The sequence below is a fragment of the Melospiza melodia genome, chromosome 10, assembly GCF_035770615.1.
Source record: "Melospiza melodia melodia isolate bMelMel2 chromosome 10, bMelMel2.pri, whole genome shotgun sequence".
Lineage (NCBI taxonomy): Eukaryota > Metazoa > Chordata > Aves > Passeriformes > Passerellidae > Melospiza > Melospiza melodia.
Window position 1 is genome coordinate 19,296,423 of NC_086203.1, and position 112,653 is coordinate 19,409,075.

Consider the following 112,653-nt stretch of genomic DNA (forward strand, 5'->3'; position numbering starts at 1 on the left):
AAATAGTGGTGTTTATGTGCAAACCTGTGTGCAGTCCTGGCTGCAGCTCTCTGGGTTGGACAGCCTCTCACTGCACTGCAAGGACCTGGAGGGAGAGCAGGGCCAAAATGGCACATTTTTATTTCCTAGCACACATCTCTTACTTGCACTGCTGACCCATGGCCAGGGAAGAGAAGCCTCAACCACAGGTTCAGGCCTGGGGGGCTGAGGGCATCCAGGTGCCCCCTCCAGCTCATCCTCCACCACGGGGATCCTGGCACAGGTTTGTTTAGCAGCAGGTCTGGGGGGTGAGCACCTGCAGCCTTCATGACTGAGCATCATCACCTGCCTGTGCAGCCACAGGAGGCTGGTGCCTGTCCCACTGCTCTGCCTGGAGACTGCCCAGCTCTGCTAAATCTATTGCTGCCATAGGTGCTGGAAATGAAAAGGTGCCAGCTGGACAGGGAAGCCTGTAGGATAAGGTCTGGTTACTGTCCGGAGCCTGTGGCACCATTCCCAATGACTTGGGTGGGAGAAGCACCAGGACTCTGATCCCCTGAGAAGATAAAGATCTAAGACTTACTAAATCTGGACAAAATAAGCTGTGCTTTTGTTTTCCTGTGAGTTGTTTCATGCAAGAAGAGATTTTGAAATGATCTTAATACCTCACAGAGGATTGTTGCACTTTCATGTGATGCCAGTGGGATCAGCATGCCAGTGGATGCTCCGGTGGGTCCCAGGGTGCAGTGCCTGGAGGTCTCCAGCCCCCTCTGCAGCAGCAGTGGATTATGGGCATCGTTCAGGTATTTTCCAAAATGTTCTGAATGATTTTTTGCTGCAGTCACTTCCAGCAGGTGTTTTGAAATGTGGTGACCATTTGTTTTTTCTTCAGCCTTTGTTTTTCTTCCCTGTTCACCTGTTTGAACACTGTTGCCACAGGGAAAAGGACTCAGAGGGTTCAACCACTGGCTGGATTTTTTTCCTTTTATTCTTTGCCTTTTTTTTATTACTGCATTTTTAAATGGCATGTTTATAAGCATGGACCTCATTTTTCAAAACAAAGTGTTTTGAAACTGATTTTGCAAACAGCTGTTGCAAAGGACAGACCAGGCTGGAGACCTTTCACATCTGTATCTCTGCCTGTGTCCCTGCAAAAGTGGTGTCAGCGTGGAGGGTTCTGGGGTAGGTACAAGAGGGGCTTATGACCCCCACAGGGCAGTAAAACTCTTTATTGAGTTTTGAACTCTTGGTCTGTCCCAGTGTCCCCTTAAGCTCTTCCAGCAGCTCAGACATCCCCAGCACCACTCTTCCTCAAAAAAATATGCAATTTCTTAAGTGGTTTAAATACAGTAACTTGGGGAACCTGCATGTTGGTGAAACAGACCTGCTCACACCTGAACCCCTTCCTCCTGCACCTGCTCCCCACGATCACCAGCCTTGGGAAGTTGTGGCATTTACCAGCAAAACCAACCCATCTGTGGCCATGTTTCCAGTGGCACTTTGTGCATCTGCTTTAGATTGCTTTAAATTACAGCAAGGGGCCAGCTATGTTTAAATGGACTCAGAGGTGAGAGCAAAGAAGTGAGGCTTAAAATTCAAAGCAATGCGACGTGCCCGGCCATGGCGTCATGGTGTGAGTAAGGCCCTGGCACGGAGCCATCTCCTGACTCCTGGGAGAGATGCTTTAAAAGCTCCTCACATGGGCAGTTCAAATGATGTGCACATGGGGAGAAAGAAAATAGTGTTTAATTGAAACTCTGTACATGTATATATGTTTTTAGGATAAACAAAACAGATTGGGCAAATATTTACTTCTGCCCCTACTGCTACAAAGCAAACTTTCCCACAGCTTTTGACAGAGATAATCTGTTTTTTAGCCATGATGGTGAATTTGTAATGACAAGGTTTCATTCTGAATGTTTCAGGATTTCCTGATTGGTTCTCATGCAATTATTTTGATTAACAATGAGGTTTTCAGACCAACTTGAAAGGGTCTTGGAGCCTTAGGAATAACCTGGCTCTTGGTTATTCCTCTCACTGGGATTACTTTCTGCAGCTTTCTAGCACTGGAATCAAGTTCTTTGGAAATCAAAGCAAACTACATCTTAAAAATATTTCATATCTCCACCCCCCTCTGAGAAAGGTTTTTTTAAGTTTAGAAAAATGTTTGTACCCATGTGAAAAAAAAAAAAAAGGCATACGATTGGAATAAGAATGAAATCCCAGTGTAATTTTTTAATGAAAATATGTATTTTTAATAAAAAGATAAATGCTTTAGGTAGTCATTCCTGCGAGAAGGCAACATCTGAAAACAGAAACTGAGAAGTATTCAGGGTATTTCTGATTAAAAAAGAAATGAGATCTCATACTAGAAATGTCTTGATGTTTCTCTTTCATTTATAAACATAGGAGGGAGCTTAAGGAATTAGGAAACATCCATTAGTGCTGTTTACTCAGATGTCATTGTTCTGTTCTTATCACTTAGATTTTTTACCCTTTCTTTAAGATGATGTGGAAATCAGGCTGGCTTTAGTGTACATGCCAGCAGATCCCCTCCTCACTGCCTGTCTCTGCACTGTGGGTGACGGCACCTTTCTCAGATGGGAACGCTGCTCAGGAGCTCCCATTCCCAGCAGAAACTGCCACCAGTGCCAAGTATCCTTAATTCAAAGCCATGCATGATGTGCTTGGAGCCAGTGCATCCACGGCAGGGTCCAAATCAGCAGGGACTGCAGCTCCTTGAGCTGTCCCCACAAGTGCCCACAGCACACTGGGCTCCTGCTCAGGGCCAGGTGAGAAATGAGACCTGGCTGCTGCTCCAAGAGATGCACGTGGAATAACCACATCTCCATTTTCAGCCGGAGTGCTCCCCAGGGGGAGGGCAGGGTCACCAGCGTGGCTCCACAGTGCCCACCCTGGCACTGCCACCCTCACTGAACTGTCTGGGAAGGTGGAAGGTTGATGCCAACCAGGGGAGCCTAAACATCCACAGTGTAACACTGCGAGATGTCTGCTGAGACACGTCTTGCATTTACCATGTCCTAGATTGATTTTCACCTTATCATAATTTAAATAGAATAGCGGATTTAAGTGTCATAGTGGCAGAACAGACTGACAATCAAGAGGGTGGTTTTGATACAAGCTGAGAAGCCTGTAAATGAAAAAAAAACAGTTTTTGCTTTCTGTGAAGGTGAAGCTTTCTCAGTTCAAGCAGTTCCCCAAGCAAACTGTCCAAGTTGAGCAAACACTGGCTAAAGGTAAGTACGTGTAGCAGAGTATTTTCTTTCACACCACCAAAAGTGGAGACATAAGCAGTGTGTCTGATGTCATCTCCATACAGATGGGTTTGAAATGCTGGCTCTCATCTGAAACATCATTACTTTTACAGTGAACTTTTAAAAACTCTATTATTCCTGCTAATATTATGTGTATGTATTTTAGAAGTAATTTCCCCGGACTCCAATAAAACGTTCTAACAGAGTTTTGTTCTCTAAACAATTTTAACCCATGTTTTTCCTTTTGGGGAGTACTTTTGGCCCCCAGGCAACACAGAAGAAAAATTACTGGCTAAGTAACACCAGATGCAGGAGAGACTGCTGGCCACTAGACAGCTCCCAGATGAGAAGGCCTTACAGGTTGAAATACAAATATGTTTTGTAATGAAAGCAGAAACCTTCTTTTACTTTAGGGCACAGGGACCAGCCATGAAACACAGAAAGGTTTTTGTTTGGGTTACAGCAAGAGGCATCATTATCCATAATTACATTTTTCATACCTGAAATCAAAAGCCCCAGAGCTGTCCTCCCTCCAGAGAGGTTTGGAAAATGATCTTAAATAGAAAATGATCTTAAATGTTTTTTTCTGACCTCAGGGTTGAATGGAAAACTGCTGCAGCCCCTTGATAAGGGTGTGTGCATGGGGATTATGTGTCAGCCACCATCTCGTGCCCCATCAGTGGTGCAGCCTCAGAGATTCCACGTGTCACTGCAGTCACAGCCTCCTGCTCTGCAGAAAAAAGGCAAGGGGGCACCTCTCCCTCTCCCTCCCTCAGGCTCCTATTATTGTGGTCAAAAGTCACCTTTTGCATGACTCACAGTGCCTGGGAGCTGAAGGGGTCTGGCTGTGGTATGCACTGCTGGTCCTTTGGGAATCACCTTTGGGATAGGAAGAGACTCTGCCAGGTGCACCCCCTCTGGAGGGACTGGCTGAGGGTCATGTTATTTATATTGGGCTAAAATGCATTGGATTGACTGAAGGGTCTCAGCAAAGCCTGTGCCTGGGCAGCTCACAAGGGAAGCCCAGCCACAGGCTGCAGTGTGGGACACGGTGGCGTCAGAGCCTGGGTTACAGGAGCCTTGTGTTGGTTGTTTGCTGTGAGCACTTTGTCACCAGTGATGAGAACCCGTGTGGGTTCCTGTGGATGCATGGCTGGTGCACCAGAAAGGACACAGAGGCTGAGCAGGGGTGGGCAGCAGCTGGGCTCAGCATGGTGAGTGCCAGTGTGCAGTGCCAGCGAGCACTGTGCCCACAGGGCACTGCAACACCCTTGGTACAGAACCTCCGACACAGCTTGGAGCTGCTGCCTTCCTGCTCTGGCCCCATGAAATGCTCCTGTCCCTGCCACGTGTGGCCTTCCCTGTGACATCCTGCAGCCTGCCCACCTGGCACATGGTCCTTTGGAGGAAGATGGTAAGTTCACACCCGTCCCTTTCCTGTGACTTCCACCACGGCTGGGCAAGAGGACAGTGTGGCAGCACACTGTACTGAGCCATGATTTTATGCCTAGCAAGTGGTGTTTGAAGAAGCCTTGCACGGGCCCAGATTTAGCTTTGTTTTTGGGGGGAGCAGGAGTCTGCAACTTCCCATGTGCCAGACCTGAACAGGCTGCAGAGGAACAGGGTGGGGCCTGAGGGTGAGAGTGACCCCACAGCCAGGGATCAGGGACAGGATTCAGTGCCTTTAAACCCAGAAAATGTTTCCATTGCTCAACAGTCACACAGCAGAGGAGTGCAAGAGGAACATGGAGGTCAGGGTTGACATCATCATGCAACCATTTTAAACATCTTGCTGGAAAAAGCAGCAGTTGGAGTTCTGATGGCTGCCACTACTCTGTCCTATACATTTTGGTACTACCACATACAGGGCCTAGGGCTGGTGTGCAGAAAGCTGGAAACTCAGTGGGCTCTGAGGGCAAAGCAGAGACAACTTCTTACCCATGCTCTTGCACAGGCATCTTGAGCTGGACCACAAAACCCCATCACCAGGAGCCCCTCTCTGATCAAAGCAAGGAGGAACATGGGTGCCCAGGCATGGGCATGGCCAGGCTAGGGCTGGCTGGGGTTTCCTGGCAGCAGGGATGGGGCTGGGGTTTTCTGGGGCCCCTTCTCAATGTGCTCTTTCAGATCTGGGTATCTCCTCTGCCAGAAGCAGTTTCCACTCCCTTCAATTTCCCAGGGCTTGGTGAGACAGGGAAAAAAGTGCTGTCAAAGGTTTTCCCCTTCCCTTCCAAAGTATAAGCCCCTGGGGTTCCCGGCAGGGATTTGGCAGCCACAGGAATGTGTGGGAATACACGAGACTTCAGGACAGGGCTTAGGAGTGTGTGCTGTTGTGAGAAATGTCTCACTGAGGACTTCTTGGCATCACACTCACCCCAAATCTCAGAGCAAAAACGCACATGCTGTACCCCCATACCCTGGTTTCTCCCAGGTGCGTGTCCTTGTTTGCAGCAGCCTGAAACAAGCGTGTGCCCAGAGTCCCTGGCAAGGGATGAGCACAGTGCCGCAGTATTCGCCGATATTGCGCCTTTAGGGCGTGAAGGAGTTAAACTTTTCGGATGGAAAGCGAACCGAAGATCAGACTAGCAGCCTGGTGACCTCCCGCCGCTGGGACAGCAGCAGCAGCAGCTCCCAGCCCAGCCCGAGTTCCATCCATCCATCCATCCGTCCGTCCGTCCGTCCGTCCGTCCATCGGCGGGGCGCGGTAGGTGCGAGGGGCGGCGGGGGCACCGTGCGGGACCGGCCCTGGCGCCGGTGGGACCCCGGGGCTGGGGGCCACGGCGGGCAGGGGGCTCCGTGGGATGGAGGGGGTGCACGGACAGCTGTCCCTGCTCTGCTTTCACAAAAGGAGTTGTTCAAAGTGAGCTTGTCCCGACACTGCCGGGGGAATTGCGATTTCTTGCCTTTTGGGACACCCGGTCAGCAGATACCGAGAGTTTGGGAAAAGAGAGTTTTGTAGTTGAACTCCTTGCGTGCAGCAAGGGAGGACACTGTGGGTTTATTTCTCCCTGATGAGGAAGAAATGACAGCTGCATGATTTAATCCTTTCCTCTGATGATGGTCAGAGATTTACCAATAAATGCAAAAAGCAGCCAGTCAGTTTACAGTTTTTAAACAATGAAAGATTTTTTTATAAGTGGAAATTTGAGGTTTTTTCCCCTTAAACTGAAAACATTGTGGTATGATTCTAAGTAGTATAGCCTGTTGTGCTAAGTTGTCTCCCTGGCTCTTCAGGTTATTGAGCATAGCAGTCTCTCTGGTTCAAGGACAAAGTGTCAGTGATCTGAAAGTTTATTTTGCAGTAATAAAGTGGTATTGTTTTACCTAAGAATTTGCATAAACATTTCTCATATAATTTACATTGTAATGTAATCATTTTACATGATAGAATTATCTTGTTCAGAAAGCATGGCTAAATCAAGTCATGATAGTTTCTGGTGAAGAAACAAGGCTTACTTAATATAGTTAAAAGTAAAACAAGAAGAACCACAATCCTATAAAACTAAAACCAAAGTAGTATTCTGTTCTCTTCACTGCAAGAATATCCTCAACCCTTATGGCATTTTATGTTTTTCCTTAGAAAGAAATCAGAAGACATATTTCCCTAAAATTTGAGACTTTTTTAAAAACTGAAATGCTCTTGGGATGGTGTTTGAAGGAGGTTGCCAGGCTGCTCAGCATTGGTTTCTGCCCAGGCGAATAGAAGGGCAATCACCACATTTCAGTCAGAAAAGCTCAAATTGCTCTTTACTGGCCCCCCAGTCGCTAGAACTTGATTCCCCCAAGGTACTTTCTGGCCAGAGATGACGCTCTTGATTACAGAAATGGAGGTCTCCTGGTAATTGCATTTGATTTATTCTTCCGTATCACGGAGAACGAGTCAGTGTGATTCTTTGGAAGTATGAACTCTTCCAAATGCTAATGTGTAGGGAGAAAGAAAACAGCAATTTTTATTATCTTCTTAACAACAGCCCACAGGAATGTGCTTTGCAGTGAGTGCAGCTTACAAGTTCCCCTGCCTCAGCTCTGGCCTTTCCTGAGGGCTGCTGGCACAGACAGAAACCCTGACTGGCCAAAAATCCATCAGGGGAAGCAATAATCAAAGAGGGGGAAAGGAGGCCGTGGGATGCATTAAGGAAAGAGCTCTAGAAGGTCATTAGTAGAAATGCAGAGGGAGCCCCACTCCTGAGGGTACCCCAGAGACAGCCTGTGGCTGCTCAGTAAGATCCAAGGGGGATCTGCAGCATCTCTTGGAGCCAGGCAGCACCTGATGTAGGTGACATCTCATGGTTCCCTGGTTATTTGTCTCTTAGGACTGCTAAGAAGTGATGCTGTATGCTATGGCTTTTGTCATTGACTTAACACCTTTCCACAATAGTGGGGTCTGCCTCTCTATCTATAATTAATGTCACAGAGAAAATGTCCTGAGGCAGGTGGTAATTTGTCTGAGGGGGGCAGAACCTGCCCAGGCTGGTGAGGTTTATTCAGCAGGGACTTGATACTACTCTCATTCACGTGGATAATAGAACTCCCATTGATGTTTTTTTTTAGACACTGATGATTTCTGTGGGCTCTCGATTACCACTGCAGGCATGTCCAGAGTGTTTGAGTGTGTGGTGGGGGGGGTGCACAGCATAGAGAAGTCTGCTGTATCCTGTTTTCGTAAAGGGCTTTTCCTCTTAGTAGTTGTAGTGAAAACAAACATGTGGGAGAACAATGGGATTTTTTTTTCTGTTTTCCTCTAGATTTTTAAATACAACAAAAAGCCTATTAGAATTAAATAAGGTGCATTAACATAAAAGGGATTCCTATATGTTAGTGAGGAAAATAAGTGTAACTACTTGAACATACACTCACAAGCACAAAGGTCATTTGCCTTCTTGATTCCAGCCTGTGTTTTTCCAGTTGAAAGCCTATTCATTAAATACCTGTGAAAACAGAGTACTGGTAAAGAACAATGCCTGTGCCATAAAGTTGTTATCTGTAGGAGAGTTCACACCCCAGAGAAACACCCTGCCATGCTGCTGGGCACTCTGCAGGCTTTGGAGTTGGCAGCTCAGCAGGGACCAAAGGGGAGTCTGCAGAAAGGATTTCCTTTCTTCAGATAAACGCAGCGGTATTGTATTTGTTGTGTCTAAAATGTTTTTCAATGAGCAAACGAGGATAATTCTAGTTGCTGTAAAAATGGAAGTAATAGTAAAGATGTTAATGCTTTCTAGGAGTCAAAATTGGAATCACCGTTCATAGGATGAATTGCTCTCAAGAAAACAGGAACTAGGATGAAGTACAGTATGTGAGGTGGGACGACTGCCTTCGACTGCTCCTATTTAAATTACAGGTGTTTTAGAGAAAAATCTGACATTGATTCTTCCTTCCATATGAGAGGTGAAGTATGTACTCTAAGAGATAGTTAAGGGTACAGTTAGCTGTTTACAAGGTAAAATTACTCCTGTTTGAGCATATATTTCCTTATTGTGTGGCTGCTTATCTGCAGCTTTCTGCTATGAGTCACTTTTCCCCTGGGAAGTGGAAACCCCTCTCCTCTGACATTGCCCTCTCCATGCAGGTGCTGCAGCTCACGACCACATCTGGCCTTGACCTTCTCAGCAGCAGATCAGGGTCCCAAAGCCCTTCACTACAAGGTGGGTTTCCTGTGCCACAGTCATCATCCTCCTTGCTGCTCTCTTTCTTCTCATTGTCTTTCCTGAGTGGCAAATTGCAGTTTTCAGTGTGTTTATATGGGAGGAGATTATTCATGCTGCTGACGAAGTCAAAGACTCCTCTGACAGAGTAGCTTGCACTTGACTTTTTAAAGATACAATATCCTGGGCTCTTCAGGTATCACAGACTTAGTTTTGCTTTATCACTGGTTTAATAAACTGGTGTCACTGGTTTATTAAAAAAGGGCAGCTTGTCGTTGTTGGTTGAAGTGCAGCTGTGTGTGGACACCAAGGTGGGGACACTTTCCAGACCCCATCCATCAGTGGGCAGGTGAGAAAGGCTGAGGAATATTGGTAGGACCAGATTTCATCCCAGTGTGTTCTGTTTCTGTTGAGGTCAAAGAGCTTTGTGCAATCAATATGAATTTGAAGGGATTATTTTAAGAGTGGGAGAAAGGGATAAGCTGCAATTATATCAAAGTACTACACTGAACATTATTTGGAGTGTAAGATTTTGGATTCATTTTGAAACAACATATCCTTTCAGGAATTGGTATGCTCTTATTCAGTTCTAACACATACTACAAAGTCAAAAAGAACAGTTTAGAAGCGCCTGAAACCAAGGGAAGCAGCTTTTTGCCATCATTCTCCTGAGAACTGTATGCATCAGGGTTTTGGTTCCAAGTCATAATGATGCTAAATTTAAAAATCCTTTCAAAACAGGGCTCAACCTTTCTCACAACTCTCTTAATAAAAAGCTCAATGTTGAAGTGATAATGTTCAGAACAAAGAACACTTAGTATAAACATTTAGCTTGTACTAAATAAATTACACTTGGTCTTACAGTCACGTTACTGGTGACAGCTTGTACAGCCTGCACCCTTCCCCTGTAATTCACCAGAATGAAGCAAATATACATTGTTGGGAAAAATTTCTTGACTTTTGTCAAAGAGCCCAACTGCTGTCAGCAAACATATTGTGGGAATATGAATCTGGAAACAAACAGATCATTAGAGGGTAAGTTAAGGTTTTGTGATTTAATTCTAAACATGTTGAGTGAGTGAACCAGAGATGTGCAATGCCAGAAAAACTGTGCACCAAAAGGGTTTTTTTTCTTTAATGAAAGCTGGTATTTTTATTGAATACAAAGTACTTTGGGTGACAAAGATGGCTACATATGGAAAATATGAAGTTTTGCTTGTTCTGGAGAATCATGAAGATCATTTGATTAGAAGTAATGTTGTGCCAATGCAAGTTTAACATTCTTTCCTTGTGGAAATAATTCATCCATTTACAGAACTTTATTAAAGTACAATAATTTTCCAGTATGTGAGGAAAAAGAGAATATATACAGAGGATCTCTGCTAGGACAGGAAGTAGTGATATGGGCTTGCATCTCTGGTTGGATATTATCCGTGCTTTGGCCTGTTACAACTGTACCAAGGGTTGAGAAAATGAAACAGCTTCCCCAATCAGGGCATCTTTTTTGGGAAAAGCCTGAGCTGAGGCTGTGGTACTGCCCAGCCTGCTCTGACTGCCAGAGCCACTTGGGTCAAGGACCATCAGGAAGGCAGGGAGCCAGAGGAGCTCTTTGCAGTCTCATGAGAGGACTTGGAAATCATCTGCGGAATCCTGAGAGGGCACAACTGTTCTCAGCCTTTTAGAGAAATGTAGTCATGTCGGGGCAGGAAGGAGGAAGGGAGCCAGGCCCCATTCCCCAGCATGAGACCCTGCATCCCTTGGGATGGGCCAAGTGCCTGTGACCAGGCTTGGGTCTCTTCTGGCCTTTCATTCTTGTGACACATGTTGAAGCCCTCCCCCGTGTCTGGACACATCACTGCAGAACGGATATCCTCATCTGCCCCTGCCCCTGTTCTGCAGGGACAGCCACAAGGCGGTCTGTGTCCTTGTGTACTTTGGCAGAAGCTGGAGCTTTGCTCTCTCAGGGAAAAGCTGCTTTGGTCTCTTCCCTTCCTATAGCCAGACAGCTACTGTCTTGGCCTCAGTGCTCTCTGAAAGGCAGCCTGAGCTGCTCTGCTGTATTTGAGAGGAGAGGGCTACGGTGAGGGAGCAGCAGGACATCTTCACTTCAGAGTGTACCACAAGGCCCATGCAGACCTGGAAGACTTCAAAGCTGGCTCACGTGCCAGGTACCTATCCCTGGAGCACTTGCTTCAGTCAATAGCAGCTCTGCCATTAATGATTACCTGCAGTGTCAGTATAATGAAAAGAGAATATCCTTTGAGATTGTCAACCTTGTCTACCCTCTAGCACATTCAACTACATCCTGAATTTCTCTAAATTTCAAGGATTTGCTTCCTGTGATCTTCTTTGTATCCCACTGGCAGCATTAACCTGAACACAAATAGGAAATTATAAGACATTTCCCAGAGTCTTTGACAAGATAGCAAAACACTTCTCTTTCTTAGGAGCAGAAAGATATTTTTTATTGGAGTAAATGTCCCTGCAAAACTGGCTGCACCCCACGAGCTGCTTGTGGCCGGGACCCTAGGGTCACAATGGAGCTCAAACTTGGAGGTGGTTTCAGCTGCCCCTGCTGCAGAAGAATCCCTTCATGACCATGTGCCAGAGTCTTTCTCAGCGCAGTCAACACACCTCCTCTTGCCTGGCCCTTCTGCTGGGCTGTCTACAGTGTGGTCAGGCTTCCAGTTACTTCAATACTGTGTTTTAGATGCTCTTAATTTTATAACAAGATAGAGGTTGATCAATACTTCCTGCTATTTCCTGCCTTCTCTCACCACACTGGTTCAAAGAGTTATTAAATCACAAAGTCCAGTCAGCTCTGTGAATCCAGCCCAGCACTCAAGGGTATGGTTATGAGGGATGCACAGGATGTACTGATCCTCAACTCAGGGTGAAGGAACAGCTTTTTGCTGCTCTTCATTTCTCTCTAGGAGAGAGCACTGATGAAGGAACAGACTGCAAGAACACGAGAGCACTGCCCAGAGATTTTGGGCTGTTGCGAGAAGATACCAGACAATAACTTAAGAAAATCTGCCCATTGGAATCTGAGGTTCAGAAGTGCTAATGGCCAGGATAATGTGTTATTTATTGCAAACAGGCATCTGGAGTGGCCTCAAAGGCCTGGATGTCTGACTGCCCTGCTACACGCATCAAAACCCCTCTTCAGAGTCTCAGTCCCAAATTCAGTCTCCAAAGCCAAACAGTGATGGTATCACATTCGCTTTTCATTTCTGTGTGGGCACTGTGCCCATGCAGTTATAACACAGCTGAGTCTGATTTTCATATAGTTCATTGTTTACTTATGATTTACTATAAAGTTGAGCTTGTCTTATTTATGAGCAGCCATGAAGATATGGGATTTCATCCACTGGGTGATGACTCATTCATTGGGTTGGACTCTTTAGCTCCTAATACGTGACATATTTTGGACTATTGGATGAACAGCATTTCTGCATGAGCCCAAATTAAATTAGGTGAATGGAAATAATTAGTTGTTTGTTTTTAAAACCATGTTTGTAGCTGTGTTTGTACTGGGTCAGCTCCGGGTTCATTCTAGCAATGTGCACGAGGGCAGGATGAGTTGCTGTACTCTATGGTGGAGAGGTGATGAGCATCATTTCTGAGTCAGACGTCTAAACACGCCAGGGGCGACTTTGCTTTGTTTCTGTTGCACAAGGAAGAGCTTTGCGGTGATGGAGCATTTGATACTTTCTATGAACTTTAATGACTGCAAGATTTCTTGCACTGCTGCAAACAATTTGAGAAACTAATTTGTAAAATCACTCATAAAAATCTCATGTTCTTTCTGTAATAATAAAACTCCTCGGCTGGAAAAAGAAATACAAATCCTCAGAAAGAGTAGCTCAGCAGGAGTGTACTTCAGCCGCTCTTGTCTTGGGCATGCTCTCCCCTCCTGTGGGTGCGTCATGCCCCATGAGGTCAGCAGGAAGAATTCATGCACAGGCAGAAATATCGCCCCCGGTAACGCTCAACTACATAAGGAAAATGAAAAGTTTTAAAAACCTTTTCCCCTTCTTCCTGCCCCCAGCTCTGAGGGATGGGACCAGGATCATGGGAAATGTCGGAGTAACTTTGTCGCAGTGAGAGGTTGTTAGGGCTTACAAGTTTTTACAGCCAGGAGCCCTGCCAGCAGAAATTTATGCCTCCATTTCAGCAGTAATGATGCTTCCCAGAGCTGTCAGCCGGCAGCGGGCTGGGAGGCAGCAGCGGGGCGTGTGGGGGACTCGCCATGACATAATCACATTCCTGCGGCATGAGAAGATACTCCCAGGCCGCAGCAGGGGCAGCACAGCCCCTTCCCTGCTCCCACCCCATCACTGAGGTTCTCAAGGCCTGGAGAGTGCAAATGAACCCATTGGCTCTGCAGGCTTTGCGTGATTTTGGGGCAGAGTGGCTGGAAAGTTGTCCATAGGAAAAGGATCTGGGGATGTTGGTTGGCAGCAGCTGAGCATGAGCCCAGGTGCGCCCAGGTGGCCAAGAAGGCCAGTGGCATCCTGGCAGTATCAGTGACAGTGTGGCCAGCAGGACCAGGGCAGTGATTGTCCCCCTGTACTGGGCACTGCTGAGGCCACAGCTCAAATCCTGGGATCAGTTTTGGGCCCCTCACTACACAAAGACATTGAGGGGCTGGAGTGTGTCCAGAGAAGGGCAAGGGAGCTGGGAAGGGGCTGGAGCACAAACCTCCTTGGGACTGGCTGGGGTGTTTAGCCTGGAGAAAAGGAGGCTCAGGGGGAGCTTATGGCTCTACAGCACCTGAAAGGAGATTGTAGCCAGGTGGGGTCAGTCTCTTCTCCCAGGTGTAACAAGTGACAGGACAAGAGAGGAAGCAGCCTCAAGTTACACCTGGGCAGGTTTAGATTGGATATTAAGGAAAACTTCTTCATCTAAAGCACTGTCAAGCACCGGAATGGGCTGTCTAGGTCAGTGGTGGACTCACCATCCCGAGAGGTGTTTAAAAGCCACATGTAGTTGGGACGTGAGTTAGGGGTAGCCTGGCAGTGCTGAGTTAATGGTTGGACTTGGTATCTTAGAGGGATTTTCCAGCATAAGCGATTCTATGGCTCTATGATTTCACCGCTGCGGGGTTTTTTGGTAGGGATTTTTATCAAATGAAACCAATAGGGCTTTTCGCTGGGGCTTGTCCGGCGCCGGGAGCGGGGGGGCCGCCGTGAGGGCCGGGCCACGCGGGGCTCTGTGGGCCGGCAGGGGGCAGCAGCGCCAAGGGCTGTGTGGGGGCGGCTCGGCCTGAGGGGGCACGGAGCGGCGGGCAGGGAGCCGCGGGCACGGAACCGTGGGCATGGAGCCGGGCCGGGCCCGCAGGCACTCCCTGCCCACTTCACCCATGCTCCGAGGAGCTTTCAGAGTGGCTGGATCTGCCCTGAAGGGAAGCCAGTCTGCCCCTCCTCAGACAACGAAGGCGTTCTCCAGTTGTACTTGATCGGTTTGCAGCTGCTTCATCACCCTCTGCCATTTCGCTACTGGAACTTTGCTGCTGTCAAGGAACCTGGGAGAGGATTTCTGCTTTGCAAAAGGAAAATATGGAGTTGCTGTGAGAACAGCAGAAAACTCAGCACACCGCTGCCAAGGCTGGCGAGGGAGCAGGAGGAAGGTTTCTGTGGGGCCAAACCAGCCTGCCACAGAACAGGGAATCGCTCATCCGTCTGTATGGAGCTCCCAGGCCCTGGGCTGTGGCTGTGTCAGGGCACCTGTGCCAGCTGAGCACCAGCAGTACCAGTGTATTAACAGCCACACTGGTGCTTTTCCCACAGGATTGAAGTCTTCCACTGTGGAGTCTTCCCACCTACTGCTCCCAGAGAGACTGAGATAACACAGGTGTGCTGGCATGTACCCTGCTCAGCCCCACAATTTAGGACACAGTCATACCAGCTGCTTGCCAGCCAGCCATAGCCATGCCAAAAGAACTAAAGTCCATGCAGAACAGAGGAGGAGTTTTACATACAAAGTTCAACAAAGAGAACATATATCCAGAAGACAACGTCTGTGCAGAGAACAGGAGAAGGAGACTTATTGTAGGTGCACCCGGTCCTCCTGCTGCATCTTGCAATCTGGGGGCTGTTTCTGGTCCCTAAAGGAGCTGCTGCCGCCTCCCTCCCCAGGCTTGAGCCTCAGAGAAGCCAAAAGCAAACAAGGGCCCCCAGAGGTACCTGGGCGGCTGCCGTGCTGTGCCTGTGCAAACATCCAGTGCCTCTGAGAGGGCAGTGGTGATAACCCAGAGCTTTGCAGAGCTCCTGCAGCCCTGCACTGGTGACATCCTCAGTGCCACAACCCTGTGGGGCTTCCACATAGCACAACTGGCCCCAGCTGGATCAGATCACCCCCATCCTGCTGCAAACCATGTTATCACCAGGGCTGTAAAGATAAAACTACTTACCTGGGGCTGCTCTCTCTGTAACTCACTCTTCCCTCCCCCTTCTCTACAACCACTATTGCAGCAATGAGGCGGCTGGAACTAGGCACAGTGACCACCCTCGGAAAAGGTTCTCAAACAATGCCCCAACACTGTTCCCCTTTTACATTTGGCTCTTGCTCACTCTGATTAGTAGGACTGGGCTTGCCAGGGCTCTGGTTTTCCCCTTCTGTGTCATACCAGGCTCTTGGTTGGTGTTTTAGCTGGTAGGGAAGTGACAATACTTACAAAGTTACTTGCTTGGGGTGCCACACCAGATGGCTGATGTGAAATGCAGCACCAGCTGTTGCAGTGGCTGAATTGCCCTTTGAAATACACAGTTCCTTGATTGAAAATCAATATTATCTCCCATATCAGGACTACCAGGCACACAAGGAGCAAGAGGTGCCAGCTGCCCAACTAGCTCCACCAGTAACACCTTTCTAATGCCACCGTCTCCCATTAATACACCTTTTAGTCCTTTTTTTTTACAAAATCCAGGAATCAGCATTTTGAGAAAAGCAGGAACCTGAGAATTGCATGTTTTGCCGTATAAGCCAAAGGTTGAGCAAGAGCAGAGTGAGGATCCCCCCAGGGGAATCTCACATTTTTTAGGGAAAGTAAACAGCCAGGGAAGATGCTAGGAATTGGAAAGGCACTGACTGTGCCATGGGGTGGGTGACCTATCCAGCTTTCTTCCTGCCCTGTTTTGTCCCATCTGAGAACTCCAGTTTCTTTGGACAAGCCCTTGCTGAGTCGTCCCCAGACACCCAGCCCCCTGGTTCATGCAGGGTACGCACAGCTCAGGGTTTTCCAAACCACCACCTTCCTCCTGGCCACCCTGGGGTGGTGTTTTCCATTTGTTCCGGGACAGCGGCCACGCCCTGCCTTTTTCCCCCTGCTGGTGCTTCTTGCACCCGCACACCCGCCTTTGCTCTTCGAGGGTGTTGCTGGGCAGAGCTCAGCTGCAGGACATTGTTGTGCTGCAATATACTCGCTAATAGCAGAACTAACAACTATGCAGGGGGAAGGGTGGCTTGAGGCTGGTAAGTGCTGGCCAGGTCCAAGTGCTTTTCTTCTGTTTTTTATTATTCCTAATTCTCACCCAAATCAATGTGATGCTGTCCTCAGAGGCCTCTGCCATTCCTTCTGGTTCTGCAACATGTTTAAAACCTAAGATTCCTTTCAAGTAGAGGAATGCCCCCAAACACATGGCCTCACACGTACAAGTATTTATGGAGGAAGTTAAATTCTCTAATTGCTTGGCTGGATCAAGCCCAGGCTCCCAGCACTGCACTGAGCTGAGCAGCAGAACAATGTACAGCCCTTGTGTCCTTATGCACCAGGCAAGGCTTATCAGCCCATGGAGGGGCTAATAAAGCAGCTTTCAAATGAGTCAGTAGACTTAAAGCTTCTTTTACGCAAGACTTCTGTCTGGGAATATTTTTGTAAGAATGTTTAAAAAACAGAAAGGAGCATGACTTCAGCCTTTTGCAGAAAGCAAATCCACTTAAAAGTGCTTTTGGGGTTGATTGTTCGCCATCATGAGAACACTGAAGTGGGGTTGTAGAAGTGAGCACCACAGTGTCATGCCTTTCCTCTGAAATAGCTGGGATTTTGTGTTTTCACTCACTCTGTGCACTGGCATTCTCACCCCACTGCTGCATCCTGGGGTGTGTGCCAGGAGAGCCAAACAAACTCCCCCTTTGGCTGGACATAGGTCAACAATTTTGTTTATGTCACACAGAAGAGTTTTGGTTTGTTTAAAAAATATACACTGTTCCCCTGGAAAGTGTTCCTTCCTATGCTACATCCAGCTGTCCCAAGGAGGAGCTTGGCTACTCCTCTGAAGTCAAACAAAACTGTTCATCTGTATCTCAGGTTACAACAGCTCCTGAAGAGTAACTGGGAAACACTTGGAATTCTGTGCAGTCCATGAGCTCTGGCAGACGTGAGATGCTTAATTCCAACTTTACACTCTCACTCCTGCAAACTCCAACTCACAGAGTAAAAGCACAGAAATTCAAACCCTGAGAAAAATGGGTGTATCACCTTAGGAAGAGAACTCTGGTTACCCTGAGTGCAAACACAAGCAGTAAGTAAGGCTGGAAGTAAGCAGAGAAAATGTCTAATGAGGCCCGTGCCTGCGGTATCTGCTAGGGGCAGGAAGCCCTGATTAGCTGCACACTGGAGCATTGTGTGGGTTTGTATAGGATCTGACTTCCCAGGTCATGAAATCAGATCCTGAGTTATTTTAAAAATGAGCTGCTATTTCAAATTATTTTTCAACCTCATGTTTGATATGTCAAGTCACATTTATTTGGGTAAGCTATGTTTCACACGGACACCCACAGTGCAACCATTGCTGCATTCCTGGTGCTGGGGGCAGGGATGGGTTCTGGCTGAGAGCAGGCACTGCCCTGGGGACAATTGCACTGCCCTGGGGACAATTGCACTGCCAGGCATTGTCCTCAGGTACCAAGACAGCTTTGTTTGGATTTTGGAAAGAGAGATGCTTATATATGGCTGTATGTGTTTTTTCATTTAAAATCAACTTCACTAAACAGAAGTAAAATTAAATGCCCTGCTGCAGTTTATCAGTCAGAAAAATAGATGAACCAAGAAAAAGATATGAACTTCGTAACATTTCCATGGGAACAAGCAGCAAGGGTATTTTGGACAAATAAATTAGGTGAATTCCTGCATGAGACACTCCCAGGGAATGCCCTGTCCTTGCTCTTCCAGTATGTGCTAGATGGATTTCAGTTTTGTTTTCTCCTCTGACTTCAGGATAGCAAAAAGCACAAGCAGGCTTGCTCTTGGGCTGTTTACAGCCTGTGTCAAAACCAGACCTTTAAATTCCAGCTGTGGGTCTCCCTGGGACCCAAGGCAAAAGCAGCACTGCAAGTTCTGGCAAAACACTGTGTTTGCCAGATGGATGCTGCTTTTGGCACCAGTTTTAGCTTCTGGATACATAATATAATGCAGCAAGACATATATACACACATATATAATGCAGCAAGAACTCTGTGCAGAAGTAAAACCATGTTCTTCCAGACATAGAGAGATGAAAATTTCCCCACACACAACTGCTACTAGAAGCAACTGTTGCCCGAATAGACTTTCCAAATATAAATTTCAATGCAAATTCTAGAACAAGTTATATTTTTCAGCATATTTCTAGAGATTTCTCTGCCTAAAGACATCCCTCTGTCCGATTTGGACTAAACTGCTGCTGCAGGCTCTCATTCTGCTGTCTTCCTTGGATAACAGAGGAGGAAACAGAAGATGGAAAAACTCAGAACAAGTTGTATCAAAGGTCCTAGCCAATAACTGTATAATGCAGAGCTTCTTTGCCTTCCATAGAGCTGCTGAATAAGGAAAATGCAATCCATATGATGCAATCCATTTGATTCATGCTTTGACTTGAATGGCTTGGTTTGGCTTCACTTCGTAGAGATCATGGTAACAAAAGGAGAGGTTTAATGATGGCTTCATCAATTGAAAATAAACACTTCTATTGTCTTTCAGAACCCAGTAAACAGGTAACGTGTGAAGAAAATGTGCAGTGTGTTTGGAAACCTTTGACACAGGAGGCTGGGAGGACCCGGCTGTGATGCTGAGCCAGGCTCGGTGCTGCCAACTGTGCAGCAATGCCATTTATGGTCACTTAGTCATGAAATCCCTTTGACTAACAGTGCCTGTGGCTTCGGAAAAGGCAAACCTTTAACTACTGCGAGCCACAGCTGCTGGATCTTTAGTGCTACTGCCTGGGTGCTGGGTTAGCGGATGAGCTGCCCTGTGGGGATGTGAGGATTAGCATCTGCACACTGGCTTGAATGTGCTACAATTTGTTTTATGGCATTTGTTATGCATGGCTTTTGTTTTAATGCACAATGCTGTCCTGTGTTTGGATAAGGCTATTATGTGCCAAAAAATTATAAATATTTAAAATCTCCTGATAAATTTCTAAAGCTACCCGGGTGCTATAGCCCAATTATTCTTTTTCCAAGCCTTTGCCCTGACAACTCACATGTTTGACAGCCCCAGGGTACAAACCTTCAGTGTGCTGCTGCTTTGACAGAAACCTTTGGAAAAGATGGCGGCATCCCGCTGGCTTTCCACCACACATTTCTGCTGAGATATGATGCATCTTCAAAGTCACTTGTGTGGGGTTAGTTGTAGTGTGGGGGAAAAAAGTTACTGTTCCTTGTGTATTAGCAGTACCACTGACATCTCTGAGAGGTGATAACAAGCACAACCTGCTGGTGCAGAGAAAAGTCCTTTTACCTGCAAAGACTCAGCCTAAATGCTCAGCCATGGCCGATTCCTGCTCTAAGCAAAGTGTGCAGATGTTGGATTAAAAGTTGAGAGTAATTCCAGTCCTTGTCCTCTTAAAATCAAAGCAATCTGTTGCTGAACAATGTGTCAAGAAGAGAGCATGTACAGTGTCCCAAATGGCTGGGATCTCTCATGTATGGCCCATGACTTGGAGGAATCCAAGAACATATCATCACATGAGACTGTGCTAATTTAATTACCCTGAAGCAGACCTGACTTCGTTAGTCACACCATCATGTGCAGTTCCCTGGTGTCAGTGAGGGCCCACGCTGCCGCACCCCACACCCTTCTGCTTCTGCAAAACCAGGCTTCCACAGACTTTTCCTCAATGAAACAGCCAGTGTTAGAGCTGCCATTTCCCTCTGCTGTTAGCATGCTCCAAAAAACACGTAGCAAGGGTCTTTTAAAATTCAGCAGTGAATTACCACAGAGGAAGAGTATTTTTAAAATAGTGAAAAAAACCCACTGCTATGTGCAACTCTTCAACAAGTTGTAACCAAGAAAGCAATGACTGTGTTCTTCCTTCCTTGTATCTGTGTCTAGCGGGTAAAGGAAGAATGGAATGGAAAGATCCTTGTCATACAGGACAAATCAAAAGAAAAAATTATCCACCCGAGAGCATAGCATTGAAATCTCCCTCTCTTTCTGCCTATATACATACATCCACACAAATATCTACCCATATAAATATGCACATAAGGTATTTCTGCAAGGCATACATTAGTTCATTTGTAATAATATACAGTACCAAGATGTTATTCCAGCAAGTACAGATTCATGGGTTAGCTTGTTTTCATTTCTCTGTCTCCTGATGAAACACAGGTTCACTTTTGTTAAACTGTCTTCCAACTTCATTTCAAAGGAAATACAGTTTGTCAGGTCAAACGTGACCCCAAGAAGAATCTGATCACAGAGCAGTACAGAGGGACTCTCTCATCAGTAGATGAGACCAAGCATTGATGCCCAGCCCTGCAGTTGCTGCTACAGCTGGATATCACATTTATGGCCAGGCAGGTCCCAGACAGGACAGCTCTCCTGATCTCTGTCACCTGTGCAGGTGATGGAGTACTGTGCAGGCAGGGGCTGCCCCTCTTCACTTCCCATCAACCAGAAATCTTGGTCAGACTGTAGCTGTGAGGGTCATCTGTGACTAGGAAGAAAGGAACGAAGCAAGAACTGTTCCTCAGAGCAGAAATGATTTTGCTTTTTTCATTCTCTTCCCATAAAGCAGTCATTGTTTTGCAATAATCATGAAAGCAGTCAGGATGCAAAAGGCTGAATTCTGATCAAAACCCTGTGATGTGCTGGGAAGGGCAGCTGTGACATGGGCTGCTGCATCCAGACCACCAGCACCCCACCAACCCTGCATGGTCCCAACAGCAACAGCCTCGACTGTGCCACTGCCCTTGTCCTGAGTCTGACGGGCTGAGCTGGGCTTGCATGTCTGTGCCAGAGCTTTGTTGAGCACTTCACATCTGGTTTTGTGTCTCCGTGCTTCTGGTAGGATGGATGGATGGATGGATGGATGGATGGATGGATGGATGGATGGATGGATGGATGGATGGATGGATGGATGGAGTGGTGGAAAACCACTCAAAGAAACCACTGTCCTTATGTGTGCAGAGCATGTCATTGCACAGTATATCATTGGGATGAAAATTTTTTTGCTGGGTTTATGGAAAAAATTACTTTTATTGAAAATTTTAGCGAAATATGTAAGTTAAAAATTGAGGTCCTAGTGCTAATTCTGTCTTTTTCCTGTGTAATTCCTATTCACTGCCTAACAATGGCTGAAGCTTCAACTTGCAGCATGGCATGGGCACAAAATGATACTGAAGAATGTGCATTACTAGGTGTGGCAGTGAAAAGGAAAGGAAATTAAAATGTTATAAGCAATCAGCTAATCCGGATGTGGAACAGTTGCTAAGGAGTCCCAGCCCAGGCCAAAGTCAATAAGCAATTAGTATCTATTAAAAGATGAAGTATAGGATGATGGGAGAAAGGTCCTTGAGAAAAGGCTCAGCTCCATATTTCCAGGCTGCTCTCCCCTGGGCTGGACAAGCCTGCGCTGACAGCAGAGCTGCTCACAGAGGCACTGCCTACCCTGGCTGCAGCATCTCCATGCCATGTCAATGGTTTTGCACGGTAAATAAAAGTTCTCACTTAATGTCAGTTTTTATTTGAATAATAGAAGCAACTTCCTGCTGCTTGGCTCAGTAATTTGAGGAAAGGGCAGTGGCTGCTGTGCCATGAGATACACTTCAACATTTCAGTATGCTAAATCTCATCTCTGATTTCTTTGATAGCTTTAAAACAGGAGGCAATGCTGATTAGGGAACAATGGAAGTTTAGACATAACTCCCACATTACCTCACCTTTGTATTTGCTTCATTCTTTATTGTCAAAAATGCATCTAATATAAATTATTCTGGGGGAAAGATCTATTAAGTCACTGGAGAGAAACCATGGTGTGATGGTTTAGTGGAGGTATTAGAATAACACCCTTAAAAGAAAATAATTTGACATCTGCATTCTGATTTTCTAGCTGAGAATGACTATAATAATTTAATTAAATAAGACTTTATTGACTGTATTTTAATGGATTTGTTTTCCCTGACAGACATCTGCACCTTTCAGAGTGGCAGCCTTGATGTAAATAGATAGACAGGGACACACTTCGCTTGGATCAGTGGAGCAGATCCTGGTAGCAAAGCCAAGACTGTAAGTGCGTGCTGGGTGAGCGGGTGGGCACAGGCTTCCCTCGGGATAGGGACACACAGGGACACCTCACCGCAGCTTCCAGGGACCCAGTAAGTGTCATGAGATGTCTCGGCGACCTCCAAAAATTAAGTTTGCAGCAAGGCAGCTGGAGTAGTTCTATTGACTCTGCTGTCATCAAATGAGTCAGCGGCAAGTCACAGTCTCCTATGTCAGCAGGGAGTGGCCCGCCAGGAAATCAGTCACAAAAGTGGGGGAAAAAGCAAGGACCCCCCTCAAGAATTCGAACCGTAATTGACTGCTTTTAGAGGTTTCTATTATTTTCAAATGGCCGATAAAATCGTGTGTGTCGGCACAGAAGTTGCCGTCCCATTGCCACATCGCACCCCGTGGGAGCACCCTCAGCCTCTCCCGGCGCGGGCTGTGCAGAACCGAACCCCCCCAGGCCCGAGCCCCGGCTCTGCCGGCCGCCCTGCACAGCTCTGCAGGCCCGACCAGAGGTGTCACCCACCCCTGGCTGCACCCACCCACGGCCGTCACACGGCGGGCGGCCTGACTGAGCGCGGCTGTGCTGGGGGTGTGCGGGTGGGTGGGGGCTGCGCTCCTGTTCCACTGCGGGTTTCATTTGTCTGCGGGGCGAGGGGGCTGCACCCGCAGCGGGCACCAGCGCCAGGCCAGCCGCGCTCCTGCCCGTGCCTGGGGGCCGCGCCCAGCCCCGCCCGGCACCTCGGCCAGGTGAGTGTCGGCCCAGGGTGGTCCCGGTCCATCAAGGGCTCTGCCAGGCCAGGCCAAACCAAGCCAGGACAGGCGAGGAGAGCAGAGCCGAGCCGAGCTGAACCGAGCCGCGCCCATCCCATTCCCAGGCCGGCCCCCGCGGGCCGGTGCGGCGGAGCGCGGGGTTGATGGGGCGGAGGGCGTGCCGCTCCCCGTGGATAAAGGCCGGGCGGCGGCGCGGGGCCGCGCAGAACGGTTGGGTTGGGTAGCGGGGGAGGCGGCATCGGCGGCAGTGAGAGCAGAAAAAGGAGAGGGGCCTCTGCTGAGCGCGGCGCTCTTCACTCTCTCCCTCCCTCCCTCCTTTCCCTCCCTCCCCGCAGGCGGCCGGGCGGGGCGCGGGCGGAGCGCAGCGGATCGAGGAGGCGGAGCGGGGCCGGCCATGAGCACGCAGGCGCGGGGTCAGGGCGCGCGGAGAGCGGCCGATCCCGACGGCGAGATGCCCGCCACCGAGAAGGACCTGGCGGAGGACGCGCCTTGGAAGCGCATCCAGCAGAACACCTTCACCCGCTGGTGTAACGAGCACCTGCGCTGCGTCAACAAGCGCATCGGCAACCTGCAGCATGACCTGAGCGACGGGCTGCGGCTGATCGCGCTGCTGGAGGTGCTCAGCCAGAAGCGCATGTACCGCAAGTACCACCAGCGGCCCACCTTCCGCCAGATGCAGCTGGAGAACGTCTCGGTGGCCCTCGAGTTCCTGGAGCGGGAGAGCATCAAGCTGGTCTCCATCGGTGAGTGCGTCTCCGGCGGGCCGTTTTGTTGTTTTCTCGTTTAATTGTGTGTTTTCCTGCGCTGGACCTTTGCCTGGCGGAGCTATGACGGAGCTCAGGGCAGTGGGGGCTGCGGGCTTGGAAGCTGAGGGGCTTCTGCTGCTTCTGTTTTTAAAGAGCTGGGTATGCCGTGGGGCTGCCCCTCAGCCCGGCTGTCGGGGCTGGCAGCGAGCTCCTGTCCTCAGCGTGCCTCATGATCACTGCTTCATAGGTGAAGCTTTGCTTTCAGATCTTTCCTGAAGAAACCTGGTGCCGGAGCGAGTTCTCTCCCTGTGCAGGCAGTTCCTCCAGGCACTGACCCCTCCCGCAGCCCGGCGGGGTGTGCGGCGGGACAATGCTGCTCTAGCTGGGCGTACCTGGGCTCCGGCACCGTGCTGGAGCCAGGCTCTCACGGCTGTGCAGAAATAGCTGCAGCCGTAGGTAGGATAGGAGAGTGGGGAGACTTTGTTCACCACAGCCCAGTAGATGATGCCAGTGTTCAGAGTAGCATTGATGCCTAAGCACAGTTGCAACTTTTGAACAGGATTGCGCTTTCTCAATCTTTCTGCTGCGATAGCTTAGGGCAGGAAATGTCCAAGCAACCCTGCTAAGCCCAGGCAATGGGTGCTTTGAGCTGGCATGAGATTTGCCTGCCTGTGCCGTACCGGGGCGTGGAGCTGGTTGATAGCTGGTAGTTTGGAGACGGAGGCTGCTGGCATGCACGTCGGATTGCGGATGATCCCTCAGGAATGCATTCGGTGACCGTTTGGGGAATAGCTCAGGTGTGGCCATAACGTAGTCTGTAAAGCAGCAATTTGAATGCCTGAGAGATCTCTGGGAAGGAATGTGAATGCCTTTTCTAGCTCTTTGCCAGATAACTATAACTACTGCTTCCTGATGATTCTGGCCTCGATGAATTGCACAGCTGAATTTGTAGAGTGTAGCTCTCCTCAGTTGTCTAAAATGCTTGGCCAAGGTAAAAGCTGTTTATCTTCAAAGGCTTTAGCTACAATAGCAAGAAAATAGAAACTTCTCCAGTTTGGGGGAGACCTGGCCCTCTGGAAACCTGTAGCTGGGTACCCTCTTCTTCCCCTCTGCTAGTGTGTAAAAGCAGCTTTGGACAAGAAGTGAGGACTGTTGGTCCCAACTAGCTGATTGTCCTCCCTGGGCAGAACAGCTAACTTGCAGCTGGGAATGAAGCTGGTGCTAATTATTTACTTAGAGATGGAGTCCCTTTGCACTCAGTGGGGTTTGAATTGCAGCTGCTGATTCCTGGGCTGAGCTTTTGCTAACATCAGAGCTCACCTTTCTGTGGCAGGTTGTGGTGTTGACTAGCTCCAACACCAGGCCAGCATTCCCCTCCTATTGTATTGTTTTCCCTAGAAAAATGTTGTTGCTCCAGCTGCCTTCCTCTTTGTCTGTGGAACTTCCCGAGGGTGACGGGCTTGGGAGATCAAGGCTGCTCCAGTCAGGTCTGGCTTTCAGGGACTTCCGCTCTAGAAATACTGCTGCAGCAGCACAGCTCCTTTACATGGTTAGGCTTAACTGCAGGGTGTCTGTAATCGTTTAAGACGTGTCTATTTGTTTTACAGCTTACTTGCTTTGTGTTGGTTATTAAAAAACCAAATAAAATTTAAAAAACCCAAACCATGAGAAAACGTGAAGCTTTGAGAGAATGGAATGACTACATCTGCTAATGCTTTTGCCATATCCCAGCCTGTGCATGAAGGAGTGTACAGCTCCATCAGTGCTCTGCCACCTGAGCTGGAGCCAAGGAGTAGCACAGGAGCCCTACTGTACAGTCCTGGATAAACTGAGCCTGTCCTGAAAAAACATTCTGAATGGCCTTTCCAAAAAAGACATTGAGTGAGCCTTGCAGTGCTCTGCTGGGTTGAAGGGCCAAAGCCCTTGGCATCTGTCCTGCAGATGCAGTGTCCACTGGGATCACTACCTACCTGTCCCTGGTGTGTTTTTCCCTGCAGGTTCTGAAGAACTTGAGACTTTCTTTTTTTTTTTCTACTGTTTAGTCTCTTTTGTGTTGTCGAACTAAACCAGGGCCGTTGCAGACCCTGGAGCTGAAGTGAAAAAAAAAACAACTAGTAAAGGCTCTAGGTGGAGAACTTTTATGACCAGGTTGGTCTTTAGGGCCTGGGGTGTTTAGGGCCAACTCTGAGCCAAATCAACTGGGGAAACCTGACAGCTGCGCCTGCTGGATTTCTGGCATTAATAATGCCATCAGACCTCTGCTAAGTGGATGCAGTGCCTGTTCCAGTTATTATTTAACTTCCAGGAACATTTTGGAAGCCATGTGTTATGGCTCAGCTACTGCTGCTGTACTACAACCACATTTAAAAACCTTTTCAGTAGCAAGGTTTTGGCATTCGGTGTTTGTCTATTTAAAATAAGTCTGCCTGTGCACAGTGTTTGACCACAGGCCTTTCTGGATGCACATTAGAAGCCCTACCTCTCCTGCTGCTGTTACCCTTGGTTTAGTCTCTGCTCAGAGTCTTTTGCTAGTTTCGGGAAACTTTTCTTCTAGGCATGAAGTGTCTCCACTTCAATGCAAAATTGACTGCATGTCTGATCAACTGTAAAAAAGACCATGAAGCACATAGGTGCTTTGTGCCATCCAGCAAAGATGGGAGTGAATGCTCTGAAAAAGTTGCTGTGGGAGGAGGTGACTTCACAGAGCCTTCTTCTCAAAGTGAGGTGGCTGCTGTGCTGCTCAAGTGTTAACAAGTGTTAAGTCTAGCCTTTTTCAGTGTCTGCTAGACTGAGATAATTGCAAATTCCTGGGTGCTGAGTGGCATGCTGCATGACAGGCATTGGGAGTAGGATGCCAGGAATGTAGAGCACAAGAGCTTTCTCTTGGTGAAGGGGCAGATTGACTCTACAGATTGCTTAGCAGAGAAGGGAGGGCAGTTGAAGCTAATTTGGCATTGAGCTTGTCCCTAGAAACTCCTGGTAACAGGAGTCAACTCATATAGCTTAGAAGCAGAGGAGTTGGATGCCTGAAGCCTGGCAAATGGTTTTGGGGTGAGACCTGCCAAGATGCACCCAGGCTTGCAGCCAGCAGGTCCTTGGTGCAAGCTCTGCTGCTCAGTACCTGTTTGCAGTGTTCTCATGGCCACTGCTCCTCCAGCAGCCTTGTGTCACTGGTGGAGGGAGGATGGGTGCCAAGCTGCCTTGTTGAGTAAAACTGCTGTCTTGGGCTGCTACAGTCAGATTGAGTAAACTGAAAAATGTGGTTTCTCTGCCAGGTTGCAATTTCACCAGGTAAGTGAGCTGACCTGGCTTGCCTCACAATGGCAGGATGTGAAGTGGCAATGAAAGTCAGTGGATGGGCAGTGGCATGTCTGTGCCATGGCAGTAGGATCCACTGCTGGCCATGGCTACTGTTGTGTGATTTGTTTACAGATTTGTCTCTGTGGTGATCCTGTGTCCTGCTGCAGTGCCTGCAGGGAGTTCAGCTATGCCAGGAAGGAGATGGGTGAGGAGAGGATGGGGTTATAATCATGGTCAGTTGGTACTTGCCTCATGGTGAGTTTGGTTGTGACATATCCCAGCTGCAGGAGTACTCACCAAACATAATCTGTGCATTGGGTGGGATTTTGGTTAATGATCAAGTACTTGATGCACACACTGTGGTCTATGGTGTGCTTAAGATGAAAGACCTGTGAGTCTGAGGACCTTATAGCAATCTCATTTTAGGAAAACAGCTGAAAACCTACTTTCTTCCCATGCTGCTGGTGCATTAAAGAGTAACAAAACAAACTGTACATTTCTAGAGGGAAAACTAGTCTCTTGTAAAACAGTAGATGTGTTGTCCTGTAATGCTTAGAGCTAGGTCCTTGAAAACTGAAAAAAGAAAATGTGTTTTCAGCCTGTGTACACTTAAGGCTCTTTTATCACACTCAATGTTCTATTAACACATCCTAAAGAGTTAGTCAAAATACGCTTGCATTTTGTCTGCCACTTATCTGTGACTTCCCTGGATGCTGCTTTCTGGAAAATATCCAGTGTGACTTGGAAGCAGATTTCTGCTTCTTGGAAATATGACACTCCTTCCCTTTGAAAATAATTTTTGATAGATGTGCAGTCCTCTTTGCTGGAGGTGGCTTCAGCTTTGGAAGGTACTTGGTCTCCTCAGGACCTTCTGTTTCAGTGGCTGGACTGCTGGTGTAATGAAAAAGTGCCTTTGCCTGAACTATGAGTTCCAAGTTACAGGAGACTTTAAGGTAGCTTCCACAGACTGTTCTTGCATTCTTTTACATATGAGCGGAAACTTGTAAAGTGATCAAACTTCAGTAAAATTACTTAGGGCCAGCTAGACTAATGTGCTAAACAGCTTTTCATTTAAGGCACTGAAGGCTATGCCAGCTATTCAGGATGGACTGAACTCAACTGCTCCATATTCTAATGCCACGTCCTGTATTGACTTACATGAGGATGTTTAAATCTAAGTGGGTTAGGATAACTCTTTTCTAGCCTACAACTGTAACCTAAGAATGTGGTTAGCCTTGTGTGTGGTCATGCTGCGATGTTGCCAGCATTGTTCTGTGTCTGCTCCAAGCAATGGGAAGTAAAACAATGGTCTCTGAATCCCCCAGGCTGCAGAAGAATTCTGTTTTCTCTCTGCTGCTCAGAAAAATACTTTGATGAGCAGCTAGTTTGGGCCCTGAACAAGGGTCTGCTAAGTTTAGACCCCTAATCCACGTTTAGCAAGCACACCAGAGCGAAAGTGTTTTGCTGGTTATGCTGGAGTGAACAAACCTCTGCTGTACTGTGGTGCTTACCAAGTCCCTGCCACCAGCACCAAGTGGCCCTGTCTTCCTTGATTGCCTGGCATGATAGAGAGCTCATGAATATGTCACCTGAGTCATAAGTCATTACAGTAAAAGAGACACAGAGCTCAGTGAATTGGTGTTTGGCTCTGTCTGGTGTGGTACCAGTGTGCCTGAAGGGCTTGTCACAGTGGCTCTTGCTTACAAAGCATTGAGCATGACTCTGGCTGTTGGTGATGTAGCCAGGCTTTCTGTAGACAAACTGCAGGTGCCTGTGGGGTTTTCTTGCCTTTTTTGGTGTCCTCTGGTAGTACTGTGGGTCCTGTTCTAGAGTACCAGCCATGGGGAGGAGGAGTGCACCATGGTAGTGATGGTGGGTGGAAGTAGATGGGGTGGGTAGCTGCAATCAGCTTGGATGTGGCAAGAAAAACGGAACTGGATATACCAAGTGTGTCTCTGCCAGAGGAAGTGCTGTGTAGCTGGATGTTAGCTGCTGTGGCAAGACTCAACCCCAAAATATATGTAGAAAAGACTAGGGGAAGGCACCCACCCTTGTTAGGAGATCTGAGCAGTGTGGTACAGCTTTCACTGTATGGCATTGCTTAGCTTGCTGCAGGCTGAATTCCTGCTGATGGTCAAAAGTGGTGGGGGAACAGTATGTGTGTGTAGGTGATGTTTGGAGGAAATAGAGTAGCAGTTTCATGAAGATGCTGTGTCTGTGAAACTTGTACTAGCTGCTTGTGTATCTTTTCTCGATAGCTGCACTTGTCTGCCTGTGTGCGTGGTGAGCGTGGATACTCACCCGACCCTCTTGCAACCCCCCCACTGGGTGGGGTGAGTAGAGCTCCCCTTGCTCTTCCTGGGAACTTGACCTCGTGTTCAGAATTGAGTCAACTGAGATCTGAGGTTCTGTGCAATGGGCTCAGCAAGCTCTGCCTGTTTATTTGGATTTGTGCCATGAAACTCCAGGGAGTTTTTCCCCCTAGGTTCTGCTTCTGGGGACTTGGTGAAAGATTTTCTTTCCCCACAAGGCAAAAGTTTGTGTAGTTGCACTCCTGCTTGTTTGTGTTCCTACTAAGGAAGAACTCATGCTCTGTAATCTGTTAGGGAGGACTTTCTTCTAGGTCATCATTAGGAGATAAATCCTGGTTCTGTACTCAAAAGCCTTGCAGTAAGTGTATGCTGTATCTTAACCAGATGGTTTTCTGGGCTCTGATGTGGTCTCTAACCTGTCTGTCAGCCCCCCTTGGCTCTTTGTCTCTCCTGCAGCTAACCTTGAATTTTGAAGATGCCTACATAATATCTGGTACATCACAGTGAGGATTGGATCTGCTGTGGTGGGCTTTGGGTTCACCTAATGGATTGCAAATCCTTGTGTAAGCACTGTTCTGCTGCAAGCAGTTGAAGTCTAACATCCATAGTGAGAAGTATGCTATGTCTAGTTCCTGCTGTTCTTGTACATGGTAACTGGGATACAGCCGCTGCAAAAATAAACTGGATTTTTCGTGTCAGTGTATACAAGCTAGGCCACTTCAAACAGCAGCCAAATGAAATTTTGCCCAAGTTCCTGGGGAAGCAAGAGTTGCCTGGCACATCCTCCCTTGTGGTGAGTAAGGCAGCAGACACTGCCCTGGGCTGCCTGGGAGTGAGCAGAGGGTGGAGTAGCTGAATCCTGTCTCCCCTGGTGTGATGGGCTGAAGTTCTTTGAACCTCCTGCTGATATTGCCCTTGAAAGAAAACAGCCGTGTCTCTCTAAAGTGTCTGAGAAGAGCGGCCACACAAGCAGCTGCACTGTCTAGTTACCAGTGGGATGCTTCCTCTGAGTGAGGTGATGGCCCTTTGCTGTTCCTTACAACCTGGAGAAATAGACAACTAAACTAATGGGAAGGAACCAGTAAATACAGAAGGCAATCTCTTACTTTAAAGCATAAATTCAGCAGATACTTCAGAGTTAATTTGTCTGGGTCACTGAAATATAGCAAGTTTTACTGATCAGGCTGGTGAGTTGGTAGTGGCAGAGCTTTGACCATCCAGGCTGTGGCCTTCCCTGGCTATGCACAGGTACAAGCTGTTTTCATCTAACAGCAGCAGCAGGTTGCATGAGCTCTCCTGGCAGCATTACCCAGTAACAGCACAGAAATGGCTGTGGGCTGCACTGACATCATGGGCTGTGGCTCCTTCTCCCTCGCTTCAGGCCATGCTGTAAATCATGACGCATTTATTTGTCAGAGCATTGAATTACTGTGGCATGAGCTGGCCAGGCTGTGTGGCAGCACCGTTCCCAAATGATGGCTCCTCTGAGGGCGAGGTGGGCACAGACTGCCCTGCTGAGGGGGCAGGTTGGGCAATGGCTGTTGCAGCACATCCCACTGTCACATTGCTGTGGTTGGTTCTGGCATGGGGTGGGTGCTGTGCTGAGCAGAGGCTGTCAGCCACCCTCTGCTCTCCCCATGCTGCTGGGGTGGCTCTTGCTGCATCCTGCTTGCCTGGGTGGGGTGCAGGCATTTGCAACACTGGCCACAGCCCTCTGCCTGCCTGCTCTGCTGCAGAGCAACTGCTAGTCCACACGCAGCTGATGTGCTTCCACACACTTTTTGTGCTGAAACTTGTGTGATGAGCTTTGGGCTGAGCTATTAAATGCTGCTCTGAAATGCCAACTCCTGTCTTTTGCATTGGTGCTGTGAGCATGTCTGGCCCTGGGGGCCGCCCCAGCCTGACCTGGGGGTAGGAAGCTGGTGGCTGGTCTCTGCACCTCCCAGCCCACAGCAACTTCAGACGACCCAGTGTGCTTGTGGCTGCCTACTGGTTTTGATTAGTCTGTGGCCTCTCTCGTAAGGAGATAATGTATTCTGCATTTCTGAGCCTACATAAAATGCACTGTCGTAGTTGGTGGGCCCAAAATGAGCAAGTGGTGAGCTATGTTATGTACAGTATGTTGTGTCTGCTCTGGGGCCCTGCAGCAGAAGGCAAACACTCATGATATGTGCATTTGAAGGTTATTCAAACACAGAAGAGGAAATGCTGTTCCCCTCGGCTAGATACTGACTTGCTCTATCTGTGTTTCCTTTAATTGGTGTAATTAACTGTTTTGCATTCCCTTTTCTCACAACAACCTTGCAGTAGTAGGTGCAGCAGTTTTAGTGGACTTTACATAGGCAAATACTGGCAAGCCAGGTCTTGGAACTAGTTTAAATCTCTGTGCTAAAACACTGCTGGGTACATCTTGGAGGTGAGCTTCAGCTTTGCACAGATCCTCCCTTTGTTATAAGGTGAGTGATAGGAGCAGGTTTCCCTAGTCTTAGACTGCAGGAGCAAAGAGCCTGAGCTGGGGTATATGTGCAGGGTCCTGCATTTGTTTTTGACACATCTTCCACACTGGGAACTGACAGTATAATAAATACACCTTGTGTCTGTTACGGTGTGAGACACACATCTTGGATTTATCTCTCTGCTTTTGATCCTTGCTACAGAACAGGAAATGCTGGCTTGCTAAACCAAATTGATGTCTAACTGTCATCTTGATGGTGCAAGGTACCATATGTTGCCTCACCATCACAGCTAGACAGTGAATTTCTGTAGAGTTTCTCTGCAAAACTAGAAGTAATGCTGCTTGTTGGTCTCCCAAGTAATCTGAAGTCCAGGCATCTTTGAGCCTCCTTCAGCACCTGGATGTTCCTGAAGGGCTGCTGTTTGCTGATGTCACTCTAGTTGCAGTGGCTCTCTGGGCAGTTGTTACTTCCCCAGACATGGCTTGTTACCAAATTCCTTTGTGGGGGACAAGCTAATGTCTGAGCAGACTTTACCATCCCAAGTGTTCCCACAAATGGTATTTTATCATGTTGTTTCAGTTTTGTTCCGGCTGTTGATTACCAGTGTGGTTGCATGCAAATATCCTATAGCTCATGTAACCGCTAGAACAAGATCAATGATCTAATTAAAAGTCAAATAGAAACAGCTTTAGTTGTCTCTGGGGATTATTGCTTTTGGTAACTCTTTTGGGCATGTAGTAAAAATGCAGCTATGAAGAAGGAGAAAATTTAGGCTGGTGACTGCCAGGAAAATTTGTAATGATGCTTAAAGGGCAGTGACTTCTGGTGCCACAGCTGGAGCTCACCAGCGCTGGACACTGCTGCTGTCAGAAGTCACGACTAAGACATGGAGGTTTTGGAACCAGGACTGGAGGACCCTCTATGGTGGTGCCACCTTAACGCTCTCAGTACTTTGTGATCATGTGTTCCTGTGCTGTTTAGTGCTGACTTATGTGAGTTCGATGCTCTTAACAGAGGATGCAGCATATGTGCTGGACAACTGAACACTGACATTGAACTTGGGTGGCCAGAGCAGGGAGGGTGACTTGCCACAGCCCAATACAGCTGCTTTGGAGAAGACCCCAGCTTGCAGATGTTGCTGCATGTTGGCAAACCAGCTCCTGAGCTAATAGTACTTCTCTGGCCTAACCTGGGTGCTGAGCAGGAGCAGGGATTGCTCAATCAAGGTGCTAGTGACCAAGTGAATTGTCTACTTGGTGGGAGGCCACAGTCAGATGACCCAGGAGTGTCTGCGGCTCCGAGGTGGCCAGTTATGTTTTTTGCATCCAAAAAGACATAGAAGAGCCTGAGAGAGTCTTCTAGTGGTCCAGGTTCTCTCCAAATACACAAGTGAAGAAACACTGATTGCATTCAGCTCACAGCCGCTGTACAGCAGGGTGGCTCAGCATGCCCTTGGTGCTGTCACACCGGGTGATCTGTGGCTGCTCAGTGAGCATTGCTGAGCATGCTAATGACTTGCAGACATCTGCAGCTGCAGGGATAGAAGCATGTGCTACTCCTGGACAAGGGTATTACACAACCCTTGTCCCATGGAATTAACTGCTTTGCCATTGGGATTCTCGCTGCAGTATATCCCAATCTGCTGCTTTCTGGGAAGCGGCAGTTTGGAGCTACTCTCTGAGGGTTGTGTCATGGAGAAGGTTTGCTTTGCTGTGAAAGCACTATGAGCAGCAGACTTGAGTGAGGAGCTGCTAGTTCAGACCCTGTAAACAGGGGAGATGTCTGGGATTTCCTGGGTGGAAAGCTCTGCTGATTGACTCTTGACTCAAACAGGGAAGCCCTCTGAAGTTAGTGACATAAAGCCCTACTTCAACATTTCAAATTTTGCTGTGGTTTTGTAGCCTAGCTTGGAGTTTGGTATTTGAGTAAAGAAATATTTCTTCTGATAAATAACTGAATAAAACTATGTCACTTTGAAAGGCTTTATTTGCAAAGAGAAAAAATGAGCTGCTTCACACACAGTGCTGTAGCTATTGGTTGAAAGCACTGCCTAAGGCAGAGGAAGTGCAAATATTTAAATTAACCAGCTTTATTGCTTAAACATAGGCTTTAACAAGCTGCAGAATATTTCTTACTCTACCTGTAAGAAAAATAACTCAGACTTCTGAAGCAGTACCTGGTTATAGCTACAGCATTTAAGCTCAAATGTAGAAGCTGAAAGAAGCAGCCCAGACTTCCTCTGGGAGTAAGATAAACACATGTGGGACTCTTGTTGTGGCTGGATGAAAGTAAAAGTGCACCAGTAAACATTTTTCAGGGTGAAATGGAGGAATTGCTAAAAACAATGTTGTCTAATGGTGCATCAAACCTGGTAGGTACCTGGAAGAGGTATGGGAGGTCAGACAGAGCAATGTAGCTTGTGAAGTTGCTGCAACTATTCCTTCCAGCTCTAGAAAATTTGTCTCTAGAGCCAGTGCTCTGCATTTTTAGTGTTGTGTTAAAAATGTGAAATACAATAGGCTTGCAAATGTGAACAATGTGAGTCTGCAGATTAAAAATGGGATCATGCAGCTGGTGAGGATTTGGGTAATTGCCTGCACCCTTCTTGGTCAGCATGTGTGTGATGGAGTGCTGTCCCTGAAGATTGGGAGAGATCTGCAAGCTTGTGAAGTTTGGGAAGACTTGTGTGAAGCCTTTAGTTGGAGAATTTGAAGCCCAGCCTCTGGAGAGGAAAGGTAGCATCTCTGAGCGCTGGCCGGTTTGGAAGCTGTTGGCAGCCAGAGCCTGTCACGGCTGAGCAGCTCCTGGCTGAGTTGGGTTAGGCTGATGGTGTCAGATGGGCAGACCTGCCTCTGTTCTGCTAGGAGAGTGACAGGATGGCCCCTGAGCAGAGCCCTGGCACGGCACAGGAGGATAGTTCTGGGGCCTGGGGCTGGCAAGCTGGGGTGAGATGGGGACGTGGACTATTTGTGGCCATGCAGAACCCACACGTTTGAAGCAAAGCTTTGCTGTGCAGGGAGTGAGTTTGAGCGGGAGCTGCGGGTGTACGGTTTGCATGAGCGGGTGTCCCACAGCTGGGGCTAATGTGTGCTCAAGCTGTGCCATTAATCCCAGCTGCTCCTCTTTGAGGTGCTTGGAGACCACCCGTGCACACTGTGCCTCCGCAGACTCTGCCCCGTGTTCCAGCCATGAAAGCTCCTCTCAGAAGAGGCCTGGCTGATAGTGGCTGCCACAGTGGGATGAATGATCTGGGCCTGGAGCCAAGCGTCCATTCCTTATGTTAGCGGCTTGTAGCTGGAGCTGTATAAACACAGCGCTGTCGTGTGTGGGGTGTTAAACACACAGGGCTCAAATCCACACGGTGCAGGGGACAGCCTGGTGGGATGTGCACATGGAAGTGTGTTTACTGTGTTCTACAAGCATACAGAAATGTGTTTGAGCTTCCTTGTTTCCCAGAAAGAGGGGAGAGCATTTTTTCCATCAAGATACAGCACGCAATATTGTTTACTTAAGAATGGGAATTTCAGGAAGAAATTGAAATTCCTTTCAATCCATTCCTTCTTGGAGAGGACTAGTCATGGTTTCCAGTGGAGGTGGAGGGTAGGTGTCTGTATGTGAAAGCTCGTGGGGAATTAAATCTAGCTGACTTATGCACAGAAGCTTGAAGACACCTTCATAATGGTCATGGAAAAGCAGCAACACTTTCCAGGCTGTGCATGTGTTTGTAGTGACTATGTCCTGCAAATCTTGTTCAGTGTGCAGCTGCAGAAAGCAGCCTGCCTGTGTGTCACCCCTCCTGCTGGACACTCACATGGCAATGCTGTGGTGACGGCTGGAGCTTGAAGACAGGATAAGGGCTCGTTTTAGATATTTCACATCATCACAGCAGTGCTGAAGGGCAGTGGCTGGTGGGACAGTTCTGGTGTTGGGGTGTGTGGGTTTTGGGCTACTTCTGGTGCTGTGTGTTTGTGTTGAGTGAGTACTATGTCTGAATGTGAAAATGACCTGATGAAATTCAGATTTGGGGGGTAATTCCAAAGTGCCTGTTCCAATCTGCACTGAAGGTACAGTTGCACATGTCATAGTTTAAGCCCAGCCAGCAACTCAGCCCCACACAGCTGCTCACTCACTTCCCTGCTGTGGGATGGGGGAGAGAATTGGAAGAGTAAAGGTGGGAAAACTCGTGTGTTGAAATGAAGACAGTTTAATAAGCAAAGCAAAACAAGGCATTTATTCACCACATCCTATGGGCAGGAAGGTGTTCAGCCATCCATCATGTGTAATGGTTACTGGGGAAGACAGGTGATGTAAAATGTCCCCCCTGCTTCTTTCTTCTGGTTTTGTGCTGAGCATGATATTATATAGTATGGGGTATCCCTTGAGTCACTGGGGATCTGCTGTCCCCTCCCTATTTCTTCTGCATCCCCAGCCAACTCACTGGTGGGGTGAGAGACAGAAAATGCCTTGATGCTATGTAAGCATTGCTCAGCAGTAACAAAAACATCCTTGTGTTATCAGCATAGTTTTCAGCACAAATCCAAAACCCAGTCCCGTTCCAGCTACTGTGAAGAAAATTCATTCTATCCCAGCCAAACTGAGCAGAGCATGTTAAAATTAATTACCGTGCCTGTTGCTTCTCAGGGAAATGGTTGGACAGTGATAGCTGGATTAACTCTGTCATTAAGCTGCAGAGGGCTGCCGAGCATCTGTAGGATGGTGCCTGGGTTTATATGCTTCAAAACAAGCCTGCATAGAGCAGTGCTGTTAAGTGCTTAGAATCAGAGATGATCAAAACTGAGAAAAACCACAAATCTTTTGTAAAGCTAAAGTAACTGGTACGTTACTCTCTGATGTGTTACTTACCCCAAACCACAAAATGTGCTCCAATCCTCAGTGCTTTGGTGCTGCAGACCAGAGTGGAGATGGGTTGAGCTGTGCAGAGCTGCATGAATGGGGATTTCCTTTGAACAGCCCTGTGCACAGTGAATCACAGTCAGTGTAGCAATTCTGGTTCAAATGGAAAAATTGAATCTTGGTGTATGTTGTGGCCAAGGATTTCCCCAAACAGTAATCAGTTCTGATAATTTCAAATGTGTTGGTTTTGGCTTCACAAAGTCCAACCCTTGCAGCTTTTGTGCCTGGCGTCTGTTACACAGGAGATGTTAGACAGCCCTATCTGAATGGGCTCATTTATCTCTGCAAGATTTTACATGCTGTTTCATATAACTATCTTGACCTACCCCCAGTGTGAATAAACACGTTGTTAGTAGCACAGAGTTCACTTTGGTGCCTGGAAACCTCTGCATTGTTATATTGCTTCTTTGGTCTTGCTGAGGCATCTTTTTTTTTTTTTTTGTAGCCCTGTCTTCCAGTTATTTTCTCTGCAGTGCCTGAGGGTGGACCTTCCTGTTATCGCCTGCATTGAAGATTGGTAACATTCATTCATTAATGTGAGACGCAGAACAGCACTAACAACTCTGCCAGCCTCTGGGAGGTCTTTGCAAGAACTAGACAGGTTTTTGACCTTGATGAGACCTGAAGTAACCTGAGATTTAGGATTACCTTAATCCTACAGAGATGGTTACAGCACTCTTAGGCTTTGGAGACAGTTTGTAGCTTTGTGTCACTTGCACTGTTCTAGCACTACAGTTGTTTTTTTCAGTTCAGCCTTTCTGATAGAGGCTTGGCTTTCTAGTTGTGTGTGCATACGTTGTGTTGTGAGGACATGCTGTTTTTGTTTGCACATGGGAATGAAACAACCTTGAGTTGATCAGACTCCTAGAGAAGTGTTTTTGTGGGGTGTAGACAAGAATACATTTGACTAAAATTTTAACGTCTTGCTTAAACTGAAATTACTTTCCTGTGAATTGGCTAGTGGTGTTGCTGACTCAGGTGTAGCTGTCTGCTCTGATGGGAAGGTGAAGCCTTCCTGTGCCATGGCAGTACATGTACTGACTCCTGGGGAGCACAGACTGGGTGTAGGATCATTCCCTTTCTCTCCTGTCTCATAACTGGAGGAGGGAGGTGTAGTTTGTGTCACGTCACTTTCAGAAGTTGAGCCAAGTGTTTCTCAGCAGAGTGTGATAAAGGCAGGAGGATGCCTTCTTCCCCCTCCCTCCATCATTTAGCAGAAATCCAATTCTGGCATGTTCACTCCCCACTGCAGGGACTTTCCTTCTCAAATTATTCCTGGATGATTAATTAGCCCTTGGACCCCTTGTGCTGTGCTGTTCCCATGGCTTCCCGGAGCTTTCCTCCACCCGCCTCTGAACCTGGGGCTGCTATGGCTGTGTCTGTGTGGCTGCTGTCCTTCTCTACAGCCCCATCCCGGGCTGCCAGGTGCTGGCCGGGGGCTTTACCAACCCTCCTGTTGTCTGTGAGGCTGATGCAGTCAGTCTTGCCGGCTGTGCTGTCCTGGAGGATGGGGCTCTGCTGACTCGAGCCCATGGGGAGCACAATTGTCCTATGCAGCCTTGGGCTCCCTTTGCATAGTGAAGCATGAAGGCTGGCTGCTCTGCCACCCAGCTTCCACTCGTTCCTTCCTGGAAACGTGGATCTTTGCCATCGAAGGGGCTGAACGTCACCTGCTGGTTCGGTGCAGTCTGTCCCCAGCACGGGCATGTGGGCCCGCGGTGTCCCCGCCGCTCCTGGGGCCGGTAGCAGCCCCGGCGGGGCGCTGGGATGAGCTCAGCAGCGGGGAATGTGCTGTGCTGGTGCAGGGGCCGGGCTCACAGGGCCCATTGTGGGGTGGTTTTGGCGCTGATGCCGTGGGCGGTGTCGTGCTGTGGCAGGCCCGGAGCCCGCTGTGCCTCTGCCATGTATGGGGCGGGAGCTGCAGGTGGGGCACGGGGGTTCCAGCACTGGGAAAGCCCTCGTGGTGCCTCCCGTGCCCCGGCCGCCGGTGCTCGGCTGTGCCAGCGCTCGAGGTGAGCCGGGGTTTTGGGGTTAGTGTGGCGCTGGCGCTCTGCCCCCGCCAGGCTGGCGAGGGACTCGCTGGCTGGGGACAAAGCAGCACTCATGGCAACTTACTGCTCTACAAAGGCAGAACATTCAGACGCCTTCCTTTCTTCCCCTGCCCCAAAAGGATGTCAGATAATGGGCACAACATTCCTGCGTGCTGTTCAGCTCGGTATCTGTGCTGCAGTCCTGCAGCTGTGAGTGGGGAGCTGCTTGGCCGGGAGCAGACAGCTCTGAAACAGCCGCAGTGAATGGCAGCTCTCATTGTTCTGCATTGCATCCTTGCTCACTGCTAATCCCATCCCAGCAGCATGCCGGCAGTGCGGAGCCCTCCTGGTGCTCACAGACAGCATTCACAGCAGGGGTTGGATGTGCACTAACACCTGTCTGCAGCTCTTTCTGGATGTAAGAGTAATGTGTTTACCTTCTCATATCCTAGCTTGGGATATGGCACTTAAGGCAGCACAAACCTAGGTGTGTTCAGACTGAAAGTATTAAGGAATTTGATCATAAGCCACCCGCAGTTTGACTGTTTTCCCCAGCTGCCTTAAGAATTCCTAATTTTGAAATTCTTGACTTCTCCTTCAAGCCCCCTTGGGTGATTTCAGTTTCTCTTGGAGAAGCTGGGTTGTTTGCTGTTGCTGTTATACTGCTGGCTTAAACTTGCTTTGTGTTATGCGTTTCTCTTCTGGATGTGAGACATGAGTGTTCTCTGGGTACCTATTAAGATGTTGGGCAGAGCTATTTTAATCTGTACTTTGATTATTTTTATTCTTTACAGTATTAAAAGTCTGTGATTTTTCTTTTTTGGCCAAACTTAGACTAAAAGGACTGGATTTGAACTTATTTTTTTTCAGTTGCCAGCTCCACCTCATGAGATCCTTTCTAGAGGCCCAATAGGCAGTACAGGATGATGTATGCAACAGTGGCCTGAAGTTCTGACATAAGTGGTGTCAATTCCAGTTGAATAAACACTATTTAATAGTTTAAAACCCTCTGAAGTGTAATGTTTAATATCTCAAATCCAAAGATTTGTCTCACAAAGGAATCTTGCTGCTTTTTTTTTTTTTTTTTTTTTTTAATAACCAGTCACCCTGGTAAGCCTAGAAGAAAAGGGTTTCTGTCCCTTGCAAAAAAATAAAACCCTTTTTATTATCTTTTCTATCCTCCTGCCCATGTCTAGATCACCACTCAGTTACTGTTCCTACAACCCTCCAGTGAAGTCATTCCTCTTCTGGAAAACCTACCTTGTAAAAAGCTTAGTGGATCTCTGAGTGTACATGGTGTATCACTTAGGCTTCCTGAAGATACACTTTTTCAGGTGCTGGAATCCCTGAGGCTCCTTAGTGAAGCTGAGGAGTGGCTGTGCCTTGGCAGGGTGTGGGTGCTCCGCTGGGAGCCAGTGAGAGCCCAGGGAGACTCAGGTAGGCTGGTTCTGAGGATCAGCTGTCCCGGGGGTCACAGCACTGCCTGCAAATGCTGCTGAGAGGCAGAGCTGCCGTGGGACTGGTGCCTGTGGCAGTCGTGCTGTGGCTGTGTAGTCACAGCTAGGTACCCACAAACTGACCCTGTGTGACGGGCACAGCCTGTGCCTCCCTGGGGTGAGCGGCTGCACACAGCAGGGCACACGCCATGTGCTGGCCTCAGGAGCTGGGCTGGGGACCTGGGCTTAAGGGACACTGGAGGAAATGGTTGCAGTATGTTCTCAAAGCACAGAGGAACCCCTGTAATTGATTTAAAGACATGTTATCCCTACAGAGGATGTTGCTAATGTCTTTAGCAGACACAGTAAGCCTGTGAACACATACTGTATGCTTCAGCAAAGAATTTCCTTGGGCAGCTTGCTCAGCTCCATCTCATCTGCATACTTCTGTTTGGCATGTGGCTCTGCTCAGTGTGGTGTTTTCTTTGTTCCAGAAGATTAAGCCCTAATCATTGCTTAATTTTTCTGTCCCATAGCTGCTGTAGCTATTTAACAATAGGTGAGAATAACTAGAGGTGGAGAAATGCTCAAAGATGCCAAGATCTAAAATTTCTACAGTCTCTTCATAACTGATCCATAATTGATACGAACTTTGTATGTGCTATACAAAATTCCTTCCATGCCTGGAAATAAGGAATAAGAGCTGTTGGTGAGACTTCTCCTTTGTTTGGTATTGAGAACCATGGATTTGGTTTCTCCCTATACATAATGCATAGAACAAAAGTTTAAATATGGAAGACATAAAAAAGACGAGGAAGACCACTTTTTAGAGAAGGTGGATGCAAAGATCAGTGCTGGTTGTGGTTTAACTTCTCAGAGTGAAAATCAACAGCAAAGCTTCTGAGATGGCTCTATGAGATCTTGAACAAGCTGTGTTGACTGCAGCCTCAGCCATGAAACTATTTTAAAAAATAAAATTCACTACTCAAAAGCTGCTTTTTCAGTCCTTTCATTTGTTTTGCAATACTTCCACAGTCTGTATGACTAGCTTGATTTAGTAAGGAAGCTGTCTGCCTCGGTAGTTTGTTTCCACTAATTGTCCAGCAGAGAATGGCTTGCAGCTCTGCTGTAGGGCAGAGTTCAAGCAGCATTGCCACAGTTTGGGTCGTACTTATGCTTAATCTGAATGCAGAGCAGACTTGCACATGAGCAGAAGATACTAGTCACAAACTTGTTTATAATGCTTTTTTGGTTTTTTTTTAAATTGTAGAATTATAGACCTAATAAAGGTCATATTGTTCAAGCCATGTGTTCCAAGTAGAATTTAGAGAGTTCTAATGGAGTAAATAAATGTGCAAGCTTCCAACCAGTGCCAGGTTTCAGTTCTGGCACTGGCTCCTGGGGCAGCTATAAGCAGAAATGCAGAGGATCAAGAACTGGCAGTTCTCTACTTGGTAGGTTGAGTTGGGGAGTTTTTTGTGGCTCAAGCCATAAAAATGACACACATTTGTCTCAAAATGGTCATGTTGCTGGCTCAGACTAGTCACACTGCACTTGGACATCTTTCTTTTTGCTTTGGGGAGTGTGATTCTAGCAGTCCAAGTGTAACATATCATATTAGTATTTTAGTATAGAGCAACAGTTGTAAATCAGTTTGAGCAGTTGAAAATTGGTTCCTTTTCAAGACTAAGACTGGTGGTTTGTACTGCTGGCCTATGGAATTGGCATAATCCATATTTTGGGCTGTTTGCCACTTAGTTAATAGGATAATAAAAATGGAAGAATTACAATCTAGACTCAGAGGTGTGATGGAAGCAGATGAGCTCTGGTTCAGCCTGTTTTCCTGTTCACCCTACTAAGCAGCCACTTAATAGCTGACTAGGAAGCAGGATACTTCTACATAAAACTTAATGTTGTAGTAGGCTATATATAGGAGCTTTTTTTTTTTTTTAAGAAAGAGTATGCTTGCTTATTCAGTTCTGCAGAAGAGTTTAAGTCTGGCTGGCAGGTTTTCTCCAGCAGTCAGCATGTATGTCATGTCGAGATGCACCCTGACAGCAGGACCTTGGCAGGGGCTGACAGCAGCTCCTGCCTGCAGCTGAGTAGGGGCTGCATCTTGCTGATGGCTGCTGCTATTTTGTTGATATTGGGTTATCATCAGGTACTTCTAGAGGAGGAAAGCAAGTTGGAGATGGGGAGTTGAAGTTAAAATGCATGTTGAACAGTGTAGGTGAGAAGGAAGGTTTGTGTTAAATCCAAACTTAAACATTTCTATGGTTTTTGCTTCTTGCTGGTTTAGGACAGCATGTCTAGCCATAAGAACTTGCAGACTGTGTGAAAGTGGTCACCTTACAGCATTCAAAGTTTTGGAGTCCACAGCAAGAGTGGCAGGAGAACTTGCATATCACACCCACAAAATTCTTAGTTCTAATAATAATAAAAAATCCCAAACCCACCAAAACCAGTACAAAACCCTCTTTCCAAACCCTACATCCATTGGCTCTTCTAGATGCCATCTCTAAAGTTGCCTGTTTCCAGTTGAGCTAAAGTCCTCCCAAGTCTAGTGTTGAAGCAAGAGGGAGGGCCTGTGCCATGGAATCCTGCTTCATGCCTGGGCTTCCCATAAAAATGTGCCCTTTGAAAGTAGAAGTCCAGTGACTGTCAGTAAGTATGAGTCAGCTGTGCAGGGACTTTGATCTCCAAAGCACACATCTCCTATGGAAACCAGGGAACATTGCTCTCTGCCACACCTGTAGGGGCATTTGCAGAGGTTAACATAAGCACTGTGACATGAATACAGCAAGTTATGCAGATGACTGTGCTTTCTCCAAGAAGGGTTGCATTAAAGCTGTCTGCAATGATGCTGTAAAGAGTTGGTTCAGCCCTGCTAAATGACCTTGGCAGATGAGATCCAGCAGCTTGCTTCCTCCAAGCCCCAGGAAGGCCGGGACCAGTGGCTGTCTCCTGCATGGAGAGGGCTCCTTTAATCTACGGAAGCGTGGCTGGTGCTATGGAGTAAACATGCTCTCACAGCTGAGGGCAGGCAATTTGTTTCTGTCCACCTAACTCATTGAAGCTGAAAGCCAAATGCAGCTGGGGTGGTGGAGATGAATTGTCAAGGGGCTGGGCTGTTTGGTTCAGAAGCACTGACAAGAGTGTGCATCTTTATGCTGTAAATTTACTATGAGCTCCAGTGGAGCGGTTGAGAATCATGACTTTAAAGGTTCTGTAAAGCATTGACTGTGTGAGTAATAAGTATGCCTAAAAGTAATTTTTGTTGTAGGAAAGTAGTGGCGAAAGTCTGCTGTTTATGTAATCTGTTTTCCAGCCTGAGATGGCCAGAAAGTGTCTTGAAGCAGACCAGGGAGTGGAGGGAATTAATTCAGTGGCAGGCCAGCTGAGCTGGGATACAAGCAGGGCCTGCAGTAATGATTGTTGGTGTGTAAGTGTTATTGGAATATATTATTTTTTCCACTGTCCCTACACCTTGGCAGTATTGCAGTGTGCACTCAGAACTCATGGGGGATGCTTGTAAATTTGGTTCTACTAAGTGTTCAGAGGGCCAGCTCTGTGCTCCCTGTACAGGACCTGAAGGGATGCATGTATTCCTGGTTGCTACTTTCATCTTAAAGCCCAAGATGTACTGAATGTTTTTAGTCAATTAATGAAAAAGGCAGCACTAAAGCAGAGGCTCTTCTGGTGAGGCTGAGTGCTCAGCTGGAGCTGAGCTTTACAGCAGTGCATGGAAGCTAAGCCTGCTTTGAGCTGGACTTTGGTCTTTTCTTGAACGTGGAGGGTTCTTTTATATAGTGATAGAGATTGTAAGCCAGTGCTGGGAGTGGGGTGCCTGTGAGAAGGGCCTGTGGGCAGCTCTGCTGGGTCCTGATAAGGTCTGTCCTGCCCAAGAGTTCTTCTCCCTGCCTACTTCCCACCCCAAATAAAAGCAGACAAGCCCTCCTCCTTAGCTTGGAAAAAATGACATCATGAGATCCCTATGCCTGTCAGGAAGCTGGGAGGCTGTGAGGGCTTGCTAACTTGCTAACAAAGTGCAGTCGTGGCAATGGCACCAACCCCAGAGAGGAAGAGCTGTCCTGTTCCTGTGGTGACCTTTTCCTGTCATCAGGGCAGCAGCCCAGTGCCCAGCCTTTCTGGATGAGGCTGGTGAGATGGGATAGTCTTGCTCTTGCTGGGAAGCCTGTACAGGCTGGTTTTCCCCAGGTCAAGAGCCACAGCCCAGCTGTGCCTTTGGAGAGGGCAGTGGGGTGCTGGGGGCAGCTCTGAAGATGCAGCTGGTTGCTGCAGTAACCACATACAGACATGATTTATGTGCTATAAATATAAAATGATCCATTCTTTATCTTGAGTAATGTGTGTGTAGCATTGTACTCAAGGTGGTTCTGTCCTGCTGGCATTCCTCCCTGGAAATCCTGGATAGTTTTCTGAAATGAGCTTGCTTGTAGCATACTAAATCATTGCTGTGTCCCTCTAGTAAAAATGCCGATGTGGATATAAATCTGAAACTGAAGCTTGGAGGCATTTCTGGAGCAGAGGTGGGCTGGCCATTGCTGTGCTCCAGCACCAAGTGTGACCTGGTAGTTGTGCCATGGAGTGGGATGAAGGAGCTGCTGGCACAGGGGGAGGGAAGGCCCTGACCTATTTGTAGCTCAGCTGGAAAGAGGACAGAAAAGGGTAACAGTAGGGCCTGTTTAGTTGTTGCTAGGAGACCCACTGTTTATGTGATGTAGACTTTTACCTTGGAACCTGTAATTAAAACCCAGTAGGGCTTAATCACCCCATAGCTATCTATTGTGTATCTTGGACTGGATGTGTAATCAGTGAGCAGTCAAGTGGCAGACACGTATCGTAATCCTGTAAGATTAGTCAAAACTGATGTTAAAAAATCTCATGCAAATAAATCTGACTACAAACCAGACACTAACTACTCAGAAAGTCCAAATGCCTTTCAAGGTCTTAAGTTACAGCATTATCTGTTTAGGACATACTGCTCTATTGTGAAACCATGTAAATATTAACTGCTTTGCCTGAGCGTTGGGTTAAAGGGTGATTGCTGTTCTTGATCACTATTCTGTATAAACAATTATTTTAAAAGTTAGATCATTTTGCATTGATAAGATGGTGCTGGGTTGCTGCTGTGGTCTCTACAGTTGAAGAGGAGTAGGTAAGGCATGCCCAGTGAGTGTTGGGCACAAGGAGGGTCATCTTGGAGGACTTGCCTGTTAACATTCTGGATGTGAACTGGAGAATGCAATCCAGTTACAGAACACTTTTGCTTTGCTGGGTAGGACTCTGTAAGATTTCTGTACAACAATTCTGGTGGCATGAAAGGGAGTTTATACACCTGTAATTGTCTTTACTCCTGCATATGCTGCAGGAGTTGGAGAGTTGACAGAAGGTTCCAGGTCACTTGTAACTTCTGTTGACTGAAAATGGATTTCTGTAACAGCTTGCACTTGAAATGGAGGAAAGAACCAAAAAATGCTGTGCTGTAACATTCTGCTGGGAACAAGAGGAATTGTCAGCTGGAGCTGTTAGCAGTGTAATATAGCCTGAGTAACAACTACAAGCTCAAAGGGAGGGAGGTGTGAGAAACAAAATCCACGCCTCAAAATTTCGAGAGTTTAATAAGGAACAAATCAATAAAGCAAAAGTAACAGCACTGATTGTAACAGAGGCATCCAGTGTGTGACTCATTAAAGCTGAAGTAACTTGCACGTGAATTTGCAGAGCTGTAGTGGTCACTTTACAAGGCCAAACCAATGCAGAAAGGCATCCTGCCCCTGCAGACTTTGCTTTTGAAAATCTGATCTTGATAGCCAGCAGCCATAAACTTATCTCCATAGTGTGTCTTAAAGCAGAACAGCAGCATGGCCACTCGGGTGATAAATTTTTCTTAAGCTGGAGCATGATATGGAAAAGCCAAAGCTGGCTCTTCTTTTCTGTAGCTCTGAGTTTGCAGAGTGAAGAGATGATGTCGTGTGATGATGCAAAGGATTGTCCAGGGACTTCACTGCCCACCCTGCTGATCGTACACAGCTCTTGATATGTCCAATACAGCCCAATTCTAAACTCTGTATTTGCTTGTCTTCACTACAGAGCAGCACTTTATCTTATTCCCTACCATTTAAAAGGCAAATTATTGATGTGTGTGGGAGACGTGTTTCTGTATATAAATGGTGTTTCCTAAATGATGCTTTTATCTATGCCCTGGAGTGTATCATGCCTATTGGGATGCTGGTTTTGTGACCTCCATCACATGCTGTTTGGCCTTTTTCATAAGATACAAATGCCATTACAGAATATGAGGTGGTACTTATCCAAATCAAAGTACTAGAGACCTTAAACTGCCACTTCTCCCGCTGAAGGAGCAAGTGACAAATCATAAAGCTGAAGAGCAAGTGACAGCTGGAGAGCACTGAGTCCTTTGACTCCTTTCTGTTTGCCCTTTCTAATGCTTCCCGTGAGGAAGGGTGTCTCCACCTGAACAAATGTCTGCAAGTGCCCTGGGTCAGTTTTCTTGTCCTTGATTACCTGCATGAGTGCAGGCACACTGTTTTAAAAACACACCTCTTTTCTCTAGAATGGCAGGTAATCAGTTATATGTATTTTGTCTTCCAGACAGCAAAGCCATAGTTGATGGAAACCTGAAGCTGATCCTTGGCCTGATATGGACCCTTATCCTTCACTACTCCATTTCTATGCCAGTGTGGGAGGATGAAGGTGATGATGATGCAAAGAAGCAGACTCCTAAGCAGAGGCTACTGGGCTGGATCCAGAACAAAATTCCCTACTTGCCAATCACAAACTTCAATCAGAACTGGCAGGATGGCAAAGCACTGGGTGCTCTTGTTGACAGCTGTGCTCCAGGTAAGTCCTTTGTTCTGATGGCCAGTGTTTTCCTTGCTTGTTGTCTTTATGGCTGCTCTTCCTATGGGAGGAGGTTTTCACTGCTGAGCTTGAGACTGGAATGAGGCTTTCAAAAAACCAAAAGAGTCCAAAGAAACCAGCTGCAGGAAGCAGCAAGTTGTAAACTTCTTGGCCAAGAGAAATTCTGGCCTGTAGCAGAATGTGTGATTGTATTATGGGAGGCGCCACATCTAAGCTTTGTATTGGGTGCAAGGGACAAAGGCACGAATGCTGGCTCCTAAATGGAAGAAAGGATTGTTCCCATGGCAAGTGCCAACAACCTTTCAACTTCAGGGTGCAGTGGGAGACTTCATGTCTTCTCCTGAAGTAGGTTTGCAGAGGGAGCACAGAGCTCCCTAATTGAACACACTAATTGAAATGTCAGTTTAGCAATCTGAGACTGAGCTGCTTAAGGCAAATAATTTGAAGTAGTGTGAAAAAGGCAGAATTTCCTCACTTTAATAAAACAGCCTTGCTAGTGGGATTGCAGGTGCTCATCTAATGCAATCTAGGCTGCTGTGGCAAGTGGTTGAAGTGTTCTTTACCAAATATGCTGCAAGAGAACTAGTGAAGTATAAAGGATGGTAGATGTATTTATGCTAAATTTAGAGTGGTATCTTGCACAGGTTACCCAGAGAGATGTTAGATGTCCCATCCTAGAAAACATTCAAGGTCAGGTTGCACAGAGCTCTGTTGAAGATATCACTGCTCATTGCAGGGGTGGTCTAGATAACCTTTAAAGATTCTTTCCAGCCTAAACCATTCTATGACTCTACACTGATTGTTGCCTTAGAGTTGTTTCACTAAGCAGCACGTGTTTGTCTTGTTTTGGCTACTTCTGCAAAGCTCTGATTGTCTTTCTGCAGAGCAGTGTAATGCAAGGGGATCTAGAGTTCATACTTGATTTCTTCAGCTAGAGAAGCCCCTTGGCAGATAACACACAACAACTGAAATGTGCTTGCAGGGTTGTGCCCTGACTGGGAGAGCTGGGACCCAAGGAGGCCCGTGGACAACGCTCGGGAAGCCATGCAGCAGGCGGATGACTGGCTGGGTGTGCCACAGGTAAGGCCACCAACCTTGGGCTGCCCGTGGGGGGCACAGTGACCAGCTTTGGTCTTGTGACTAGCTGGAGTTGAAATTGAAGAAAGCAGGGGAAGCTGCTTGGATGTTTTCAAAAGTTACTCTTAAGTCATGTAGAGTTGCCTGAGAAAGGGTGCACTGTAATGAAACACACTATTACATTTCAGAGCTCTGGTTGTATTTGTGTAGGTGTCTCTGCTGAAGAAAGTTGCTGTTGCAGCATGTAAGGTAGGAGGAAAGGGCCTGACATCTTAGTCCATGGAGTGAATTTGTTTTCCTGCATTGAATTCCACAGAAGAAAAACTTACTGGCTTAGGAAATCACCTGCAATGATAATGAGAGCAATGTATTTACAAACTGGGTTATTTTCATGCTGATAAAGTTGGACAGAATTCCAGAAGTCTCTGAAGCAGCTTGTATTGTGGAAGCAGGAGTCACAAGTTTTACTTTGCAAGCCTTGCAGTTCAGAGCTGTTGCATACAGGATTATGAATTACTAACTTTTTCAGTATCAATTATCCCCATGTCACTTTCCAAGGGGAACATAACTGCTGTTCTCTTGCCTTGGTACCATTAAGCTTGTTGCAGTCTCCTGAGAACCCCTAGTAATCAAGGCAGAAAAAGCCCCCAAACCACACTGGGATAATTATGAGCTTCTTGATTTTCTTGCCTGAGATAATAAATGATGTTGTGTGTATCAAAGGGAAAATAAGTGTAAGAAATCCCATTAGCATGTGGGAGTTTTGAAATCTAAGTCTGTGTCATGGTTCTGTTTCTGTGTTGACCTGCGGTAACCAAGCACTGGTACAATAGGCTTAATTGCACTGTCTTTCAGGTTATTACCCCTGAAGAAATTATCCACCCTGATGTGGATGAGCACTCTGTGATGACTTACCTGTCCCAGTTCCCCAAAGCCAAACTGAAACCAGGAGCTCCTTTAAAACCTAAACTGAATCCAAAGAAAGCAAGGGCTTACGGCAAAGGTGAGGACTTGGTGAGCTGAAGCTGCACAGAGCAGTAAGTCTTCAGAAAGCTGGGTGGGGTTTTCTGCTTATGTTGAGCTTCAGACCTACTGTAACTAACTGACTTCAAAGTTTCACTTGTATGCTCTTGGTGTGGTGCCTGGTTTCAGAAATACATGGATATAGTCCAGAAGGCACTCCTAGTTCTAACATGTAAATTTCCCAGTCTGAACCTGTTCTGCAAGCTGCCAGACTCCCATCCACAGCTGGAAGAAGTAGCATGATATGGGGCTAAAACAGCCTTGGTGTGGAATTCAGGCCAGCAGTATTGCTGCAGATGGGTGATGATCTGACAGCAAATGCTTCTTGTGATAAAGCACTCCTTAAAAGAAGAAAAACCTCATCATCTCACTGTCTCTCTGGCAGGCTCTCTGTAGAGACAGTTTTCCATTTCCCAGGCTTGATGTGTGTTAAGTGGGGTAATTCTAAATTACTTACTTGAATCGACAGTGTTGAATATTTTGCACATGTACAAAGATGGGTTGGTAACCCTTGAGACATTAAATAGTGCTGAGCCTTGTTAGTAAGGCTGCATTTACTGATTGGAAGGACTGAAGGCTGAATTTGCTGATTATCCATAGATGCTTAAGCAACTGTAGATCTCTGTAGGCATTCTTATTTTTAACTGACCTTTTAAATTGATAATTTCATATAACTATTGATGAGGTTCTATTCTAGATGGGTGCACAGTCACAACTCAATAAGTAACAAATTTTTACCTTTAATATGGTTGGCATGTTGGAAAGCATCTCTTCAGCATTACACTTGGCTCTCCATTCTGCCTTAATTTTTTTTTTTTTTTTTTTTTTTTTTTACATCTCTGGGCTGCTGTTTGTCCTTCAAGACTGTTGGAATGAGTGTGTTTCAGAGTTGGATATACAAAAGTGAAATGGAAAGAAACTTTTCTTTTTTTTTTTTTTCTGGTTCTCTTATTTGCCTGGGATTTTTTAAACTTGATTTTCCATTGAAACATAACTAGTGGAATGAAGGGACATGGACTTTATTTATGCACTTAAGAGAGTTGCTACAGTCAGAGTGGGTTTAGCACCTATCCAGCTTGGGTTTGATGTTCTTTGTTGGTGCCTTCCACAGCAAACCACAATACACAGACACATTTTTCAGGTCCCAGATGTGTAAATGACTGATCAGCCTGCCTCAGTCTGTCAAGTCTGGCTTTAGTCATGTTTATATTCATTCAAAAAATGAAATTACTTTGTCTGCTTTCATGTGTCTTTGGAGCCTTTGTAATGAAAATTACTTTAGAGTGAGTGGCTCTTCTTGAAAGATTGATGCTTTCATTAAGTTAATTGCCAAAACAGAGTCACTAAATATACTAATTGATAATTTTGACTGCTATGATATGTCAGAAATGGAAGGTGACTCCAGCAGCAAGGGGCTCAGTCTTTGACTGAGCAGGGTCTTTTGGACAGGTGAGAAACAGGTTTTCATGCATCCAGGAAAAGATAACTGCCAAGTGCAAAGTGGGTCAGTCTTAGCTCTTTTTATTATCCTTTTTCATGTAAGCTCTTCATAAGCTTCCAACAAGAGTCTTGGCTGTAGCACAGCACCCTGAGCACCGTGAGGGTTTGTGCTGAGGACAGCCATGTGTAGAGCTGGTGTGAAATGAGCCTGCAGAGGGGATGTACAGAGTTGTGTAGGTCAGCAGTGGTGGACTAGGAGTTCTCATTTAACCATCCAAAGCAGGCCACTGATAGGATAGTAAAATCTAGACAAATGAAGTCTAGGCTAAGAAGGTTCTGTAACTAACGGTGTCCCGGCTGAAATTGTCTTCAGAGGAGGATAATCAGTCCTTCTTGTGCTTGCAGAAGGCGTGATACTTAACTTGAATGCCATATCCTAGTGCTTGTCTGATGGACCCGAGACACACACAGCAAATTTGTAGCAGTTTCAGCTAGATGATAATCTAGGGCTTAGTTTGAAAGAATGAATTTGTCAATTGTTAACACCTTATCAGAATGCTCAGATTTCCTAGCAAAAACATGGTCTTCCTTGCATTACTCTCAAGTTACTGTTTTCTGAAGATAAACAAGTTCAGGAATTCTGTTGTTCACAACCACTTCCTTTACAATCTATCAGACGTTGCACTTTCCACTAATTGTGCTGTGGAGCTGGAGTGCCCACGGTTTTATGAATCAGCCAGGGAGAAATTGCCTTGGACGGAAGGGTATGGATGTGTTTGGGCTAGTCTGGAATCAGCAACTTTGGGAAGTTCTTCCACCCACTCAGTCTGACACCACCATGACAGATGTCATGACCTGGGACTGTGTACAGGGAGATGATGAAACCCTGCTGGTAAATGCATGCTGTAGCAGGCCCTGTGCTGGGGAATAAGGAAATTGATTAAAAGTTAAGTGGAAACCACAAGAAGTAGCAAGATTTTTACTGTTTCAAGAGGTTCCTGCATGCCATTTGTACAGTGTGCACTGGCCAGGTAGTCTGAGCAGATTTCAAAGGACAGTAAATCTGAGCAGTATCTGTACTGCTGGATTTTGAAAATGGAGGAAGATGGGGCAGTACAGGTAAAAATTGTCTTGCTTTAAGCAAGTCTTTTACTTTCGGCTCTAGAGTAATGGCTTCACCTAAAGGCTTCCCAGAATTTCTGTCCTGCCTCTCTAGTCACCCATCCTGTGGTGCAACACACTTAAACATTCAACTGTGTGAAGAGAGCAGCTCCTAAAGAGCAGTTAATGCACATATCCCACTTGCTGTCAGCATCAGCCCTGCACTTGCCAGCAGTGGGAGTGACCCTCAGTGCCTGTCAGGGTAACTGGTTTTCACCTGAATCCAGGTAGCAGCTGGGTTCCTGACTTGGTCAGAGATTTTAAGATGAGTTGAGTGCTGATGATTCAGCCAATTTCTGAAAATACTTGTGTTGTAAGAGAAGGCCTTATTGTGAGCATCATGCTGTGGGCAGACGGTAAACACGTGATGTGCAGAAGTCTGGGGAAACTGATTCTGATGGCTTGCAAGGGAGAGTGGGTTGGACAGCCTTGGGACAGCCTCCAAACTGTCTTCCAGGTTTTGTGGCAGCAGCTAATGTGCTGTTCTGTATCTGTCTCACAGGGATTGAGCCTCATGGGAACATGGTGAAGCAGCCTGCCATTTTCACAGTGGACACCATCAGTGCTGGGCAGGGTGACCTGATGGTCTTCATAGAAGATCCAGAAGGAAACAGAGAGGAGGTATGTATGTTAAGTGCCTTGTATGGAAAAGACAGATTGGTCTGAACGCTGTAGTTTCTGCGGTAACCTTCATCTTTCACAAGTGAGTTCTTGACAAGTAATCTAAAAAGAAATTGCAAAATACCGTTTATCTGAAGTGCAAGAAGCCTCAACTTTTTTTCATAATTGTCTTGAAAAACAGTCACTACCTGCAACTAAGCAACACAGCTACAGTGTCCAGTAGTTGCACAGCTTTAGCTTGACTGGCCAAGTACACTCTGACCTCCTTTTAGATAACATACATCAGTAAATCACTGTCTGCATTTACTCATTCTGCAAGAATGGCTAAAGCAGCTATTTAGATGCCATGAATCATTTTGAGTTAAAATGCTGGTTTTAATGTTTATAGAAACTTCTCATCCAAGTGTTCCACTTGATCATGTTACAGCATTCCAGAGAAATACAGCTGTACATTGGACTTACTGTCTCCTCACTCTTGGCCTGCCTCAATACAGCAATTAACAGCAAAGGAAAGGGCTGGCTTGGGAAGAAGGTAGCTTGCTTCCCCTCTTGTAAAGACAAAACCAATGGGATTTTTTCCATGTGAGAAGAGGGGGATAGCAGGGATCCCTGCTCTCACAGCAACAAGAATCTAACAGTGCTGACTCTGGAAACAGATGGCAGTATCAATAAGGAGTTCAGCTGGTGTGTGTAGGCACAGCTTGATGAGGGATGTGTTTTCTCTCCTAGGCAAAGATAACACCGTCCAGTGACAAAAACAAAACCTACTCAGTACAGTATGTTCCAAGGGTGACTGGACCTCACAAGGTGAGTTTTGTGTCAATAACCAGTATTCTCTTGCTAGACACACTGCTCTGCTGGTTGTTAACATGAGCCCCTGAGGGCTCCCTGTTCACTGGTGGGTAAGAGCCACCTCAGGCATCCTGAAGAAAAGTTAAATTGATGTGGCCTTAGTTCTCCATCTGGCTTTTGGGCTGCTCCCTTTGCAAGGGGAAAGAAGTGTATGTTGGGAGAAAGTGCATTTGTGTTTGGGTATCAAGTGCCACAGCTGGGCCACTTTGTGCAACTCACAAAGCCAGTTCTGTGGGTTATCACAAGAGATGCAGATGAAAACAGCAGGTTGTTTCTGTGAGGTATCTCTTTGCTGATGGTACTGTACACTGTAGGGATTTTGCAGAGAAGGATTCCCTCCCTTTGTCCCTGGATGCCCATAGTCACAGGTTTATGATGGGTGATCCTGTTGCTTTGACACTTCCTAGGGTGGCTGGTCCCCACAGCCACCCTGAAAAATTAAAATGCAAGTTCTGCTGTCACTTTATTGCTGGATGAAGATCTACCTTGTATTAGCACATCCTGATTCAAGCTTCCATGCTGGTGTGCCTGACTCTAATCAATGGAACTTTAAGAAGGTGGCAGCAGTTAGCACAGATCTGATGAGGGCTATGGGATGGATGGTCCCTCACCTCTGAGGGAAAGAGTCTTTGTGTTAGGAATGCAGGTGCTTGACCCTGCACTTAGCTTTATGGGGGTGATGTGAGCTCTCCCTCTGCCTGATGGGTCCAAGCTGATGCTGTCTGTCCCTAGGTTTCAGTCCTGTTTGCTGGGCAGCACATCTCGAAGAGCCCATTTGAAGTGAATGTTGACAAAGCCCAAGGAGATGCAAGCAAAGTGACAGCAAAAGGACCAGGACTGGAGGCAGCAGGGAACATTGCCAATAAACCTACTTACTTTGACCTCTATACAGCAGGTAAGCAGGATGAGTGATGATGGAAGTCCTGCAGTGTCCTCAAATGTGAGAATCTAAGGCCTTGGAAAAATAGCTGTAAAGTGGATGAGGATTTGTAGCCCCATCAAACTTACAGGTGAAATAATAGCTGGGCAGCTCAGAAGGCTTCAGCTGTGTATGAAATATTTGAAGTGCAGAGCTGAGTCGAGGCAAGAGGCTGCTAAGCCTGACCCAGAAATTTGCCATGAATTTGCTGGATGGCAGCAGTCAAGTTCCTGGCTGGTTTCTTTCCCCAGCTCATTTTGAACAAGAATGTGACATGTTGAACATAAATGTGAAGGATAAACTGTGAGCCAACTGTAAATGTATAGTGTGTTCTATATTTAGCTCTACAGAACCTGCTGCAGTGCTACTTTGAGTTCATACTTCAATGATGAACTGGTTTCAACCTCTATTGTAATTATTAGAGGGTTACTATCTTCATTAGGGCATCTCCATCAATTATTTGTTACCTGCTATTAGGCCAATGCTGTAGCCTAGAGGAATGAGTCAATAAGATGCTACAAATGTTAATTCATTTAGAACAATGTGAAACTACTTAGGGCAGTTACTTGTAGCATTTAAACACCAAAATATGCTGAGTAGCATATTTGAAATTGCCTTCTGCCTGAGGGAACTTAGGAATAAAATTAAATACGGTTATAGTGAGGCAAGTATTATGTTCAGCCTCTAATTGGGAGAGGGAGTGGTCTGAATCATGTGAAGACATGTCTGGCCTCTGAAAGTGTATAGAAAACTGTTTCTGTTGTATGATGAGTTGAATAAGATGTGAGAGGAGCAGGTGTCTGAACAAAAGTGAATACATATGAGAATCCCTGTCAGACCAGCATTCATTTGTCCAATCTCTTAATCTAAACCACTTCAAAGCTTGAGAGATTGAACTGACTGGTAAAGCTGTGGGCTGATCTGTGATAGAGATGCTACAGGGTGGTGTCCATAGGGTGACCAGGCTGTATGTATATTCAGTGCTATGTTGTGAAACCCTGTGGCTGGAGCAGCAGAGCCCTGTCAGTTTGACTTTGTGGAATGCCACCATGCTGTCTTGCCCACTTTCTGCTCAAATGTTTGATTGCTGTCAGCAAAAGCTGAACACAGAGGCTGTGCTTAGAATTGGCAGCAGAGGATGTCTGGCTGAGCCCAGACAGCTGGTGGTGGTCTGAAACAGGGTGCCTGTTGCTGATGGGGAAGCCAAGGCTCAGCTGGGCTTGTTTCCTTTGCAGGTGCTGGTGTGGGTGACGTGATTGTGGAAGTGGAGGATCCGCAGGGAAGAAGCCTTGCTGAAGTTGTAGTGGAAGACAAAGGCAACCAGGTCTACCGTTGCACCTATAAACCTCTTCAAGCTGGTCCTCACATTGTCAAAGTGACTTTTGCTGGGGAGGCAATTCCCAAAACTCCTTGCACTGTTCTCATTGGAGAGGGTATGTTTTTAAAAAATGCATATAAATGTAGATGGGCACTTTTCTCCTTGGATGTGATCACAGAATATGCTTGGATCATGCCTTTTATATTCTCTGTACCTTTCAACATCTTGGTCCTGTTTCAGTGGGTCACCTGAGTACTCTCAGGGTAAACTAGTGCTCTCTAACAGTAATATGGCTTTCGTTGCTAGTTTCCTTTCTGCCTAGACTTACAAATGTTGAGCTACCCTTCGAATTTTTTTGAGTTATTTATCCAGCTATGCAGTGTCTTGCTGTTTTCTACCCTTGTTCCTCAAATGACTGTATTTACTGTTTTCCTCCTTAACGGACACCGAATTTGCTTTCTGTTCCATCCTTACCTGCTCCTATGCTTTTAGATCTCTGCTCATCTCTCCTGAGCTACCCTCCATTTGTGGAATTTTGGACTTCACTGCTAATGGCTTCATAGTTGGTAAGAGGTGTGTAGGATGCTCCGTCGTGTTTGCTCTTTGTAAGCTTCTAGCCTGCAGCTTGTCCCAGCCAAAAGGATTTTTGGTTTTGTTGGGGTTGGGAAGGAAAGTTGCAAACGAACCGAAGCTTTGTGTGACCCAGTCAGTGAAACTGGCTTAACCACAGGCTGCCTGATGCAGCTGTGTGAGTGCTCTGCAAGCTGTTGCCACTCATCAGCCACGCTCCTGTGTGTTCCACTGAGCTTTCAGAGCTGGCAGATGCCACACAATCCCCACTCACGCCGGCCAGTGTAGGACACAGGGTGATGTTGGCTGCTGCAGGGGTGGGGGGAAAACCTGTAAGCTGTTGTATAATGAGTGAAAACCTAACAAGCTGCTTGGCAGACTTGTGCTCCTGCTGTAAGCACGGCATGCTTGAGGAAAATGCGTGTTTGGTTTACAGTGCTGGGAAGCTGTGGTTGTTTGTAAGTCTCTTCAAACCTCTCAGGTCTTTGGCGTTGAAAACCTCATGACAGCTGGTATTGTGTAATGAAAACTATTCCTAAGTGTGCAAAATTTCTGTAGCCACTCTGCAGGCCCAGAAGAGTGCTTGGAGTAAAGAGGCCAAGAGAAGCCTAAGCCATGTGTAACCCTCCTGCCCCACCCTGCTTCAGGCTGCAGAGGGCTTGGTGACTTTGCTTCTGTGAAAGTGTGAACTGTGACAAGCGGGGGGCTTTGATGTGACATCTTTTAACGAAGCACAGGCAAAACTCAGCTTTGCTAATAGCAGTTATCCCAGTCATGTGCTTCTGAAGGACCAGCAGAATAATACTGTTCACTGGGGCTTATCTGCAAAGGGACCCTTCACCCAACGCTGCAGTGGGCCTCAATGCAAAAGGCGTCAGGAAGGTTGTGTCTATGGCAAATATCTCTATGTGATAGCTGTGTAAAAGTCTTGTATTGATAAGTGGCATTGAATTGGAAAGCAGAAGGGCTTCAGTGTTTGCAGTCATTCTAAAAAATGGTCTTGGACAGGGTCAGTGTTGCCTGGTGGCACTGACTGCTACTGCCTAAAAGCCAGGGGGCATAGACGGTGCCGGGCAGACTCACATCTGTCTGCCTTAGTGCTGTAACCTTCTGCTGAAAGCTAAGCTGTGGTTGCCCTGAGTCAATGCTAAACTGAAGGTTGTCCCAGGCTGGCTAGGCTGGCTGTGTTGAGATCAGAGACAGTAGTAATGCCTGAAGTTCCCTTGCAGCCTGCAACCCCAGCGCGTGCCGTGCCACTGGCCGAGGTCTGCAGCCCAAGGGCGTCCGCATCAGGGAGACGGCCGACTTCAAGGTGGATACCAGAGCAGCAGGGAGCGGAGATCTTGGAGTGACTATAAAGGGACCAAGTGAGTGCTGGGGTGTATCTGTGCTGTGCATGTGTTTGGGAGAAGGGGGAGGAGCAGAGCCTGGGAAAAGGAAGAGCAGGAAGGAGATGGTGTCCTGATGGAACTGATGGGATCTGTATAAAAAGCCAGACTTCAGAATGGTTTATCGGTGTCTATTTGGGAGGTTTTGATCTGCAGGGCTGAATAAGATTATATCTGGTTTTAGTTCTTTCCAGTTTAATGTGTCAGTTAGCAAAACTGAGAAAATCCATGCATCTGCCTGCTGTGGCCTCCAAGCTTTATGGGTACACATTGTATCTTCATGCAATCTGTGGAAGCAAGTCACACGCCATGGTCTCTAGCATGATGGAAATCCTGCTCTCATAAAGCTGGGAATGGCTCAGAGCAGTATTCCTGGTGGCACTAGCTGCTTAGGCACACAAGCAGAGGAGGAAAGGACCACATAGGCTGACAGAGACCATCTCTGAGGATCCATCCCCAGGTCCCTTGGTCCTGAGCCCTGGATGTGGCCCTCTGCCTGGGAGGATGGGAGCACAGGGGCCGCTGGCTCATGTGGCCGCCAGCAGCAGTCCCTGTGTGGTACTCTGAGCCCGCCACCTCCCCCTGCCTGGAGCAGCATTCAAAGGTGCATTGTATTGCCTTCACCTCCTCCACACACACAGAGCTCTGACTGTGTGGCTTCGTGAGGCTGGGGGGAAAAAAAGCAACAGACATATCAATGTAAATTTTAGCGTATTAAGCTTTTCTTCCTAAATTCTTCATCTTGAAGAAAATGAAAAGTAGGCATTCCCTGCATACTTGTGGTTACAAAGTCTGACAAATGTTAAGCTTTTTTGTTTTAACATATGACATGCATCATACTGCAGACTAAGAAAATAAAACACAAGGGAACTTATTAAGTCTGGTAACTTAAAATACTTTCTGCTGTATTTCTTCTGGAAGTGTTTGCTGTCTTTGTCCTAGAGGGCACATAGAACTAACTTCCCTTATAACCTGACCTTTTTTTTTCTGGTGGAAGAAATTTATTCTTGCAAGCTAAAATAAATACTAGAAAACATGAACTTGTCTGAGTAATTGAAAGCAGGATGGAAACTGTTAAGTTCAATGCTGAATTGATCTTTCAACAGAGGGCTTGGAGGAGTTGGTGAAACAAAAAGGCTTTATGGATGGTATATATGCATTTGAATATTATCCAGCCACACCAGGAAAGTACATTGTCACCATTACATGGGGTGGGCAAAACATCCCAAAAAGGTGAGTCAAAAGTAGCTTTTTGGGCATTTTTATGTCCTTCAGTGGGTTGTGTAGTTGGTGGGCTTTTAAAGCAACCCTGACCTTTGAAGAAGAACTGGGGAGGCAAGTTAGTGGCAAGTTGTTGTTTTAACTTTTTGTTTTTAACAGCCTGGTTTTGGGCTGCAGCAGCCTGACAAAGCTCTGAAGGGTGACTTGTGTCAGTCTTTGTAACACAAAATCATTAAAAAAAAACCTAATAAAACATGGTGGATCATGCAGCTTGGACTTTGCTGTAAGATTTTGAAGGACTCTTATTTCAGTGTCCACAGCTATAGCAAGCAGAGCAAGTATTTGACACTCAGGATTTGTGGTGGAAGATGGTGATGGGTTGGATGAAATCTCTGCTAGAAAAACACTGCTGGGCACTGTGCCACCACATGGTAGCATCTATTAATTTGGAAAATTCAATGTAGACCCTCATTAAAATGCCTGGGGAAAAACATAGGTGCTGTATTTGTCCCCATTTCTAATATCATGCTTTGTTTTTCTCTGGTAGCCCCTTTGAAGTTCAGGTGGGTCATGAAGCAGGTCCTCAGAAAGTGCGAGCCTGGGGGCCAGGACTGCACGAGGGAGTTGTGGGCAAGTCAGCAGACTTTGTGGTTGAGTCCATTGGCACAGAAGTTGGCTCTCTTGGTATGTTACTTGACTTGAGTTTCCCTGAAATATTTGTATCGTGCAATGCTAGCAGTGAACTCACGAGAAACAATAGGTTTCCCAACAATAAAAACCATGTCTGTAAGACATTGTGGTCTAAACACTAACATCTATAGAGTATCAAAGGCATGTCCTAGAGACAGGAGTGTGTGTGATGAAGAGTGTTAATCTGTGGTTTTGTGGGATGAGATCCAGAAGGGAATGATGGATGTATGATCTGTATTGCTAAAGAAGGGTCACTGAGAGATCGGGAATGTTTAAGGCTAACAAAAAGCTATTTGTGGAAGTGGTGTTAAGTTAATGTGAGGAACCTACTTGTTCCTTTTTCAGGCTTTGCAATAGAAGGCCCTTCTCAGGCTAAAATTGAGTGTGATGACAAGAATGATGGCTCATGTGATATGAAGTATTGGCCCAAAGAGCCTGGTGAATATGCTGTGCACATCATGTGTGATGATGAGGACATAAAAGACAGCCCTTACATGGCCTTCATTCGCCCGGCTTCAGGAGACTTCAACGCAGATAAGGTGAGGCCCAGGAGTTCACCCATGGCACAGCATGTCTTGGATGTAACTACAGCAGAGATATTTCTAAAGGATTCTGGTAGCAGATCCTTAAACTGCCTCTGCTTAAAGCTTTGAATTTGCCAAGATATTACCCAGCCAGATACTCCTCAGCTTTTTCAAATAACACTGTTGTGGTTTTGATTTAATGTAATGAAAACTTGCTGAAATAGTGTCACATGCTTCATGGGGTTTGTGGAGGGGGCAGGTCTTCAAACATAAATCACTTAGTTTTGTTTCTCTTTCTGAACTGCAAACTAATACTCTTGAGGTGCTCTTTTAGGTGAAGGCTTATGGCCCGGGCTTGGAGAGGACTGGCTGTATAGTGAATCAGCCTGCTGAGTTCACAGTTGAAACCAAGGATGCTGGGAAAGCACCTCTGAAGATGTATGCACAGGTAAAAACCCAAAGGCAGCTGTGTGAAACTGCAGCAAAATGACTTTAATACTGTTTAGAAAAATGCCTTAAGTATTCCTACTCACTTACACACCACTTAATTCTGGGCATGTGTAATTCAAGTCAAAGCTCTGTGCTTTGATCTGTGTAATGTAGTCAGGCAACAACTGAAGACAAAGTGACTGCTCTGAAGTATATGAAGTACATGGCTTTGCTTCCTTACTTGGAAGCAAAGCAAGGTTTAATTTCCTTGAGTTGTCATTTGGAAGCACTGAAGTGTCTCTGAGCCTGTGAATTTTCTATGTGTTGTAGGATGGTGTATGAATGAGCAAGTGTTAGATGAGGAAGACTTGCAGGAGTGTAAATTGCATATTTCTTCAGTATTTCTGAACTGCAGTTCTGGAGAAAAAAAAAAAAAACCTGACATATTTTGGAACAGTCTTGAGCTGTTCAAACAATGCAAACATTTTTGAAGTACTTGAACCTTCTGCTTGTATTACTGCTTTTTAGGATGGAGAAGGAAACCCTATTGATATCCAGATAAAGAGCAAGGCTGATGGTGTGTTTGCCTGCTCCTATGTGCCAGTTAAACCAATCAAACATACAATTTCTGTTGTCTGGGGAGGAGCCAATGTGCCCAATAGCCCATTTAGGGTAAGTACAGAGATGAATCGATCGTAATTCTGGCCAGATAGGACATGGGTGCTCACAACTACTTGTTAGTACAACTAGGATGTTAAAACCCTTCTGTGGACTTCAAGGAAGTGTGCCCTTCTGCTTCATTGTTTTTAGAAACCTATCCACTTGTATGAATCTTTGTTTTTACAAGCTCATATGGTGGTCTCCTCTCAGCCCAGCTGCAGCCTGGGCGATTTGGGGCCATTCATTTGTGTCTCTTACCCTGTAGCTCCTCTCCAAGCAATGCTCTGACTTGGCTGTGATCTCAAGTGTGACAGAGATATGTGATTCTGACCCTTGTGAATTTGTGTAGGTCCTTATAGGTCAAGGGAGTCATCCTCAGAAAGTCAAAGTGTTTGGACCTGGTGTGGAGAGAACTGGCCTGAAGGCAAGTGAGCCGACCCACTTCACTGTGGACTGCACAGATGCAGGAGAAGGTAAAAGCAGGCTGGGCTGTTCTGTGGTATTAGAATCCCAGGTCATGCAAGGAGGGGATAATGTACTGTTCCATGCTGGTTTTCTTTATTTAGTGGAAAAACCTTGGGAAGCAGAACATTGCAGTGAATTGTGATCTGATCTGTTTCATTAGTTAACATGGTGACTCAGACAGCTAGAAGGAGGAATGGTCTGGCTGTTTGGCTGGCAGTGTCTGTGCTGTCCAGTAGCAAACCTCCACTTGCTTTTCCTAGGTGATGTCAGTGTTGGAATTAAGTGTGATGCTCGTGTGGTCAGCAGTGAGGAAGAGGACATAGATTTTGACATCATCCACAATGCTAATGATACATTCACAGTGAAGTACTCACCACCTGCGGCCGGGCGCTACACTATTAAAGTGCTTTTTGCAGGAGAGGTTTGTAGTCTTCATTTTGCAGCCTGATGTTTTGAGAATCCATTCATCTGCTCTTTGATCACCATGCATTTGCCAGTTCACAGCTGGCTCTTTCTACATCAGCTCACATGCACTTGGTTTGGTTGCTGTTTCTATAGCCATGTAAAATATGGAAACTTCTTCTGTAATAATTGCATGTATGCAAGGGAGAGGTGTTCGTTTGGGACACTGAAGTTTGTGTAATGTGTTGGACTGGCATAATGAATGTGGGGTCTCCATAGTGGGGTAAGGCTGCCTTCTAAAGGTAAAAAACCTAAGTGGCTTTTCAAGGAAAATAGGGGAAAAAATTTTTCGTTAAAAATTAAAAACAGAGAGAGACAAACTTCCAGCTGTTAACTTTGCCCTGTATTTTGAGTTATACTAATTAGTAAGGCAGTGTTTAAGTAAGGTGAAATTTTACTCCAGATGCTGGAATTCGAGCAGAATTATCTTAAAACTATTATCTGTTTAATTTTGGCTGCTGAAGAGTGACTTGGTTATTTTTGGAGTTGTGTTTTTGTTGCAGGAAATTCCTGCCAGCCCATTCAGAGTTAAGGTGGACCCCTCACACGATGCCAGCAAAGTGAAAGCTGAAGGACCTGGGCTGAACAAAACTGGTGAGAGCTGGGTTCATGTAGTGTGACCAATACTGGATCCTGAGGAGCTGTTGCATGATGGTCACAGCCTGGCTGAGCATTGCTGGGATGCAGCAGCAGGGTGGGGGGGTCAGGCAGTTGCAAACAATGCTTTTCCCTTGATATTTTGCTGGGCTTTATTGGTACTGAATGCTTCTTGGGGAGAGTTTCTCTGTGTGAGCTGTGTGTAAATTAGAATTAACATTTTTCTTCAGGTGTGGAAAGTGGCAAGCCAACACACTTCACTGTGTTCACCAAGGGAGCTGGAAAAGCACCACTGGATGTGCAGTTCAGCAGCTCAGTGCCAGGAGAGGCAGTGATGGATCTGGATATCATTGACAACTATGACTATTCCCACACTATTAGGTACACACCCATACAGCAGGTATGTCCAACTTCTGTAGAGGTACAGGAGTGAATAACTCATGTTGCTGTAGTGCAGTGACCTCCCTCCCTAGTGCACAATGGAAAAAGCAGAAAAAACTTGCCAGGGTATCTTGTTCCCCAGAATCCCTAATGCATGCAGTGGAGTTGGAAAGCAGTAATGCAGTTTTTCTGGTGTAGTTATTGATAGCTTGCCACTGTTTTCTTTTCTATGGCAAGGAGAGATATTGATGCAGTAGCACACAGCTCACATCATCATTCCATACCTTATCAGTTGAAGAAGAAAGGTGGCAAACCTTCCCAGACTCCACAGTGAAGCTGCCTGCTGCCCCAGCTGCTGCTGCAGTCCTGCAGAGCTGAGGTTGTGGTGTGCTGCCTGTCAGCAGGCTGCTGGTGTCAAAGGAGCTGGAGTGCATACCAGAGCAGGGACAAAAAGAAGAGTGAGTGATGCTGCACTGGTTCCCAGTAGGCAAGTGATGAAGTTGGTGCCTTTCTAGCAGCATCATTAAAGAGCTGAGAGTGGAAGCTCCTAATAGCTAGAAGCATTTTTCCTTACACTGCACTTGTATGCTTGTAAAGGGCCACTAAACACCAGAATGCACAAATCTCATATTTCTGAGGATATAGGTGCTCTGGTGCTGAGATGAAAGTGCTTTGCTACTCTTGTTCTCTTGAGGAACCAAATGTACTAGGTCATCTGCCCCAGCTTCTTTGAGTGGAGCTATGTAAAAGTGAACTGATAAGGAAAAGTGCAGTATTATTTAACTGATAATGCTGGTTCAGAGTTCTTGGAAGCACCACAGAGCTAACGTTTGTTTTTCGATAAAGCAGTTGCATGATCTCAGGATGTGGCTGGCGTGCCTGTTTGGAGAGGCTTTGGCTTGTTTAGTCAGGCTTGGTATGCAGAAGGCAGCACTCCTCTGTACTCCATGTGTTCATGAGCAGTACCAGATTTCTGTGCTTCACTGAAAATCACTAGTGAAACAAGCCCAAACCAGGTTTTCCACTTGGGTCTTCCATCTGGAGAAGTACCATGGGTCATGGAAGTGCTGTGGCCTTACAGGAGATGCTCATGGATAGCAGTGGCGGGAGAGCAGTGGTTAAGAGATGAAAATAGACTGCTCAGCAATTAGGGAAGCCTTGTTGTCCCTCCGTGCTGTGAACACATAGGTCTTTCCTGGACCCTGTCCTCCTCAGATTACTAAGCAGTAGCTTATGAATGAGACTGTGGACTCCTCAGAGCAGGGAAGGATGGAATAGGTAGTTAAATTCCTGAGGGGCAGCGCCAGTTGCAGAGCAGCCTTGGTTTAATGCTGTTTATTTGGTCTTATCTATCTCGTGGTGTTGCTACAGCTACCCGTGTATGTGTTTTCTAAAAACAACCAAAAATAATCGTGGAAGCTATTCACTAGCTTGCATGAAACATCCATGATTATTTCACTTGGGAGCAGAACCAGCCAAGAGTGAAAAGTAAGCAAGCAGTGAATATAGCTAAAATATGGACTGCGGTAGGAGAGAATAAAAGGAACACACATCATGGGCTGGAGCTTGCCGTGGCTGTGCAGCATTCCAGCCAAAATACACAAGAGCATTAATCTTTCTGACTTGTAGAGCTTAAACCCCTGGTATTTCAGATGCTGTAATAATATGGCCTCTTTGCAATCTTAGCTTTGGCCTCTCCATGTGGTGGAAGGGGATACCTGGTCTGGAGCAGTGGGACATTCATTCAGCTGTCGGGTCTGAGCACTGGGGGAGTGGGCGCCAGCCTGAGTTGGAGGCTTTGCCAGGCAGCTTGAATATAGTCTAATTAAATGTTGGAAACAACTGTCTTTTTTGCTCTTCCTGTATTAAATAAAAACCATTTAGTACTTTGAAGGGCTGCAGTGGTGTGAGCTTTGGTGTCCATAAACCAGTAAGTTTGGCTGTGACCAGATGAAATGGATTAGTTGATGTGGTTATGTACTGCTTGGGTGTTGGTGTGTCTGTCTGAGGTGAGGAACTGAGCTAACATGTAAATTCTCCACCTAGGGTCCAATGAAGGTTCTGGTAACTTATGGTGGTGATCCTATCCCTAAAAGCCCTTTCACAGTGGGTGTTGCTGCTCCTCTAGACCTAAGCAAAGTTATAGTCAATGGACTCGAAAACAGTAAGTACCTGTGGGCTGGAAGCCTCTGAAGGGTCTCTGGAGTCTGGGTGATAGCCAACATGTCCTGCTGGAACAGGAGCAGGCAAAACAATCTCCTTTTTAACTTGCTGCTGCTGGGGATCAAGTAGCTCCAACTTTATAACTTTACCACACTTATTTAGGTGGTCCTCTTGAAGGCCAAATTTCAATTTTTTAGATTTTTTCCTTTTTTTTTCTTTTTTGCTAAGATTACAAAGTAATGTGGAGAAAACATGTGTTTGGGCTTTGGTCGTTTGTGGTGAACAGAGCACTCACTGATGAAAAATGTTTCCCTGAGGGCTAGATGGCCATTCAAATGTATCAAACTCTTACAATGCACAGTGACATTCATACAGTCTTTTTGTTTTCCAAAAGTGAGGGAACTTAAGGCTGTGAAATATTGTTGCTTTCCTGAAATGAGCCTCTCTCTGATACTCTCAGACCACACCTTACAGGCTTGTTTTCCCCTGTAGCTTTGTGATGTCAATTAATCAAAGCATTTGGTTTTGGTTGGGTTTTTTTTGTTGTTTGGCTTGGGAGGGTTTTTTGCCTGCAGAGGAATGCAGACTGGGTAGGGCTCTGCCAGTACCTGCTCCCTCAGTGGTGTGTGCATGGGAGACTCCTTGGACTGCTGTCTGATGTTAAGTAAGTGATGTAATATGGGTTTTGTCTTTTTCAGGAGTGGAAGTAGGCAAGGATCAGGAATTTGTAATTGATACCAAAGGAGCTGGTGGGCAAGGTAAACTGGAGGTTAATATTTCCAGTCCTATGAGGAAAGCTGTGCCATGTCTGGTGGAACCAGTTCTGGGTAAGGAGTGCAGCACTGCAAAATACATCCCACGGGAAGAAGGACTGTATGTGGTGGATGTGAGTTATGATGGCAACCCAATCCCAGGGAGCCCCTACACTGTGGAGGCCACATTACCCCCAGACCCTTCCAAGGTGAGTGAACAGCACAGGGCTGTAATAGCAACTGACACCTGAAAACTGAGTTGTGGGCTACTGCACGAGACTTGGCTTGGTCTTGGCCAAAACATACCCAGGAACATCCTTACTCAGAGTGCTCAGTGATTCTTTCTGCAGCCTCTCTGACTTGTAGAATTCATTCCTGTAACACTGTATTTGAAAAAAAACGTTGAACTAATCAAAAATATGGCAAATATCCTGCATAATGTAGCAAATTTAGATATCACTCCTAATTTAATAGAAGTCTGTCTGATAAGCATCTCTGATGTATTAAGATGCTATTTTTCTAAGGAAATACATTTCAAGAAAAACATGTGTACAGCCATCAAATATTTTAACATTTCCACCTTTTATTTCCCATGGAAATACATTTTATACATAGCTGTATAAAAACAGCTATGGTGAGATTATAAATATCCTTGCCTAGAAACATCTTAGGAGGAGAAGTAACAACTTTACAGTAAAAATGTAGGGCTGAGTGGCAAAGGCGAGAGTGCCTTCTCTGTATTTTTAAGGGCCTGTAAATCGAGTCCCACATACAAGCAAGTCTAACTAGGAAGTCTTCTAGCAGTAACATGGAAAAGGCCATTTAGCTCAACTGCATATTCTCTTCTAGGTAAAAGCTCATGGTCCAGGTCTTCGAGGGGGCCTTGTTGGGAAGCCAGCCCAATTCACAATAGATACCAAAGGGGCAGGAACCGGAGGTTTGGGTTTGACAGTGGAAGGCCCGTGTGAAGCTAAAATTGAATGTTCGGACAACGGCGATGGAACCTGCTCTGTCTCCTACCTGCCTACGAAGCCTGGAGAGTATTTTGTAAACATCCTCTTTGAAGAAGTTCACATTCCTGGTTCTCCCTTTAAGGCAGATATAGAAATGCCGTTTGATGTCTCTAAAGTCATTGCCACAGGCCCAGGTCTGGAGCGGGGTAAAGTAGGCGAGGCAGGGCTGCTGAATGTCGACTGCACGGAAGCAGGGCCCGGGGACCTGAGGGTGGACATGGTGTCAGATACTGGCTCCAAAGCCGAGGTGCAGATCGACGACAACAAAGATGGGACGTATGTCGTTACCTACGTGCCACTCTCAGCTGGCATGTACACAATCAAGATGAGATATGGAGGAGAGCAAGTGCCTAAATTCCCAGCCCGGGTCAAAGTGGAGCCAGCTGTGGACACAAGCAGAGTTAAAGTGTTTGGGCCAGGAGTCGAAGGAAAAGGTGAGATTAACTGTTAGCGGAATTTGTAGGACTTGCAGTCCTTTCTGTGTATTCTAAATGTTGAAAGTTGTAAAAGCTGTGCGTGTTTCCATGGTGATCCTTGGACAGACAGGAGTCTCATGTTCCCAAACAAGCTGTTTATCATGCTGCTTCACCAAATGTTTTGTTGTTGGAATATATTGGACTTCTTGAAGTGACTCTTCAAAACATTTCCTGTAGATGTGTTCCGAGAAGCTACAACCGAGTTCACTGTGGATGCTCGACCTCTAACGAAGGCTGGTGGTGAGCACATCAGGACACAGATCACGAGCCCCTCTGGCTCCCCCACAGACTGTCTCATCCAGGACAACGCGGATGGAACATATTTAGTGGAGTACACACCATTTGAAAAGGGTAACCTTGGGGCTTGTTTTCTTTTACTTGAAAGGGGAAAACCAAGAGCAAGCAGCTCTTCTACCACTTTCATTTGGCAAACCCCTGAGGTCTGCCAGTAACTTGTTGGCATCTTTGCAAGAGGTCTGCCAGCAGAGGAGCTAATTCTGCAGGAAGTAGCTCTATTTTAACTTGAAGAACTGGCTTTTATGGTAACTTGTCTTTAGAAGAACAGTTTGTAGATGGAATCTCAGTTACAAAACACTTGTGAAGTCTTGTGAAATGCATGAAGCAACTCTTATCTATATACAGACATTTAAGTCTGTAGCATCTTGTAGAGCTGTGTTAAATTATGAGCATTTTTGGGGAATTCAGGAGATGTTTGCCTCTTTTTAACAGGTCCACACACAGTCAATGTGACATATGATGGTGTGCCTGTGCCAAATAGTCCCTTCAGAGTGAATGTCACAGAGGGCTGCCATCCATCCCGTGTGAAGGCACAAGGACCTGGACTTACAGAAGCTTTCACAAATCAGCCCAATGCCTTTTCAGTTGTCACCAGGTGATGGAGCCTGTTTGATCTTGAAGAAATATCGGTGTGGGGGGAGGACTGTAGTGGTGTGTGCAATGCAGGATGCTAAACTCAGTACAAATATTTATAAAAAGGCCAAGCCATGTCCAGCTGATGACTGTGTGTGCTGCCTCATCATCTACTCTGCTCTGCAAACATTTGATATTAGGGATTGATAGTTACCGAGAAGAAAATTCTAGCAAAATTTGAGCGAGGCAACGCTGAACAGCTTTGTGTGGCAGCACATGCTGAAGGCTGAACATTGGAAGTTAGGATACCACATTTCCAAAAAGGATGAAAATGCAGCCAGAACATGTGAGGGCAACAAAGCTGCTCTAGAAGCAGGTGATTCTAACAATGTGTGTTTCTGTCTTGCAGAGGGGCAGGAATTGGTGGCCTTGGAATAACTGTTGAAGGACCTTCAGAATCTAAAATTAGCTGTAAAGATAATAAAGATGGGAGCTGCAGTGCCGAGTATATTCCTTATGTTCCAGGAGATTATGATGTTAACATCACATATGGGGGAGAGCATATTCCTGGTAAGAGCTCTTGCTCAGTGGCTTTCAGAAGAGGGATGAAGTCAAACTGTGCACTCAGAGTTCTCAGTTGGCTGCATTTCCCTTGTGCTGTGGGATGTTATGTGATTGTGGCTTTCTGCTTTTCCTCAGAATTCAGGCAGAAAAGGCAGTGGCATTTGCTCAGATGGGTACAGATGAGTGGAACGGGAAAAGGGACACTAAGCCTTGACAAATAACTGATATTATATACAAGTGGTGTGTAATACTTTAGGTTATGAAAATAGCCCTTTGTTATGTGGATGCATTAACGATCCTGTTCTGCAGTAAGAGGGGATGTTTCCTGTTGTTCCCATTCTCTTTGTTGACATACTGAACACAGCAAGATATAAGGAAATGTATTGCCTCCATGATGCTTCATTTGCACTTCTGGTTTCTTTCATGTTTGTTTTTTTTCCTGAGGTGTGAGAAGTAGATAGGTCACAGATGGTTGACACCAATTCTGTGAAACTGTAGAAGCACCATCATTGCATTTCCGGCTTTTGCAGAAGCAGAGGGATGGTGTGGAGGCTGTGGGGTTGTAATTCCTGCCTGCAGCAGAGGGATAGTAACAAAAAAACCCTAAGGAAGGTAGAGAAAAAAGACCTTTTGTTCTCTGTAACTGTTAACCTTGTGGTGTTAAACACTTACCGTGTCAACTTGCAGGCAGTCCTTTCAAGGTTCCTGTGAAGGATGTTGTGGATCCCAGCAAGGTGAAAATAGCAGGACCAGGTCTGGGTACAGCTGTTCGAGCCAAAATCCCCCAGTCCTTCACTGTGGACGCCAGCAAGGCAGGAATAGCACCTCTTGAAGTGGTGGTGACAGGACCCAGAGGTAAGAACCAAAATATTCCATCTGACTGGGCCCATATCTGTGTTTGGGCAGGTAACATGGTTCTGGCCCAGCCTGCAAAGGTGGCAATGCCACTTGAGTGAGCATTTCCCTTGCTCCTGTTCAGCTGTTGTGTGCCCCTTAGCAGCTGACCCACATCATGCTGTGATAGAGAGCTGTGCCCTAGGAAGTGCTGCTTTAGACAGAGTCTTGGATGGCTTTAGCCTGATCTTCAGGGCTGGGAGAAGTGACTAACCATCACCAGTGAACAATTGTGTGTTAAGTTTTAGATATCAAAAAGTAAATCCAGAATCTAACGTGAACAGTGACTTGGGAAACCTGGGTCAGTGGATTGCAGGAGTCTCTGAATAATGGTGAAATTGCTCAGTGGTCCCCAGAGAACAGCAAGGCCCTTCAGGTGATAGCATTAATGGTGTTTGCAGTCAGTAACCCAGAAGGCAGTGTCTCAGTGGCAGAGTATCTTGTCAGTGAGCACCTGCTGGCTGCAAGTCTCACCTTGCTGGAGGTGAGAGCTGCCCCTGCCCTGGAGTGTCAGCCTTGCTGTGCAGGTGCCCTGCAGGTAACACTTGTTTAATTCTAGCGGATGAGACGGATTCCCAGGGATGGCGCTCCCCATTGAAAGCAGTTTCGGATTTCTTTAAAGGTGGTCCAAAGGGTGACACTGAGACAGGTTTGAACTCTCACTAACTACTGGCAGTTTTGGTTCTTGGAAATCCGGTTGGCAACAGCAAGAATCATCTGCAGGAGGGAGTGGGAAACCAACGGTGTTGCTTTTAGGCTGTGCATGGCAGCTATATACATTTCTTTTGTGCTTGCTTTACCACTAATCCTTTCTGTGTTTTAAAGCCAACTTGTAATTGTAGACTGCTTTGTGTGTTGATCTGAACTGATATGTCACATAATCTTTGTAGATTTAACATAATGCAAATTGAAATAATTGATCCTGCTTGCTTAGGTCTTTGGCAGCTTGCAGGGTGTTCTTGCCTAGGCAGCAAGCCTGCCTTTCTAAACACCTGATTGTGAAAGACAGCTGGTGAATGCTGTACACCAGCTGGCTTTAGAGCTCAATTCTCTGCAATGAATCCCAATAATACGAAGTAATCTTGTAAATGACAGTACAGACAATTATAAGCATTACTCATTTTCTGTCTCAAAAGATCTTCAATGCACCTTTAGCAATTGCTCTCAACCTAGACTGTACCAAAAGGCAGATCTTTTTCCTGTATTTTCATGCTAGCTTTTCTTTACAGCAAGAAGATGGGAGCCCAGACAGCAGTGGATAAAAAAATCTATCTCAAGTCAATGGCTTTGAATATAAAATAAGGGAAGCTGATCATTGATCCATGCCTGTTGCTTTCATCAAAAAAAAAATGAAATTTGTTATAAATGAGCAGTCCATAGTTTAGCTTTGTGCAGCAAATAACTATTTTAATAGCATAGCTGAGAAAAAAATGTATTGCTTTTTTAGGAGTTGTGGGACCTGTTAATGTGGTAGACAATGGAGATGGCACCCACACGGTGGTTTACACCCCTATGCAGGAGGGACCCTACATGATCACTGTCAAATATGCTGATGAAGAGATTCCTCGAAGGTAAGGTGATAAGAGGAACTTTGCAGAACTGAGGATTTAACAATCCAGTGGTGTTCCTCCAGCACATAAGCACCATTTACAGACTGGTGTGGTGCTTTTTACTTAAACAGTGCAGCTTCTTGCATGACTTTATGGTTCAGTGGTGTTTTGAGCCCACTGCACCTGCAGCAGACAGTGTAAGAGGGCTGTATAGCATGTACTGCAGCAGCTATCAGCCACTGACTTGGGAGGAGGGAAAATAATGGGTTGCTCTTTTAGTCCCTTCAAGGTGAAGGTGCTTCCTACGTACGATGCCAGTAAGGTGACAGCGAGTGGTCCAGGGCTCAGTTCCTATGGCATTCTAGCCAGCCTGCCTGTGGAGTTTGCTGTGGATGCTAAGGATGCTGGGCAGGGACTTCTGGCCGTACAGATCACGGTAAGTAACAAAACCAAGCAGGACAGGAAACATGTTTTCTAGGTGGGCACGAGTCTCTCCTTTCAGAAGTGTCCACAGCTTCATCCTAACATACCCAATGTCCTGGAGACTGGGCTGCTGACTGGACACTAAAGTCTGGTACAGCAAAGTCTTGCACTCTGCATTTGTGAAGCTCTTGAGAGTGCTTTTGGGAAACTTCTGTCTTAAAGTCATCAGATATACTCTGTTTGGCTCTTGCCTAACCTTGCACTCTGCAAATGCCCAAAATGACATAAGTAATTTCTTGTAAGATTATGGAAATACTGGCATTTGAAATGGAGGCGGTCTTCTAGCAGTATTCAGCAAGGCCATGAGATAACAACCACTCTGAGCATCACGTTATGATAAATTAGATCACACATCTCCCTCAAGGTTGCCAGAAGTCATAAGCTGCTTAAGGAGATACTGCAGGAATGTTTTGATTTGTCTTTGTTACTACTCTTTCCAAAGTTTCTGGTGCCTGGACTCTGTGGCCTCTGTGAAAAGGTGTCTGATTAGTGGACCATAAACCACATAGCTGAGCTCTGGCATGCCTAGGTCATGGTATGCCTGGTTGTACTTGCCCTTCTGCATTCTTGCTCCTGTCCTGTCTCAATGCCTGCTCAGGTGCACCAAAGCAGTTGCCATTAATTCTGGTGTGCAAGTGTGCTCTTAAAGGATCCAAAATGCTTATCAGAGCTCCCAGCCTGGCTGGGGCTTTGAAGATCAAGTTCCACAAGTCCTGTATGGTAGAAGTGCGTTAGGTGATCCTTCTGGCAGCGTTTGTTTGCTTCTTATTCTGAGCTGTCAAATGTTTCACACCCCTTCCTGAAAGAAGTGAACTCTTTCATGCTGTACCTAAATATCAAGTCCTTTGCAGCTTATACTGTACCCCAGGCAGCATTAAGTCATAAAATACAAAATTGAGTCAACATGTGATTCCCTATAAACAGGCTTGGAAGACTTTCTAAAATGCTTTTTGCTTTGCAGCTGATGAGAAATGTTAGTTGAAGGGGCTGCACAGACCTGCTTTTAGCTGTAGACATTGCACTGTGCCAGCAGCTGGATGCCTCATGCAGGAGGGCTGACAGCAGACTCCAGTAAGGCTTCCCCCTGCCCTCAGACCCTTCAGGGAGCAGCTGCCCAAGGCTAGCCAGTGCTTACTCAGGACAGAGCTGCACAGTGTGACTGTCCATTTGTGCCTCAGGGAACAGGGAAGTATTCCTTATTTCCAACAGCAGTTTGACAGTGAAGCCTGAACTTCTTACAAATAATATCAAATTCATTAAAATGGCTTGCTGGTCTTATAAACATTCGCATATCAACCAAAGAGTAGTTAATGATAGTACTGATTATTTTGTAGTGGTCTGATATCTTTCTGCTCCTAATACTCTGTTCTTGTTACAGTCTTTGAGCAAAATATCTCTAAACTTCAAAAAGCTGCAATTCTGTATCTGTTTGAGACCACTTAAGTGTGGTTGTGAGCAGATTTGATGTCCAGCTAAGGAAAATCAAAACCTTCATAGCACTTAAATCTTCTGGTTTGCATTCCTCAGGACCAAGAGGGCAAACCCAAGAGAGTGGACATTCATGACAACAAGGATGGCACTTACACGGTCACCTATGTCCCTGACAAGACGGGCCGCTACACGATTGGCGTTAAGTATGGGGGAGATGATATCCCGGCCTCTCCCTACAGGATCCGGGCTTCTCCAGCTGGGGATGCCAGCAAGTGTTTGGCCACAGGTGAGTGCTGGACTCCTCTCTTTGCTGTTGTTTGTTCTGGGTGTAAAGCTGCCTTCTGTGCATGGTACAGTAGATGTGATGGGTGTAGAAGACATGCTTGAGACTTGTGTAGTCTGGCTGCTCTTACACAGAAGGGGTGTTCCTAAAGATAAAGAAGTGTCCACCCTGTGGGTGAGCAGGGATCTGTTTCAGTCTCTAGCAAAATCTGTCAGACTGCCTGGGCTGTTATAAACAGCCAGATGCAATTGTCTGATGCTTATTTTGGCATCAATAAATCTAGCTGAGAACTTAAGTGAATGTGATTTAAAAATAGCTCATATGTGTGTGTCCACTGCATCCTGTTCCTTGCACAGTGAGCATTCCTAGAAGCTTTTCATTGCAAGCTACAACAGAATTAATTCTGAGGATGTAAATAGCTGGTCATGTGCAAAGGCTATTCAGGCTAGGTGTTATTAGTGAAGGTTTCTGCTGTTTTTCTGTGTGGTCAAGATTGGCCTGTGTCTGAACAGGATTTTGGGAAGAAGAGAACCTAAAGATAAGATATTACTATGACTCAAAAAATCATTACCTTGGTGTAGGAGTTCTCCAGGTTTTTTGCTGTAGGAGCACACAGGGTGTTCATCACATGGCTTTGGGTGGTCACTGTGGCATGCTCCCACCTCCCAGGAGGCTGTGGCAGGGAGCTGAAGTGGCAGGAACTAGTTACAAGAATACCACTGAACATTAAGTCCTTTGATTGTAGAATAAATAAATAAAATAGGCAAGGCCAAATTGAATGGGGAAACTTAATCTGTTGTTGTAGACCTGTGAGAGTGTGTGGGCATTGTGCAGTTAGAGTGCACCTGAAGCCTGTCCATGAGCTGGCTGCTATCAAATTGTTTTAAACAGAAATACATTCCTGACACAATGGAAGAAAAAAAGAGATATAATCAAAAAACGAAGAGATATCATCAAAATATGTTTAAAAGATGCCTTGATGGGTAAATCTGATACTCTTCAAAGTAACTCAAGTCACTAACTATTGAAAGTAACTGAGATGGAGATTACTGCCAGATGCCAGCTAAAATTTCCCATTTCCAAGAAGTGCTTCTGATTCAGTGCTGTAAAGCTGAAATGCAATCACTGTAGGAGTAAGTGCTGGAATACTGCCAATGTATTAAACCAGCAGGTTCATTGCCAGTTGAAAATGAGCCATTTACCTGGTAACAAGTGAGGGTCAGAAGCAGGAGCACTCAATATGTACTACTGCAAATAAGACATAATAGTTCTCATTTAAACACAGTGTTCTTCAAGTTAGACCTGATTGCTTCAATTCTGGCATTGTTACATGGTGTTCTTTTTTCGGGATGTGTGGCAGAACAGTGGAAAATCTTGTGTGGATAATGGTGGAGAAAGTGTGGCCATGGCTGCTACTGTGCCCTTTTATATCTGCTTACGCAGAGAAGTTTATGTTAAAGCAGTGAAGCTGAGTTGCTGGCAGAAGAATGTGCCTTTGGCTCTGCATAAAAGAGTAGGATGATAAGAGTATGGGTTAAGGCATTGCTTTCTTCAAACTTAGCTTTATTTCCTCTCTCTTCCCATCCAGCCTCTCTGATTGCAGAGGAGAAGGAGAACTGGTAGCCAGCTCTAGCATACCACTGTGCTGACCAGTTTTACAAATGTCCCTTGTTGTACATCTGCTCCCAAAACCACATCTATGGCTCCCTGGGACCAGTGCCTTGGTGCCATGCTCCCCAGGCACCTCACAGGCAGTCTGCCTGGGAAAAGTGTCCTGTGAACTCTTTCTGTAACTAAAATTGCCTTGTAGGTCCTGGAATTGCACCCACTGTGAAGACTGGTGAGGAGGTTGGTTTTGTGGTAGACGCCAAATCAGCAGGGAAGGGAAAAGTGACGTGTACCGTCCTCACGCCAGATGGGACAGAAGCTGAAGCAGATGTTGTTGAAAATGAGGACGGGACTTACGATATCTTCTACACTGCTGCCAAACCAGGGACCTATGTGATTTATGTCCGCTTTGGTGGGGTGGACATTCCCAACAGTCCTTTCACCGTCATGGTAAGCCCGTTCTGCTTAGCCAGTAATGCTCCAGAAGTACCTCCCCCTCGGATCTCTGCTGCTGTGTTTTATTTAGCAATAGGTTAACTCTGTGTGTAAATGTTCAGATATTTATTAGGCTAGCAGGAGCTAATGAATCTGTGTTCCTTGCAGAGCTTATTTTGAGCAGGCAATATGGTTAAGTGAAGTGGGATAGAAACCATCAGAGGATGAAGACTTGGCTTTTCAGAAGAAATTTGTTTTTCATTTCCTGACCAAGTAGTTATTTTCCTAAGTGATGTAAGGGTGGTTGTAATCAGCTTCTACAACTAATTGTGTTGGCCATTGTCAGATACAGTGCTTTGCCTTCTCTGTCTCTCACTTTTTATTAAGATGATCCCAAAATAAGGAACGGTCTGCTGACAGATCCCAGGGAAGCAGACCGTTAGCTCACACTTAAAAATTATTTGTAAGTGCTAGTTAAACTGTTGTAGCCAAATTTTCCCTCCTTCTAATTATCTTCCTTCCTATGTGCAGCACTCCACATTTAGCAAACAATACCCCAGTCCCCTGAGAAGCAGACCAGGTGCCTCTCAGGGCTCACAGAAGCCCTTCTTGTGAAGAACATCTCTCTGTGTTGGCAAAACAATTCTCAGTCTTGTAATCTCAGCCCAAGCAGCCTCTGGTGCATCCTGACATCACAGGACTGTACTGAGTCCAGATGGGGCTCACGGGCGAGTCCCTATGGCCAGCAACTCTGGCTTTTCCTACCTGTCATCCTGGCAGATTGCTATGGGTGGCTGAAGATTTCCTTGAGAGAAAAACTCCCTTGGTCACTGCTCAAGGTTCACCACAGGAAATGCCTCTTGAGGTCAGGGAGCCCAATCCTGGCCAGCCAAAATTCCCACTTCCTAGCTGACTGATACATTATGTGTTTGACTTGGGTGTCTCAGCTGGGGACAGAGAACACTGAAACAGCAGCATTTCTGTTTTGCGTTGGTTTTCTCAGTGGAGTCCATCCATGCAGAAGTTTCCAGTGGGTTGTTTCATTAGGGTGGTTTGCAGTGCTGTAAATGGGAGGAGGGACTGGGATGGCTGAGCCTGGGGGAGCTGCCTGCGTGGGTGTCAGTCCCAGCCACTCAACTTGGGTTAATGGGAGAGATGGGAATTTGCAAGTCGTGCTCTTGGCACACTTGGTGAGGAGAGCGGCTGCGCCAGAGGAAAACACATTTGGTGCCTTGACGACGCAGTCCCAGCTATGAATCAGAAGAAAGGCTTTGCTGCTATGGCTGGATGTGGGCTGGGTCATTCACCCAAGTGCATGAACCAGAGCAGCCTTCCCACAGCAGCTAGCTCCCCTGCCGCCCAGCTGGCGTGTCATGGTGCACAGCACTCAGGGACCCCCATCTTAGGTTTAAACCTTTCCCTTCCCTCAGTGCATCAGTCCCATAAGAAAACAACTCTAACATTCAATTCCACCAGTGTTCAGGCAGAGCTTTCCACTTCCCTCCCAAGCATGCAACAATGGCACATACTGGCTTTGTCCCTTTGCTGTGCCACTGGTGGCTTCCTCCAGTGCCTGCAGATGAGAGCAGTTTCCCAGCTTCCCTGACTGGATCTGGGTCTTTGCTGTGGCAAGAGGACTGGGAGGGCTACACAGTGGGAGGAAGGTGTTGAACTGGAAGGAGCAGTGTGTTCTGAGCTGTGAAAGGTGGGAGTGCCTCCATGCCAGAATAACATCTAATAACAACTAACATGCCTCTGCCCCTGCCCAGGCTGTAGATGCAGATGATGTCGCCGCACGGTCGCAGGAGCCAGTGGGCGCTTCCCCGCCCGGATTCCGCCCTTGGGTACACAATTTTTGCATTTTTCAGCTCCCCATCTGTGTTCCATTTCAGATGACAGCCTGCTTCTTGGGACTGCTTGATTGCTCTGGTCATTGTGTTCATTCTTTCTGTTTCATCAATTGTTTCAATTGTTCTTGAGATCCAGACCTTGTTTTTTCTTTGCTGCTTGAAGGGAGTCTCCAAATAAACTCATGTAAACATGAAGAGGATCATTGCACCCACAGCTTCCACTTCTGAAATGTCTGCTGTTGGCAAAAGCACCCTGAGTGCACTGCTTTGTTTTCCCAGCAAAATCACAGTGTCTTGAGTTCAGAGTCGCATTGTGAAACTTGTTTCTTTTGTCCATTTTGTGTTGCAATCATTCTGCCCCATTTAAAAATCACTTTCTCTTCCAGGCCTTAAGCAACTAAATCCTTTCAGATGGAGCCACTTTGGGTCTTGTGTGCACTACATTGTCTTCCATCCCTTTGTGTTCCATTTTTATCTCTTCCTTTTTTCCAGCATGTCTTCCATCCGCGCCGTGTTTGATTTGCTCTGCTCTGCGGTGTGGTGTAAAGGAGAGCTTGGCCGGACACTGCTCTGGTGGAGCCCAGTCCTTGGCTGGCTGCAATAATCACACTCTCTTCTGCTTGTGCTTGCAGTGGAGTTGCTCAGTGCTCATTTGGTTTTACCAGCCCTTTTGAAGTGACCCATCTTTTTGCTTGCTTTAGGTTACAGAAGAAGCTTATGTTCCTGTTGGAGACATGAACGGCATGGGGTTCAGGCCCTTTGATATGGTTATCCCATTTGCTGTAAGGAAAGGAGAAATAACAGGTACCTGGAGTGTCTCTCAGGGAGATCATGCTTTTTGTTAGTGTGTTTATCCATTTGCAGTTAACAGACTGGGTGGTCTAGACCACAATGTGTGTGGGAGGTTTGTATCCTGCCAGCAATATAGCTGTTTAACTTCACATTGAGTGGCACCCGCTGGGGATGAGTAGGATATGGCCCTTCAATGGTTTGAGTTAAGTGAGGGGATTCTTGGTGTGTTGCTGTGGCCTCACTATAGGGCCTATTGATGGTTTTTCCCTTCTGGAGCAGCTACATGCATCCTTGATAAGCTCCATTATTTCTTTTCTGCAGATGCTATAAAGCAGTTAATTCTGCATTCCTGTTACACATACCTTATCCAAAGCAGGTGACCCCTCTTCTACAGGTCTGGCAGCTGAGAGCATTGCTCCAGTAGCACCCTGGTTGCACTAAGCTCCTGTACACAAGGCCTGTGTCCCCTCTGCCCTCTAGCTCAGCAATCCCAGCCCAAGCCCTGGCCTGTCCCAGCTTGAAGGAACGGTCAAATTTTCCTTTTCAAAAGTGCAGCAGAGGAGGGACCATCTTGCTAAGAGGTAGATCAGTGCTTTTTATGCAGCTTGCTGTGAAAAGCTCCGTGGCTGCAGAAAACAGCCCTGCCTGCCTGTGTAGAGTTTGTAAGGTCACAGGACTGTTTGCCAGATGTCTACCACTGCCTTGTATTCATGTAGCTTCAGTAGAAAACATGTCTGGTTAGTGTTCCCATTAGTCTCCTATTTGTGCCTGTGGGTAAGGAATTTAACAATTTAAAATGCTTGTTTAAAATGGCTAGACAATTCTCTGTGGGTGGGAGAGGGGAAGCAGGCAGCTTCTCCCTCTGTAACTCCCATGGTGGCCTTTTGTAGGTGAAGTACACATGCCCTCTGGAAAGATGGATACACCAGATATCGTGGATAATAAAGATGGCACAGTAACAGTGAAATATGCTCCTACTGAAGTTGGGCTGCATGAAATGCACATAAAATACATGGGAAATCACATCCCAGGTAAGTCTGACAAAGCAGGCAATGCAGATCTGAGTGCAGAGTCCTGCTGATGTATCTGCTCCCTGGTGAGGTTCTGTAGCTAAGTCATACATGCTGTGGAAAGATCTGCCCAGGATGTTTTACCATTCAGCTGCCCTTTCTTTGCAAGCAGTGCAGAGAGAACTAAAGCAAAGGAGTAAGTGCCAGCACATATGAGCTTCCATTGTGGTTTAATAGTACCAGCCAGGCTTAAAATGGATTGTGGTTTTGGGGAAACTAGCTTTTGTGGCATTTTATTATGAAGAAGAAACATACAATTTTCTAACTACTAGTTTTTCAGGTTGAAATTTACTGCCATGGTGCTCAGCAAAACTACTGGTTACAGTGTGTGTTTATCCTTAAAACTGCATTGGCAAAAAAATCTCAAAACTGTGGGGAGAACTGATTGGTTGAAATACTATAGTTACTGTTTCCATCTGATTGCCATAAAATAAAACACACATGCATATTATGCTGTAATCTTTCTTTCTTCCTGGCTGCTTCTTAACAAACAGAAACCACTGCATTTCATTCCATTTCCTTTTGTCCTTGCTCCCCCAGCTCCCCGGTGGAAGCAGTGCCTGGCCTGGAGGCTGTGGCTGCCCTGTGGTTCTCCAGGCATGCTGGCTTTGGGGGGCTGGGCAGAAAGGGATGTGTAGATAGGAGACAGAATACCTTCAGCATTGCCTGAGAGGGACTGCTGGTTCTGTTTGTACAGAAACACAGCATAACTTAGGCTGAAGTGGGGAGCTCAGTGCTGTGTGGTGCTGCTTCAATCTCTTCAGCACTTTATGGGTATAGCACCCCCATAAGTGCTGACCTGTCTGCTGTATTGGTTCACTAACACCATTACTGTGCTGGGACGGAGAGATGATGTGCCACAATGTTTCTTTCTTGAAGGTTGTCATGAATCAAACTTTTTACTGTCTTAGCTGCAAAATCTAACTTTGGACTGAAGAGCTATCTATGCCTTTTTTTGAAACCATTCTTGATTGTTAGTGACTGTGCTTTTTGTTCTTGTGCACCAGCTTAGCTAATCTGAGGCTGGCAAATACATTCTTGGATACCCTTCAAATTCACTAGTTCAGGTTCATTGAGTCAGACAATGTGCTGTGCTAGTTCCTAATTCTGTGCTACTAAAATTCAGAATCAGTGCCTGAACTGAAAGCCTGCTTCTGAGTCATGTTCTGATTTAATGTGCTAAAAATAAACTTGCAGTGAGCAAGACCCTTTACAACATCATTTAAGCTTATCTCTGATAACTAGAATAACACTTACTCTTCCATGACTGAATGTGGCACAAATTGTGGAGAAGTGTCTTTTGAGGATGGAAACAGAGGCTTATTTGGTTTTTAAGTGCCTTACAGTCACAGTAAGATTTTTCAGATATCATGTAATGAGAAGGGCGTGCAGGAACATGGGTATCAGTTCTTGTAGTCCAGACCACTCATCCTTAAAAGTGCTTCTTTTTGGTTTTTTCCCCTTTAGAGAGCCCTCTGCAGTTCTATGTCAATTACCCCAACAGTGGCAGTGTGTCTGCTTATGGGCCTGGCCTCATCTATGGGATTGCAAATAAACCAGCAACTTTCACCATTGTCACAGAAGATGCAGGAGAGGGTAAGTCAGTTCTTTAAACGCATCCTACCCTAAACAAGGAGCTTCTTGGTAGTGTAATACACATTGGCTTTGATTTCCATTTATCTGTCCAACTGTGAATCTCTGGGGTGCCACACAAATGACTTACGGAAATATCAGGATGTAACTTGCAGAAAAAGCTGGTGTATTATCCCTTCCTGAGAGCAGTACATGTACCCTGTGGTACTGGGTGCATATTGTTTGTTCAATTAAAAATAAACTGAAAGCAGCTTAAATCTAGGGTTGATGACTGGATGTGGAATCACTGTTCAGGAAATCTAAAGGCTGAATAGAACTGTGGCTGCAGTGGGTTGGTCTGAGCTGGTTTGCTGCTGTCCATTGAAAACACACATTTAAGCTCCATTTTCAGTACCAGGCACTGGTTATTTCTCTTTGGACCAAATCTTGGGACCTGGTGTTCACAAAGATTTACAGAAGTGCCACTGCTTTTTTCCTAGGTGGACTGGACTTGGCTATTGAAGGACCTTCAAAAGCAGAGATCAGCTGCATTGATAACAAAGATGGGACGTGCACAGTCACATACCTGCCTACTCTACCTGGAAACTACAGCATCCTGGTAAAATACAATGACAAACACATTCCAGGCAGTCCGTTCACAGCCAAGATCACAGGTATAAAGTTTAAACTTCTGGAAGCACTTCATATTAAAAATTAACCTCTGATACCATGGGGAACCTGGTTTGTGGCAGGAATTTGAAGTCCTCTGACTTGTTCTGCACTTAACCTTGTAATGTTTTGTGACTCGTTTCTCTTTATGTGTTCAGATGATAACAGAAGACGGTCTCAGGTTAAGCTTGGTTCTGCTGCTGACTTCATGTTGGATATCAATGAGACTGATCTCAGTCTCCTAACAGCCAGCATTAAAGCCCCATCTGGTCGTGATGAGCCTTGTCTTCTGAAGAGGCTGCCCAATAACCACATTGGTAAGATCTGAGAGATTACTGTGATAGTCTTTACTCTAGTTTGCTTTACTTTGTAAAATGACTGACTTCTGTGCCCCTTCCCAGAAGTGTGTTGTTGAACCAAGTAGTTGATAGTGTTTGCTACAGTTGTCCAAAGATAGAAAAGTATGAAGAGTGGCCTCTTGTTTTCACTTGCATGTGATGTGCCAGGTTGCAGTTGAAGTGGGTTTTGTCATCATATATGAATGGCCTTGTGGTCTACTTGAGAGCAGCACTTCAACATGAGTAGAGACTGCTCTTCCAGTATTGCATTTTTTGGTATGATTAAGGCATTTAAATCAAGTATAACATGAATAAAAACTGAATAAATTTCTCACATTTCTCTGATTTGTAGGCATCTCATTCATTCCACGGGAGGTAGGAGAACATCTGGTTAGCATCAAGAAAAATGGGAGCCATGTACCAAACAGCCCCGTGACAATCATGGTGGTCCAGTCTGAGATCGGGGATGCCAGACGGGCAAGAGTTTTTGGACGTGGCTTGGTAGAAGGACGAACCTTTGAAATGTGTGACTTCATTGTAGACACAAGAGATGCTGGTTAGTGCCCTCACAAAGGGACCCTGAGATGCTATGAGATATATATTGACTCTCCACGAGAGCACTGCCTCCCTCAGCATGCAAACACCAGGTCACAAGCTGCAAAGCAGCAGCTGCCATTAAGCACAGTCATTGCTGTCAGTTATTAACCACAGACTGTGCTATTTTAGAATATGCTTTGTAAGGTCCTGGCTCATGTCTTTGTTGCAACCAACAGGGACTGTCACTGAGGTGGTGCTGGCTCTAGTATCATTTGGTATTGCAAGAAGGAAATGAGGAAGATAGTTATTTCCCTGTTAGTTTAATAATGTGGAGCCTTGGATAACTTTTTAGCTTGGTAGATAACTTCTCAACATTTTTGAAAGAAAAAGGGATGTGGTCAGAGAATTTTAGGAGCTGAATGCATGCTGTGCCTCTGACTGATTAGGAGTACAGAAATGCCATTAAGGCATCATGCAACTCCCATGTGCCCATTATGATACAAACCTACCAACTAGCACCTGCCATGACTTTGGACTATTTTATGTCAGATTTAGAGTAGAGCTTTGGAAATCTTAACTTATCTATATTGTAGGTTATGGTGGGATCTCACTGGCAGTTGAAGGACCCAGCAAGGTAGAGATCCAAACTGAAGATCTAGAAGATGGAACTTGCAAAGTGTCCTATTTTCCAACTGTTCCTGGTGTGTACATTGTGTCCACTAAATTTGCAGATGAACATATTCCAGGTAAGCAGAAGTGTTGGGCAAATTTTTGATTAGTACAACAGAAGTCTTATCTGGCTGCCCAGTGCTCTGGAACTGTGGGTGGGCTGGGTGATCTGGCTTGGACCATAAGTGCCAAAGATTCGAGGAGGTTTTCCCCAGGCAGCAAGCATCCAAAACTGTTCTGGTTACGTGCATGTATTTGACTTGAGCCTGACTGTTAGTTGGGCATAAAAGTTCCCCTGTGGTCAGAAGAAGCTTTCATTTCTGCCCTCAGTGGTGTGTGTAATAAGCAGAGGAGGAATGACTTGCTGTGATACTTACAGGCAGCCCATTCAGTGTGAAGATAAGTGGTGAAGGAAGAGTTAAGGAGAGCATCACACGAACAAGACGGGCTCCTTCTGTTGCAACAGTAGGAAGCATATGTGATCTGAACCTAAAAATCCCAGGTAAGCAACAACATCCTTATCCCCAAAACCACAACTTGCTCTTGTATAGCATAGGGTACTTGAGACAGGGAAAATACAAACTTAAGTTGTGTTAAGGACATCCTCATATTAACATAGCTTAGGGAAGAAACACTGGTAATGTGTCTTTTCAAACAGTTAAAAATAAGCATAACCATGATCAACACATGAAAAAATAAATACTGGTGGGGCCTTAATTTAATTTATTCTGTGTACAGCAGGCTGCAGAATGGGCTGCACAGCTCACTTTAGCTCCAGGGTTTTGAGATCATGTTGGCTGTTAAATGTTTGTACTGCTGTCTGGAAACTGTGAATCATGTAGGCCAGGCTTAGCTGGCTGCACTTATCCAGCCACTTCATCTGCCTCTGTAGCACCTGGGAAGCTGCAGCTGGCCAGGTTTTCTGCTCAGAAGCACACAGATACCTGTGTGCCTCTTCTGTTATTTGTACTGAGTAATCACTTGAGCTCGGGCCCTGCTTCCAAAACCCCTTGTAACTTTCTAATCTGCATTTTTTTATTCTCTTGCTAGAAATTGATTGTGCTGATATGACAGCTCAGGTAACCAGTCCCTCTGGGAGAAACTTTGATGCTGAAATTGTAGAGTGTGACAAAAACACCTACTGTGTCCGCTTTGTGCCACAAGAAATGGGGGTCCACACTGTGGATGTCAAATACAAAGGGCAGCCAGTGCCAGGCAGCCCCTTCCAGTTCACCGTGGGGCCGCTGGGCGAGGGAGGAGCCCATAAAGTGAGAGCTGGAGGCCCAGGGCTGGAGCGTGCAGAGACAGGTGTTCCAGGTGAGTCCTCTGCTCTCAGTGGGCTCCACAATCTGCTGGGTGCAGGTCTGCAGTGCAGTGTTTTGGCTAACAGGAGCCTCTGAAATTGCTAAGCACTATCTCCTGGGATGATGGGATGAGCTACCATTCTTCAAATATGCTCAAGTGGGGAGCTTTGCAGTCTGTTAGGAGGAAGCTGCAACCCAGCAGCAGCAGCAGACTTACCCTTGTGTGTGCTCTCATGTGCTTCAACAGCTGAATTCAGCATATGGACACGGGAAGCTGGAGCTGGAGGACTGTCTATCGCTGTAGAAGGCCCAAGTAAAGCAGAAATCACCTTTGATGACCATAAAGATGGATCTTGTGGTGCATCATATATAGTTCAAGAGCCAGGTATATACTGAGACCGAATCACATGGAAACAGCACTGATTGTGACTTTCAAAGAAACTAAACACTCACTGCTCTCTTCTCTCTGCAGGCAACTATGAGGTGTCCATCAAGTTCAATGATGAGCACATTCCTGAAAGCCCCTACCTGGTTCCTGTCATCGCCCCCTCCGATGATGCTCGCAGGCTCACTGTCACTAGTCTTCAGGTGAGACATAAGGAAACATCTCTACAACTTACCACAGAGACTGATTTCGTCCTTGTTCTCCAAAACCAAAATGGCTGTCCTTTCTTCTAAGTAATAGCTTTGTCTTGGTTGGTGCTTGTCAAGCTCAGCTTGCAGCCAGAGAGATTTTTGGCAGCGGGCCCCTGGGTAGCTCTGGCTAGCCAGAGTTTGGAGGCAGAAGGCTCAATTTAGCATGTTACAAGTGATAACACTTGGCAATTAGGAATAAGAGGCTCCAGAAATAGCATTGGAGGAGCTAAGGCATGTTTCCCGTGCCATTAGCTAGGGGAAGGACAAGGAGAACTAAAATTTAGAGGTGAACCACCAGTGATTGTGCTGGTACCAAGTTCCTCATTTGGAACGTGCGTGAAGAGCTGCATTTCCATGGGTGAGGTAGCACAGGGCTGCATAGCTGGGACATCACTGCAGCCTGGCCAGGCAGACAGAGATGGCCCCACCATGAGGTCAGGGTACAGATTAGCTCTGGCTGATGCCACAAAACCACAGAGTCACAGCTCAGATGATTCATGAAAGGTAGTGAACCTCAGAATGAATCACAGCTTTGTAGCTGGTCTGGGCTCATCTGGTAACCTCACCATGTAATTTGTGTATGTGTGTGGTTACAGGCATTAAAATACAAGTAACATTAAAGGCCTGACTGAAATCTCCAAAGCCAGAAGCTTGGATGTGAGACTGAGAATCTGTGTCTAAATATACTGTACCTCAGTCCTCCTTGAGTGGTGATTAGTACTTCAGTTAAAGCTTTTTTTGGTTATGTCCCAGCTGTGATCCCCAGGAGTTTGCCTGGGCTGCAGGAATTCTCCACCTCGGCTGTGTAAATGAACCATGACAGCCTGATCCGGTAGTATCTTTTCTAACTAGGAGTTACAAGGGCGTTAATTAGTCACTGTGGTATTGATGTTTGCCTTGTGTTTCATTTAAAGACTCTTTGACAGGAATACTCACTTCAGTTAAGTCCTGGAGAGGCAGATAAAGCTGAGTATTCTGTAACTGAGTCCATTGTGCAGCATCAACCTCCACTAAACCCACATCAGGGACTTGTTTATACATTGTACCTCAGTTCTACTCAGTTGCATTTATTTCCCTCTTCAGGATTTAGTTGAAAACAAAATGAGGTAAAGTATGTTAAGAGTGAGATATTGCTGCTGCATAGCTGCATGGGCTGTGCTGGTCAAGGACCACTGTGGCTCACGTGTGGAGCTGTCTCGCCTTCCACCGATGGCCTGACAGCACAACAACATCTGGTTTCATGTTTCAAATTACTTTCTTATGTTTGAGACATCTTGTGGTGGCGTTCTAAATGCAGCCTCTCGTGGCAAATATAAACATGTGTATTACTCTTTCAGACATTTGGATTATCAGAGGCTTTTCCATGAATGAATCTGGAATGAATGAATGGGCTGAAAAATAGAGCTATAGCTTAAGCATTCTTTAAATCAAGTGCCTGAGTACCAAGGACTGACCTCAGTGATAATGGGTGACTGGTATTGTAAACCTGCCTCTCTTTGATGTGGCACAGTTGTCTGGCTTCCAAAAACAGTCTGTTACCATGGGAAAGTCAGCCTAGCCAACGTGGGTGACTCCTGAATCAGCCACCCCCTAAAGGGAGAGAGCATCTGATTTGGGAGTTAATGCAACTCACAACTTTATGCCTTTTGTTAAACCCTCATGCTGAAGTGGTTATTTCCCTGCCACAAATCTTGTGCTGTCTGAAATGAAAGTTTGATAATCTGACTGTTGCGTTCTCAGGAGTCTGGATTAAAAGTTAATCAGCCAGCATCCTTTGCTATAAGGCTGAACGGGGCAAAGGGCAAGATCGATGCTAAAGTCCACAGCCCCTCCGGAGCTGTTGAAGAGTGCCATGTGTCTGAGCTGGAGCCAGGTGAGCACTGCTTGGTGATGATCAGAACAATTGCATGACCTCCAAAGCACACATGCTGTCACATAAGAATTCAGTTCCCTTGGCTTACAAATAGTACGTCCCAAGGATGAGCATGCTACTTGGAAAATGACTTCGGTGTCAAGAGCTGTTCAGTCAGGGTTATATCCGTGTTTTTCCACAAACTGCCTGAGCCCCAGCTTGTTTAAGATAGAGGTATTTAAGTCTTGGCTTGCCAGTGAAGGTGCAGTGACATTAGTAATAAATTTAAAATGATGTGGTTGTTGAATTTAACCAGGGAAGAAGTTTATTTCTCAAAGCCATGCTTCGATCGTTGAATAATAGTTTATGTTTAACTCACACTCACTCCTTCACATGAAATGTCAAGGAAGCTGTCTATAAGCAAACACTACAGAAAGCTCAACACCTGTTTCAGCAATGAGCTTTTCTTTTTCACTTGAAGTCTGTATGAGTTATGGTCTGTACCATGAACAAGCAGCAGCTGTCCAGCTGGGGGAGATCAGTCCCGCCTCTGAGTTAACATGCAATCAAAAATGTGAAATATCAGCAAATTGCTGAATTACTTCATTAGATAAAGGTGTGGTGTCAAAGCAGCACACTCAGCTCGCTGGTAAGATTTGGCTTGCTCTGACCAGCTGCTTTTCTTCTCCCTCAGCTGCCGACAGATTGGGCTGTGATTCAGTTTTCATGTTTAGTGCACGAGTGAGGCAAATAATCCTCATACTAGATGACAGTTGAGATCAGGTCCTAGAGAGCAAGGTGAAAACACAAGCTGTAAAACCTTCTGTGAGCAATACAGCATTTTCCTGCTTAAATACGAGTTCAGCAGCTCATGTAACTGAGTTCACTTAAACTGGGACCAAACTATGTCAAAGGCTTTCAGAAGCTGGCATTGCTGATCAGCCCTGCGTGGGGATTAACTGGTGGTTTTGGTGGGATGGTTTGTCAGCAGAGCCCCTCTGTCCGTGTTGCAGATAAGTACGCGGTTCGGTTCATCCCCCACGAGAACGGCGTGCACTCCATCGATGTCAAGTTCAACGGCAGCCACGTGGTGGGCAGCCCGTTCAAGGTGCGCGTGGGCGAGCCCGGCCAGGCGGGCAACCCCGCCCTCGTCACGGCCTACGGATCCGGCCTGGAGAGCGGCACCACGGGTAACCCTTCTCCTGCACACTGCTGGCCCTGCCCTTGGGGGTGTACAGAACCCATTTCTAGGTGTACTTTTACATGACTTCGCCTGCTACGGCAGCTGAACTAACCCACATTCTCTGCTGCCCTGAGTGCAGGCTAATTTTGCTTTCTAGCATGCTCCTCATATCTTATAACCATCACTCACAAGTCTGCAGCCTATACTGAGCCTTAACAAACTTAAAACTTTTGTAAATCAGCCACTGCAACACGCATTCACCGAACTGCTGGTTAGCAGCTGGGCTACTGCTCTGCTGGTTAGCTTAGCTCCACGTCGGTGGTCCCTCGAGCTCCAGAGATGCTCTGGCTCCCTTCCACACATGAACATGATGCCTGAGTTGGCTGTCTAGAGATGAAGGAATCTTGTTTAACTAGTGTTACTTGGGTATGAGGCTGTTACCGTCCCTGTTAGCTTCCCTTTGGTGCTTGCACCTCTGAGAAATCTCAAGTGAAATGCAGTAGGATATGTAAACCCTAGGGAGAAGGTGGGTTGTTCTGTTGGTAGTGTGCTATTCATGCTCCAGATGCAGCATGAACAGTCTCTTCTTGGAAATCTGGCACCTTGTTGTCTGCTGTGGCTGCCTCATCTGATAGTTCTCAACTCAAGAATGTAGGGTTTAGGGTTTGTTTTTCCTTTTTTATGATTTGTGGCCTTAGTAAGTACGAAAGCATTCCAGGATATGCACTTTGATTTATTTGTGTTCTTGCTCAGGCCACACACACAGGTAAATGGCAGAGTAAAATGATTATTTTTTCTCCTTTTGTAGTGTAAGGGAATAGCTAGATCATTTTGTCCTATCCACTGCTGTCTCCTGTGGATTCCATTTCATACCTTTTTTCTCTCTGTGAAAAAAAAAACAAAAAAAACCTGCAGTTATTCAGTCAAAGCTTCTGCTGTTCTGGAGGAACCAAGCAGTTGATTTTGGAAACATGTAGATACACTCTATAAAATAAAGATGTAGCCTGAGCTCCTTTAATAGATGGAAACAAAAGCACTCATTAATACCAGCCAGTGATGCATCAGGGACAGGGGAATATTTCTTCATCCATAAAGGTGCTTGGGGCTGTTTTTAATCTAAATAGACTGTTTAATTTCAGCAAAGCTGCTCTGTGCCCCGTTGTTGAATCCTGGCCACTGCCAAAAGCACAGTGCCCTGGGAGCTGCTGAGCAGCATTTCAGAACAATGACCCAGTGTAGGGGTTTCAGTGGCTGAGCACCTGAACCATCCCCCGGGGAGGGCTGAGCGTCTGCAGCCTCCAACAATGCAAGCCTTCATCTGGGGCACATCTCAGAGCAGTGCCTCCGAGCAAGAACTCTTAGTGAGAAGCTGGGAAGCTTGTTGGCTTTGAGAATTAACTTCTCTCCAGTTGAGCAGGGCATTGCAGGCTGATGCCTGGCCTCCCAGGCTGGTGGTGCCAGGGGGATGGGCTGCTGGAGCTCTGGAAAATGGCATAATCCTCTGTGGGAGCTGGGCTCTTCCAGCATTGCGACACAGCAGCCTCTTTTGTGGGGAGGCTAGAAACTTCTCCTGAGTTTATTCCCACGTCTTCATGCTTCCATTGCAGCAGCAGTAAACTTTCCCATGGCCATCCTGGTTTTGAGTGTGCCTGAGCACTTTATTCCTCCTCAACAGTGTCTCATGCAACAGCCCAAAGATCATAAATATTTGAGGCCAGAGTCTGACAGTAAATTATTTGAGGGCTGAAAGCCTTACTTAATTTTTTCTTGTGTTGCTGGCATTGTGTCATTGGCTTAGTATTAGCAGCAATAATTCAGCTGTGTTAACCAGATGCTGTAATTAAACAAGCTTTTGTTTCCACAAACTGCTTGGAGTGCTGTTGCCGAGCAGTTCAAACACACATCTCCTCCAGGCCATCTCCTGCCCCTTGTCCTTCCTGCTTTCTTGTGGGCTCTTCACTGCTGATTTGCAGTCCAGGCAGCGAGACAGCTCTGAGCTCTCAAACTTAGCCATGCTGGAGCTGTGTGGGTGTGGACTCTGATGCCCAGCAGAAAAGCTCTTGTATTCTCTCTAAGCCAGTTTTTTGATACCAAATTACTTCCATTTGAGTCCTGAAGGGCTGTCATGACCCCTTCTCCCACACAGTCACATAACCTAACTGGAAGAGGGAGCCAGGATGAAGCTGGGGAGGCTGCCAGGGGTGCAGAGCTCCATTTGGGGCTGGCCTGAGCAAGGCTGCTGGGGTGGATGTGGTGTCCCTCCCTGCCTGATGCCCTGGGAGACTGATCTTGTGCCGAATTACCCCGTGTTTAATGCCTGAGGCTGCGTGTGTAACATCGGGTGTGAGGAAGAGTGTGTCTCACTGTGCTACGTCTTTCTAGGACTGCAGTCGGAGTTTTTCATTAACACGACCAAGGCTGGTCCAGGTACCCTCTCTGTTACAATTGAAGGGCCATCAAAGGTGAAAATGGACTGCCAGGAAACTCCAGAAGGTTACAAAGTCATGTACACACCCATGGCTCCAGGAAACTATTTAATTGGAGTTAAATATGGTGGACCTAACCACATAGTGGGCAGCCCTTTCAAGGCAAAGGTTACAGGTAAAAAGCTAACTAGTATTTACTCTGTGCCTGAAGTAGGTCATGTCATTCAGCAAAAAATCCTCCCGAGATAGTGTGGTATTGTAGTATAGATGCCCAAAACCATGAGAAGCAAAGCATTTCTCCCCATCACCTCCAAAGCCTAGATGAGGGTTCTCAGAAGCAGCTACAAAAGCAGTAGTCACAGAGCTTGGCAGCTTGACTCAGTGGTGGGCCATAAAACAGCTTTGTGGGGTAATATTAAGTCCTGATCTGGTGCTAGGGTCTTGCATGGGTCTCAGGGAAAAATATGACTTATTTACCCATTCCCCCCCACCCTCAATCCTGAAACCTGCTCACCTGTAGCATGTGTTGCCTCTCTTGGTCTCATTTTGGTGCAGGTATCACCTAGGTCAGTAATGCCTGGGAGGCTCCTAGGTGAAGTCAGGAAGGCTGGTTTAGGAAGCTTGTTCTCTCTCCAGCACTGTGTTTAAGCACAGGCTGAAGCTCATCTCTACTCCTCCCCCTGAGCTTGTGAAACCCTCTTGTGGTGCCCATAGCGTGGTGATGTTCTTGGGAGAGGGTGGCAAGGACTGCGCTCCCCCAGGCTGGGACACGCTCTGCTTTCAAAATGGGTTATTGCAAAATTGCACCTGCTTTTCTGCCAACTCAAGCCATTTTTGGCATTTGGTGATTGGAGCACAATTAACTCTTCTTAAGCAACCCGCTTTGCTTAATGAATCCTGAAGTTCCTGTGGTCCTTTAGCCACTTGAGGGCTCTGGGATGGGATTGTTGCCAGCAGTGCTGGAAGATGTCAGCTTAAAAACCCAAGTAGGAAATTGCTCCTCTCCAAAAATGCATTTTGGATGCAGAATGCATGCTAGTCATTAGGAGGGTTTTGAAACCTCCTGAATGCCTTTCAGATGGGGCAAATCTGAATGTTAGAAACCTTTTCTGTTTCCAGGGCAGCGACTGGTTAGTCCAGGCAGTGCCAACGAAACCTCTTCCATCCTGGTAGAGTCAGTGACAAGGTCATCGACTGAAACTTGCTACAGCGCCATTCCCAAATCCACCTCGGATGCCAGCAAAGTGGTTTCCCGGGGAGCAGGACTCTCAAAGGCTTTTGTGGGTCAGAAAAGCTCCTTCTCTGTGGACTGCAGCAAAGCAGGTATGGATACAGGAACTAGATGGGTGTTCAGGATTGGTGGTTTAGCTGAGCGGTTTTTTTCTCTAAACCAACTTGCAAAGTTAAAATTCAGAGCTTGAGGTAATGATCTGGTACTAAAGAAAAATGCTAAATACTGTACTGTGCTCACCCTGTCAGTCCTAATACAGAGTCCATAAAGTTCCTCTCCAATGGCTTAGTTTGAGCCAGGTGCACCTGGAAGAACCACAGGATTATGGCATGAGAACAAACAGGTTGCTGAACTTAAGCAACCCCTGTGGTGCATTGTAGCATGTAATGCACGGTGTTCCTGTTACCTTTTGATGCTCATCATCACTGTCTGGGAGCTCTGTGGTGGGTGGATTACAGGCCAGCTGTGTCCACTGGCCCCTGCTATTAACTTCTGATGAAGTACTTGTAAAGCAATACCAGCTTGTTTTCACAGGCAGCTGATGGCTCCTGTGCTCTACTTAGTGGTAACCTGTCAGGTCTGGCAAATAGCACAGATAAACCCTCACCTCCATGAGGTTGAAAGTTTTTTAATATAAAATTCCTTCTTACACCAAATTAATCTGAGGTATGGCTCAGCTACCACTCTGTGAATTAAAATAATAAAATCCATGTGTTCCAGAGCTGATATGTTATGATAGAACCACGCTGCCTTGTTTCAGCTCAAGGACACTAACAGTTGTTGTTTTGCTACAGGTTCCAACATGCTCTTAGTTGGCGTCCACGGACCGACAATACCATGTGAAGAGGTGTCCATCAAGCATTTGGGCAGCCATCAGTACAACGTCACTTATGTTGTCAAGGAAAGGGGGGACTATGTCCTGGCAGTGAAGTGGGGTGACGAGCACATTCCTGGCAGTCCCTTCCATGTCACGGTTCCGTAGGCACCGCGCTGCCGGGCGCTCTCTGCGTTCGCAGCTCACGTGCAGAGCTGTACGGGGTGCGGCCGTGTTGCAAAATGCAGCCTCTAGATACACACAGCTCACATTTCAATAGTCAGACATAAATTCTAACTGTTTTTTACAAGCATTTCACTTCTATCCTACTTACCAACCTAATGTCAATTTATTTAATATCTCCTCAAATTGTACCTTTGTAGTTCTGTCCGGGTCACTGTTAATGTTTGGAGAATCATGTGGATGACTAGACACTAATTTCCCTTGCGGATGTTAAAGACTTTAGATGTTAATTGAAAACTGGAATTTGTCTTTGTAATTGGGTATCTTAACTACTGATTTTATTTGACTGGAGACTTTGCATTTTAGTTATGGAATATGACTTGGGCTGTCCCCAGTTCAAATTCTTTTCTGTAAAGAAATGAGGTAAAACTGGTACTATAGTAGGTGCCTTTGTATACTTGATCAATTTTAACGCTTAACATGATAAAAAGCTATTATAAGTCGCTTTACCACTCAAATTTAAAATGTTTCTGAAAATGCTTTGCCAATGGTTTACATTTAGAAAAAGTTCATCTTTTATAGCAAACCAAAAGCAGATTGAAAATTACTTCCTGTAAGCTTTCAGCCTCTCTATGTTAACGCTTTGTAACTCTAGAGACAGATAGCTTTTTGGCCATAATGCTTGTAATGTGGTTTTTAATGAGCTTGGGATGCTGGTGATGTTTCTTCAACTTCACAGGTAACCCCCTCCCCCCAGAAACTTTTTGATTTAAGAACAAACCCTGGGTTGGCTGGGTTAAGTAAAGCCCCTGAACTTGCCAAGCCAGGCATGGCTGTCACCTGTGTGGCCCAGAGTCACTGCAGTCCAGAGCACCAAGGTGTGTTGAGAAGATGACCACTGGTTTCTCTGGAGGCTGCAGGCCAGGCCGATATCTGAGATGGGGCAGAGGAGCCATCCTGGGAATGGGACCCGCATCTGCAGTGGGACACAGGGTGGGTCTGTGAGGTTACCAGTAATAGCAATACCAGTAATAGCAATATCGATGAACAAACCCCTCTTTGGTGCAAGGTGTTTTATTGTATCTCAGTCCAAGGATATGCCTGAAGCAAACTCACCTCTCCTGAAACCCCCTTTGTGCTGCAACAGGCGTTGCCGCTGAGGGTTAAGGGGTGGAAACTTCCTTGTAACTTGTCTGTTTGTCCCGGATTACTCCATACTACTCCCCAGGTGCATATCTGAATTGCTGCCAGCTGCTGGGGCTTTAGTAAACTCTCCTGATGAGCTCAAACTCTGCAGTTTGGAGAAGGTAGGATTTGTTGAAAACCTGTTGATATGTCACTGTCCCTTGGGAGAAGTTCGTGCTTACGGTTCTGTAATTACATGTGGATGTACTGCTCTCCAGCACAGTTATTGGCAAAAAAAGGAAGGTTGGGGTTTTTTTACTGTGCTTTTTTAGTGCCTTAATGTGAAATGCTCACTACATTGTAAACTAGAAAGTAAAAACAAAATAAACTGGAATAAAATGCAGGATTTGTAAAATTGTATCTTATAACTTATTAAATAGAAATGTTTGCTTTATTAAAATGTGCATGTTAAAAACAGCATCTGATTCTTTTCATATGTAGTCAGTAAAGTTCAGACTGAAAGTACACCACACGGCAGCTTCAGGCAGACCAAATAGCCAATGGGCTGTGCAGGTAGCCATGAAAACTTGGGCAGAACCTCAACAGCATTAACTTTTTTCCCCTGAAACCTTTCTTTTTCCTGAAAACAAATTGGCAGAAGTTTAAGCCATGTGCAAATGTGCAGGGTGCAGTGGGCACAGTGTGTCTGGAGCATTACACAGCTGTGCTGGTTTGCCCTGTGCAGACCCAGGCACGGGGCAGTGCTGTGTCCCTGGAGCTGCTGTCTGGGCTGTAATTCCCTGGGATCCCTGGGGTTGTTTGCAGAAGGTGTCTCCCTGCACCTGGGGCCAGCACCTCCAGGCACAGCCATGGAAACCAGCAGATGTTTTCCCAAACACTCTCCTGCTGAAAGCCCCTGTGAAACCTGAGATGGAGTGGCTGCCAAGGACTTTGCTGCCCCAGGCTTATCAGATTATTTCCTTTTTATAGTTAACTCATTAGCCGTGTGGTAGGTATGTCAGCGTGAGCCTCTTATTCAATGTTTTAAACAAAACAAGCCTGGATACAGCTGTTGGTGTGGGTAGACCTTGAGAGCATCTCACCTGCATAACCTGTGTCCCAGTCCACCCTGTGCTTGTCTGGCCTTCTCTTGGCTGTCTTGGTTTGATGACACTGACTGACATTAGCAGGAGTTGTGTGTGAAGCTGGTGGACCCTGGTTGCTGCTGTGGCTGGGGTTACCTCCAGTAAAAGCTGAGCTCTGCTTCAAGTGACCAACTCTGCCTGGCCTGGGCACTGACAGCTGTGGAGTGGCTGCAAAAATGACCTTACTAAGGACAGTAAGCACCCAGTGGTGGTGATGAGAAGAGATTCTTGGCAGGGTTGATTTTGGACAACAACATTCAGCTACCTCCAGCAGCTCTGCCAGCTGTGTTGGGCACAGATCCGTCCTTTGGGGGACTTCATGATCTGCTTTTGGCACCTTGACAAAGGTTTCTAAGTGCAGTGGTTACCCTGGCAGGCTGGAGTGTTGCGTCCATGTTACTGGTGTCCCAGTGCCTCCTGCTGGGCACACTTGCAATGCTACGAGATGCACTTCCTTCGCTATAGGAGGTTCTTGCCTTTAGGTGTGCAAGTGCTTTTTCTATCAATTTGGTTGTCCTTAAATTCTTTTTTTTTTTTCCTTCTTCATTGTTTATATTCCTCCTTTGTTTTTAGTCTCTCTCTTGGTGGTTTGCAGTAGGATTTGGCCACTTAGTACCTGTGAGTCCCACTTGGAACTTCATCCTTCCTTAACTGGCCTGAGCTGTCCTGTGAGCCCTGCACTGGATGTGGCGGTGCCCTGGTGGCCAGCTGGAGCCCTGCCTGCTGCTGCAGTGACCCCGGGCAGGGCACTGCCACATGGCACCCATGTGGCATCCGTGGCACATCTGGGAGGCTCACTGGCTGGTTTGGGGGAAGGTAGGTCCCTGCAGCGCAGCAGCTGCCATGGGATGGTGACTCCAGAGCATTCCAGCCCCTGCCTGCTGCTGGTGGGATGTGTTTGTACATCTCAGTGACCAGGAGAAAGGGCTTTGGAGGTGATGGCCTGGAGCTCCTCACAACCCCTACACTCAGCCTGTCCTCCTCATCCTGCAGCTCCAGTCTGCCCTGCAGCCATCCCTGACCCAGGCTGTGCTTGTTCCTGCCATACCCTGGCGTCTCATGGTTGCCCCCTGGCCTCTCCTTTCCTTTGGGGAGCTGTTGGAGTTCCCTCTCCAGACCCCTCTGGCTGTCCATGGCCTTGGCTCTGGTTCTGATGGCCATCTCTGCAGCCAGCATGGCCATACCTCATGTACTGGGGTGTTGCATGCAAAACTGACAATTGCATTTTGCCTTGTGCAGCTGTGAGTTTATTACTTATTTATTTATTATTATCTCTAATAAATTAAATACATGCATTTAAATGATTTTAATAACTTTAACCTTTAAATATTTAATATTAAATTATTTTTTAAATTCCATTTATTTAATAATTCAAATTATTTAATATTTACATAATTAATCTTTTGATCTTTATATAATTAATTCTTGAATCATTATATATATATGTGTGTATATATATATATGTGTAAAGATGTTCCAGTATACTTAATTTATTTTTGTCCAAGTTGCTGCAGTGGTCAGTCTCCAGGCCTGAGCCTGTACAGGGCACTTTGTGTGTCCAAGCTGGATCTCCCTTCACCCCCAAAAAGCCCTGACCTGCTCTGATACCAGCTGGGTGTATGCACAATGTGAGTGCTAGGGCTGTTGCTGAGCAGGGCTCTGGGTTTGGTAAGATTATGCAAACCCTTTAATTACTTTTCCTTCTAATTGTCTGTTGAAAGTGAGATTGTGACATTTCTAATCCAGAAACTTTTTTTTTCTCTACTTACTTACAGCTTCTGCATTTATTTGTTTTAAATTTATTTGATTATTTTTTTCTAACTAATTTTTCATTCCACATTGAAATGTACTTGCAGTGCAGACAATGCACTTTTTTTCACCTGAAAAAGAAGGGAACAAACTAAGATAAATCACATGGAAAAGCCTATCCAAAGTGGTTACAGACATTGCTTGACAGAAACTGGGAAGGAGTTGCATGAAACTTAATTCAGGGAATGGCACAATGCTTTTTGCACAGTGTTTTTTATTTGTTTGAGCAAAGACTTTCCAAACCATTTGTTATTATGACAGCTGGCTGTGCCATGCTCTCCCATGAGCCAAATGAAACTGGTTGCCCCATTGTCCTCTGCCAGGTCAGGGACAGCCCTGGCACACAAGGAATGGGGCCTTGCAAAGCTGCTGGCTGCATCCCCAGGTGTTTATCTGTGCTTTGTGCCAGCTTCATTTTCTTACCTTTTTTTCCTTATTTATTGCATGTCCACATCCAGAGCAGCAGAAAGGAGTATTTGGAATTTGCTGCTGTCAGCAGAACATGCACTGGAGCACCCAGCCTTGCTGGGACTGACCAAACCCACTGGGTACCTGAACATTTCAGCATCAAACTCCTCTAAACAAATGTTTGTTTTAAAATTAATTTTTGCTTGTGTTACAGTAACAGAGATATTCTTATCCCAGGTGCCACATCTTCACAGCTCCATCCGAGCTGGAAAAACAGCAGAGAGAGTTGCAGCATTTTTTTCCTCCACAGCCTTCAGTAATGGTTAATATTCTCAGGTCCCTTTCACTGAAGGTTATCAAAACAGCCCTGCTGCCAGGCCCCCCTCTTGTGTGGGGCTGTTTCCCCAGGGCCTCCTGAGAAAAGGTTTTTAAATGGCTTTTCAGAATTTCTCAGACTTTTGGAGTTAATTTTCATAGTTGTGAATTTATATTGCATGCTTAGAAGAAATATTGTCACTAAATCAGGTTGAATTTATAGCTCCTGTCGCTGTTAATTTGACTGAGATTTAAAGCACATTTTTTAAATTACATGAATGAAAGGCTAGTATATATGATTTTAAAAAAATTAATAGGAAAATATGATCTAGCAGGACCTAGAGGTATGTTTGACAGCTCTTTCCTGTGCTGAGCTCCCTTTCTGCAAGACCTTAATACTGCAAATATTTACATCCCTGCTGGGTTGGAAGGCTGGGTCCTTTGGGCCCCATGGAGGAGCTGGCCTTGCCAGGGTGGATATTTCCTTCTGACAGTAATGTCCAGCTCGGGTGTTTTGTTTGGGGGGTGGGATTTTGCATCTGGCTTCCCCAAGAATGGCTGGGGTCAGGTTCTTCCAACAGAGAGGCGCAGAAAGCCTTCATATCTCAATGCCAGCATTTGCAGAGCTTTTCAGGGAAGGTTTTTTGTTACTTTGCCAATATGGAAATTAATTCTTATAAATCTGTCTTCTCTCTACCAGAAAATTGCCCCTGCAAACAGTGACAGCTGAGACTCTATATTTAAAATTACACACAAAGTATTTAACCTTGTTTTTCACACAGGCTGGAAAACAGCCTGCAGAGAAAGGGCACTTGTGTTTTTCTACCAGGTGAGAGTGCAGAGGTTGTGTCCCTGACCTGTCAGGATGATGGAGAGGAATGTGAGCTAAATCCAGCTCAGGGAGGTCAAGGTTGGATATTAGGAAAAGTTTTTTCACGCAGAGGGTGGATGAGCACAGGAAAAGGCTCCCCAGGCAAGTGGTCACGGCCCCAAGCCTGTCAGGGTTCACAAACCTTTGGACAGCGTTCTCAGGCACGTGATGTGAATTTTGGGGGTTTTGTGGGCAGGGTCAGGAGTTGCATTCAATGATTTTTGTGTGTCAAGAGTATCAACTTTCAACTCAGGATACTCTGTCATTCTGTGGTTGCAGAAAGAGCCTCTGATCCAAATTGATTGCAGTTTCCCCTGGCACTGGAAAAGGGGTTGGTGGCACTGGGGCCAGAACAGCCTCACATCTTTCCCAAAACCAGGCACAAGCCCCCAAAGAGCAGGAGCACAGTCACTAGAAGACATCCCTGGGGTTGGACAGGCAGGAAAGGCCGTGGCCACTGTGGCCCAAGCCGGCTGTCCTTGTGCTCCTGGTGCGGGCATGGCAGGGACACCCAGGGGTGGATGTGCCCTGGTCCTGGGAGCTGCTGCCACCTCGTGGGGCTCAGCACAGCATCCTTCCTGGTTAAATAACTGTGGGCAACGAATCACCAGACCTCACGCCAACAAAATGTTCCCTTTTTAATGTAGAATTCCTATAGAAACACGGTGAGCCCATGGACTCCTTGGGCTCAGCCGCGGGCTGCCTGCAGCGAATGGAGATGTCTGTGTGCAGAGCACGGGGTAATGCGGATCCATGGGGAGGTGAAATTCCCTTTCCTTTCTGCTGAAGGGATGAGGGTCTGGGTGTGAATTCCGGGATCCCCGCGGGCTGGGCCGTGCTGCGATGCCCGCAGAGGGGCCCCGATAGAGCCGCGTGTGCCCGGCTCCGCCGGGGGCCCTGCGGGACGGGAACCGCGTTACTCGGCACGGAGACGGGGGAGCTCGCAGGGGCTTTTGCCATCCATAGGTGGAGGGGGGAAAGTGGTCTTTGAAACTGTTTTTCTTTTACTAGAGGCAGGAGAAAGGTGAGTGCTGCCCTCACCTCCCTGTCCCCATCTCCCAGGCTTGCTTGGCAGAGAGAAGCCCCGGCAGGACCACTGAGCCTGGGCTGCAGGGGGCTGAGAGAGGCTCCCCCAGAGAGCCACAGGAGCACTCGAGCCCCAGGAAGCTCCTGCTCCACTCGTGCTCCTGTTCCATGGCAATGCTCAGTCAGGGAGTGGCCAGCTCCAGCCTGGGGCACGAGTGCTCCTCACAATTCCTGCAGAGGCTGAGGGAGCCTGGAGCACCGAGCTGGGACCAGCTGCTGCCATCACATTGGGAGCCTCTGTCATTTTCCTGCCTTTGATTTTGCTGTCAGTGCCACCAGCACAACACAGCCCTTCTGGGGACTGCAGCTCGGTTGTTTGCTGCACATCTGTACGGCCAAACATCTGCACATGTGGTCATCTGGTCTGGGACACAGTTTTATGAGGAGTAGCTGGGGCAGGTGAGGTTGTTTAGCCTAGAGCCAAGGAGGCTCAGGAGGGACCTTATCACTCTACAACACCTGACAGGAGAGTGTAGCCAGGTGGGGGATGGATGAGGAAACAGCCTCAGGATGCACCAGGGGAGGTTTAGGTTGGATATTAGGTACAGGCCCTGAAAGAAGAGGCCAGATGGGTCCCTGTGGGGCTCTGTACCAGCTCTCCTGTGTCCTCATTGCTGCCAGTGGCTCAGAAGAGGCAAGAGGAGCTGGGCAGAGCTCTGGGCCAAAGGGACTCTCACCCTGTGGGCAGGCAGAGAGTGTCAGGGCTGTGGGGAGCGGCGCCAAGGCAGGAGGAGAACAGGAGCCCTCTGCAGGCGAAGGTGCAGGTAGACAAACCTGTCCAGCAGAAATGATTGAGGCTGTAGAGAAGAGGCACTCCTGCTTTGGGTTGCTGCTGTGGGCTCCTGCGGGTTTCCCTGCCAAGAGGTTTACACCCCCAGGGCAGTAAAAACCTCTCTCGTGTGGGTTTCGGTGGGGTGAGGAGCAGAGACACCTCCTGTAGGCTGGGGAGGGGTCTCTGCAGGGCAGTGGGGATGCCTCCAGTACCATGCACTGGAGAAGGGCTTCCCAAGGACCCTAGCCTGAGGGATTGGGGGTTTTAGCCCTTTTAGTTCAGCTGAGCCCCCTCTGCTCTGTGCTCTCTGTGAACAGGGCTGCTGGGGAGGAAACACTTTTCCACTTCTGAAGAGCCTCTTTGTTTCTCTCCCAGCCACGATCTGAGGTCTGGCTTGCATGAGACAAAGTCTCTCCAGGAATTTTGGATTCCCAGTGAAAACCTTCTGTTTGATCATAAATAAAGCTCAAGAAGCCTTATTCATCAAAAAGAGAAACTTTGTTCTGGCTGCAGAATATATTGAGGCTCCTGCAGGCTGGAACAACTTAAACCCCTTTGCAGTTGGGGCAGCTGGGCAATGATCCCCAGGGGAGGAAATCTAGAGACAACATGAACTGTTAAATATTTTAGGATGTAATTATAATGTTGTCTAATGAATATCTCGAGAGACAGACTGTGCTGACAGTGGGAGTTTGGGACACCTCCCAGCCTCTGTCAAATGTACAATGTGAGTGCAGATGCCCTCTGCTGTGAATCCCACAAAACTGTGTCCCAGCTCTCCATGGAGGAGCATCATTTATGCATTAGGATGTCTCTCTGCTGGTCAGAAGCTCAGCATCTCTGCAAGATGAACCTTTCTTCTCCCCAAGGTTTGAGTGCTGAGCAGGACTCCATTTGGTGTGGGGTATCCCCTGAGTCAGTGCTGCTTGGCTCCATCTCCTCCCAATTTCTCGTGCATCCCCATCCAACTCACTGCTGGGGTGAGACAGAAAGCGCCTTGACTCTGTGCAAGTGCTGCACGGCAGCAACAAAACCATCTCTGTGTTATCAGCACAGTTTTCAGCACAAACCCAAGGCACAGCTCCATGAAACCGCAGTGAAGAGAATTCCCTCAATCCCAGCACACTGCTCTGGACCAGCAGCCTCTGCCTGCACTGCCCAGGCTCTCTCTGCCACATCTCCTATCCTCAAGTGGTGGATAAAGGGCTATGCCAAATATTGCAAGTAAGGACAAGTATTTCCTGTAAAACTTAGTTGTAATTATGTATTTTTCATGACTGAATGTGTCTATTATTGCTGTTCTGGAGGGTGATTTCTTTCTCTGTGCACTGCTCCTTTCTGAAAGCCAGGAGACAGAAAGTGCTTACATAGAAGCAAGATGTGAGGCCAGAGACTCAGACTCATTTCAGCCTTCACATGAACCATCACTGATGTCAGCCAGACAGTGGCATCTCTATAAAAATCCCAATGTAAATATTTGCCCTAAATCAGGCTTTTTCCTTTGTGTTGACTGCAGTGTGAGGGAGCATATGAAATGCTGTATCATTTCAAGTTTAATTGCTACTAAAAGTTGGAGGATTTGTTGTCTGCCTTGCACACAACCTCCTGGGATAATTTTCTCTTGATTTAGTTTCTTTCCTCAAATTCTTCTCCCTGAGCAGTCGGTTTCACAAAGGCCAAACTGTTTTCCTCCCACAAAGCCTCTCATTCACCTGCCCTCCCTGCCCCTTCAGCAGGCAACCTGGGGTGCACAGATGAAAGGAAATGAATATTTGTCTCTACTAACAGTTGGATTATTCCCACTCCCCAGATGCCATCTGTGTGACAGGGTTTGGTTTGCACTAAACGCTGCCTGTGGGCTGAGCTGGGAACACAGATTGCTGCACCATTACATTAAATAATCATCATTGAAGTCTGGTTCATCAGAGGACTTTGGGCTGCCATGGAGATTTTTTGTTTGAGGAGGGATGCAGTTCACTTACATGTCAGGATGCTGAAATCAGATTTTGATGTGAATTTTATGACACTCTGTTGGCAGCAGTGTCACCTGGCATCCCTGGGCATCTCACCTGCCCTGCAGGTGGGCAGGGGTGAGAACCATCAGCTTGGGGCAGTGCAGAAAAGGGGCTCTCACTGCCTGCCCCTCTGTCTCTTCTGTCTTTCCCAAATCCCTGGATGCTGTGACCAGTTTAAACGCCTCACTGAGAAATACTCTAAATTCAGCAATATTCTACATTGCAAACCACCAGGTACAACCTCATGTCCACTGGCTGCAGCTCTGAAGCATAAACACACGCACAGAGACACACACATGATGCAGAAAGGTCCTTTTTAATCCTTCTGCCCCTGCAGAGGAATGGCAGAGCTCCAGAGCCCATGGGGACATGTGGAGCTCCCTGCCCTTCAGGTGAGGCAGGTAAAGCACACAGAAATATTTCAGCCCTGCAGTAGCTCCTTACATTTGTGACCAGTACAGTAAGTACAGTGTGCTGCACCTAGCTGATTTATTTCTATATACAATGAAGAAAAAACAGCATGAAGGCTTAATTTGCCTTCTCACTCAGAACATTTGAACTTTACAAAATATTTGGCTTTTTTTACCTGCTAAATATTGCACTTGCTGTGAGCATTTCTATACAGACTTCTACAGGATCTGTTGGCATCTGTGTATCTCTGTGCAGGCAGGAGGACTCAGCGTGCTCATGATCTCGGTGAGCGGCTCTTCTTTGGCCTCCTCTTCCTTGAGAACTTGGATCTCAGCCAGTTGAGGAAGCCTCCTTTTGCCTTTAACTCAAATTCTACTGGGAAATGGTCACTGACCCCCAGTGCCTGCAAGACAACAGCACAGGGGCTCGGGAGCTCTGTGCCAGCCCTGGCTGGGTGTGGGGAGGTGGCACCGTGGGCATTGCACCGGTTGGGAGGGATGGGCACAGAGCCCTGGTGCCACAGGCAGGTCTGTGCTCAGCCCTGCCCGGGCACTGCTGGCTCTGTGCTCCCGTGTCAGCCCCGTGTTAGGGCTGTGCTCTGCCTACCTGCTCCTCACTCATCTGAAACTCCTCCTGGAAATCAAAGATGTTGGCAGAGTGTGGCACCACAGCCTGGATGAGCTTCTGTCCAGTGACCACAATCCTGAAAGGGACAAGGAATGGGCGCTGTGATGGGGTGCCTGACCCCAGGCAGCCACACTGCACTGAGCTGGGGGCCAGAGAGGGGCTCTGAGGGAGTCACAGCTGTGTGTGGTTTGTCCTTGCCCATGGACTGCCCACCCAGAGATGGCAGCCCCTGTAGGTGCCACAGAGGCAGCGGGGCACATGAATATCTTGGTCTGCACATGAATATCTTGGTGTGCACATAAATATCTTGGTGTGCACTGGCCTTGGAAGCCAGCATTAAATTACTTCTGTCTAAACCCACCCAACAATGCTGCAAATTTCACAGCCCTGCTCTGGATGCAGAAACCACAGGACAATGACTGAGGTATCAGTGAAGGCTTGCTCAGACCCAGGAATTCATCCTTCAAGAGGACTCTGGGCTCTAATAGCAGATGTGTTCTTGTCCCTGCTGAGGGAACTGCAGCGGCAGCAGGACTGCCGCATGTCCAGGGCAAGGTGAGGCCTCCCCTCTGTGTGTTTGTCAATCCAAATTACAAACACAGGAGCAAAAGCCATGGTGCAAAGCTGGCATGGAGAAGGCACCTCCTGCCAGGGGTCTGCAGGGCTCCCTGCAGATGGGAAGTGCTGCTTCTGTCCCCCCCTGAGCCCCAGCAGTGGCTGTTCTGTGTAAATCCTGCCCAGTCTGGTCTGCACAGGGCTTTGTGCTCCTGACTGGAAGCATTTGGATCACATTTCCCCTGGACACTGCTTTATCTCTGGTGGCCTCATGAACATTTGTTTCCTCTGCTGGTCGCTGACACCTCTTGATACAATATTCTCTCATAGAGTCATAGCCAGTGGGTGGTTTGGCAGTGAGCCCTTTACCTGTCGTACGGGCATCTGGTGCTGTTCCTCACGGTTGTGTCATTTTTGTCACCAATTAGCCACAGGAACTCAGAGTAGGTCCTCAGACGGATGTTCTTCCACTGCTTCTGGGGAACATAGCTGCACCCAGCATTGAAGTCCCCCATGAAGATGAAGTTCTGGAAGGCAGGAGGGTTTCCAAATGTAATCATGAGGACAGCTTTTCAAAAGAAGACCCATGAGGATTTTTATGGTCCATGGATGCAGTGGGGTTTCTCCTTTCTGCTGGGCACATCAGGGCATGCTGATAATAGTTTTATTAGGTGATCAAGTTTACTGTATAAAATGTGGAGAACTCAATGAGAATACACCAAAGAGATATTTAAAACCTGGGGTGCATTGTCAATGGGTTTGAGGTTTTCAGCTCTGCATAGTGAATAACATGGCCAGTGACTCAGTAGCAAAGCCCAATTAGTGACACAGATGTGGCAACCAACCTCAGTTTTCCAGCGCTGTTTGACATCCAAATACACATCATAGAGCTCATCAATCTCCCTCACTGCTGTGTCTGGTGTGGTGTGCAGAGGGATAATGGCAAACTCACTGACAGCTTCAAAACAAGGCAGAGGAACAAGAAAAATGTAATGGTTAGACAGAGAATGAGTCACAAAGAAACAGAGACTGACTTGTCAGCAAGGGGATTTTTCTGAGGGAGAAACAGCTTGTTTATTGATTTTGCTGAGGGAGAAACTCCCTGTTTACTGCCCTTTCTGACTGTAGGCCAGGGTGATCTCTGTGGCTGCACAGTGACCCCCTCCAGGCACTGAGCTGGGCCTGAGGAGCTGTGCCAGTGCAGGCAAATCCTGACCCAGCACACACACAGGAGCTGCTCCCAGGCTGTGCCAGCAGCAGGGAATGCACCCACCAACCCACTGCCCGTGGCAGCAGCAGAGGCTTTCCCAGCAGGGCATGAGCAGGGCTGTGGGGCTTCCCAGAGACAGCAGCCCTGAAGGGAAAATGCTGCTCCTGGGAGGAAGAGTGGGGTCTGGATGCAGCTCTGGAGCCTCTGGCGTGGTCCAGCCAGGGCTGCTGTGCTGGCTCACAGTGCAACAGTGACTTCTTTCTGAAACACCTCACCAGTTTTGGGAGACTGCCACCAGATGATGAAGGGCTCTCTGGAGAAGACATCCTCATCCCCAGGCTGGGTGTCAGGGTACTGGTAGGTTTGTCTCACTGATACCTGGTCTTGCCTGCAGCAGAATGAACAGGATGGGGGCTGTCACACCCGTGGCTCTCTGAGGTGTGTCTAACACTGACTCCATGGTCTGGGGTGGATGCAGACACACAGGTGGCTGTGCTGGGATGATCCCCACACCCAGCACAGCCCAGCCCACCTGCACAGCCTGCACATCTCTGCCTCCCTCACAGCAAAGCCACCACCATGTCCAGCCCATCCCCGGGGCTTGTTGGCAAAGGGGGCTCACCCACCTGTAGATGAAGGCATACTGCTCCTTGTAGCTGTTCCTTCCCAGCCTCTTGCTGGCCACACACCTGTACTCCTCCTTTGGCTCCTTCCGCTGACTGGAAGGAAAGGGATGTTCCTGAGTTTATTTCTGCCCTCACAAGGGGCTGAGAGAGATAATTTTGCCTCTGTCCCAGGGTTTGGGCATTGCCTGCCTGGCCTCAGAGGCAGGTGGATGCAGACACTAAACCCTTCTCAGGAGCTGGAGCCCTGCTCTGTCGCTTGCTCCTCACTGCACCCTCTCCCTGCTCATTGCAGCCTCTGTCTCTCCTTCAGCTGGCTGTCGTGTCCATCCAGCTGAGCGCTGCTATTTCCTCTGGATGCCTGGATTGTCCAGGCAAGCAATCCCTAATCTGAAGCAGTTCCGAGTCCTGCAGGAAGGTGGCTGTCCTGCTGCAGCCTGATGCCAGCCCCGTGAGGGCATTTCCCTCATTTCCTTTCTCCTTTGGGAACTTCTCTGTAGCAAACGGGACTTAACTTGGTTATACTGATTTAAAAACGTGTTCTACCGTGGTCTGGAACTGCCTTTGCTCCTGTCCCTCCATGAGACTGCCAGAGTCTGGTTCCTCCCTGACACTGGGACAGAGCCCACATCCTTGGATTTTGCCCCAGCAGAGTGGCACCGAGCAGAACACAGGATCTTTTGCCAAGCAGCTTTCCCAACATTTGTCCATTTGCCCACGGCCACCCTACCTGGTGAGCTTCTCCACCAGGAGGGGACAAACCCGGTTCTTGCTGTCCTTGATTTCCATCAGCAGCATGATGTCACAGCGGGAAACGACCTGCCGGGGGAAGGAGCAGGAGGAGGTTTGCACACGCCTGGTTTGGGAGCATCAGGAGGGGTCAGGAAGAAGAAGTGGTTACAGCGGTTCCGTGGGGAAGTCCTCTGAGAAAGAAGCGGCAGACTGGGGTGGTGGGAGGGGAGCAGGGCTGGAACGGAGCCTTTCTGCTTTCAGAGCCGCTGCTGAGCCCAGCAGGAACTGGGAGAGGGAACCCGGCAGCACGAGAGTTTCAGATTTAGTGGGAAACTTCGGCACCTGACCCTGAGGAGGAAGCGTGGAGGGGAAGGGGCAGCAAACGCCTCTCCCTGAGCCTGGTCCCAGCATCAGCACCAGGGCTGGGCGCTGCCCCGCTCCTTCCCCACCGTGAGCGCCCCCCTGTCCCCGGGGATCCCTCTGGAACAGCCCCTGGAGCCCAGAGGAACCCCCGGCCTGAAATGGGCTCCCAGCACCAGGGGCTGCCCTGGAGCTCAGCTCCCGCAGCTGCTGCTGGGATTCCCCGAGGGAAAGTCCAGCACACCCAAAGCCCAGCATTCTCAGGGCTTCCCTCTGCCCCTGGTTTCATCGTACTTCAGACCTTGTGGGGGATTTTTGTCAGGGAAAAAAGCCCCTCTCTGTGCCCCCTGAAACTTACCCACAACTATCTAAGTGACCCCAAAATTTAGTGTATATATTTATATATATAAACATATATTTAGTATATATTGCCCACAGTGATGACAGCACAGGAAGAACGGTCTGGGAATGCAAAGCCAAGCAAACCACTCTTCTCTGCCAGTTTGCAATGAAAGGAATACAACCCAACAATGTGGTGCCATTCCTCCTTGGTGCCATTCTGCACACAAAACCCCTCACTAATGCCAGGCCCCTTGTCCTCCCTCACTGGGGCATCTTGGAGGGCATTTGCAAAGCTCCAAGTCTTAAAGGTGGTTCTTTTTAAAACCAGGGTTTATCTTCAGCTTTTGTAGAGGCAGCTGGATGGTGAGGGTTTGCTTACAGAAACTGGTTTTTCAAATTTCTACCAGACTCTAATTTGACAGATACTATTTGCTGTCCTGAGAATAGGTTTAATTAGACAAGAATATTTGAGAATAATTAACACATAAAGAAGGTAAATAATGTATCACAAAACAAAGCTTTGTGGATTCAAAGTGAAAATTATTTTTACTGTGCATTGAGGTTTTCCTCCTTTTGTAACTCAATTTCCAAAGGAAACAGCAAATATTTTTTCTGTTATATTCCCATGAAGGCTAAAATAACAACATACATTCTGTTCAACAACACACATTCTGTTCAGCTGATTTTTACTTTAAGTATATGATATTCTTTAAATAATTAGCTCTTTTTTTGCTTGATATTTGACTGTGAAAGACAAGCAAAGTGCAAGATTGTGCATCTAAGAAAAGCTAGAAAAGCTCAGTGTCTGTCTCATCCAGGCAAACAAACGTACCTTTACCACAGCATCGATGACTTCAGGCTTGGCTATTTTAGCTTCTCCAAAAGACATCACATTGAAGGAGCAGATTTTGAGGCTCAGAGATGGGTTGAAATGGAGGAGTGAAAGCAAGAAGAAGAGCAGCATCTTCATGGACCTGGGCAAAGTGAGCTGCTGCGAGCGTGCCTGTGGATGTGTGTGTGCGTTTATGCCTCCGTCCCTTGTGGCTGCCTGGGGTCAAACCCAGCTGTGTCAGTCAGGAACAGGAATCACCATTTCCTCCTTGCCCTCGCTCCCATCTCCCACCACAAAGCAGCATGGAGACTTTGAACTCCTCTCTGAGGGGAACACAGGCTCTGCTGAGCCAGCCTCTGAATCCTGGCAGAGCAGCAGCTCCAGCAGAAGCCACTGTCCCTCCTCACAGGGAGACACCAGCTGTGGGCTGCTGGCCATGACTGGGGTCCCTCTGGGCTGTGCAGGGCTGGGACCAGGCTCCCTGGGCCATTCCAGGCAGTGGTCAGGACCAGGAGATGGATGGGCTGGATGGTGAAAGGGTCTGGGATGCAGCAGGGGGGAAGACTGGGATTTCTGGAGGGCACCAGAAGCCCATTGGAATGGACTGCCAGGCAGCCATACCTGATGCCCCAGCACTGCCCCCCAAACTGCTGGCCAAGTGTTCCAGCACAGGAGCCTTGGTTTGTGCTTGTGCTGTGTGGTGGAAGGGGACACAGGAGTTTGGCTAAAATTACATCTGAGTGAGGATGCTGCAGGAGGGATGGCTTGGTCCCCTGAGGTGGCTTTTGCAGGGAAATCACCCCCCTACCCTCTTAATCCTCCACACATGCCAGCCCTCAGCCAGAGACACATTTGTTGGCCCTCAATCAAGTTGTAAAGGCAGGAGGTGTAACAAGAGTTCAGGCCAAATGACATCTTGAAGTGTCTTGAATTTTTTCCCCTGTGCTGACAGGGTGCTTTCATATCCTCTTTCCTTTCTCTAGGAACTCCCAGCCTGCTGCACCCTGCTGCCCAAGCAGCTCTAGATCCAGAGGCACCAGGACATGCTGAACCAACTGAGCAGGCTGAGGGGCAGGCAGCACAAAGCACAGCACGGGAAGGGCTCCCAGGGACATGGCACAGCTGGAAGCCATGGGATCCAGGCTTGCAGGGAGGCCAGTTCTCCAGGGAATGTGCTGCAGGTATTGGAATGGGCACCACCAATCCCTTCTGGCATTACTGGAATTTGGAGCACTGGCTGCCAGCAAGGGAAGTGTCACCACTTCACTGCAGTGTTTGCCAACCAAGCTGGGCAGTGGGCAGGCCATCCTCCAAAATAACAGGGATTAGGTGCTGCTTCCTCTCTTCCTCTGCTCTGGGTCTCCCGTGAGCTGTCCCCAGGCAGGACAGGTTCTGGAATAAACTAATAGAGAGAGAGGGGAGGGAAAGTGGCAGCCTTGGAGGGGTGTAAATGTCCAGGTTAACCTTGCTGAAAGCTCAACCTGAGCCAAGTGCTTGCGACAGCAGCTGCAGCCTCAGGGTCAGAGTCATCCAAACCCAGAGCTCTCCCCAAAATCACGCTTGTTTTGGCTACCCTGGCACCAAAGAGCAAGTGGTTTTGTGGTGCCCACGAAGGCTTTGACCCTGAACCATGGCTGTCAGGGCTGTGTTTATCTTCAGGGCTCCTGGCATATCAGTTACCTCTCTCCTCCACCCCAGGCATTATCAGGGGGACAAACAGCAGCCAGTCACCTGTGGGGGGGTGACACAGGGAGCTCATGTTCCTTTCTGCAGCACTTTACCCCCTGTTTACTGCACCTTCTGATCAGCCTTATCAGATCACAAAACATGCCTGATGTGGGTGCATGAGCACTGACAGCTCAGGGCTGCCCTGCCCTCGCACAAGAAGCTGCTGCTGAAACCAGCACACTCTGGGCTTCCTGTCCCCACCTGGGATGATGGCAGGTGAGGGACCCTCTCCAGATGAGCAGCACCTGTGGAACATTCACCAATAAAGCCCCTCCTCAGGCTCTCCCTGCTCCCAGGGGGCTGGGGGAGCTCAGCAGGCTGAGGGAAAGGCAGGGGCCAGTTTGGGCAGGAGCTGCCAGGGCCCTTTGGCGGAGCCTGTCCTGGGTTCGTGGGGCTGTGCCTGGTGTGTCACCCCCTGGAGCAGCAGCTCAGCCCCTCCATCACCCTCCCACTGCCCAGGAGGTGCTGTGGGATGGGTGGGTGAGATGTGTCCCTGTATCACGTGTTTGCTTAGGGTCCCCATGGGACAGGGGGTGTGAGGTCCTGCAGCCATGAGGGAGTTCCTCCTCTCCCTCCAGGCACAGCTGTTTCCTTTTGGCTGCCTCTAGGGAACGCACAGAACTGTTTTTGTTGGCAGAGATGGGCTGAGAGGATCTCTGAGGTTTCCTGTGCCTCCCTGGGAGGGCTGGAGGGAGCACATCAGCCCACATCCCCTTGTGCTCTGCAGAGGAAGCCTGCTGGGGCTGGGAGGGCAGCACGGACCCACGGGGTGCTCCTTGAGGCCTTGGCCGCAGCTTCATTTATCCTCTGTGGGGAAGACGTGGTGGTGTCTGTGTGCTGCTCAGGGACAGCAGTGCTGCTGTGCCCTTTCAACCAAGGGTGCAGAGAGTGGCCAGGTCAGCCTGAGCCCCCCAGCCTGTCGGGGTGTCCCTGCTGCCTCCTCCGACACCCCATTATCCTGTTCCCCAAAGAGCAGATTGGGAACAGGGAACAGGGCCAGCATGGGCAGAGGGTGTTGGGTGTGAGGGGCAGTGTGGGGACCAACACCCCCAGGCTGCTGCTCCCCAGGAGCCACCACAGCTCTGTTTTCTGGGCAAGGGGCCTCCCTATCCATGTAGTGGGCTTTCAAGTGGTGCACATTCCTTAATTTTTACCATTTTTACACAAATTGCTGCTCTGACAACAACTGCTGTGACAGGGGGAGGTCCAGGAAGGGCCAGCCCCAAAGATGCCATCACCATAAAAGTGGGCAAATGAAATGGCCTTTGGGCTCCTGGTGACCTCATCACAAGCATCAGGCAGAGTGTTTTATCACAGTTTCTGGACTTTCAGGTTAATAAGTAGCAAAGCACTTGAGCCATTCTGGATTGCTAAAGTTCATGGCTGTGCTGCAGGCCATACAAGGGCATTTGGGAAGTGCTTTCAGTGCCAATACAATGGCAATATTGTCCTGCTGTGACCCTCGGGCATTTCAGTGCAATGCAGGGGAAAAGTATTTGGTGTGTAAGATATGTGGAATGTCTTGAATCAAATCCTTGGTACTCAATTTTCATTTCTAATTCTGGAAGGTAAGTGTTCTACCTTATTAATTACTGTCAAGGCACAATTCCTTTGCTGGTCCAGGACTCTGATAGGGTTTTCTTTTTCAATTTAATCAGTCAGTATTGTTCAGTTAGTGGTTTGAAGCATGAAAACCTGCCCACTACAAGGCAGTCCAAGGAAAAATGCCTCGTGGTGGTTCCAGTTTCTTGAAGGAGACTGCTTAACTAAGCTGTAGGAGAGCAGGAGGAAATCTGAAATACAGGCTTTCACGCATGACAAGATGAGGCTTTGAAGTTAATCCTCTATAAAGGTATTGCAGCCACCAAATCAGGTTTTGTGCCAATAAGTGCACCCATATTGTTAGCAGTTAAAGATGTAATTAAAATGCACATAATGCATGCATTAACTTTTAATAGAGTTAATAAAGCATTTTTTAAAGCTGTTATTAGGCAAGCAGGTCTTGCTTTATGATGTTTTAAACAGCAGGAATGTTGTTGTTGTGTTTGTCCCAGGTTGTGCAATGAAAGCCCTGAAGAGTGGCAGGGTGGCTGCTCCAGGTGTGCACAGAGGGGTTTGTACCCCTGTGCTCTCACCCAGAGCTGGTCCAGGTGTGCACAGAGGGGTTTTTACCCCTGTGCTCTCACCCAGAGCTGCTCCAGGTGTGCACAGAGGGGTTTGTACCCCTGTGCTCTCACCCAGAGCTGCTCCAGGTGTGCACAGAGGGGTTTTTACCCCTGTGCTCTCAGCCAGAGCTGCTGTTTGCAACAAGGTGATCTGGGATCTTATCCCTGTCCTTGGGGATGAATTTCTGTAGCTCTATGTTATTAAAGTGGCACAGCTCAGGGCATGGCAAGGCCTTCCTCAACAGCAGCTCCCATGGTGGGCTCTGGGGCACCCTCCTGCCCTGTCCCATGCCCACAGTGCCCTGGGCATTGCTCATGGATTGTGCCACAGGGCCAGGACTGTGCCAGTGGGAATAGATGGGGACAAGTCACCCTGGGAGGATGATTCAGCCCAGCAAGGCAGCGTGCAGCCACTTGTCATGATTGCAAACAGCCTCACCACGTGCCCTGGGGATTCCTCACCCAGCAGTGGAAAATAACATGCAAACCTTTCACCCAGTGGAGCAATGCTGCCTCTCAGATTGGTGAGGGAGAAGTCAGAGCTCTCCACAGCCATCCTGGACTGAATCCAGCCACAGCTTCCACCTTCCTATGGAAAACAAGACTGTTTACATAAAAGATCCATGTCCTGGTTTCTGGGGCCATGCAACAGCTATTTCTGATTGTTTTTTAATGGTTTTTATCATGTGGTTGCTCTGTTTTAGATGCAGATTGTTTCTCATAGGTCATCAATGGATCATAAGTCCTCATTGTGGTCACTGTCTGTCCTGCTCACAGGATCAAAGCTGAGCTCCTGTGCTGGTGGGAAGCCCAGCTCCTGACACTGCATTGG

The 112,653-nt window shown here is 46.9% G+C and overlaps 2 protein-coding genes and 1 long non-coding RNA gene across 6 annotated transcripts; 2 read left to right on the forward strand and 1 right to left on the reverse strand.

Annotated features, from left to right (window-relative positions):
- The first annotated feature begins 5,411 nt into the window (after positions 1 to 5,411).
- LOC134422541 (uncharacterized) lies at positions 5,412 to 23,521 on the forward strand. Of its 2 annotated transcripts, XR_010028838.1 has the most exons (4): positions 5,412 to 5,958; positions 8,821 to 8,896; positions 22,288 to 22,388; positions 23,480 to 23,521. It is a non-coding gene; the product is annotated as an uncharacterized LOC134422541 (long non-coding RNA). The 2 variants fall into 2 exon arrangements; XR_010028837.1 differs by lacking the exon at positions 23,480 to 23,521 and having other exon boundaries at positions 22,288 to 22,822.
- A 38-nt stretch (positions 23,522 to 23,559) lies between these two features.
- On the forward strand, positions 23,560 to 94,292 carry FLNB (filamin B). Of its 3 annotated transcripts, XM_063164740.1 has the most exons (46): positions 23,562 to 23,887; positions 46,975 to 47,223; positions 48,227 to 48,324; positions 49,177 to 49,324; positions 52,448 to 52,566; positions 53,296 to 53,373; positions 54,151 to 54,313; positions 55,573 to 55,770; positions 57,455 to 57,592; positions 58,720 to 58,846; positions 59,382 to 59,518; positions 59,870 to 60,063; positions 60,383 to 60,496; positions 61,006 to 61,149; positions 61,487 to 61,610; positions 61,863 to 62,023; positions 62,568 to 62,658; positions 62,892 to 63,061; positions 65,089 to 65,206; positions 65,904 to 66,166; positions 66,807 to 67,404; positions 67,624 to 67,797; positions 68,176 to 68,338; positions 68,726 to 68,886; positions 69,568 to 69,735; positions 71,222 to 71,345; positions 71,604 to 71,760; positions 73,335 to 73,524; positions 75,332 to 75,579; positions 77,334 to 77,408; positions 78,116 to 78,218; positions 79,097 to 79,237; positions 80,744 to 80,872; positions 81,349 to 81,522; positions 81,676 to 81,834; positions 82,208 to 82,411; positions 82,986 to 83,138; positions 83,441 to 83,563; positions 84,112 to 84,378; positions 84,613 to 84,750; positions 84,838 to 84,953; positions 86,742 to 86,874; positions 87,867 to 88,043; positions 90,419 to 90,637; positions 91,582 to 91,785; positions 92,488 to 94,292. In XM_063164740.1, exons 1-46 carry the CDS (start codon positions 23,596 to 23,598, stop codon positions 92,673 to 92,675), a joined length of 7,812 nt encoding a protein of 2,603 aa, XP_063020810.1. In that variant the 5' UTR covers positions 23,562 to 23,595; the 3' UTR covers positions 92,676 to 94,292. The 3 variants fall into 3 exon arrangements, with proteins under 3 accessions (XP_063020812.1, XP_063020810.1, XP_063020811.1); XM_063164742.1 differs by lacking the exon at positions 90,419 to 90,637 and having other exon boundaries at positions 23,560 to 23,887; XM_063164741.1 differs by lacking the exon at positions 77,334 to 77,408.
- An 8,241-nt stretch (positions 94,293 to 102,533) lies between these two features.
- Positions 102,534 to 108,226, reverse strand: DNASE1L3 (deoxyribonuclease 1 like 3). Its single transcript, XM_063164304.1, has 8 exons — positions 107,929 to 108,226; positions 106,393 to 106,481; positions 105,666 to 105,758; positions 105,315 to 105,427; positions 104,675 to 104,787; positions 104,199 to 104,356; positions 103,254 to 103,350; positions 102,534 to 103,050 (listed from the first exon to the last, which is right to left on the reverse strand). Exons 1-8 carry the CDS (start codon positions 108,064 to 108,066, stop codon positions 102,922 to 102,924), a joined length of 930 nt encoding a protein of 309 aa, XP_063020374.1. The 5' UTR covers positions 108,067 to 108,226; the 3' UTR covers positions 102,534 to 102,921.
- Between the last annotated feature and the right edge of the window lie 4,427 nt (positions 108,227 to 112,653).

Bases quoted from the DNA above. Each gene is read 5' to 3' on its own strand.
- FLNB (XM_063164740.1), top strand. From the start codon at position 23,596: ATGCCCGCCACCGAGAAGGACCTGGCGGAGGACGCGCCTTGGAAGCGC. The intron at 71,761-73,334 runs GTAAGTAACAAA...TGCATTCCTCAG, and splicing joins TTCTGGCCGTACAGATCACG to GACCAAGAGGGCAAACCCAA. The intron at 83,139-83,440 runs GTAAGCAGAAGT...TGATACTTACAG, and splicing joins TGCAGATGAACATATTCCAG to GCAGCCCATTCAGTGTGAAG.
- DNASE1L3 (XM_063164304.1), bottom strand. From the start codon at position 108,066: ATGAAGATGCTGCTCTTCTTCTTGCTTTCACTCCTCCATTTCAACCCA. The intron at 105,428-105,665 runs GTGGGTGAGCCC...ATTCTGCTGCAG, and splicing joins CAGTATGCCTTCATCTACAG to GCAAGACCAGGTATCAGTGA. The intron at 104,357-104,674 runs GTTGGTTGCCAC...CCTGCCTTCCAG, and splicing joins AACAGCGCTGGAAAACTGAG to AACTTCATCTTCATGGGGGA.